At 40.1% G+C, this 121,896-nt stretch overlaps 2 protein-coding genes across 2 annotated transcripts; both read left to right on the forward strand.

Annotated features, from left to right (window-relative positions):
- The first annotated feature begins 3,516 nt into the window (after positions 1 to 3,516).
- CHN1 (chimerin 1) lies at positions 3,517 to 118,924 on the forward strand. Its single transcript, XM_063318154.1, has 13 exons — positions 3,517 to 3,940; positions 42,958 to 42,996; positions 50,291 to 50,346; positions 58,370 to 58,401; positions 60,182 to 60,295; positions 80,053 to 80,341; positions 88,479 to 88,556; positions 99,507 to 99,591; positions 106,981 to 107,154; positions 108,868 to 108,945; positions 110,383 to 110,520; positions 112,215 to 112,320; positions 118,039 to 118,924. The coding sequence occupies exons 1-13, from the start codon at positions 3,922 to 3,924 to the stop codon at positions 118,208 to 118,210; spliced, it is 1,380 nt and encodes a 459-aa protein (XP_063174224.1). The 5' UTR covers positions 3,517 to 3,921; the 3' UTR covers positions 118,211 to 118,924.
- Positions 24,581 to 25,219, forward strand: LOC134489415 (mpv17-like protein 2). The gene has a single exon (XM_063292086.1). It carries the CDS (start codon positions 24,653 to 24,655, stop codon positions 25,217 to 25,219), a length of 567 nt encoding a protein of 188 aa, XP_063148156.1. The 5' UTR covers positions 24,581 to 24,652.
- Positions 118,925 to 121,896: the final 2,972 nt, after the last annotated feature.

Here is a 121,896-nt window from a genome sequence, read left to right on the forward strand (position 1 = left end):
TATAGCATTAGTATAACATGCTTTTGATGGTATATATCAGCTAACACCTAGTGTGTTGTATTTTGGACCAACTGTACTTTTCTGGTAGTCTTCGGAGGCAGTTCCACATAAGACACATTGCAGTAGTCCGGATAAGTGTTGATGAGGGTATGAGGTCCTCCTACTCCAGATAGGGTCACAACTAGTGCACCAGCTGCTGGTAAACAAAGACCCACTGACCATGGCTTCTACTTGCCCATCCAGCAGTAGCTGTGAGCCAAGGAGAGACCTGAAGGCATGGACCTGCTATCTCATGAGTTGTGCCACCCCATCAAGAAACAAGCTGTCAGAGCATCCTGATGAATGGACAATAATTCCATCTTACTTGGTTTCAACTTCAGTTTCTTTCATTACTATCCAAACTCTAACAGCCTTCTGGGTCAAGACATTGACAGCATTGCCTGTATAGTCTGAGATAATGATGTACAATTGGGTATCATCAGTGTACTGATGATTCTATACCCCCACCCCCACTCTGCAGCTTCATGTAAATGTTATAAAGGATGGGAGAAACTACTGAACTCTGCAGCACTCCCCAAAGTAGCAGCAACTGAGCCAGCCAATCTCTCCTCTCCCCTTCTCTCTACTCCCCAGGAGTAGAGCCACTGTAAAACAATGCCTTCAGTCCCCAAACTCAGTAGGATGCCCAAAAGGACACCACGATGAATGGTATTGAAGGCTGCCTAAGACATTTACAGTATGTGGATATGAGTATGAGGATATGAGGTTAAGGTGCTGGGCTAGAAACCAGGAGACTGTGAGTTCTAGTCCCACCTTAAGCATGAAAGCCAGCTGGGTGACCTTGGGCCAGTCACTCTCTCTCAGCCCAACTCACCTCACAGGGTTGTTGTTGTGGGGAAAACATGAGGACGAAGAAGTATTAGGTATGTTCGCTGCCTTGAGTTATTTATAAAAAATAATTAAGGTGGGATAGAAAATAAAAACAAACCAACGACTATCCTGATCCAGGTGCCAACAAAATTCATCCACAGGAATGATCAATATTGTCTCTATCCCATGTCCAGGTCTAAACTCTAAAGGGACCAGAGAATCCACTTATTCTCTAGTGGTGTACTGATCACTGTCAACCACTTTCTCTAAAAGAGAAGGTCAGGGACAGGGTGATAGTTGTTAAAGACAGATAAATTCAGAAGGGCCTATTAAGAAGGCGATGCACTACAACCTCCTTCAAAACTGCTCTTGTGGGAAAGATAGGATGCAGGAGCATTATGTACACTGCCTTGAGTTATACAAAATAAAGGCAGGATATACATCAAATAAATAAATAAACAAAGACTTCCGTTGCTTCCTGTTGCCAGTAGCTAACCTGGAGCAGATCATTTTAATTGACCTATCTGCCTCACAGAGATAATCTGCAGATAGACTTGACATTTACCATTAGCAGCTTGAGCCAAGAGCATTCTAATCTCATAAAGGAATTTAGGTTCATACAGCATGTAGAGCTGTGTAGCTCTTTGGAAATAATTCAGAAGAACTGTGTAGGAGCCCAAATATAGCACCTGTCTGCAGTTCTTTAACACAGCCACATCTTTCTCCAGGATTGTGTTATTTTCCTCTACAGCTGCCAGTGAAAAACAAGTTGCTTTAAAATGTTCCAGAAAGGTGCTGTATTTACTTCTCCATGTTCTCTTAATCAAATCTGGATCATTGTATGCTCCTAATGTGCATGTGTATCTTTTTTTCAAAAATTCAAAACAAAAAAAAAGATGTATCCTTAAAATAACTAATGTGAACTTTCCTTCCAAAATCCATATTAGACAAACACTTTCATTAGGCTAACTTAAGACCATAGAAATAATACAGAATATTTCAGACTAAAGAGAACACAAGAAAAAAAAATGGGTGAAAAGGGAGAAAAAATGCCCCTGATGCTGAAGCCATGGAGTCTTCACCAGCCACTAATTATCCTAGCATGTTATGTGTTTATGGTTCAATATCTCACGTGAACCCAGAAAATTGGGTTAAATAAGTTAACCATAGAAAAATATTTTGTGCAAACACATGGACTGTTTGATGGCACATGTGGGGTTACCAGATATCTGAACAGGCAAAGGAAGACATGGACAATTGGAAAGGATGACAAATGGGAGGAAAAGGAGGACACGCTGTTTAAATTTCTTTGCATCCACAAGGAAAATTACAGTGAAAAACTGCCCCCCCCCCACAAATGTACTCAGGGCTACATGTATATGAAATTACTTTTTCCAGCATCAGAAAGACTGGTTTTTCAGTCACAATATTTTTCCAACAAACCTTTATTTTCAAGAAGATAAGCTAGCGATAATATAGAATCAACAACAATGCACTTTCCAAATTTCACCATAGAAATGTAGGATGAGTACAATGATTGCAGATTTGAAGGGGTTGGATTGAAGCTGATTGCTGGTATCAGTCAATAAATTAAATAATGTAAATCTAGGCTATTGAGTCTGTCAACAGACAGACGAGGGAAAGAAAGAAGCAGACAATTTACAAGGTCACAATACATGAAAGTTTGAATGACTACTGTTGTGAAAGCAGTCCAAAATAATAGTAGTAATAGTAATAGTAATAATAATAATAATAAACAAGATACTCAAAAAGCCAGCCAGTATTTGATTTTAGGGCTATGTCTGCCAGATGGAGGACATGAGGACAAAACATCTGGTAACGTCATGTGGAAATAGGCTGTAGGCATTTAAACAAGGCTTTTTCACAGCCTTTAAACCTGGGGTAATTTGGGCATTGATTGATTATGTGCCCAAAACAACAGAGTCTGTTTTTTTTTGCAGGGGTAAATGACATTATTCAAGACCAGAAAAAAGGGGTAATTGGGTCCAAGTTAAGAACCACTGAACTTATCAGATGCTAAGATGTCAAGTTACACCTAGGACCTTCCCAAGTTTTGTTAATTCTTTTTTGGTATATATGTTGCATTGTCATTTGGGGTAATTAAATAGAGTGGATCCCCCCCCTTCCGAGGCATTCTTCTTGTTACAGGTAAAGCAGGTATTTTAATCTATGCCACCAATTGTACTAATGGAAGGAGTGAGCCATGGGAAACGTGCTTTTAAACATAAGGAGAACTAAAAGATGCTTTGCCTGAGAGTCCCTAAATAAAAATGAAAGGAGGGGGAGGCAGTTTCCTATAGCCAGAGCTTGGAACTCTATCCTTCAATATCTGGAGGAAGTGTAGTGCAAGGAGCAGCGAGAAGCAGAGACCTCCTCCCCTCTCTTTGCATTCTTTCAATGATAAAAACAAAACCACTAGACTGCAGTCCCATGGAGAGGCCTTGACCCTGTCCATACGCTTCTGTCTTTCTTAGCTGACAGCGCCTGCCTCTCCGTGGGGTGATGGAAGGTTAGAGATGGAGGAAGGTGGTGGCCCATGAATCCCCGTTGCCATGGGAACCCATTCAGGGAACTGCAAGCCGCGAAGGCAGGAGGGAGGAGAAGCCGGTCATGTGGCGAAGCAAGATGGCTACCAGAGCTTGAAGGCTGCAGCCGGAGTGGGTGGGAGCAGCGCCGTCCGAAAGGGAGCGACGCGCCGCTCGGCGAGGCAACAGCTGTCTGCGGCTCCTGAAGTTTTCCCCTCCGGGCCTCCCGGGACCTGGCGCAACGTCTCCCGCCGCAACCATCCCCGGCATCCGAGCCGCTTTTCCCACACTCCCCTGGTCAGCAGCAAGGGGCTCGGGCGATTGCGGCGATAACTTTTAAGGCAGCGGCGGCTGCTGCTGCTGCTGCTGCTCTTTTGTTGCTTTGCTGCTGCTGTCACCCCGCCTCGGCGCGTGCCGCTGATGGGAGCGCCGCAGAGCTCCGGTCCGGCCGCCGGTCTGGCTCAGTAGCCCCCGACGCCATCCGGCGACTAGCGGAGCCGAGACGATGGCTCTCACCTTGTTTGGTGAGTACGAGCTTTCACCTCCCCTCCCTCCCTCCACCGGTAGACAAATAGAAAGGGAGGCGGCCCTGAAGGGATGGAAGCGGCTGGAGGGAGCGCTCGTCCTCTCTTTTGCTGAACGTTCCGGATTCACTTGGGTTGGCCATTAGCAAGATAAGACTCTTCCTTCTTTCTCACCCATTGTTTCTACTCCAGGCATTGCCTGTGGGTGTGTACTTGCTTCTTCAGTCGCTGTCAAGGTTTTGTGGTTGATTGGCATTTGCAGTATGAAGCCCTAGAGTTTTCAGACAAACTGTGTCATCTCTCTCATACAATCTATTCGCTCCACTCTGGCTTGTAGCTAAAATTGATGCTGGCATGTGGGCATCCATTCGCTCAAAGCAATATTGAAGCACCTCAGCTGGCTTAGTTCATTCTCTGCCTTGCTGGGAAGTCAAGGAGAAGTTGTTGTTCATGCAGCAAAAGGCTGGCTTTCTAAAAATTAATTAATTAATTAATTAATTAATTTTCTGTTTCTTCCAGAAGGAATGATAATAGATACAGTAAATGGCAAGTGAGGATGCAAACATTTGTGTATAATTTATTAAACAATTTATTAAAAAGCATCGCTCTCTCTCTAAAAACAAATGGTAAAAACACACTGTGAGTGTGTGTATGTGTGTGTATTTATGTATATATATACCGAGAGAGTGTGTGTGTTTACCATTTGTTTTTGATTATGTATGTTTTTAGCAGCAAGAACATGTTCCTGTAAATAAAATATTAATCTGGCCAAGTTTTATATATTGGCATATTAATTTATTTAAACTAATTATTAAGCTTAATTGCACACATTTCTAACTTAGTAATTAAAAAGCACTTGGTAACAGTAAAATAATCTTGACGCTATCATTTGAGGAAGCAGATTTCATTACATAAATATCTCATAGTAGTTCTTAACTTGGGGTTGTTTTCCACTGAGTTATTTTGCGTAGTTATAATTTATACCTAATGTCTTTCTACATAATGTTGTAGAGATAGTACTTCTCATATTTATAATTTTGATGTGATCAGTTTGATACCATAGTAATGAAGAATTTAGTAACAACTGAAGTGTTTTCTCATGCTTTTATCTTCAAACTCTAATTGCTCCGATAGTTTTTATATCTGTGCCTGTGCTCTTTACAAGAGTGTCTGGCTTTTTCATTTCACTGTTTACAGATAGTTTCCGGTAAGCATCTGAGGGATTCCGAATATAACCATAGAAATATATTTGGAAATTATCAAGATATTTGGAAATAATTTAGCCTAAGGCTAAGATGGTTATGTTGAATTTATTTCATCAACCTTGCATTGTGAATTGATCCTGCATATGTATAGATTAATGACTGTAGATGAGATTTCCTGTGACTGTAGTAGAAGTTCTGTGATAGGTTGATATAGCTAACACAGTAAAGATATTTGTGACACCTTTGTCACATTTTTTTTAATAGCGTAACATGTGGATCAGAGTCTATTTCATCTAACAGCTGGCAAAGACTACTTTTTTAGGACAAAGATGCAGTTGAGAAGGGAAGGAATAGAGGTGAGAGACAGCAAGAATTATTTATAGATAGTGATTATTAATAAAACAATGAAGGTGACTTCTTCCAATCTTGACATATCCATGCAATTTTCTTGGCAACAGTACAGAAGTGATTTGCCACTGTTGTCACCTGTTACGTTTTTTTACTTCCTGGTCTAACCTGCAGCCCTGGTATTCCCTGGTGGTTCTTACATCTAACCAGTACTAACCAGATCTCACCCTGCTTTCCTTCCAAGCACAGAAGAGTTCAGCCAGGTGCTGCTACCTGCTGAGGCAACAAAGTAGCATTGCTTTAGTAATGGTCACTACGGCACTATGTATTCTTCAAAAGATATGCTTTTGAATGTATGGGAGAGCATTCTGAAGAATTTAGACCACTCTAATGTTACTGTCTGTAGTTAATTCCCACTGTGACTTGTGACTTCACAAAAGCTTACGCATAGTAAATGTGGTAGTATGTTATGGTGCCACAATGTTATGCACTGTTATCTTTGCTGGAAGAGACTTCGTATGACTACTGGAAACTCTCATGGCAAGTGAAAGACCAATGGCTGATTTTCCCATTTTCTTCTCTTCTCCATGCCAGTCAGTGACTTCTTCTAGCCTGGTAAGACCTGACTGGCCATTCTGTCTTGTGAGTGGTGCAAGAAGACAGGGATTGTGATTCAAGCACCATGCCCAATTTCTAAATCTTGGTTAGTTCCCACCCGCTACACAAATGGGAAGAGCCAAGCAGAAGTGAACTGGATGAATATATCAACACATATCCAGGATTTTCTTGAATTCTAGCCCGAAAACTATATTCTCACAGAACCCCTGTTATTCTTTTAAATAGTAATCTGTTTAATAACTAATAAAACAAACCTTACATACTCCATCTTTGAGAGTCAGCCACAAAATCTTAATAATCTTCTGGGGCCTTATTATTTCTGGTCTCTATCTGTTCTTGAATTTACAATTGTGTTACTAGATAATCTGAAAAGTTTGCCACTGTTCTCTGCTGGGTATGTTACATCAAGCTCTGGGAGAGCAGTAAATATATTAAAAGAAGCAGTCACTAACAAAGTGTCAGCAAGATTTTTTTCAGGTGGCAAAAAGCAAAGCTGCAGTTTAGGTCTTACCAAATATGTCCAATAAATTACTAAAACACTACATAGGATTTTTGTCACGGAACATGACTGTGTTTCTGCTGTGCAATACGTTGCTCAAAAACTCATAAAAGAAAAAAATGGACAGATGTGGTGCAGCAGGCTCATTGTGCATGCAAACCAGAATAACGAAGTATTTTCATAAATTTTCTACCTTCAGATGGTTTGTCAGGAAAGGGTTCAGTGTTCTCAAAGAGGAATCCCAGAAACTTACACAGAACCAGGCCATTAGTCCATCGAACTTAGTATTGTTTACATTGACCTTCCCCTACCTGGAAATTTCAGGGTTAAACTTGGAACCTTCTACAGGTATAGCAGAGGTTACAGCACTGAGCTAGATCTCTTTGCTTCATTTTGAAAATATTGATGATATTCTATAGAGAGTCAGAGTCTGAGGGAATTTATTTTGTAGTGGGGATGGGGAGAAATGGATATACAGTAACTGGCTAGGTGGTGGAGTTCACTTTACTTTGATATTGTTAATCAAACACTTTTTTTCTATCAGCTAACAAAACACCAAGTTTATCTCACTTGGATTTTATGCTGCACAAATGCTCTCTGAACTGCATGCTTGTTTCTGGAAAGACAGATATTGTGTCTGAGCACATTTAATAAGGTCTGATAGCGTTATACAATAATGGCACCTCTGGTGACTGAGCAGCCTGAGCAATAGATCTACCAAGTTCTGACCTTGCGAAATTTCTATTTTCAATGTATAAACGTACCATCTAGATAATATCATCTGTGGCTATCATTCTAGGAATTGTTACTCTTAATACAGTGTCTGATATCAGTTACGAACTGGATGGCAGAAAACAAATACCAGATGAGAGAGGTGCTCTTGGTCAGTTAAAGGCAGGTCAAAGAATTGCTGGTTCTCTTGAATGCCATTTTGGAAGAAAAATTAAGATACAGATTTAATAATTAAATACCTATAGCTTTCTTCAAACATATACAGGTAGTCCTCAGCTTACATCCATTTGTTCAGTGACGGTTCAAAGTTATGGCAGTGCTGAAAAAAATGGACTTATGACCGGTCCTTGAAGTTCCGACCATCGCAGCACCCCCATAGTCACATGATTGCAATCTGGGTGTCAGGTGCCCGGCTTGCGATTATGACATTGCAGCTAGCTGTGGTCATGTGATCGCCATTTGTGACCTTCCCTGCTGGCTTCCCACAAACAAAGTGAATGGGGAAGCCAGCAGGGAAGGTTAAAGTCACTCCAGTAAGTCGCTCCCACCACTTTTTCTCCCAAGGAGCCTGCTACAAAGTATGAGATGTCAGGGATCTTGTACTCTGTAGCACCCCCCTGCCTGCCTGCCTACCCTCTGTAGTGTGTACCCACCTGCAGCAGCTCCCCTGCCCATGCACCGCCTCCCCCAGGCTCCCCCAACCCACGCGCAGCCTTCACTGGCTTGCCCACACTCTAGTGCCTGCCCGTGGCACCCCCCAACCCCCGCAGCACCCCCACACTCCTTGCCTGGGATCCAGTCTCTTCCCACTTAACGACCCAAGTGGTCCTGGAGTTACGATGGCAACTGAGACTGCCAGGATTGCTGTCGCTAAGTGATGTGGTCATGTGATGTCATGCTTTATGACTGCATCGCTTAGTGATGGCAATCCCAGTCCCAATTGCTGCCGTAGCCCAAGGACTACCTGTAATATCACAATCTAGCTTGCAGCCAATCCTTAGATTGTGCTCTTTGGGCAGTACACAGGTAATCCTGCCATATTCACAAAAGAGTTCCTTATAATACAAAAGAGAGTATTAATTTCTGAGCTGTCATATACCTTACTGCCTTTACGCCAAAGCTTGATCTAAGAGGCTGCATCGGAAGGAATCAGAAATGAATACTTGCAATCTTCCTTAACACTGTACATACCTAGACCAGAGAAGTCTCCATTCCTTAACAAATTTATTCTCCCCTACCACTCATGCACATTTTCCTGAGAAGACTCCCAACACAGGTTGAGACTGGATAACAGTAACAAAGTTGTCATGCAATATTCCTCCCTCCCCCCTATGTCATAACAATAATGGGTTATCTAAGGAAGCTGACAGGACTCATAGTTCTTTAGCTTCTGCCCTGCATTCTGCACCACTTATTATAACAGTGTTGTACTTTATCTTCATGCACTGGCAAGGCAGCTTTTAAATATAGAAAAAATTCTGATTTTTTATGATAAGATATTTTGGAATACAGTATTACAAAATTCCCACTTTGTTCCAACAATCACAGTTACATGAAAAACCCAGGTATCCTATTTGTTCTTTTATGAGGTATGACTATTCCCAGGGGAAGGTGTTTTTTTTTCTTCCACATACTGTACTGAGAGCTTTCTTCCTCAGTGTGTATTTCAGCTGTTTCTAGGATTGTTCATTGGCCAAGAGCACTGAAAAGAAGGAACAGATTTCCTTACAAAGTGAGCAAAGTAGTGGCTATACTTCTTGCATAACTGGGAAAAACATTTAGGAAATGCTATACTGTGCTGCATTAACTAAGCACTTTTCTACCTATATGATGCCATTTTTATTCCATTGCTTTATTAGGTACACAAAGTCATTTGTGAAAGGGAGAAGAAATGAACTGTGCAATTTTTTTAGAACTAATGATGCTTTATAATCCTATACAAATAAATCTAGCTGTAACAGAATTGGCAATACTTTATAGAAGGGCTTCAGAAGATGTCCTTCTGGTGTTCTTTAAAGCAGCCTACATTTTTCAGTTATCTACTGTATGTAAGCCTGAAAAAATAGTGTCTCTGCTTTAAGGAATCCACTCACTAAGGTTAATGTGACTTTTAAAGCCACAGTTATTTTTTCAGGCTGCCATAGAAGCTTGAAAAAAATAAGTTCACTTTAGTGAATAGCAGGTACTGTGCTCCAAAACACTTATGAACCAAATAGTGCAGAGTCTTACTTTATAGTACCACTGCAATATTAATTTTTTATACTGACACAAATGGATTTCTTATAAGATTTACTGGGTTCACATATTATACCAAGCCTTTATTATTTTTAAACCAGAGTCTCATCTGACTGGGTTCATATACCATGTTAAGCTACTAACTATGGTTCACAAACAGTGGCTAAACCCAGACTAAACCAGCCACATATGTGCAGTATGTGAAGCTAGTCATTCTTTTAGCTTTCCAAAGTCTCAGGGCAGTTGTACTATATAGATGTCATGAGTACTGATGGTGAGCAGGAGGGGGCCACTATCCAGGGGCAAAAACGCATGCGTAGTTTAGAGAGTTTGAGCTGTCACTCAAAGAGACACAGAACAGACCCGCCTTGACTTTGGGGGGTTTATCTGTCTGGGTTTTCCCACGCTTCTTCAGTTGGGTAGGATTTTCTGTCTACTATAGCAATAATAAAGCACTAGAGACTTCTTCCTTGTCTCGGTGTGGTTCTTGCTTAGTCAGGACAATAAGCAACTTAATATGTGAGAGAGCAAAATGGAATATAAATTCCTGGAATGCTAATTCCTCCATTCAAGTCCCTTCCCAACCTCTTTTGACTCTGTTTGAATGTAATAGCTTAGTTTTACAAAGCTGTCCTTTGTGCCTTGTCCTCTCTCCTTATCTGGAGTGGCCATAAGGCAAAGATGGGAAAGTTTGTTTCTGTGCAGGGTCTTCTAAACGTGCTAATCTTTGTTATTGTTATGTTAGCTTCAACTTTGTTTTGATATTGGCTTCTGTCATATGATAGGTAAGACTAATTGATTGCTCTGTGTCCAGATACCATGACAAGCTGTAGTTGATCGAAACAGCCTTTCTCAACCTTTTGACCCTGGAGGAACCCTTGAAATATTTTTCAGGCCTTGGGGAACCCCTGCACATTCAGGCTCAAATATAGGTCAGAAGTTACAAAATTATATTCATTTCATGTGTAGGGCTGTCTATATGCATTAACGGTGTTCTTAAACTAAAAATAAAGAATGAAACTTACCTCTTTAATGTGAAGTTGCCCAAATCTGAAAAAAAAATTAAATCATGATCTCCCAGGGAAACCCTAGTGACCTCTCGCAGAACCCTGGGGTTCCATGGAACCCTAGCTGAGAAACCCTGCTCTAGAATATAAGTGAAAGTCTCCTTCTAACTGTTCAGGAGAGAAAGAGAGGGAGCACATGGATCTAAGCTTTGTTTTGGGTTATAGTTCTCCTGCTACATTTTGATTTTGTATTGTGTCCCCCTAGTTTATGGTCATCTTACAGCCCATAAGTTATGGCCAACTGACCAGAGTTGCTGGGTGTTGAGCAGCATATAAATTATTGTTGGTCGCACAGTCAGCCAAACATTTAGACTGGATTTGGCATTTTTGTCCACCTTCTGAGTCCTTCCCAAAGACCTGGGATAGGCAGATGTTGTTGTTTAATAATATTAACGGTATTGTTGCAGGATGTAAGCTGTTCCAAGTAAAGCAGCCTTTTGCAATTGACTGATGGTGATTTTCTCAGTGCCGACGGTGTTAAAGTGGTGCTCCAGATGTTTTGGAATTGCACTCAGGGTGCCTATTATTATTGGTACTATCTTTGTTTTCTTTTGCCACAGTCATTTGACTTCTATTTGTAGGTCTTTATATTTTGTGATTTTCTCCAGTTCTTCCTCTTCTGCTGTCTCCAGGTATTGCAATATCCACTATCCAGACTTTTTTGTCTTTCTTATCAACAGTTGTTAAGTCTGGGGTGTTGTGTGACAGATGCTTGGGTGTTTGAATTCTAAAACCCCAGAGCACTTTGGCTTCTTCATTTTCTATTACTTTTGTCTATTTTGTTGTCCCACCAGTTCTTGCTTGCTGGCAAGTGGTATTTCTTGCAGATATTCCAATGCGCCATTGCTGCTACTTTATCATGCCGTTGTTTGTAATCAGTCTGTGTGATCTTCTTGCAACAGATAACTAGGTGGTCCACTGTTTCTTCAGCTTCTTTGCAGAGGCAGCATTTGCTGTCTGTTGCTGTCTTCTCAGTTCTGGTTTTCTCTGCATTTGTTCTTGTTCCGGCTTGGTCTTGTGCTGCCAGAATTAGCCCCTCTGTTTCTTTCTTTAACTTTCCTGCTCTTAGCCATTGCCAGGTCTTCTTGTTATCTGCTTTGCTTGCTAGTTTTTCATATACATTTTATTTATTTATTTATCTATCTATCTATCAATCATATTTTTATCACCGCTCATCTCCCTCACATGGGGGACCCTTAATTTTGCATTAGGTTGCTGAGTATTTATTTTTCAATAGATTGAAAAACAGGAATGAGTACCAAAAAGCAAGATTGGCAGTTACTGTCTAAAATTCAGTGATAGAAATGTTGTGCCTATGTTCTGTATGCTGTACTTAATCCCATTATTTTTCAAGGATGCAACTTTTTTCCTGAGGGTAGTGTTTTTTTGTTTTTTTTTAAGGAATAAAAATAATGGTATTGGTGCTTCTTTTCATCAGAATCACAGGACTAGGAATTTTATTAGGACTAACAAGTTTCAGAAACTTATAAGTTAAGGGCATTTGCTGACAACCTGGTGGTAGTTTTAGAGGATCTATTAGAGGGAGTAGAAGCATTAATGGGAAAATTAAAGAACTTTGGTAGCAGGCTTTAAGATTAATAATCAGAAGACAAAGATGTTAACAAAAATATGAAAGTAGAAGATCAAATACAACTGATGGAGAAAACTGGTTTTAAGATTGAGAAAAAAGTAAAATATTTGGGATTATTATGACAAATATCAATTGTATGTTATTTCAAAATAATCATCTTAAGATATGGAATGAAATTAAGAAGGACATGTTAAGATGGGAGACATTAAAGGGAGGGAGAATGGGGAGAATTTGGGGAGAATTTCTATGATAAAAATGAATGTTTTCCCTAGAATGATGTGTTTGTTATAAACAATACCTATTTTGACAACTGATATACCATTCAAACAATGGCAAAAAGATATATCTAAAGTTGTATGGCAAGGGAAAAAAACGTGCGTTAAATACAAAGTGCTACAAGATGCAAAGGAAGGGGGAGGATTGGGTTTACCAGATTTGAAATTGTATTTTGCAGCTTGTTGTTTGGTCTGGATGAAAGAGTGGATGTTGCTGAGAAACAAAAGGCTTTTAGAGTTAGAAGAGCACAACCTCTGATTTGGATGGCATGGAATTTATGGTACAATAAAGTTAAAGTTAATGTAGATTTTAAAAACCATTTGATTAGACATGCCATATTGAGAAAATGGAATAGACATAAACCCAGGCTGTGCCCGAAAACACTTCTGGGATCTCAGTACAAGAAACATTTTATAGAAGAGAAACAACAGGCAAAGACAAATGATTAACGTACCAGGAATTATTGGAGGATCACCAAGGGGAATATAAAATTAAATCAAGAGAGCAACTAATGGCAGAAAGATATAGTTGTCAATGGTTTCCCCATTTACAGTTATCAGAAAGATTTAAAATGGATAAAAAGACTTATGGTATGGAGCAAAGACAGACAGAATTTGAAGTGCAATTGTATACCAATGATGAACATGTAATTGCTAAAATGTATAGACTTTTGCTGAAATTTGAAATGGAAGAACAGGTTAAAGAATGTATGATAAAGTAGACTATGAATTTTGGTTCTTAGGTGCACCCAACTAATAATATGGTGGCAGATCCTTTATCAAGCCACTGCCCAGGGACAACTCCTGCAGATGAAGAGCAGCATTGGGACTCAAAGCGTGAACCAATGTGCAGTGGTGCAACCTGTTACAATGTACAGTTTGGTGCATGGAGCAGTTGAGAAGAGGAACGTTGGATACATCTCTCCATCCACCAGATTGTTTCTTCAGTGGTGCAGAGTAGTGGGGGGAATCCCCTGATGTCCCACTTTCCTTTTTTTTTTTGTTATAATTTTTATTAAAGAATTTTTTAACCAGATAAAAACCATACAAAATTTAGGGAAGAAATAAAGAAAATAAAGAAAAATAGTAAGTAAGGAAATAAGAAAAAGAAAGTGGAAAGAAAATAGAAAGAAATGTTTATAAAGAAGCGGCTTCTGATCTTAACAATGATTATAAATGCATTTATATGTTGTCCTCCCTAAGATTACATCATAATTTCCCTCTTTCCAAAATTTCCCTTTCTAATTGTCAAACCCATAAATCACAAGTTCTCTTCAGCAAAAAGTCCATAAGGGGTTTCCAATCACTAATAAATGAGGTTATTGTTCTTTATGATGTCCCACTTTCCATCTCTGTTCTCCTGTTGTATATACAAAAAAAGAATGAAAGCTGGAATAGCCAAAGGCCCTTTCAGGAGTGTCTATGCTAATAGTAGTGTTTCCAGCAACTCTGGAAAATTCTGTGCCTTTTGATATAAAGAAATACAGATAATGTAAATTCTTGCCTGTTGATACTGCTTTTACCTACTTTTTGTCCCATTTTGCCAGTTAACTGTTTCTGATGTTTGCTGATGTTTAAGAGTAGCTGTACTGAGTGATGTATGTGCTTGTTCTGATCTGGATATAGGGACTGACTGGGTGTGTGCTAGGTGCAAACTGAACTGGAAATTACCCACAGTAATTTTCCAACCCTTGGAATTTCAAAAAAACAAAATGGACCTGTTAGCTGGTAAATTGGTTTCAGCAGATAAAATGATTTGGGGACCTGAAGGCTGAAGTTCACATGTGACGATGAACAATTTCAGAAAGAACTGATCAATTTCCGCCTTGCAAAAGTAGTAAATACAGCTGCTGAGGTCAGGATAGTATGGCACTGAGAACATTGAAGGTTTTGCTAACCTGCCTTCTTGCCAGCAATTTACCTCTCAGAATTAATCTTCCCATGATACTACTTTTTCCTCATACAAATTTTGATGCTTTGAATGAATCTACTGTGAGAGGAAAAGGGAGGCTTGAGGGGTAGGAGGGAAGCAGCAGGTGTGAGAAGAGTTCATGACCCTGATGTCTCTTTTGCTGTTTAAAAATGGATCGTGACCTTGTACATGAAAAGGCAGATCTAAATTTAAAGAGACAAGACTGTTCCATTATAGTTCTTATTTACTCTGATTATATAAACTTTACAAAATAGTTCTTTACAAAGTGGTAGGACTTGTGAAGACCACAGAGAAATTTATTTGTTTGTTTTTTTGTTTGTTTGTTTGTTTGTTTATTCATTCATTCATTCATTCATTCAAATTTCTATCACTGCCCATCTCCCCCCAAAAAGGGAGACTCTGGATATAGGGACTGACCCCTATATCCAGAGTCCCCCTGATCCTCTGGAGATATTCCTGACCCCCTTGATCCATGGGCTTACTCTTTCCTTCCCTTGGGAGCAGCTGGGGAAAATCAGCTGCATCAATTACAGGACTGGTATAGCAAGTAGATCTGAATCAGGCCCATCTCAAGGAAAGGGATGGGTTTTAACTCGAAGCTTACAAAAGTCCATGCTGCTGTTGTAGAACATCTATCCATATCTAAAAAGAAACTCTACCAAATAGAATCCCACTCCAGAGCAACAGCATCTTAACCTGCCCCAACCAGTAATCACTATGAAGGTGTTATGATAACACTCTTTGATTCAGTAAGGCTTATCCAGTTCATCCAGCAATCATCTTGAGCCACTGGAAGCATATCTTTAGCACAGTGGCTGATGGGATCCCAATTCAAGATTTCAGGATTTTACTGTTCACCTATTTAACAGGTTAATGGCTGAGAACTTCTGCAGCAGCAAGGAGACCTAAAGGAAAGGTATGGCCAGTTGGGAAATTAGACAAGGAGTAAGGCGAAGATGGAGGCAAAAGTTATACATCCCATGGTCCCTTAGAGAATTATGAGGGGGAGAGTGGAATTCAGCCTCAGCCGGTTGAAAGCAAATGCCTGGCCAGAAATTATTCATGGTGAGCAGGCAGGCTTCTCTAGAATATGGAAGGTATTGGCTCCCTCCAGGCATTTTCTGTAAATGCAGGGAGAGATTCCCAACAACCCTGCCGAGAAAATTCTCACTGACTGTTCTTTCTGAGGAAAAACGAGAGAGAAAATTCTGGAGAGTGATCTTCCCTGTGGTTATCCTGGAGATGGGTTTGTGGGTTTGGATAACTGTCTGAGCTAGAGACACTATGGCAATGCAACCTGGAGGCTTCATATTCATCTCTGCCTGTAATTGACTGGGGTTGGAGGAGGTGATAAGGAACAGTAAAGTAAAACAGATTTGCTCTGTTTTTCATCCTGTATATTTCATGTTTTTTTTGGAAGAATTCCATCTGTAAAACAGCACAAGTCAGTAATTTAGTAATGTAACTGAATAAGAAAGTTCAATAAACATAGAAATATTCTTACCTGTCTCTGCATGGAGCTAATGGAGCCAAGAGATTTCAGTTTACCTCTCCCAGATTATTGTAGTTTATCTTCATTATCTGATCTGTCCTAGAAGCTCAACTGAAGCCTTTAATGCTCTGCACTTTAGATTAATCCATGAGCCCCAGGTGCTATATCTGCTTCTTTAAAATAGGGAACATGCAGTATGGAATCCTACAGATGTTTTGGATTGTATGTCCAGTGATCTCTGCCTCTTGGCAATGTTGTTCATAGCTGCTAGGAGCTGTACTCCAAAATATCTGGAGACCATTGAGTTACCTACTGCTGAGAATGGAGGACATGTTCTCTACAGGCATCTCAAATACTCCATGTTATTTCTGGTCACTGCTTGTTGGAAACACATTCTGAAATCATAAAAGTTTTTGTTATTTCCAAAGGAATATTCTTTAGTTACTTCTCTACCTTGGGATGTCTCTAATTGGAATTTATTTCTACAAGTCATAATTCTAATCAAACGAAATCTTAAAACTGAAAAAAGTTTGTTCTGAAGAGTTTGCAGTGTTTCATATTTTGAGGGATTTTCCTGAGAAGTGCAGTAAAGAAGCAAAGGATTAGATTTTTTGTCTTCCATGCTTTTTGGGGTTCTCCAAGAACTCTTTTGTTCACACTTTTGATGCTTAGGTGGGGAAATTCCAAAGATCCAGGATTTTCCATCCCTTAAGCCATCACCATCCAGTTGTGTATAACAAAATACCTTCCGTTCTTCCATGTAAGAATCTGCACAGTGAAATGAAATGGTACTAAATATTCTTGTAGCAAGACAGGCATTGCCTTCTTAATGATTCCCTCCCCACCATAGGAATTAAGGAGCTACTTATTGGTTTCTTACAGGCCACTGGAGGGGAGGAAAATCTATCATCTGCTTCTGGCAGGAAGAAACCTCAAGTGCTGCTTGCCTTTGGCCCCTGTGGATTGTTTTGCTCAAAGGCCATGATGCCCACTGTTGTTCTTACTGTGAGAATTTCTTTATTACCTTATCTAATTGAACATTTTATCTGCTCACATTTGTTCCTAGTGTGAAGGGGAAAGGTGTCCTCTAGCAGGACACAGGATGCACAGTACATTTGAAATAACAGGAGCCTGATGCTTGCTTTTCCCAAGGAAAAGCAACTTACAGAAATATGTCAAGTAGAAAAGCAGAAAAAGCAGTTTGTCCCTGTTGTTTCCTCATTCGGTAACATCTCTAGGAAAAATAGCTTTGGAAATGTGAATCTCTAACTTGTGTGACCCTTGATCCTTGGCCAACAGTGAAACATAGTTTGGACTCTGCCCTGCCAACCTGGTCTTGCTATGTGTATACTTTGACAGAAGTTTCTGATACAGCCTTCCATGACCTGATGCTCTGCATAGGCTGGCTAGAGAACTATGGATATTGTAGTTCAGCATGTAAGCCAGCATTTCCCTTTATCCTACCTTACACAAGACAGCAGGGAAACCCTGCTCTCTGGACCAATTCTACAATTTCTCTCTATTTCACAGTTAAGTTTTGATTTGGGGTATATGGCTTTTTAAAAAGTATGTGTGTTTGTGTGGCATATTTCCCTTTTTGCCTTCCACAAATAGGTCATCAGAAAATAAAAGTGTCTGTATTTTTCAAATTTCCTTTAGCAAGTGGAAGAAATAAAATAAATTTGACTATAGAAAAAACATTTGGCACCTCTCCATATGGTGAATTATGTTGGTGATAATACCAACAGTGCATCTAACATCATGGAAGCACCACAAAAGTAAAGAATAGCCTATGTAATCATTGTTGTTGTTTATTCGTTTAGTCGCTTCCGACTCTTCGTGACTTCATGGACTAGCCCACGCCAGAGCTTCCTGTCGATCGTCAACACCCCCAGCTCCCCCAGGGACAAGTCCGTCACCTCTAGAATATCATCCATCCACCTTGCCCTTGGTCGGCCCCTCTTCCTTTTGCCCTCCACTCTCCCTAGCATCAGCATCTTCTCCAGGGTGTCCTGTCTTCTCATTATGTGGCCAAAGTATTTCAGTTTGGCCTTTAATATTGTTCCCTCAAGTGAGCAGTCTGGCTTTATTTCCTGGAGGATGGACTGGTTTGATCTTCTTGCAGTCCAAGGCACTCTCAGAATTTTCCTCCAACACCACAGTTCAAAAGCATCGATCTTCCTTCACTCACCCTTCCTTATGGTCCAGCTCTCACAGCCATATGTTACTACGGGGAACACCATTGCTTTAACTATGCGGACCTTTGTTGTCAGTGTGATGTCTCTGCTCTTAACTATTTTATCGAGATTTGTCATTGTTCTTCTCCCAAGGATTAAGCGTCTTCTGATTTCCTGACTGCATTCAGCATCTGCAGTAATCTTTGCACCTAGGAATACAAAGTTTTTCACTGCTTCTAATTTTCTCCCTCTATTTGCCAGTTATCAATCAAGCTGGTTGCCATAATCTTGGTTTTTTGAGGTTTAGCTACAAGCCAGCTTTTGCACTTTCTTCTTTCACCTTCATCATAAGGCTCCTCAGTTCCTCTTCACTTTCAACCATCAAAGTGGTATCATCTGCATATCTGAGATTGTTAATGTTTCTTCCAGCGATTTTAACTCCAGCCTTGGATTCCTCAAGCCCAGCATGTCGCGTGATGTGTTCTGCATACAAGTTGAATAGGTAGGGTGAGAGCATACAGCCCTGCCGTACTCCTTTCCCAATCTTAAACCAGTCCGTTGTTCCATGGTCTGTTCTTACTGTCGCTACCTGGTCGTTATACAGATTCTTCAGGAGGCATACAAGATGACTTGGTATCCCCATACCACTAAGAACTTGCCACAATTTGTTATGGTCCACACAGTCAAAGGCTTTAGAATAGTCAATAAAACAGAAATAGATGTTTTTCTGAAACTCCCTGGCTTTTTCCATTATCCAGTGGATATTGGCAATTTGGTCTCTAGTTCCTCTGCCTTTTCTAAACCCAGCTTGTACATCTGGCAATTCTCGCTCCATGAACTGCTGAAGTCTACCTTGCAGGATCTTGAGCATTACCTTACTGGCATGTGAAATGAGTGCCACTGTTCGATAGTTTGAACATTCTTTAGTGTTGCCCTTTTTTGGTATGGGGATATAAGTTGATTTTTTCCAATCTGATGGCCATTCTTGTGTTTTCCAAATTTGCTGGCATATAGCATGCATTACTTTGACAGCACCATCTTGCAAGATTTTGAACAGTTCAGCTGGGATGCCGTCGTCTCCTGCTGCCTTGTTATTAGCAATGCTTCTTAAGGCCCACTCAACCTCACTCTTCAGGATGTCTGGCTCTAGCTCACTGACCACACTGTCAAAGCTATCCCCAATATTGTTATCCTTCCTATACAGGTCTTCTGTATATTCTTGCCACCTTTTCTTGATCTCTTCTTCTTCTGTTAGGTCCTTGCCATCTTTGTTTTTGATCATACCCATTTTGGCCTGGAATTTACCTCCAATGTTTCTAATTTTCTGGAAGAGGTCTCTTGTCCTTCCTATTCTATTGTCTTCTTCCACTTCCGCGCATTGCTTGTTTAAAAATAATTCCTTATCTCTTCTGGCTAACCTCTGGAATTTTGCATTTAATTGGGCATATCTCCCCCTATCACTGTTGCCTTTTGCTTTCCTTCTTTCTTGGGCTACTTCTAGTGTCTCAGCAGACAGCCATTTTGCCTTCTTAGGTTTCTCTTTCTTTGGGATGTATTTTGTTGCCGCCTCCTGAACAATGCTGCGAACTTCTGTCCAGAGTTGTTCCAGGACCCTATCTACTAAGTCCAGTCCCTTAAAGCTATTCTTCACCTCCACTGCATATTCCTTAGGGATATTAGTGAGCTCATATCTAGCTGATCTGTGGGTCTTCCCTAATCTCTTTAGTCTGATCCTAAATTGTGCAAGAAGAAGTTCGTGATCGGAGCTACAGTCAGCTCCAGGTCTTGTTTTTACCGACTGTACAGATGTCCGCCACCTTTGGCTGCAAAGGATGTAGTCAATCTGATTTCGGTGTAGTCCATCTGGTGAAGTCCATGTATAAAGCCGTCTCTTAGGTTGTTGGAAGAGAGTGTTTGTTATGCAGAGTGAATTGTCTTGGCAAAATTCTATCAGCCTATGTCCTGCTTCGTTTTGTTCTCCCAGGCCATACTTACCTGTAATTCCAGGTGTCATTTGACTGCCCACCTTAGCATTCCAGTCTCCTGTGATGAAAATAACATCTCTTTTAGGCGTGTTGTCCAGTAGGTGCTGCAGATCCTCATAGAACTGCTCTACTTCAGCTTCTTCAGCATCTGTGGTTGGGGCGTATATTTGGATCACTGTGATGTTAGATGGCTTGCCCTGAATTCGAATTGAGATCATTCTGTCATTTTTTGGATTGTATCCAAGCACTGCTTTCGCCACTTTACTATTAATTATGAAGGCTATTCCATTTCTTCTGTGGTCCTCTTGTCCACAGTAGTAGATCTGGTGGTCATTTGATGTGAAGTGGCCCATGCCAGTCCATTTCAGTTCACTGACGCCCAAAATGTCTATCTTTAATCTTGACATCTCACCAATAACCACATCCAATTTGCCCTGGCTCATAGATCTTACATTCCAGGTTCCAGTGGTGTGTTGATCCTTAGAACATCGGATTCGCCGTTCACCACCAGCACCGTCGGCCACTAGCCATCCTTTTGGCTTTGAGCTAGCTGCGTCATCACGTCTGGGACTAGTTGAACTCATCCTCTGTTCCTCCCCAGTAGCATTTTGACCATCTTCCGACCTGGGGGTCTCATCTTCCGATGGTATACCGACATATCTCTGGTTGTACTGATCCATTTAGTTTTCACGGCAAGAATACTGGGGTGGGTTGCCATTACCTTCCCCAGGGATCGCATTTAGTCTGACCTCTCTGTCATGACCTTCCTGTCTTGGGTGGCCCTTCACGGTTTAGCTCATGGCATCATTGAGTTGCTCAAGCTCCAGCACCACGACAAGGTAACGATCCTTTGCTGAAGTATGTAATCATACTCTTCAGTAAAGAGCGGCTTTGTAAAAAAAATAAATAATTTGGAAAAAACTCAAAGCACAATACTAAGATCCTGTATCTTTTGTAATCTGAAAATAGAAGTGTTCTTGGTTCTCAGTATTCCAGTAAATTTTGTAACATTAGACAGCTACTCCATCTTGTGGCCAAGGATCCTATAGCGATGCTGTTAAATTGAGAAAAATTGGCAGCTTTGAATTATTGGAAGGTACAGCTTTTGTATTCTTCAGCAGATCATGGTACAGTATAATGTTCAAAAGATGTGCTCCAGATGGGTGTGTACCTTCTGGATATACTATGTGTAGCTTTTAAAAGCTCTTCTGAGACAACTGACTATTTGTCCCCTAATAGATATACCCGTTTTTGTAACAAACAATTCTGGAATATCCCAGCATAATTTAACTTGATTCTTGTAGTGGTGTGCAACTGTACACATCTTAAACATAGGAAACAAATAAATGAAAGAAGAGAGATAGCACTTTCCATGCACAGGCGTCACATCCAGTTCCTGGTATCTCCAGGTAGGGCTCAGAAAGATCTCGGCCTACATGCTGCTATACTACTGCCTTGCCACTGGAGACACTATTGAGCTAGATGAACCCATACAAGGTGGTTTCCTTTTCTTCTGCTTATACCTGTGAATTGAGGGTGAATGAGGTTTCTGTACTTCCTTAGGAATGTCATGCTTTCCAAGGATTTTAATTCCTTCTTCTGTCTAGGCCTCTGGTATTTTAAACTTTGGTTCTTGCTTTCTAACATGTTGCACTGTTATATATACAGCACTGAGCACATGAAAGCTGGGCTTCTTTTGGGGAATTACGAGGTACCCAACATTAGGAAACCAGGCGCTGTGAGTATTTGAAAAATGAGGGAATCATCAAGGGTTTGTGCTATATTTGTTTTAAATTTATAGATGCCATAGGCAAACTTGCCCACAAATGTTGAACCATAAATCCGGAGAGGTATTTGTGATAGTTTGTAAAGATTTTAGTGCGAATACCTGAAAAATGCCATTAGGATACTATCACACCAGAAGGTTTCATTATCCTTACTGCCTTAAGCAAGTTTTTGATCCATTTGGCTTTTGGAATTTTGCACATTGTAAGTCTACTTTGCATAATTACATTTATACAATATTGGCTTGCATTGGTTTTAATGTAGCCAGTAGAGGGGTGCAGAGATCTTTAAACAACTATAGTCTTACATGTTTTTTTTTTAACCTGAGGCTAAGGAAGTAGCTGCCAGAGTGCATTCATCCTTGTCCAGACTAATGAACACACATTCTGAGGTAGCCACTTAAGGCTTAGTTCCCAGTGTGGCATTTTTCAGCTAGGCACCCAGATACTGCTGCTCCTTTGTATTAATAACTTGGCTTGTTATAGCAAAGCAAGCAAACTGCACTGGAATAATAAGCAAACAGGGGGATTTTAAGCAAGGAAGAGTGAAGAAACTTCATAAACAAAGGCAAGAGTTCCTTTTCTGTATACTGTATAAATACTGCTGCAGAGGGTAGTTGTTTATACTTAAAGTTCAGTTCCTATCTTTAATATGAATTGTTCCCCACAGGAGGACTACCTGCACGGCCACTCAAAAGGCATTTTATGGTTTGCTTTTTCTGGCAAGAGAAAAGATAGAAGATATGTTAGAAAAATAAGGGCAGGTTGTGAATGGCAGAAGATCTAAGCTTCCTCCTGTAATTGCCCCTGTGGGGTAGGGCAATTATGTGATAGAAGCCTTGCTTAGAATTGCCCATGGTTTCACAGCTTGTGCTGCCCCATGAGCAGCAGTTCCATTCCTCTGGATTGGCCACCTTTACTGTAGCCTCTTCTCCATTCTTGTCAAAATTCTAGACCTGGTCATTGCTCAGATATAATCTCTCCACTGTAGCAGATGAAGCATGATAGTTAAATAGGAAAACAAAATTAACTAAGCAGTTTTTTAAAAAGACTTCTCTAGGTAGTACTATATAGGACAAGGTCATTCAACAGCACGGGTGCAGTATCATCAATACACCGATGATACCCAGGTATACATCTCCACCCTTGGCTGGGCAGATGATGCTGTTGCGATGCTGGCTGAGTGCCTGGAGGCTGTGAGGGTCTGGATGGGGAGGAAACAACTTCAACTCAACCCTGGAAAAATGGAGTGGCTTTGGATTTTTGCCCCCCCCCCCAAGTCTGGTGATATGTCATTGTTGACTCTGGATAAGATTGTACTTCCCTAGACTGAGCTGATGCACAATTTGAGGGTCTTCCTGGACACACGGCTCCAGCTCAATGAGCAGGCATTAGCCATGGCTAGGAGGGCCTTTGCACAGATTCATCTTGTGCACCAATTGCACCCTTTCCTGGACTGGGAGGCCAATCCATTTGGATTACTGCAATGTGCTTTACATGGGGCTGCCCTTGAAGACCACTCAGAAGCTTCAGCTGGTCCAGAATGCAGTGGCATGCACAGTGCTGGGTGCTTCTAGGTTCACCAATATTACACCTCTGTTGTGCAAGCTGCACTGGCTCCCAGTTTCCTTCTGGGTGCAATTCAATGTGCTGGCTATCATGTTTAAAGCCCTACATGGCATGGGACCATATCAGATAGGATAGACATGCTCCAGGTGCTTCCTTGAAATGTTGCCATCTAGAGCAGGTTTTCACAACCGGGGTTCTGCGAGACTCTAGGGTTCCGCGAGAGGTCACTAGGGGTTCCCTGGGAGATCATGATTTATTTTAAAAAAGAAGAGACAAAAACCAAACAAAAACCCTCCAGCCTCCAACACTGAGTTGGCCTGCCAGAGTGTGCGCAGACCCCAGGCGGGGGCAGGGATTGCACACACATGTGCAAGCAGGGAGGTGAGCAAAGTGCAAGCTGAGGAGGAGAAGAGGGAGGAGAAGCAGGTGGTGATAGAGCATGTGCAAGAGTGAGATGCCGCCGAGGCTTCTGTACCAGGGCTCTCCTTGCTGCCATGCACCTGCCTTTCTGCAGGTGCAGAGGCCTGAGGGGCTCTGTCTCAGAACAGGGGCAGGAGATCAGAGCTGGGCTGGCCCGGGCACCAGCGACAGCAGGAGCCACCCACAAGGTGGGGGGCGGGGGAAGGAGGTGGGGAAGAGAAAAGGTGGTGGTGGTGGTGAAGGCTTTGGCATCAGGGTGCCAAGATTTCAGGAGAGGCTGATGAGTCCAAATATTAAGGGGAGGGGTGTTGGAGGTTGCAAGGCTTCAGCCCCCCTCTAGCAAAGGGGTCCTTGGGAGGGGAGGTGGAAATGGGGGGGCGAGAAAGGAGAAGCTGGATTTGGGGAACGTGGTGCTGGTGGTGCAGGGAGAGGGAAGGAGGCCGGCTGACCTGACTCAGCATGCCGGCATCATCTGCCTCCCTGCGATGCATTTTGTAGTTATAATTTGTGACAGTTTAATATATCGCTAAAAACTGTATACGCCCTTAAAATTAGCCCAAAACAGCCCCCCCGCCAAAAAACGTGCTTCGTATGTGGCATAAGAACAGTTATTCAGGTAATTATGTACCTGTTCAGTTGATGTGATTTATTTGCTACATTTAATGCAAGATGTTGAAGATAGCAGTGACATCACAATAAGGCATCACAATAAGGCTTGAAAAATGTGCACATCATAGTTATCTGAGCTAGATGTATTTAATTCAGAGCAACAAGAAAGTGAGATGCATTCCCGTATTCTCCGACAGTTGGTCAGGCTGGCACAAAGGCATGCCCCACTTTTTCATGGCCGCAGCCTTATCATTGTCAACACGGCTAGCTCTGGACTCTTACTAGGAGGTGCAGATATAATCCAGCAGGCTTTGGAGCAGAGGAAAAAGCAAACACAGCGGTGGGATATTGACCGTACATGTCACATGTTTGTCACTGGATGTAGCATGGGGCCGCTCCTGCATTATTGGTATTTGTGGATAGACAAAATAATCCCAAACAAAGGAGTTCAACGTCTGAAGGTTGTCATCATGAAGGTAGCAATCGACCAGGCCTTTGCTCCATTTTTCGGAGGTTGGTATTTCATAATCATGGCGCTGCTTCAAGGCCATAGTTTGGCAGACAGCATTGATGAATTTAGGGATAAATTCTGGGACTATTACCTGGCAGAGCTCATTGTTTGGCCAGGAGCTCAACTGCTAAATTTTTTGTATCTCCCCACTCAGTACCGAGTGCTGTTTGTGAACATCGTGACTTTGGGATGGAATGTCTACCTTTCATATCTGAAACACCAAAGATGAGGACTGCAAAGGCTTGGAAGCGGACGAGCCAAAGATGCAATAGCTAAACATATATAGAGATTTGATGCATTCCCAATGGAATTGTGTTCTTTTGTTCCTCTTTTCCTTGTAATGCTTAAGCTATATAAAATAATGTTTTATTATGCTGGTTTTCCTGAATAAAGCTGCTTTTTAATAAGCGCTGAGGCATTTATTGCATTAACCTAGTCTGAAACAAAGCAAAGGCTCAGCTTTATTTATTTATTTTAAAGTATACACACATCATTTTTTAACGATAAGCACTCTCTAAAAATCCTTTAAAATGATGCAGTTTAATACTGATCTCATGCAAACATATTTAGTCTATTTGCAGGATGGTCTTCAACTGACTTGGAAACGTTTCATCTGAATATTCTAGAGGAACCTCAGAAGGGTGCCTTTTCCAAGGCTGCCCCACCTTATGGAACATCCTTCCCCCATCAAGACCTGGCTTTTTGCCCAGGCGCTGGAGTAAAGTAAGGGTGTTTTGGGTTGGTTGTTGGGGCATTCCAAGGGGATGACGGAGGCACTAGGGTTTGGTTGCGTTTTACAGTTTTATGGCTTTATGGTTTTTATAGTTTGAGGTTTTTTGTTGCTGTGAGCTGCCCAGAGCTGTGTTTTAAGATGGGCACCCATACAAATCTTTTAAATAAAACAAACAAACAAAGTATTCCATTCATGCAATAGAAGGGGGATGGCTTGATGCAGAATTAACAGTTGTGGTAAGATAGCACTAATACAGCTGTTCATTAGCATTGCTTTTAAAATCAACACACATGGACAGTTTAGAGCATTAAAAAATCTAAATAAATGGTTCGCAAAATAACAGGATGTTGTGTTGCCGTAGGGATTAGTGAAAGGAGGAAAGGATTGCTTGTATTTCCTAGTTTAAAAAATTATCTTCTGCCAGAGTTGTACAATTTCGAAAAGGCAAAATTACATATACTCAGAAATTATGAAACAACATCCAAGTGTAAGAATGGAGTTGTGGAGAGATCTTTTTCACTAAGAATGTTACAAATGGTGCCTAAATATAGTATTTATCAAAAATGATAAATATTCACAATTTTTTAACCAATGGGCTAGTCATATATGAACTCTTTGGGTCCAGAATGGCTTTTTTTATCTAGATCCATATAAAAATGTGGATCTAGAATTCATATCCTGCAAATGAAAAAGTTTTCTGATCGAACTGTTTGCACTGTTGGCAAAATGAGCAAAAAGTGGAAATTGAGCCAATTGTTCCCTTCCTTTGCAGTCTTCTTTGCACTCAAATAAATCTAACTGGAGGATCCTCTACAACAGCATAAGAGGGATGCTGGAATAGCAGATGGAAGAAAGAATCAGCTTTCATACACCTAAACTCTTCCTGCTGGCAGGGTGTCTTGAGCCCAACTGTGCTCAGGAATTGTTTCTGCTAATACAGCAAAATGATATTCTGCTCCAAATAATTAGGAACTGTGGAATCCTAAAGACAGTTTTTACTTCAACTTAAACCTATGTAGAATTGGCATGCTGATCAGTTACATTTCCCATTCCAAAAATGTTAGTTAACTCTTGGATGACTGTGAGGAAGGAGATGGTACCAAGACTTGCAAAACATTTTAACAGTGTAAAAACCTTACAGCTAAAACCTGTACAGAAACTGTATCAAATTACACTAGAGGGGTACAGAAGCACCAGTTTAGCCCAAATCCAGGATGAACAGGGAAAACTTAAGCTGTCGGTGACAGCTTAGAACAGTCATTGACTGAGTATAACTATAATTGAGCACGGACGGGGTTGTATAGAGAATGCCTCCTTTTGGATTCCCACATAGCATAACCCTGACAGATGCAGCATCCATTAAATCTTAGCTGACAGTCTGGTACATAAGAGAGGAGTCACTCTGTCAGATATTAAAATCCTAAAATGTGTGTGTCATTAAAAAGAGCCAGTTTGGTATCGTGCTTAAGGCACCAGGCTGGGAGTCCTAGTCCCATCTTGGGCACAAAGCCAGCTGGGTGACCTTGGACCGGTCCCTCTCTCTCAGCCCTAGGAAGGAGGCAAGGGCAAACCACTTCTGAAAAACCTTGCTAAGGTAACTGCAAGGATTTGTCCAGGCAGTTACCAGGAGTCAAAAACTGACTCGAAGGCACATACACATGCAAAAGTATCTTGAATTCCTTTCTGTGGCAAACTGGCGATCAAAGCAGTACCTTTGGAACAGGTATTTAAAAAATTCCCTTCTCACCCCTATGGGTGGTATGTGTTTTCCTCAATCTCAAGTCCTCTACCAGAGGCCTGGGAGTTTGAGGGTTCTGCACATTATCTTAGCTGTTCCTGGCATTGCACTTTCCTGGACAGAGAGTTCTGATGCTGTTCCTGGGATCTATTGGAGCCACTCTCCCAGCTTAGGAGTCACAGCCCCACGTGCTTCTACCACCACTGGGACCACTTTGGCCTTCACTTTCCATATCTTCTCTAGTTCCTCCTTCAGGCCCTGGTACTTCTCCAGCTTCTCATGCTCCTTCTTCCCGATGTTGCTGTCACTTGAGACTGCTACATCTATCACCACTGCTGTCTTCTGGTCCTTGTCTACTACCACAATGTCTAGTTGATTGGCCAGTACCTGCCTGTCCATCTGGATCTGGAAGTCCCGTGGGATCTTAGCCCTGTCATTCTCCACAATCTTCTGTGGAATCTCCCATCTGCACTTGGAAGGGTCTAGCCTGTACATGTGCAGTTGTTCCTCTACGCAATGCCAGCTACTTGGTTCAATGTGTGCTGTTCCTGCCTGCAACTTACACCCTGCCACTATGTGTTGGATTGTCTCTGAGGCATCTGCACAGTCTGTACCTTGGGTCCTGTCTAGTGTGGTAGATCACTGCTTCTATGGATCTGGTGCTTAGTGCCTGTTCTTGTGCTGCTATGATCAGTGCCTCAGTGCTGTCTTTTAGTCCAACCCTTTCCAGCCACTGGTAGGATTTCCCAATGTCAGCCACCTCAGCTATCTGTCAGTGGTACATACCATGCAGGATCTTGTCTTGCCATGGCATTTCCTCTGCTTGATCTTTCTCCTGTGTCTGCTGCTGCCTCAGGCATTCGCTCAGCAGCTCATCTTTGGGTGCCTTCTTACTGATGTACTCCTGGATGCTCTGGGCTTCATCAAGAACAGTGGCTTTGACACTCACCAGTCACCACCCATCCTCTTTCCGGCTGGTTTACAGTCTCTGGGTGTTGGACTTGGGGTGGAAATCTCCATACACTGTGAGGGGCTTCTGGGGCTTCACATCGGCAACCTCCATGTCCTCCTTTGGCCAGCTCACTATACTGGCAGGGTATCTGATGATTGGCAGAGCGTATGTGTTGATGGCGTGGATAAATAAAGGCAGGGTAGAAAATAAATAAATAAATCTTGTTCTTCCCATTGAGCTGGCCCTTCAGGACCTGTCGTATCCTTTGGTGGTACTTGGATGTTGCTGTCTTCCTTGCCTCCTCATCGTGGTTCCCTTGTGACTGTGGGATACCAAGGTACTTGTAGCTGGTCTGTCTGACTGCTGTGTGGCCCGCTGGTAATTCCACCCCATCAGTCTTGACTACCTTCCCTCTCTTTACTACCATCTGTAGTAGCAGTGGTAGTAAAGTAGTAGTGGTAGTAAAACTTCTCCAGTCCAAATGACATCCCAGTGTCCTCACTGTAGATCATGTCAGGTGGATCAGCGAGTCAATGTCTCATTCACTCTTAGCATACAGCTTGATGTCATCCATGTTGAGGAGGTGGCTGATGGTAGTTCCACTCCTGAACTTGTATCCATATCCACTCCTTGTGATTATCTGGCTGAGGGGGTTCAAGTCTATGCAGAACAGCAGTGGGGACAGTGCATAACCTTGGTATATGCTGCACTTGAGGGCCACTTGTGAGAGCCATCTTGAGTTGCCTTCCAGTGTTGTCTTCCACAGTCCCATTGAGTTCTTGAGGAAGGTCCTTAATGTCCTGTTGACTTTGTATAGCGCCAGGCATTCATAGATCCATGGGTGTGGCATTGAGTCATAGGCTTTCCTGTAGTCAATCCAGCTGTGCTCAGATTTGTCTGTTGGGCAACTACTCTATGAGCAACTTGAGTTTGAGCCTCTGGCTCCCAATGCCCTTCTGAGCTGTGCTCATGTACTGGCCTGTATGGTCCTGTAGCTTAGTGGCTATGATGCCTGATAGGACTTTCCATGTTGTGGGGAGGCAGGTAATTGGTGGGTAGTTGGACAGTGCTGTTCCCTTGTGGGGGTCTTTCATGATCAGCCCTGTCCTTCCTTGTGTTAGCCAGTCTGGGTGGGAGCCTGCTACTAGCAGCTGGTTCATCTCTGTTGCTAGGTGTTCATGCACTGCTGTTAGTTTCTTTAGCTAGTAGGTGTGGATCATGTCTGGGCCAGGTACTGTCCAACTCTTCATGTTCTTGACCTGCTGTTGGATGTCTGATACTGTAATGGTGACTGGTTCCTGCTCTGGGAGATTGCTGTGGTCTGCTCTCAGGTCCTGCAGCCACTTTGCACTGGTGTTCTGTCTCTTCTCTTTCTCCCATATGTTCTTCCAGTACTGTTCTGTTTCTGCTGTTGGTGGCTCTGCTGTTACTGTGTTGTTGCACTGCAGTTGGGAGTACACCTTGGATGGTTCTTTGGCGAACAGGGCACTTATCATTTTGGCCTCTGCTTCTCTAGTGTATCTCCTTAGCCTGGTAGCCAGGGCTGTGAGCCTTTGTTTAGCAGTCTCTAGGGCTTCAGATGGAGTCAGGCCCTTGTATTTTTTCAGTAGCCGAGTCTTATCCTTAATCTCCACACGCTTCTGTAGGTCCACCAGCTGACTAACTTCTCTCTGAGTTGCCTTGATCTTAGCCTCCAACCTCATTTTCTGGGGGAGTGGGGATGTACTGCTATTTTTCTTTATCGTGTGGCCAAGCATCTCCAGGATTAGAGCAGCTGTAGCATATACCAGTTCATTGGTTTGAGTTATGGTGGTAGTAGGGATTGTCGTGAGGGCTCTGTTGGCATCTTCTAGCATACTATCTGATGGTTCTTCTCCACTGAGCCCTGGTAATCAGTCTTGAAGGTTGACTGTAGCTAGTTCATTCATGATCTTATACCTCATATCAGCTGTAATGTAGGGGGTGGCAATGAATTCCAGCTTCTGGTGTTGGCTGCACCTCCAGTTGTTCTTCCGAGTCTTCTTGAGTCTGGGATGTAATGTGTAGTTGATCTGTCTCAGGTTGTGAGGGCAGCTTCCTCTTCACTATGTTGAAGTGTTGGGTGACTAGCTGTTTCTCAGTTAGTGTGGATGCAGGTCTTCGGTCCATCCATAGTTTCCTCATACATTTCACATATCCCCTCTCATTAGGTCTACTGTTGTAGTGGCATTCTATCAATTCCAGGTTCTCTTGTCTTGTCCATGGATGGCTTGTTCCAGTAGCCCACTTATTGTCAGATTGTCCTGGTTCCTCACCACCTGGCATGGACCTTGTTAATATGGGCAATGTCTGAGCTGGCATGACTCTCATATCCGAGGGAGGCAGGTGAAGCATTAGGGGGTCTTTGCCCAAGGATCCTTACTGGTAAGGCAGCTAGGATTTGAACCCCAGTCTCCTGTGTCAACGGGCAGCGCTCTAACCACTACGCTATCTAGCTGTGTGCACTCTCTCTCTCCCTCTCTCTGTGTATGTGTGTATATATGTATTTTACACACAAACACATGTACACACACACACACACACACACACACACACATACATATATACACAAACACATTGTGTGTATGCAAAACATGCCAAAAATTGTAACATTTTATTTACCCATTCCTTTCAAAATGCTTAGAATATTTTATCTTTATAACAGTCCTGTGGTAATGGGTAGCCTAAGAATGACTTAGCCAAAGCCACAAAGTGATCTGTATGTCATATGAACCCAGTTATCCCCTAGCCAACACTTTCCCATCTATACCTTACTGGAGAACTATAATGAAAGGCATAAAATAACTCATATTTTGCTACTTGGCTTTTGTTGGAAGATTTCATTTTCTCCCCTTGGGTGACAGATTGAAGGAAATCCCAGTGCTCATTTTTGCTTATGCTTAGTGAGTTTCCTGTTGTCTCCAGGTGCAACTCCAGATAATTTCCTTAAGTGAGAAGAATATAAGAAATGCTAAATTTCCATACTAGAAGCTAATATCATTCAGACATCAGTGTAGATTTAAAGTTCCACAAGATGGCGCTTTTCATCTTCCAAGCTCATGAATTTTCACCAGAAATGTTCCATTCAAAGCAGATTAACTCATATAATATGAATAAGATTGGCCAATCATATATGCACAGTATATACAAACAAACACACATACATTGCATACAGATACAAGCACAGCTAAACACAAACAGAAATGATCCTGCTTAAGATTTTTTATAATTTTTTCTAACAACCCATGAGAATATATGCTGTTATGATACTGTACTGCACCATAAGTGTTATATGCTGATGATACTGTACTGTTTATTTCTGAACTGATTACTTTTGACCTTAATGCACTTTTTTATGTGTTTGGATGAGTTGCAGGATTCTCTGTTAATTGGTCTAAGTCCGAATTGATGACACTCAATAATAATTGATTGATTATTCTTACATTAAGTATCCTGTTTCTATATGTGCTAAAAGTATTAAATATTTAGGTGTTTTTAATCTATGTGTTACTTCCCAAATAATTTTATTAAATATGAGTAAGATATAGATACCTTGCTTTATATATTGATAGATGGGAATCTTTAAACTTCAGCTTTTGGGGTAGGGTAAATATTCCTAAAGTGAATGTTATTTCCAGGTACTTTAGTTTTTACATGGAATTCCCATCTATATTTAGCTGGAAAATATTTTCAAAAATTCTGTAAATTTCTATTGGCTACTTCATTTCCAAATTTACTGTTAATCAAGATTCAATTGTCAATTAAAAATAAGGATGGTTTTATAATTCAAACTTTGAATTACATTATTTTGCATTTGGTACTTCTCACTAGTACTATATTTTGGATTGCTTCATTCATTATAAATTCCTCATCCTGAGCTCTTTTGGATTAGTCATCCAGAAGGACCCAGGGCAGAGAATTTATAATGAATGAAGCAATACAAAATTTGGTACTAGTGAGAAGTACCAAATGCATAATAGTGTACTGTTTGAGGTTCAGCATATAATAGATTAGATATAACTCATTTCACCATTACACTGATTTTGAATTTTCTGTTGTGCTATTTCTAGAAAATGCATTTTGATCCTTTTTCCCCCCCTTGATAAATTGATATTGTGGGGTAATATAGACCTGAGAATTGATTTTTAAAAAACACTGTTTTATGGAAGATTTTGATGGTTGTTGTTTATTCGTTTAGTCGCTTCTGACTCTTCATGACTTCATGGACCAGCCCACGCCAGAGCTTCCTGTCGGTCATCAACACCCCCAGCTCCCCCAGGGACAAGTCCGTCACCTCTAGAATATCATCCATCCACCTTGCCCTTGGTTGGCCCCTCTTCCTTTTGCCCTCCACTCTCCCTAGCATCATCATCTTCTCCAGGATGTCCTGTCTTCTCATTATGTGGCCAAAGTATTTCAGTTTGGCCTTTAATATCGTTCCCTCAAGTGAGCAGTCTGGCTTTATTTCCTGGAGGATGGACTGGTTTGATCTTCTTGCAGTCCAAGGCACTCTCAGAATTTTCCTCCAACACCACAGTTCAAAAGCATCGATCTTCCTTCTCTCAGCCTTCCTTATGGTCCAGCTCTCGCAGCCATATGTTACTACGGGGAACACTATTGCTTTAACTATGCGGACCTTTGTTGTCAGTGTGATGTCTCTGCTCTTAACTATTTGATCGAGATTTGTCATTGCTCTTCTCCCAAGGATTAAACGTCTTCTGATTTCCTGACTGCAGTCAGCATCTGCAGTAATCTTCGCACCTAGAAATACAAAGTCTTTCACTGCTTCTACATTTTCTCCCTCTATTTGCCAGTTATCAATCAAGCTGGTTGCCATAATCTTGGTTTTTTTGAGGTTTAGCTGCAAACCAGCTCTTGCACTTTCTTCTTTCACCTTCATCATAAGGCTCCTCAGTTCCTCTTCACTTTCAGCCATCAAAATGGTATCATCTGCATATCTGAGATTGTTAATGTTTCCTCCAGCGATTTTAACTCCAGCCTTGGATTCCTCAAGCCCAGCATGTCGCATGATGTGTTCTGCATACAAGTTGAATAGGTAGGGTGAGAGTATACAGCCCTGCTGTACTCCTTACCCAATCTTAAACCAGTCCGTTGTTCCGTGGTCTGTTCTTACTGTCGCTACCTGGTCGTTATACAGATTCTTCAGGAGGCAGACAGGATGACTTGGTATCCCCATACCACTAAGAACTTGCCACAATTTGTTGTGGTCCACACAGTCAAAGGCTTTAGAATAGTCAATAAAACAGAAATAGATGTTTTTCTGAAACTCCCTGGCTTTTTCCATTATCTGGCGGATATTGGCAATTTGGTCCCTAGTTCCTCTGCCTTTTCTAAACCCAGCTTGTACATCTGGCAATTCTTGCTCCATGAATTGCTGAAGTCTGCCTTGCAGGATCTTGAGCATTACCTTACTGTCATGTGAAATGAGTGCCACTGTTCGATAGTTTGAACATTCTTTAGTGTTTCCCTTTTTTGGTATGGGGATATAAGTTGATTTTTTCCAATCTGATGGCCATTCTTGTGTTTTCCAAATTTGCTGGCATATAGCATGCATTACCTTGACAGCATCATCTTGCAAGATTTTGAACAGTTCAGCTGGGATGCCGTCGTCTCCTGCTGCCTTGTTATTAGCAATGCTGATTTTGATGGATGTGGAGATTTTTTACTTGATACTAATTTCCAAATGGTAATGATGAATGTTTATGAAAGGACAAATATATTTGTCTTTTGCACCCTACAGGTAATTTACAACATCTATTGACATCTTGAGTTGGGCAGTGGCATTTTTAGCTTCAGAGGTACTTAGAAGTGATTACCTAATCTTATAAGACTAAAAATCTCAGTCTTTATAAATACTTGGTATCAATAAATCGATTTGATTTGCAAATTTTAAAGACCAGATGGAATAAGGAATTGAAGATCTCCATTTTGTCTAGTCAGTGGGAGACTTTCTTAAATTCTGTATCAAAAAATTTCAATAGATCTTAGTGTGTGGCTCTTTCTATAGAAAATACTCTTTTGGACTCATTGAACTCCATTGCATTTGAACAGAAAAGGAATGTTGGAGATGCAATGAGAATAATACATTGTTCAAACCCATGATTTTTTATAAATCATACACTGGGAAGAAGTCATATTTATTCATCTGACTTTGAGGACAAGTTCTAATATTTTCAGATGCCCATAATCTTTTGAATTACCTACTCTATGGAAATTGTCAGCTGGACAAAGGACATAGATTCTCTGCATCCTTCTTGCTGTTCTCTAACATTGGAAATAAGAATTTATGGCCCTGTTACTCAGTAATGTTATTTGCAACTTATGAACAACTTGCTGACTTTTATAGACTATGAATGCAAACCACTGGATTTACTGGTTATCAGCCTAGAACAGTGTGTGTGTGTGTGTGTGTTCATGTGTGTATGAAATCTTTTGTTATTCAGGCCATACAATTTATTCTTCTTAATACAATTAATCATTTGGATCATATTCAGTATGGGAAGATAATTGACACATTTTAGTATGCCTGACTTGATCGCTCTATTAGGTCTTAGCAAGTGGTAGCACCTGGGTGACCTGGTTTTATTATTTTCCAGGCTAAGTGCTGTTGGATGTGATTAGTAATTGGATGGGAAGCCACTGGGAAATCCTAGGGCTATAGGCTAGACTAGGAAATGAAAAAAAAAGATATTGGAAGTCACTTCTGTACATTTTCCAAGAAAACTGCATGGATATATCCATGACATCACCAGGACTTGAGCTTGACTTGGAGAAGTATATTATTACTAGGTGAAGAAGCATACTGTTATTAGGTGAACTAAGAAGTATATTGTTACTAGGTGAAGAGTGCAAAAACATGGGATAATTTTTTATTATTGATTGATTGATTGATTGATTGTGCCTTCGAGTCAGTGTTGACTCCTGGTGGCTGCCTGGGCTAGTCCCTGCAGTTTTCTTGGCAAGATTTCGTAAGTAGTTTGCCATTGCCTTCTTTGTCGCAGGGCTGAGAGAAAGTGACTGGCTCAAGGTCCCCCAGCTGGCTTTGTGCCAAAGGCAGGACTAGAACTCATGGTCTCCCATGCCTCATGCCTTAACCACTATGCCAAACTGGCTCTCTGTAGTAATAATAGAGGCACGTTATATGGCTTCTGTACAAAATTATTTTGTACATTTGATTTAAGAAATGATCTAATTTCTTCATTTATGATAAATATGATAATATGTGAATTTTTAGACTAGGACCTTTTGTTGTGTCTTTTAAGATAATTAGTTTGCACTCCTAAATGCAGTCCCCTGCGATCTAAATCTGTACTGCATACAGATTAATTTTTGTTTTAATTCCTATTTGGTTGGAATTGAATTTTAATTGTTAAATGCCTTGGGAGAGGGGTCTCTTCTGGTGGCTAGAATATAGGAGAACAAATTAAAAATATATTCCTAATATCTGGTTTCAGTGTCTTAAAATTTTGTCCCTCAAGTTGCTTTTTTCTGTAATTAGTATTTATTATTGCTTTTAATTAAAATATATTCTAAAGAGACATTTTTATTTTTAATCACTCTGAAAAAAAATTGAAGACATTATGGATCTACTTTATACTCTAGCCAATAGAAGTATACCAAAGCATTTATAGTTTTTACAGTTTAAATTCTGATGCTGTATGACATTCCATGAATTTATTAGCACAGAATACTCCAATATTGTGGTCTTCACTACAAAAAAAAATTACATCTATATGGCTTAAGATGCATACAGAAAGAAAGAAATTCTATACTATTGTATATTTGAATTGCTATACTGTACTGTTAAGAGATGACTAGCAAACCAATTCCGTATACGTTTACTCAGAGGTAAGTACTGTATAATTTCATGGGAGTTATTCCCAAGAAAATCTGTAACATAGGGTTCTGTAAGATTGTACATGATACATTGAAGAAACAATTTATATCCTTCATATGTTATTCTCTGTAGATACCTATATTTTCACCAATCAGAAAAATCATGTAAAAATGTATTATATTTAGTTATTCCCAGTGTAGTAATGTAGATTATTGTATATGTCTTCAGGGGTGTAAGTCACGGCTTTCTTGGGACTGCAATATTTAATTTCTTTGCTGGCATGCACTAAAACTCATCGTTAACAAAGCATGAATATTTTTAGTACTTCATGTATAATGTATTAGAAAACCCCACACGAAAGGTAATATGTTTTATATTAACAGAATAATATATAACAGTATCAGATAAAAGAGAAAAACAGAATAATTCAGACAAAAGACAAAGGTTTATTTATGTTATGTTCACCTTAGAAAACATTCATTCATCTAAAAATATGTAAGGATATTTCGTTAATGTTTTACGTAAGTCCACATCATTTATGGAAATTAATTTGTCCTTTTTTATGTGCTGTGGAAAAAAACAAAAATGGGCATAAGAATCTTTAATTCTTAAAAAATTGAAGAAAGCATTGCTTGGCCTTTAGTTTTGCTAATTAAAAGGAAAAGACAGACTGCCAGAATATGTTTAAAAGAGGAAGAGAGAAACTATGTCCACCCTCAGTGTTATGGGTGATTCTAGCCCTAAACACGGCCAGTGGTGAGATAGGAAAGATGGTCCTACAACATCTGGAAGACCACAGATTCTCCATCCCCTCTTCAGGCCCTCAGTTTTAAGAGTTGTGTCCCATAACATATTCCCTTCATATTTAGGGATTGGATTATGGTGTCTTCTGATTCACTAATCAGGTCCTGAATTATTGCTGGTATTCATTTAAAGGGGGGGAGAAATTGTTGTCAGAAAGTCTTTCAGGCAAGATCTGTGCATTAATATTAGGCTTCAGAAATCCTCTTATCAATTATTGATCTTGTTTCAGCATCACAGGGGAGCACCTGGGCTGATCTATCTCAGTGTCCATCAGCAGAATGGGGAGGGAGCAGACCCCTCCTCCCTGTTGCTCTAGAATTAGTAGACTTTACAAAACAGAGAGAAAAGATATGTAGCAGAGAGGCAACCTGATTCACCTAGTGTTGGATTTTATCTAACCAAATCTCTGGTTAGGTGTTTACTGCTCTGATGACTATGGTACCTTATGATTTATTAGCATATGTTGCTGTTTTCACCACTACCACATAATAAGCAACACATGGATTGTTTCTTCACAGCTGGTATATCTTTTTCTCCATTGTTCTGCAGGAGCTCCATTGTTTTTAGCTGAGAAAAAAAAAACTTTGGGTCTGGCACCCAATTTTATCTTTTATCTTTTATCTTTTGCTTTGCATCAGAGTATTACATCAAGCTCAAAATAAAATTTAAAAATTGTGTTTTTATTATCTGTAAACAATAATCCTTTAGAAGACAATGTAAAAACAATACGACAGCTCTTTTGCTTAGCTGTCACTGATACATATTTACTAGATAATGTTTGGTATTTTGCTCCCTAATGTGGATGGCCCAAGGTTACATAAACAACAGTAAGGCAGTAAAGCATATAGGCAGTGTTTTAAAACAAAACATTTCTGAACACCTGCATAGCATAAATCATGGTTTCCAGCATCTGAATTTTAAATATTACATTATATGCAAAGTTTCCTTGTTTCTTTGTTGAGATTTAATCAAGGTATTTTGACTTTAGTGAAAAATAGTCTTGCTTTTCAGTTAAGTCATCTTCATTTCTTTTAATGAAGACGTATCTATAGAGTTGCCAGTCCAGTCAAAAACTATTTGTAATTTTACGGTCTATTTATTCAGTTGAACGCATGGCTCTCCACCTACAATAATTTACTTGTAAAATGAATTTCTGTACATATGTTACTGGTAAAGAAGGAAATTTCTGCAAAACAGTTATCTGTGGAAGCTTAATTAGTAACTGCTTAAGTTTAATTAAGTATAAAGCTTGGCTCACATGTGCATAAATTTTGCTTGATGAATTTTAGGTTGGGTTCACACATTGTGCCAAATAATTGTTAATTTAACCATGATTAGAATGTCCCAGATGGCAGAAATCACACTAAGCCATCATTTATGAACCACAGTAGCTGGATTCATGCAACACACTAAACTGAAACTTGGTAAACTGTATAGTGTGTTGTGTGAATTCAGCAACAGAATGAAGAGTCTCCCATGGAAAAATATTTTATCTGATATCAAATGAATATGTCAATGATAAAATATATGCATTGGTATTTTCTACATACTAAACAACATACAACATTGCAGTCACTGAATGCTGAATAGTGTGTGTGATCTGGTCCTGGGACCAACAGGTTGCTGGTATCATAAATTTCCCTTGAAATCAGGGGACACCTGTCAAAGATGAGGAGCATCCTGTCTAGAGGCTGAATTAGGGATTAGAAACAGCAAAAACACAGGTAAAGAGTTTGACATTTGGTTTTCGGTTATTTATGGCCAGAGAAATAGATAGAGGAATACTCAGCAAGTTGCTCCAGAAGCTGAGCTTCCAGAGAGTAAATGTCACAGTCCAGGCAATGAAGAGTCAGTATACCAGGTACATCTGTCAGGTAGTCAGCATTCAAGACCCAATAATACCCAGTCACATGGGACAGATCAGATCACACCTGGAATACTGTGTTCAGTTTTGGTCACCACAGTACGAGAAGGATGCTGAGGAACCGGAAAGAATGCAGAGAAGAGTGCCAATCCTTTAGGATTGACTGATTTGACCTCCTTGCAGTCCAAGGGACTCTTAAGAATCTTCTCCAGCACCACAGTTTGAAAGCATCAATTCTTAAGCGCTCAGCCTTCCTTATGGTCCAACTCTCACAGCTATACATCACTACTGGGAAAACCATAGCTTGATTATACAGACTTTGTCAGCAAGGTGATGTCTCTGCTTTTTAATATGCTGTCTAGGTTTGTCATAGCTTTCCTCCCAAGGAGCAAGCGCCTTTTAATTTCATGGCTGCAGTCACCATCTGCGGTGATCTTGAAGCCCAAGAAAATAAAATCTGTCACTGCTTCCATTTCTTCCCCTTCTATTGCCAGGAAGTGATGAGACCAGATGCCATGATCTTAGTTTTTTTAATGTTGAGTTTCAAGCCAGCTTTTGCACTCTCCTCTTTCACCTTCATCAAGAGACTCTTTAGTTCCTCTTCACTTTCTGCCATTAGGGTGGTATCGTCTGCATATCTGAGGTTGTTCATTTTTCTCCCAGCAATCTTAATTCCAGCTTGTGATTAATCCAGCCCAGCATTTCTCATGATATACTCTGCGTATAAGTGAAATAAGCAGGGTGACAATATACAGCCTTGTTGTACTCCTTTCCCAATTTTGAACCAATCGGTTGTTCCATGTCCAGTTGTAACTGTTGCTTCTTGACCCGCATAAAAGTTTCTCAGGAGACAGGTAAGGTGGTCTGGTACTCCCGTCTCTTTAAGAATTTGTCACAGTTTGTTGTGACCCACACAATCAAAGGCTTTAGCATAGTCGATGAAGCAGAAATAGATGTTTTTCTGGAACTCTCTTGCTTTCTCCATGATCCAGTGAATGTTGGCAATTTGATCTCTAGTTCCTCTGCCTCTTCGAAACCCAGCTTGTACTTCTGGTAGTTCTCGGTTCACATATTGCTGAAGCCTAGCTTGTAGGATTTTGAGCATAACCTTGCTAGCATGTGAAATGAGTGCAATTGTGCGGTAGTTTGAACATTCTTTGGCATTGCCCTTCTTTGGAATTGGAATGTAAACTGACCTTTTCCAATCCTGTGGCCACTGGAGAAGGAAATGGCAACCCACTCCAGTATCCTTGCCGAGAAAACCCCATGGACAATAAGGCATACTGAAGCATAATTAATTTATTCAATGTAAATAATCCTAAACATTTAAAATTTCTTAAAGTGCACTTTCAAAAAGTCCAGATTAAAGTCAAATAAACAATAATTGAGAAGTCAATGGATGGATGGGAGTTATCTATAATCTCAGCTATATACTAGTATGAACTGGTGAGTGTCTGCAGCTGATCGGGTGTCTTTTAATGACCTTTATGAGAGATCCATATGTAGAGCCATAGTTAAAGGTATAGGTGGTCCTCAGTTAAAGACAGCAATTGGGACTGGAATTTCTGTTGTTAAGCAATGCAGTTGTAATGCACAATGTCACATGATGATGTTGCTTAGCAACAGCAGTTCCAGCACTTTGAGTTGGCGTCATTAAGCAAACCCTGTGCTGTTGTTAAGCGCACTGTTACATGGTCGCCATTTGCAATCTCCTCCTGACTCCCTGCTGACTTTGCTTGTCAGAAGCTGGCAGCGAAGGTCACAAATAATGATCACATGACTACAGGATGCTGCAATGTCATAATTGGGAGCTAGTCACCAAGTGCCTGGCTCGTGATCACATGTCTGCGGGAATGCTACAAGAGCCAGAACTATCCTGTTCAGACCATGCACCAAACCAGTTCTCAGTTAAACTCTTTATTAAGAACTATTTACAATCAATATGTCCTTAGAATAATGAGACTGGAATAATCAAGATTAAGCAATGTGGCAAGACCACTCTAGATTTTAACTGGAAGAAAGCTGAACCACTTGGGACACGAGCATTGGAGACAGCAGACCTCAAACTGGAATCAATCTGGTACAACACAACACTGGAAGGCTGGCTCAAGGAATCTGGAGGCAAGGCTACAATCAACAAACAGGAATATGCTGAATCTCAGGCACAAAATTCGAACTCAGGACAAGGCTGGGCTCAGCTGGAATCACTGGACTAGACTGAATCTCCTCAGAAGATGAACTGGAGCAAAGCTCGGAACTGGATACTGGGCTGGACTTGGCTGGAAGTCCCAGACTGGACTGGATTTGCTGGATGGGAGACCTGGAACAAGGCTTGGAACTCTGAATTCAGCTCGACTTGGCTGGAAGTCTCAGACTGGGCTGGATTCACTGGGGGAGAGACTGGGAACAAGGCTTGGAACTCTGAATGCTGTTTAATTTGGCTGGAAGCTCCAACTAGGCTGGATTCGCTGGTCAGGAGACTTGGAACAAGGCTTGTGACTTGGAATACCACTGGACTTGGCTGGAGGCACTGTGTGCACCACGAACTCAGATCCTGAGCAAGGTGAGCGACAATCTCCGAATTCTGCAGGGGTTTGTGAAGCGCGGTTACAATAAGCTGCTGATGGGCGATGGCGCAGGAAACCCTCGGCTCGGTTGCATGGCTGAGAGAAATGGGAACTCTCCAAGTTAGATGCTAGACGCTGACTGCCGTGCTCAGGCGACACCGATTCCTCAAGTGCAGTAGGTGTGAAGATTCCTCCCTCAGAAGTCAAGCTGGGCACTGCTTCCTCTTCGAGCTCAGACGCCACTTCTGAAGCCGGTAAGGAGTCTTCTGAAGCTGCAGGTTCTGAGGAGCGGTTGTCTCTGGCAGCATGCTGTCTGCGCTGCTGCCTTTTATCCCCTTCCTTGGTGCGCTTGGAGTCTCTTGCAGCCAATCGGGCTGCCTTTTCCTCCGCACACTTTCAGCTCGTCTCTGGCACATGCTGATTGGCGTTTTCAAATCCCCCTCCGGATCTCGTCCAATCAGTGTCGTGGATTCTTCCCGCTCTGCTGAGTCATGCTGGAGTTTTGTTTCTCCAACTCCAGCACGATAAGTTTCTAATTCCTGCTCTGTCAGAAAAAGAAACCAAATGCGAGTCAGAGGCAGGCCTGGTCCCGACAAGAACTTTGAAGACCGATTGTAAGTACCACTTGTTCAGCACCATTGTAAGTTCAAACGGTCGCTGAACAAGTGGTTGTGTCATGAGTAAGGATGGCGAGCAGGGGGCTCCCATCCAGGCTGTAAAGCGCATGCGTAGTACTGAGGAATTAAGCAGCCATTCAAAGAGACACAGATCAGGCCCGCCTTAGCCTTTGGGGTTTATATGTCTGGGTTTTTCCCACGCTTATTCAGTTTGTTAGGATTCTGTTTATGTAGCAGTAATAAACATTAGAGTACTACTCCTCGTCTCAGCGTGTGTCTCACTGTTAGGACAGGTTGTTAAGAAAGGACCACCTGTATCAGTAAATAATCTCTGGAAAATCGGCTGCACAAAATCAAAATTGGGTACAGTAAAATATTTTGTAACAGCATGTAAGATAAAAGCATTATGAATGTTTCTGCTTTTAGGTGTGAATGAAGTATTCAGGTTGTCTAATGCTGCATTTATTTCAGCCAATCTATGTTTGAATAAGGTAAGTGCTCCTGTATATATGTATGTATGTACCTTCAAGTCAGTGTTGACTTCTGGTGACTCCCTGGACAAGTGCCGGCAGTAGTACCATCATAATGACAGTTTTCCATTTTTTCTTTTCCTGTTTGAAATATTAGATTTAGGATTTTCTTTAAATTGAATGCATTTGGGCAAAATGGGTGACTTTGGATAATCAGTTTGAAAAATGAAATTGTTAAATGAATCTAAATATTTCTTCTTCATACAAATCTGCTGAATATTAATTTCAGTTCTATTTAGTATTTTCTATAAACCATCTGCTTTCCTGCTGTGTTTTTTTCCCCCAGATACTGATGAATACAGGCCACCAGTTTGGAAATCTTATTGTGAGTATTTGATTAGGTATTATCATTATCTACTCCATGCATAAACCTACCACCAATGATATTGGGAGTGCGGGGTAGGGGATGGGTTAGCTTTTTTTTTACTCCATTTCTCATATTTCAAACTTGTTTGTTTAATCCAGTTTCCACATGAACTTGTAATATTTTTTCAAGCCTTGCTCAGTTATTTATGCGCTTTTTTTTCAAATATATACATTTCTGCACATATGGTTCTATGAAAAAAGTATTTGGACCTTTTTGAGTGTCCTTAATTTTTGCATTTCTTTGCCACTAAATATTGCTGCAGCTTCATGTAGGTCCTAGTAATATAAGGGGTCAGTGTGGACACATATCACCAAAGTTGAATGCGTGTTTCATTTATTTCATAAAGCAAGTCATCCAACATGAGATGTACCAACGTGAATGCAATTTTTTTTTTAAAGAAAGGGGGAGAAAAGAAAATATGCTATAAACAAAGCAATTCTAAAAAGTAACCTGTATTTTTTGAAAGTCTTTTTCCTTGCCCTTTGTCAAAAAGACTGTGGACAACAAACAACAATATTAACAATTCATTGCTTCAAAACAGGTGTAGGTTTAGTTTTCCTTGTTTTATAATAATTTTTAGTCAATCCCATGGCCATACAACTGGCAATACTTTGATAAGTTCTACATAGTGGGAACATATGTATCTTTAAAAGGTAGTGATTGAACCAGAGTTATATTAACAGCCTGGTTGACCTCAGCTCCAAATGCAACAATTATAGAACGTTAAACCATATGGGTTCATGTTCAATTCCTGAATTACATTTTTAACAGTAGGGTTGTTGTAAACAACTGAACTATCTCTGAGGTGTGCACAAAGAATTATTTTGATACTGTATTATCCTTACTTTAAGAAGATCAGCTTCATACTATTTAATGCAATTCTCCTTTGATTTACTAGAACAGGACATTTAAGCTCATTACCACCATGGTCATGTCGGTAACTCCTTGGTGGAATTTGTGGGGAAGGATGATACTAAGTATGACTCTCTTTGATACAGTAGTATTATTTGTTGTATGTAAATATGTTTACATAGCAGCTCTGGTAAACTACCATTGCTGCACTACCCCAGGTATATCAGCCAAAACTAATTTTGAATTGTTTTGCTCTAATTCCTGGCCTGTTCCCCTTGCCTGAGGTTACAGAAAGAGAAATGATTCGGGGGGAGGGGATGATTTGGGGGGGCTTGAAGAGGAAGGCTATGATCTGATAAGATCAAGATGACCTGTGAAAAAGGAATAGCCACAGAAACCTCTAATATTAGTGAGAAATTGGAGAATAATGCTCCAGCAACATAGTTAGAGCAGCAGAGGTCTGGGGCTAATTTCATAGTTAGAGCAGCAGTGGTCTGGGGCTTAAGAGAGATTGTTAACTGTAATGGGAGCAGGATAGTGAGGTAGACTGATGCAGGAGCAAGCGCTCTATTACCTGAGCCCTGTTTGAATGACTTTCTACTGACAGTAGATGAGTGCAGGGACAGCTTTCAACAGGTATCCCAGGTTTGTCCATGAGTAAGATAAACCTAAGGAAGAAACAGTGGGGAGAGGGGGTTTAGAAGATGCTAAAATGGGATGAGAAGAGTCCTAACCTGGGTTATGGAGGCTTTGGAGGTGTGGTATGTTAGTGCAAGATAATGCCAGCGAAGTCTTGATTTTAGTTATACACAATTGGATAATTAGGAACTGCAAAGTAACTGCTTTGATTTATACTGGTCTCTTTGTAGAGACTGAGGAAGTGGAACTATGTAAAATTCATTACTCTAGAGGGTAAAAAGGAAGTGTTGAGTTAAAAATTTAAGCAAGTTAAAGGGCAAGCTTGGGGCAGGGTAATAATATTGGTAGATATTTGTATCCAGATAGAGATAGGCATTACAGCAATCCTAATCTGATCTCAGAACATGAGGATGCAAAACCTGGGCCAAAGAAGTACAGCCTACACTTGGAAAGATCCCAGCCATATTCCAGAACTAGGTCCAGCTAGCACAGCAGTATAGTTGATATTTCCTCAAGACTCTATCCCAGGGTTTCTCGACCTTGGCAATTTTCAGGTGTGTGGACTTCAACTCGCAGAATTCCCCAGCCAGCGTGGGGAAGTTGAAGTCCACACATCTGAAAGTTGCCAAGGTTGAGAAACACTGCTCTATCCCCTTGGGGATCAAGTACAGCAGTGTTCCCCCTCAAATAAGTGGACATTCTGATATTCCCAGAGCTTAACCCTAAGGGAGTTCTTAGCAGACATACAATAGTTACATATTATTCAGCACCGGACAAATATTTAGACACTATTTTTAAATGGATTACTTTGTAGTATAACCTTTTCTTGGGTAAATGGTCGCAATTGTTATCCGCAGCCCAATATTTTTCATTTATGTCTTGCAGCAGGAATTCAAATATTTGTCAGGATTTCAGTGGGATCAAATAATAATTCTTAAGCTGAATCCAAGGAGGACCTACATTTTGGAGTTCCTTATCCCAGAAAGTGACTGAACCAGACTAGATACCCTTTGGTACACTTGAAAGAGTAGGAAATTAAATCCACCTTTCTCATTGTTTTGTTGTTTATTCGTTCAGTCACTTCTGACTCTCCGTGACTTCATGGACCAGCCCACGCCAGAGCTTCCTGTCGGTCGTCAACACCCCCAGCTCCCCCAGGGATGAGTCCATCACCTCTAGAATATCATCCATCCACCTTGCCCTTGGTTGGCCCCTCTTCCTTTTGCCCTCCACTCTCCCTAGCAACAGCATCTTCTCCAGGGTGTCCTGTCTTCTCATTATGTGGCCAAAGTATTTCAGTTTTGCCTTTTTGCCTTTCTCATTAGGTAATTGTAATTTGCACAATCAAAATATTTCAGGATGTCCTTGCCAAAGAAATGTGTTTGATATCCTGTAAATTCATTTAAAATAATATGACGGAATAAATATGGGAAGGCCTTTCATAATAAAAGGAAATCTTGGAGTTATATTCATCTTAAGCATATCTATCTTACTCCAAATATACAAGTCAATTCTAGATGATCTGATTAGTTGATCAGATCTTCAGTTATGGCACTGAAGTGCAATGCATTTTGAGGGCATCAGGTTGGGGAAGGTTGATCTTGGCTTACATGACTAAAGTTGGGTGTAAGTTATAGTTGGGCATACATAAGTTTGTATTATGGTTATGCAGATTAGAAGCAGAAAAAGGTGCTTTAGGAAGGTTTGTTTAAGCATCTGGGTGATGCAATAGGCAGAACTCCAGGGTTAGAGAAAGGGATGTGGCAATGATGAAATATTTACTTAAACAAGAAGCATTGCCCCTCCCCAATTATTAGCTGTGTGTTCAGGTTGAGCTGAGGCGCAAGTTAGGGCTGCCGGTGATGTGTCATCCACCTATTTCCCAGCAGCAACCTTGAATAAGCTAGTGGAGCTCATATCTGGGCTGAGTATCCCAGAATGAGTGTGTTGGGTGTCTTCAATCTCTGTTCCTTGAGCATGGGTTCTGGAGGTGCTTCATGGCCTCCACAACAACTATGGACTTGTTCCAGGTGACCCAGGCCCACAGATGCAAGCAGTTGCATGTTAAACCTGGTTTTAACCTCAGAGCAGTGGTAATGTGAACTGAGTATTAGGAGGACTGACTAACTTACGTGTAACCAAGAAATGGACCACAATATCTGGTGCTATCCAACCAGTTCACACATTAAGTTATAACAACTTAGCAAGTTGTTTGAAGCCAACCATTAGTTCATGCACCGTGATTTAATTGCTTAACATGTCATGTGACCCAGGCTGGTTGTGGCTTGTCAGGCAGCAACAGGTATTCACGGAAGAGGAAACTATCCTGATCTAATCTATCCAACACATTCTTCCCAACACACACTACAAAAATAGCTCATGTCCTGCAAACAGGGTGCTAGGCAGAAAGAAACAGTCCTCTGCCTTAAAGTTGCCTTTAGCAGCCAAATACAGGACTTGGAGTTTGGGGTAGCCAATCACTCTTGCAAGAATACGCACCCACATGCACACAACGGATGTGATTGCACCGTGTTATTATCAGAACCAATTGTTGACTAAGTTAGATAACACACCCGGGTGCATTCATCCCAGATGGGTCTGTGAAGGGGTCTCTGTCACTGATGCAGTGCAAGAACCCAACATGTTATGGAACATTTTAATTCTTGAGATATGAGAGGTCCCTGCCTTACTTGTCTTTCCTAAGGAAGGTGTTCTGTTTTGGCAGTACAGGTGATGGGCTGGGGTGCTTGCTTGCTTGCTTGCTTGCTTGCTAGCTAGCTAGCGAGCGAGCTAGCTAGCTATTTATTCCTCTGTTTTTGGAGGGGCATGTTGATACTGTACTGGGTCCTTGAGAGTAGGTAGTATGTAAAACCTTGTATAAATAAATCAATTAAACCAAATGCATCTTGTCCCAGAATTGCATTGCAGTTACCAAGAGAAGCTGTGCGGTCCCAGTAAAGATGCACCTGCAGTTAAAAGCTACCAACAGGTGCCATGTGGGTATCCCAGCCTGCTTTAGGACATCTTTTTTCTTTTGAATCCCAAGCGCTACACAGCCCAGGTTTTTATGGTTGCATGTAAGCAGAAGTTAGAACAGTTAAAAATAAGAGCATAGTTATTCTTAATAACTGAAAAACGGTAGCTGTATAACAAAGGCTGCCTCTGTTGTTTTTGAAGAAGTAGATGTGGTAGTGCATCTTCAGTTTTTTCATTCTAGTGTATTTGTTCCAGCCACCAAGTACCAAGATCCCAAGATTTATCTGTCATTATCAGAGTTGCATTAAACTCGAGTTATGTCAGTCCTGCACTGACATTTATGCAGTGCCAACCTTCATTTTATTTCATTTGTGCCCGGCTTCTTTTCGCTCTAGTCTCAAAGGAATGGCAGTACCTTTAAGAATCTTCTGCCCACAGCTGCTTTCCTATAATTGCTCTTGTCAGAACCTTTGTCTGCTTCAAAGCTTAAGGGTCCCACTGTGCAGGTTTTAAGTCATAACTTACTCTATCAGTCACTTGTCATATGCCAAGCCAGTTATTTAATATAAAACCATTAACACACAAAGTGACTTGAAGCAGGCTTTTGTCTTCAAAATGATGATTAAAGGATAAAAATTGGCACTCATTGTGTTGCTTATATTAAAGCTCATTAATCACAACAGTCATACATCCTGCAGTTGTCACCAAGAAATGCATGCCTGTTGTCTCCAGTTGCAAATAAGAATAATAAATGGCTGAAAAATAACCTTTTGCAAAGAAAGTGCATGTATGTTCTTTTAGAGTATATACCACCTATACTCTAAGGATGTTCAGTTTTTATTACCATGACATCTCACTGGCAGCTAAAAGATGCTATTCCTTTGTGTGTAACTACTTTCAGTTCTCTTAAATTTGTAAAGATTTGTGGTGATGCAACTAATCTGTTCAGGGCAGGATCTAAGCAGCGAATGAGAACTAAGGAATGGATTTTCTTTCCTCCTTTGTAAAGAACAGAGTCATACTGATACTGCAGGATAGTATAGCTGTTTCTGATATATTTTCATTATTTAAGATAATAAACTGATAAGACATGTAATTATTATCAAAATATGTATCTTGGCTCAGTCCCAAACTCTGGGTGCTCCCCTCCCTAACCCTCTCCTCTCCATAGCAATATCCAAAATACAGAACAAAGAGCCCAGAGGCCCTCAGTACTCCTGATCTAGTGAGAGGCAGCAACTCAGGGGAGGGAAGCAAAGGTCGTCACCATTATCAATGGGAAGCACCATCATCCAACGTGAAACACACAATCTTGGGGTCAATCTGACAGGATATCAAGGACATATTAGTGTCTCAGAAGCAGTCAACATTTGTTTGTTTGTTTGTTTGATCAATCCATTTTTATCCTACCTTTGGTTTTGGCCAACACAAGGCAGGATTCTTGATGCTTCTATTTTTCCCAAAATATCAACAATGTGAGGTCGATTGGCCCAAATGTAAGTGTTATAAATTGAAATAGTAAAGACACCTTGCCCAGACTAACCTGGAAGTTTTGGGCTGTTCTTCAGGTGTTGTTTTTTGATGTTTACTAAGTTGGTTTCCACAAGTCTATCTGTGGCTTTGTTACAGGTTTTAACTGTAACGTATTAAGGTCCCATTAATGGTATCCCACTTTTTCCCAATCTGTTAGCTATTTTTTTCCCTAAAGGTACACTGAACTTGCCCCGCCCTGCCCTGCCCCAGTAGTGACCAAGACTTTGGGTTTGCCAGTGAGTTGAAGCCTCTGACATCTCATGCTATTCATTTACTACCATGAAAAATGGCGTTTTTATTTGCTACCACTTCACCTACAGAGATAGGGAACTTTATTCTCCAAGGATACATCCAAGGATAGAGATATGGTCTCTCATAAAGGGAATATTATTTTATGGCCAGTTTTTATGTTTTCATGTAAAGAGATTTGTTTGTCCTGTGTGTCAGGACATGTCTGGAGGGCTCTAACATTTTACTTGAACAGAACAGAATGATTTTATTTGTATGTTATGATAAACCAAAAAAAGAGAAACCTGTACCCAGCATTTGTCAATTGGTGATACCTATTATCCAGGTGTCATATGAATTACCTAAACACTTTCTTCTGTCACAAGTTTGAAGCCAGACTACCATGGCATGGTGACATCTGCTGCATCCCTAAGAGGAATCTCTGTGAAGCTCCAGCATGGTCTTTGGATTTGAGTTTTTTATTAAATGCTATCATTAGGATGTTCAAGCACAGAAGGATGTTTTATCTGAAAGTGTAATCCTGTCTCTAGTCATCTCTTAACAATAAGCTTCCACCTGCTATGTAACGTTCTACTCTCCCATTAGTGTGAGGAAGAGCTGGTTACTTACTTGTTACTAAGATTCTCTGAAAAATCATTGGTGCACGTGCCATACTTCCCTGCTAAATGTGAGCTGACCTTTAGGTTGCAATGTACAAAGTGTTAGTCTCAGGAAAACTAATAGGAATGTGTAGGAGCCTTTTGCTGTAGGGAATATGCTGGGAAAGGTTCCCAACAAAATGTTCAGCTCTAAAAAGGTACTGCACAGATGCAGATTCCCATCTGTTCATTACACAGACCACTTAAGAATCTCAGTTACAGGTAAGTAACAACTACTTTGGTTACTGTGTCCCTGGCACAGAGAGATTCTTCTTCACTAAATAATGCAAAACAAAACAAAACAAGTGCTTGAGTTCAATTCTGTGTTAAGATCTAAAGTGGAATCTCTGTTTACCTTCTCTTAGTGTATCAGCTGCAGCAAGAAGCTCCACATCCTAGAAGAATTACCTGCACATCTGAGGTGGGTACCAAGAAAATAAGAAGATATTGCAGGCTTATTGCTGTGGTAGTTACTCTTTTTTTTGTTTGCAGTCATAGTTCTGCTAGGTCTCCCAACAACAGAATCCTTTCTCTCCCCCAGTTTTTCCCCATACCCATTTTAGTTTCCACAATTGTTCATAGTGACACTATGTTGGTCATATTGTGAGAAATGGAAATAGTGACTGCCCAGCTTAATTTGGAAGAGTACCACTGCTACCACAACTAGATAAACCTGCCATCTTGGAGCACTAATATCAAAGAACACTCTCAGGATCATCCTTAAGGATCTGATGTGCAGCAGGATGTCCAGCCTTTTCCCTCTGATATCTTCAATATGTACTGGGAAAATGAATGAGAATGATGCTTGATGTTGTATTGATGTTTTTATTAATCTCGGCTGTAATCGTCTGTTTATTTTCAGGTTTTTCATTTTGTTCATTTATGGTTATTTAGTTGTTAGCTGCCCAGAGTCCCTTGTTTTAGGTGGGCGGCCGTATGCATTGAATGAATGAATGAATGAATGAATGAGTAGAATAAATAAATGAATAAATAAATATTATTTTTTCTCTCATCCCATTAGACAGATCTAAATTTACTGCAAAAAGTTGATTATAAATCTACCTGTTGGAACAATTATGTCAACAGCTTTCTTTATTGTTCAGTATTATCCCTTTACCTTTTGTCAGATGTCACGCAGGCACTTGACTCTTCAGTTACTCGACCTCCCTACTTAGTAACTAACTAGGAACAGAATCTTGAAGGACTCAGCACAGTTATATGAAAGCTTTTTGCAGACTGAAAGAAGGCCTGTCTACAGTATATAGTTGTTACAGAATACAGGAATCCAGCAATAGTCATACGTGTGTCAGCCCCAGGGTTTAATCGTAGGGGGTTTTCTCCTGCCCTTTCATGGTAATGGACTTTTTACTGCTCTTTTCCCAGAATGGAATGCAGAGGTCATCTGCACCATGTTTACATTATAGTTTTGTCTGGTCTGAAGCTCTCTGCTTTCCTGCCTTGCCAGTCTCAGCCCACAGACCTGTCATGTAGTAAGCAGCTGAATCAGAAAGTAGCATCAATTTTAATTTTCAATATGTTACAGTGCAAGGTGTGACTTGTTATAATGCAGCTCCGGTTCATACTAAGTAGGCATTGAAAATGATTAAAGTTTTAATGTTATAGCAATACTTTCATTATACACCTGAGAGAAGAGGAAATTAATCTTCGAAATGTATTTGTCATTTTGACATGGCTTAAATACTGTCATGGTTTTAATAGCTTATACCACTTAGATACCAAACAGGATTAATTTATTGAATTAAATAGGAGTTTCTTTGTGAAGTTCTTCCAAATATGCCTTAAGCCTTTAGAATGAAGAATAAAACACAAGTAAATATAAAATACTCCCATGCTTTTAAAGAAAGCCATGGTTGCTGCCAGCATTGATTGGCAAACATCTTTAATATTTCTCTAGCAAATATTTATTCCCATCCATAAAGGTTAAAAGTGATCAGAACAAATTAGCAATAATAGTTGGTTCTGCGTGATACTAAGCTTTACATGTAACACAGTGTCTTTTCACTCTGGCTCTGAGTTTGACACATTAATAGCAATTTAATAGGCATTCATCAAAGTAACCCAAGTGGTTTATATTCATTGCTCTCATCCCTTTAAGGTTAGGTGTAAGCAAAGATGTAGGCTTTCATGCACATATTCTTAGCTGTCAATGGAATTATATGCACTCCTAGGTGCTGAGTTCTGATCCTTCTTTCAGAAGTTCTGCTGAGAAGATGGTACTTGGCCCAAGTCAGTTCATCAACAATTACATCAATAGTCTCTTCAGGTGGGAGCAGGGAGGAGGAGTCCATCTGCCAAATGAATGGCCAGTGGTCCATGCACAGACCAGCTCCTGGTCAGAAACACACCTGCAAGAACTATATGTCTGCACACTGCTGCATAAACAGGGGCCAGATGAGTTTCATGCATGTCTTTTCTCCAGTTAGGTCTTCAGTGACTAAGAATTTCAATAATCTTATGAATGATTGTGTTTGTTAAGGTCCCTCTAAAATGGAGTATCTTTCAGTGTTTAACCAGAGAGATAGAGGGAAAAAAATGGGAATGCAGCAAAGTTAGGCAAAAACATAGGTATATTGTTAGCATATGGCTGAAAGCTTTGATAATAGAGTTTGAGATGTTCTCATGGACAATACAGATGGAATCAGAAGTTCAGCTTTTTAATCAATATATGATTAGTGCATTGTTTGCTTTTCCTCCCTTGCTTATCTGCCATTTCCCCTTGGAGTGTTCCAAATTCCTTTGCTACTATCCTACATCTTTCAACAACAGTTTTATGTATCCTTTGTAGAAACTTTCTGTGAGATCACTTTTTTGGTGTCCGCTGCTTCCTGCACATATCCTTCTGCCTCTTTGTCATCAATCCAGTTGTAACAGATAGCTGACTTAAAGTGGCATTATGAAGAACAATAATTATCTGATTTTTTATTTATATGATGGAACTAAATTAAAAAATACTTGAAGTTCACAGTGGTGGAAGCTGATCACCATTCATAATATATCTCCGAGATATAGTATCAGTTGTACTGAAATTATGGAGTTATTTTATGATGTTAACAGTGTGTGACATTTCTTGACACCCCGAAGTGAAACGAAACAACAGCACTTCTTATTTGGGTATTTACAAGTGGATCTAATGTTCATTCCTACTTTAGTGTAAAGTAATACAGGCAGTGCACTTTTCAAATATCCTGGATAACTGCAGTGGAGCTAGGTTGTGGACCTTGATCATAACAGTGTCTACAGCTGTAGAAGAAGATAGAAAAAGGATGTCCAAAATGTGTTAAGATGAAGATTAGAGTAGCTTCAAAAAATCAGGGCTTTGTTTATTTCTGGTTCATTTACAGTCCCATAGGACTGAAGTCAGGAAAGCAATTAAATGCATGCTTATTCAGAAATTGGATTTATGTATGCATTAACCTGGAGGGGCCCTGAAAGGTTCTGAAAAGCTTAGCAAAGCAAATTTGGAAAGATACCACTTGTTTTCAACATCTAACCTCTAAATGTTAAATATTAGGGTGTTCTCAGAATAACAGTTCAGAGTGTTTCCTGTTTTTGCTCTTAATACTTCAGATTGTCAAAAGTGAAGGAAAGTCATTTTTAAACACAATGTCTTTGTTGTCAGAATATTTTTTCTTCATTTATGTTATAATTGTAGGGATAGTAAAATCTGATTTCAGGAGCTTTAGTGCTGTGAAACTAAAGATTCTAATTTCATCCAATAGTTTCCTGAAATGAACTTTTATGTAGAGTATGTAAGGCTAAAATACTATCCCAGTCTCTTTTACAGAGGACATTTGTAATATGAAACAACATCTAGAACATAGTGCATTAACTTATTTGAATAAAACCATACTCCATGAAGAAAATAGGATTTTTATATGTATACTTGAATTTGATTGTCATTTTTTAAAACAACTATGCAACCCTGAATCATGCTGGGCAAAGGTACAATAATAATAAGTTCTTGAGGTCCTGTTGTCAACATACTTGGCCTTTTTGCTTTGTTTTTTTGACCCTTTGCCTGGGCATTAGCATTCTTCTTAGAGCAGGGGCCAGCTAGTGCTGTCTTCTCAGAGAAACTGAATTGTTGTTGTTGTTTATTCGTTTAGTCGCTTCCGACTCTTCGTGACTTCATGGACCAGCCCACGCCAGAGCTTCCTGTCGGTCGTCAACACCCCCAGCTCCCCCAGGGACGAGTCCGTCACCTCTAGAATATCATCCATCCACCTTGGCCTTGGTCGGCCCCTCTTCCTTTTGCCTTCCACTCTCCCTAGCATCAGCACCTTCTCCAGGCTGTCCTGTCTTCTCATTATGTGGCCAAAGTATTTCAGTTTTGCCTTTAATATCATTCCCTCAAGTGAGCAGTCTGGCTTTATTTCCTGGAGCATGGACTGGTTTGATCTTCTTGCAGTCCAAGGCACTCTCAGAATTTTCTTCCAGCACCACAGTTCCAAAGCATCGATCTTCCTTCTCTCAGCCTTCCTTATGGTCCAGCTCTCGCAGCCATATGTTACTACGGGGAACACCATTGCTTTAACTATGCGGGCCTTTGTTGTCAGTGTGATGTCTCTGCTCTTAACTATTTTATCGAGATTTGTCATTGCTCTTCTCCCAAGGATTAAGCGTCTTCTGATTTCCTGACTGCATTCAGCATCTGCAGTAATCTTTGCACCTAGGAATACAAAGTCTTTCACTGCTTCTACATTTTCTCCCTCTATTTGCCAGTTATCAGTCAAGCTGGTTGCCATAATCTTGGTTTTTTTGAGGCTGAGCTGCAAGCCAACTTTTGCACTTTCTTCTTTCACCTTCATCATAAGGCTCCTCAGTTCCTCTTCACTTTCAGCCATCAAAGTGGTATCATCTGCATATCTGAGATTGTTAATGTTTCTTCCAGCGATTTTAACTCCAGCCTTGGATTCCTCAAGCCCAGCATGTCGCATGATGTGTTCTGCATACAAGTTGAATAGGTAGGGTGAGAGTATACAGCCCTGCTGTACTCCTTTCCCAATCTTAAACCAGTCCGTTGTTCCGTGGTCTGTTCTTACTGTCGCTACCTGGTCGTTATACAGATTCTTCAGGAGGCATACAAGATGACTTGGTATCCCCATACCACTAAGAACTTGCCACAATTTGTTGTGGTCCACACAGTCAAAGGCTTTAGAATAAAACAGAAATAGATGTTTTTCTGAAACTCCCTGGCTTTTTCCATTATCCAGTGGATATTGGCAATTTGGTCTCTAGTTCCTCTGCCTTTTCTAAAGCCAGCTTGTACATCTGGCAATTCTCGCTCCATGAACTGCTGAAGTCTACCTTGCAGGATCTTGAGCATTACCTTACTGGCATGTGAAATGAGTGCCACTGTTCGATAGTTTGAACATTCTTTAGTGTTGCCCTTTTTTGGTATGGGGATATAAGTTGATTTTTTCCAATCTGATGGCCATTCTTGTGTTTTCCAAATTTGCTGGCATATAGCATGCATTACCTTGACAGCATCATCTTGCAAGATTTTGAACAGTTCAGCTGGGATGCCATCGTCTCCTACTGCCTTGTTATTAGCAATGCTTCTTAAGGCTCATTCAACCTCACTCTTCAGGATGTCTGGCTCTAGCTCACTGACCACACCGTCAAAGCTATCCCCGATATTGTTATCCTTCCTATACAGGTCTTCCGTATATTCTTGCCCCCTTTTCTTGATCTCTTCTTCTTCTGTTAGGTCCTTGCCATCTTTGTTTTTGATCGTACCCATTTTGGCCTGGAATTTACCTCCAATGTTTCTAATTTTCTGGAAGAGGTCTCTTGTCCTTCCTATTCTATTGTCTTCTTCCACTTCTGCGCATTGCTTGTTTAAAAATAATTCCTTATCTCTTCTGGCTAACCTCTGGAATTTTGCATTTAATTGGGCATATGTCCCCCTATCACTGTTGCCTTTTGCTTTCCTAGTGTCTCAGCAGACAGCCATTTTGCCTTCTTGGTTTTCTCTTTCTTTGGGAGGTAAAGGTACAATAATAATAAGTTCTTGAGGTCCTGTTGTCAACATACTTGGCCTTTTTGCTTTGTTTTTTTGACCCTTTGCCTGGGCATTAGCATTCTTCTTAGAGCAGGGGCCAGCTAGTGCTGTCTTCTCAGAGAAACTGAATTGTTACATTGTATAAATATATTGGAAATAATAACTGAACTTAACTAAAAACAACTTGGCACCTTTCTATCCAGTTTCTTTTAATACGGTGTTGGTTAGGGCTATGCAAAGCATTTGAATATCTGAGGCACCCCTCCTCCAGAAGGATCTGCATGCCTGCTTCAGAGGTTTTCCCGGGTCATCTCTGCATGCATCTGCATGGACAGCCGCTTCACTGACAGGGAAGTGTTCAGTGTGCATGCACACCCACGTGCAGATGACCTGTGGCACTCCTACTGAACACTAACCCCAGAGAAAGGGCTGTTTCCAGTGCTGAGAATTCAGAATGAACATTTGTTGGGCCTGGAGAGACAAGGGGGGGAAATAAAGCAGGACTGCATTTTTAGGGATTGACTATATGGCATGGTTGACTGCAGAGCAGTAGAATTTAGAATCCATCTCTGGCACAAAAATTACTTCAGCAGAGAAGACCGATAAGAGATAAAACGCTGCTGGTAGAGGGAGATGACAGCAAATTCAGGGGTGAATTATATAATGGCTAGGTCTTCCCAAATACCTAGGGTATTTTTTTATCACCCAAGTATTTGTAGATTATTTCCCCTTGTCATTTTGGAGAATGAGGTTGTTTTGTGATTAAGGGAATAGAAAAGAAATAGCATAGAAGTGATAGAATAGAAAACAGCTGGCATTTCCCAAACAGTTTAATGACTCAATTGTAGTTACAACTGTTTTCATCACCTTGGTGGGGGGTTTGTTGTTATTTATCTAGATACTTCATCGCTGTTGACTTCCTGCACTTTTGTTTATGTGACGTGAGCTCATACATGTCTTCTGCATATGCTGCTTCCAACTGATTACGGTTGTGACAGGGAACTCAGGGCCCTCCAGATGTTGCTGAATAATATATTTTAGCAATCCCAATCAGAATAGCTAATTGTGACTGATATAGGGAACTGTAGTTCAACATTGTTCAGTGCCTGTGGTGCCACAAATTTGCCGTCACCACACTAAGGCTTTTCATAAGGATGTATGTACACACATACATAGAGTTCTCTGTTCATCTGCTCCCTTCAGTGAGTTACTCCTCAGTGGAAGCATCTCAGGTGTGCCAAGGTCAGCAGACAACACTGGCCTCTGTAGTTTACCTCTTCATGGTGCTCTGTGAAGAGGTAAACTGCATTGTTTCCACTGTCAGCAGTTCCCACAGTCTAATCAGCTTTAAGACAAAGGTCTGGAATTTGATTGTCATCAGGGAGGATACACTGAACTTTGGAGAAAAATGTGTTTTGTTCTGTTTTTAATAGATTTTATCATTAGACACAGGTTCTGTTCTCTGCCTCTTTACATGCATCCATGCTTTATTCCCTATCAGCACCTATTTGGTTCAGACTTAAGTTTGGTAGGCTCCATGCTATGGTCAGTGTGCTTCTGAACAACAAATACTGTGGGGGGCGGGGGGGAAGGATGGGAGAGGCTTCTTGCCTTTATGTCTTTGCTGGCTTTCAGGAGTTATCTTCTTGTCTCTTGTGGGGGAAAAAAAGGATGGTAGACTAAATTGTCCTTTGATCTGTTACAGAAAAGCACTTTTTACATTCTTTGTTACTTGGAATTGAACACAGTGACTGTATTCACAGGACTTTTGCTAGGATTTTTTAAAATCATGATTTGATGAACAGGCCAAAAGTCATGGCTTGTATCTAAGTTAAATCATAATGTGGATTAACAGATTGTGTGAAATTTAGAGCAAGGAAAGTGTGACTTATAATGTTTCATGTTAACCAGGGATGAGAGAGAGGACTCTTCTATGTTACTTGCTTTCAATTGTTTTTCTGTCCTGGTTCATCTACTGGAGAGACCCTTCCGGTCCTATCCTACCTGGATCACATTGTGATAATTCATGTTCACTGTGTTATGCATGCAAATGGATATAATGTTATACAATGGTAGAATGTGGCTTCTGCAGAGCTTTCTAAGCACAACTCAGATATGAAATTATTCTTTAATATTAGAAGTTTTTTGTTAATAAAGTTGTGGCATCCAGCTTTATTCTAAGCTTTAAAAATAATTAGAAATTAGCCTGCATTTGTCTTTACAAGTTGAAATTAACACCGTTAAATAAAACAAGGTTTCTTAACTTTAATTGTTGGAGAAATTCAGCAATTTTTCTAATCTAGTAACAATTGGAGAAAATACAAAGTCTTAATTCTTAATCAAATTCATAATAAATGGAGCTGATTTTTTATAATACCTATATATTCAAGTAAAATATTGCTGCTTTCTTTTTCACTAGGTGGAGAACAGACCTAAATACTATGGACGGGAGTAAGTAGTATGATGCTTTCAATTCATTGCCTTGAACTATTAAGCAAATATTAAAAATACGGCCATTGGCTACTTTTTCTGTTCTTTCTTTTTTCCACTTGCTCATACTGCCTCAATTTATCTTACAGAGGCTATATATAGAGGGAGGATTATTTTGTAATTTGCTTGTGGTTTCAGCATAGGCTATCTTGTTCAACCATCAGTAGTTCATAGGATAAAATGTTGACATGTACAATCTCAGTAATCAAATCAGATTTCTTTCCAGTCTGGCTGAACTTAACACAAGAAAGCAAGAACATTCCTAATTCTTACATATTTTCAGCAGTAAAAATCAGTAATTTAGAAAATTTGTATAAGGGTGATTTGGTTCCTTTAAATATATAATTCCATTTGGAATTTGACTTAGATCTGCAGCTTTCGGCAAATTTATGCAACCAGTAAAATCAAATTTTTCCTCAGTTCTAGAATTATTGATGATAGAGGAGATTCGATTCTTTCATTGCTTCTGTTATCACACCTTCCTTATATATCAGAAAATAGCATTAAAGAATTAGGAGTGACGTTAGCAGTGATATTCTGTATCACCTATAAAGCTTCCTGAATGAGAAGTTGAATTAGGTCCTAGTTCCCCCAAAACCCTGTTCAGTGTACTTTGGTTCCTAACAATTTTGGTTAGTGATACTTTTAACTCAGATTGCTTACTAGTCTGATGGACAATATATGCTGGTAAATATTGACTATTTCTGACTATTTTTATTCACTGAAAGTATCTCTGAAGCTTGGAATGTTCATATCACTAACAGGGATTTTTTATTTTTATATATGAATGTTCACATTTGCCACATATGATATTCACTGCTTTGACATTTGTTATAGTGACGTTTATAAATGATATGTATATTTGGAAAAATAGGCTATGAGATTAATGGTATTTTGCTTTTTATGAGTTAAATTGGATCAAACAAATAGAATTTGTTCACGGACAAAATATGATTGTGTATGAGAGGGACTATCTATCAAAGCATTTGAAGGAGGTGTTTTGCAATAAGCATTAGCACATGCAAAGTACTACTTTTCAAATCATTCATGCATCTGCATCTTTTGCAAGACTCAAATAGCTGTTTTGAGGGCAGTCCTTAGCCTCTGCATGCATGCATAGACCATTCATCTGCTGGGACAAAGTGGCTGTGCCTCCACATATGTGTAGAGTCTGCTAGGGACAGCTTTTGAAGCAACATGCAAGCTTTGCAAAAGATGCAGCTGCTTTAACAGTTCAAAGAGAAGTGCTTCATTCATGCCCAGTAAAGCACCTTTTTCAGTAGTTTGCACAGCTGTAGTGCACATTATTGGAAAAAATATGTGTGAATTATGATACTGAGATGAGATTCAGATTGAAAACTTGTCCTTAGGATTCAGCCAGGGATTCTTACATTTTCACTGTTGAGAAATATGTGCAGTCTTAATGTTGATGAGAATCAAAGATAAAATGGCAACTTTCTATAAATTGAGATGATCAGAAGTACCTGATATAAACTGAATTTACTTAGTGTGTAGGGTGTTTTTGTGTATAAACACTGAAAATAAACAACCTATTTACATGTGAAGTAGAGAAATCAACATGATTATATTCAGAAAAAACTTTAGTTTTTTTATGCATTTCTTTAAAAAATAAAGGTGTTTTTTAATGAAAAAAAATAAGACTTTGCTTTTTTCTGATATATTTTTCTTCCAAAAACGTTATATTGTTGTTGTGATGATATAGACAGACTTTGTTTTTCAGGTTTCATGGGATGATATCAAGAGAAGAAGCAGATCAATTATTGAGCGTAGCAGAGGGAAGTTATCTTATTCGTGAAAGCCAACGACAACCTGGAACATACACTTTGGCTTTAAGGTTGGTAATTAATATTTCATTTCTACAATATAAGAATATTTATATTCTTGCAGGGGGTGAAATTAAAATTATTGCTTTCTAATTTTATTTATGGGACTTTTTGAAATAGTCAAGGTTTAACCAATTCAGTTATTAATACTTAGTTCTAATACAGTGTTTAAAGTGTTTTAAACTTAATAGACAGTTGAAACACTGGTGTATTAAAAAAAATAGTCAAGAGGTTACCTGAAATCAGCCTTTCCCAACTTGGTGCTCTCCAGATGTGTTTGAGAAATCTGAGAAGAATCATCCAAACTTCTGGAAAGCATCTGTTTGGAAAGCTGCTTTAGATCTTCCTGTCATTTAAAAGTTACAAAGAGAACTTAATGGCTGAAAACTAAATGTGTTAGTCTTCAAGGTACTGCAAAATTCTTTGTTGTTTTTGATGCAAAAGACTAACATGGCCACCCCTTTGAAAAATTCTTACTCCATTTCCTCCTCTAATGCTGCTGCTTTTTCTGCTCCTGTCTTTTATCTCTTTAGACTTTAAGCTCATTTTGATGCAAGCAGCCTTCTTTTTTCTTCTTGTATTTTCTAGTGAAAAATAATATGCATTAATAGTGCAGTCAAAAAGAAAACAAAAATAGTACTGGCATTTGACCACAGTTTTTAAAAGAGGAAGTATAAAAATTAGCTCAGTCCTTCTGTGTTGGAGGGGTGTGTGTGTGTGTAGTAAGCATAACAACCTTTCAGTTGTCTTTTGATACAATCAAATCTCTGATTGTTTGTGGAGCAGGGTATACACTGGCTTGATAGCTTCCCAGTACTTTGATGCTGAAGCTTTAATCTCCTTTCCCTTCCCTAGTAGAAATATAGTGATATCAGAGTCCACACTGATGCATTCTGAGCTTACAGATGGGAATCCATTGTGTTGGGTTTTATTCAGTTGCAATGCAGATACAAAAAGCAATGTGAGGATTGAGGTTCTAAATATTAGTTAAATTAATTACATTAGAGAGGGTTTTTTAAATTATAAGTCCTGTTTGTATGTAGCTTTGTTGAAGTCAAATAAACTAATTAACCAGAAGCATAATAAACTAGGCTGGACCTATTTCGTACTGATCTGCAGCTGTGCAGACCAGCCATACAATCCCACAAAAAGAGTGCCACATTTATTCTCCCATGTGTTCCACAGTGCCTTTGTGAAGCTGAAGCTGAAGTGCTGCAGAATCCTACTGATTAGTACAGTACTTGGATAGGAGACCATCAGCAACTAGTAGGACTGTAAGACAGATATATTTTTTTAAAATTCCTGAAGGTGAGAGTGGCACATCATTTTTATATTGTTGCCACAAGACTTTACCTTTTTTAAAAAAATAATTGGTCCAATTTTCCATGGATGGAAGCCAGAAACCTTAATTATGCCCACTTCTTTTAGAACATCCATGTGTGAAACTTAGTGGTTTGTTATGCATGGTAAAGACTCTTGATTAAGTCATTCACGTGTTTGCAAGCTACATGTTTTTGGCTTTTGAATTCTTCTCAGTCATCTGTTTTGTTTTGTTTTGTTTTGTTTTGTTTTGTTTTGTTTTGTTTTGTTTTGTTTTGTTTTGTTTTGTTTTGTTTTGTTTTGTTTTGAACTTGCTTCTCATTGAAATTTTGGAGACTCTTTGTTTTCTGATGGAACTGCCATCTTAAATGAGTTTCATCCTGCTGTGAACTCCTGTAGTACATGCTTTTTTAAAACTTACTGTAACCATCCTTGTGCACAATCTGCCGTGGAAATATAGTATTTTTGATTTGATTGGTAATAGATTATTTCTGATGCCGAGAGTGAAAGGGAGATCTGAAAGAAACTTCTATTTGCATTTACCTGAAGTCAGTTAAAATTTTCACATGATTAACAGCCCTAACAAAGCAGTATTCCTAATTGTATAAGACATTTACTCTCATTCAAATGATTGTGAGTAGGAAATCCACTTTAAACCTGGCAAGGTCAGGAACAAAGAAAGGATGGACAGAGTTGTGTTCTCCTGCCCCTTGTACATATTTGTCTATCCTGCTCAGTCATTACTTTCACATTGGTCTCTGGGGATGAATTTGGGTTCTTGATCAGCCTGTTTATTTTCCTGTCTTTCTAAGGCTGTAGGGAGAGTTCTGAATTGCAGTTCTCTGTCCTATTACCCAGTTTAAAAATAATTCTACACATAAATCAACTGTATTCAGATTGCTCTGAAGCAATGTTTACATGATAGAATATGGGGACAAACATGATATATACAAGTAGTCCTTGCTTAATGACTGCCCTGTTTAGCAACTGTTTGAAGTTACAGTGGTGTTGGAAAAGTAACTTACAACCAGTCCTTGCACTTACAACCGTTGCAGTGTCCCCACGGTCACATGATTGCTATTTGTGCACTCCACAGCCAGCTTCTGACAAGCAGAATCAGTGGAAAAGCCAGCAGTAAAATTGTGAGCCATGGTCATGTGATGTCTCTTTTAATGACCACAGGTGATTTGCTTAACGACCACAGTGGAAGTGAGGTCGTAAGTCCATTGCAGTCACATGATGTCTCACTTAATGACCACATTGCTTACCGATGGAGTTGCCAGTCCCAATTGTGGTCATTAGGGGAGGACTATCTGTAATGCTGAAAATTATGCCTATCTATTTGATGCTTTTGGTTTTTTCAAAGACATTCTGGATCGCGGTTGGGATAAAAAAAACGTGATTCATTTTTTAAATGTTTGCATGTGGGAGAGCTTAGTGCTGGGTAAGACTTGTGAGCCAAGTCATCTCATTCCTGCTAAAGATCAATCGTTTCTGAACTGGGATCCTTAGAAATTGAAAAGTTGCTCTAAGACAAGTAGGCAATAATTTTCCCCTAAGGGCTGCATGCTTTTAAAATTCAGGTCATTACTTATCTGTGTGCAGACAAGTAGGTAGGCAAGCACACATTTCTCTCTGCCTTCTGCTCAGCTGAACAAATAAGGATTCACACTCACGTGTTAACATTTTATGATACATACCTGCATTGGGCAGCCTGGGCAAAATATGAATTTGGTGGTAACAGCGCTTCTGGATTTTCTCAAGAAGGAATGATCATCTGTGCAGCACCTTGCTGTATAGCTGTGAAACATAACTCATTTCAGGCATGTGTATCTTATTTATTGCTTACAAATAAGCAATTGGGTATAGTTTGATGAAATTATACAGGCAACAGAGATCAAATTGGCCCCAAACCTGTTGGCCTTCCACAAGGCCTTAAAGATCTGGTTCCGTCACTGGGCCTGCGGGTCAGGAGGCAGGGTCGAGCCTGTGCATCGGTTATGTTATGGATCTGTTTTTACCCCAGCTGCTGTTTTATGTGTGTGTGGGAAGAGTTACTGGGCGGGGGTCTGTTTTTTTGGTTTTTTAAAATGTGTTTTAACATGACATAACATAACATGTCTGATTCATCAAATGAAGACCATTCTAATTGTCATCAGTTTAATTCCTGTTGTTGAAGAACAAGAAAATTCTTGCATTTTTGCCAGCAGATGGGCTTACCTAAGCTGACTCTTCAGATTGCCTCTTGTGAGAAATAGTACACTGGGTGAAAATACATTAAAGTTTGCTCTGATCTGCCTAGAATAGTCGTGTTTGTGTGTGTGAAATGGGCAACTACTATTCCTTTCATTTATCCCTTTCTTATGTGCACTAGTGAATTACAAATAGTTTTGATCTTTGAACAATACCCTTCGACAGCTGGAATGTCCATCTTTTCAAATGTGTTTTTCCCTCCCAATAGGAAGGAAACAGAAAGCATCTACTTTCTTTCGGTTTAGAGCATTTCACTTCCTCTACTTCCCTACTTCATTCTCTTCATCTTGGAGTCTTAAGTTTCCTTTCTTTCCTTCATAAGACTGTGCCATTAAATTATTTTACTAATAATTTTGAGAATGTGGTAGTATTAATAAAATGTACTGATTTATTAAGCCTTGAAAGCAATGGAACCTGGCAATGCAATCTTTTCATTTCTTATGGTTTAAATACTTTGTAACAACAGGAACATGTTATGGTACAGGTATGACTACAGCTGGGATCAGAATTTCTATCGCTAAGTGATGTGGTCGTAAAGCAAGACCTCGTGTGACTGCATTGCTTAGTGACAGCAATCCCGGCAATCCCCATTGCCATCGTTAAGTGAATTTCACTGGTTGTTAGATGAGGACCCACCCCAATCCAAGCCATTCCGGGCTTGGTCCCTCCCAGCCCCGAGCCTCAGTAGGGTAAGGGACTGCCTCCAACTCCCCCTATCTGCCTATCTGCCCCCCATCTCTGCCTTTTGGCCACCCTGCACCCTGCCTTGCAGGGCAGCAAGCAGCCCCAGAACCACGCGGCTCTGGGGCTGCTTGCCACACTGAGGCTCTGGGGCTTCTGCCACCCTGCACTCTGCCGCCCCAGCTGTCCTTTATCGTCTTCTTGCTCCTGCTGCTGCTGAGGCATGCCTGGCCTGGCCCTTGGGGCCAAGAAGCCTGTTTGTGCCACTCTGCTTGGCTGGGCTGGTGCTGGGCTTCATATGATGCTGAGGTTCAGGGGCTGCTTCTTGCAGCCCCAGAGCCATGGCACACCAAGAAGCCCCCTTGCGGCACGCTGTGTCCTAACAGTCAGGAACCACACTGAGACAAGGAATAGGTCTCTAGTGTTTTATTACTGCTACATTAGACAGAAAATCCTAACAAACTGAAGAAGCGTGGGAAAAACCCAGACAGGTAAACCCCAAAGTCAAGGCGGGTCTGATCTGTGTCTCTTTGAATGGCTGCTTAACTCCGCAGTACTACGCATGCATTTTCCCCCCTGGATAGAGGCCCCCACCTGCTCACCATCAGTACTCATGACACGCTGCTGGGTTGGGCTGGAGCTGGGCTTCCGCAGAAAGCTTCCCTTCCCTTCCTTTGTTTGCCCAGCTGCTGGTGAACACTTCCTGTATGTGGCTCCCTGAGTCAACCCCTGATGCTTTCCCATTGGGCAAAACCGCTTTGGGCCTTCCCCTTGGCTGGCATTCTTCTTTGCACTGCGCTGCTAGGCCAGGCTGGGGCATTCACCAGAGAAGATGGAGTGCCCAGGGTAGCGTGGCAGCTGTGCGTCCAAAAAGTAAACGACAAAACAGTGAGGCCCAGCCACCTGCTTTGGCCGTGGTGGCTGGGCACAAAAGGCAAAAGGTTGGTGCTAGGAACTGGAGCAGAAGACAGCTGCGCAGACAAATGAAGGGGAGCAAAGCTTTACTCAAGGGCTCGCAAAACGAACTCCAAGCACACTCACTTCGAAGTGGTCAGAATTGTCCTATTTCTGTTCTTGTGCTTGAGGTGTTAGGAAAAGAAGGATAGCTGGCAGAATGGCACGGCGAAGGCATTAAAGCATGTGCAAAAGGGCTGCTTGGCATGCTGTGGAAGCCCAGCCCCAACCTGCCCCAGCAGCGCGGCGCAAAGGGGCTTCTTGGTGCTCCGTGGAAGCTCAGCCCCAGCAGCACACTGCAAAGCCACAGCCACCCTTGCCACCCTGCGCTCCAATGCCCCAGCTGGCCTGGCACTTTGTGAGGCAGCTGCTGGCCATGTGAGGCCATATTCCCCAGGTCTTGCAAGGAAAACACCATGCGCGACCTGAGAAAGAAAGCCTTGTGCAGCCAGCAACTGCCTCATGAAGGGCCAGGCCAGGCACACCTCGTCAGCAGCAGGAGCAAGAAGATGGCGAAAATCAGGTGGGGTGGTGGAGCGCTGGGCAGCAGAGGGCAAAAAGGTACCGGTGGGGGATTGTTGAAGCACCCCTGCGGTCATAAGTGTGGGTGGGCTGCCAAGCACCCGAATTTTGATCATGTGACCGCAGGGGCATTGCAACAGCTGTAACTTCAGGGACTAGTCGTAAGTCTCTTTTGTTCAGCACCGCTATAACTTTTAATGGTTGCTGAACAAATGGTCATAAGTTGAGGACTACCTATGCTAGGCATTCATACTGTAATGTTACAGGAAAATATGACTGTATTGTGAATATATGAATGTATATTGTGAATAGATTCTCTGTCCTGATAGTCATATAAACATGTTTAATATATTTTAATACAAGCAGGAAGAAATTCTGTAGTACTTTTCTTTGTTTATCCTACTGAAATCCAAACTTACTTTGTTCCTCTATTTCCAATTATAGAGTAGTCATTGATCATCAAGTATACACTGTGATGGTAGTTAGAAGCACTCATCACAGCAAGTTCCATCCTGGCAGTGGATATGTTTCCTTCTATAATACCATCTTTCTTTATTGTAAATTGCCCGGAGTCACTCTTTGAGTGAGATGGGCGGTGACTAAATTTGATAGATAGATAGATAGATAGATAGATAGATAGATAGATAGATAGATAGATAGACAGACAGACAGACAGACAGACAGACATACATACATACATACATACATACATACATACATACATACATACAGCTTTTTGGCCATATCATAAACATATAAGTTAAAAGTTTCAGAGACAAAGCAGGCCAACTTCATCACAGCTTGAGCTCCACGCTTGTGTCTTTCGTGCGTGCTAGCATTGTGGTTTTTAGTGTCGTTTAAGACTGAAATTTGAAACATGGTTTTATGAAGAATATGTTTTATGTCCTTTTAGTCCAGAACTGTCCAGCTTTGTGAAGAACTGCAGTAAAAATGCTTAAATAAATTCAGGTTTCCGCCTATAAAGCCTATGCTGATTTTAGTTCTATGTATATAAAACAGCACTGCATCCTCTTTATCCCTTTGCCTGTTTTTTAATATTGCACCTCTGTGCTCAGCCTGCAGATTAAGTGCTTATACTATTCCCATAACCAGTGTTTTAAGTCATTTGTTTTGAGAGATGGATTTTAGTGACTCGTGTGATCTAGCTTTCATAGACAGTAGCTTTAATAATAATAAAGTCGTTTTATATTCCAGCTTTGATGTGCTCTCATATTACAGCAATGCTGTGTCAAAATACGCATATCCAAACATCTGAATTTAAGCGATCGGCTCGATATAGTGACCATTTGAAAATAACCAAAGCAGAGAATCCAAATCCCACTTGCAACTGAAAGAAAAATAAGGTTGTATTTCGGATAACAGCATTTGTTAGCCTAGGTGAGCAAAGCTAGCAAGCCTCTTTTGCAGGGGATGGGGTCAGCAGGCATGAATAGTCGCTGCACAGGGCCTAGATCTCAACGTCGCTGTAACAGGCTGGATTCAAAGCGAATATGGGTTTTATCAGATTTTCCCCAAAGATAGTAGAACCAGGGAGGAGTAAATTTGTTTTACCTTTTAAAAAAAGAGCATGTGTTTTATTAAATATTAATATTAAATAAGAATATTGCCAGTTAGTGATCTGCATCCCAGAAGTGGCATTTAATAAAAGGTTAAAGAAAAACTAGCCCAAGCAGATTACTGCACAGGTATCCGTGCTAGAAGTGAGAATAAAAGCATAAGGGGACACATTCTAATGCAAATTAGAAATTCCTTACCGCTAAAAGGAACGGGAAATTCCTAATTAATTCCAGAGGGTATTAAATACGCCTTTAAAGTCGACCAAACAGCAGGGCCTGCTTAACGCTAAGACCAATAACAGACGATAAGAACAAGAGCACATCACCTCCAGTGTCAATCTTGTGGCTGGAAACTTGCTCAATTAGGGAGAAGATAAGAAGGAGAGCCGGGAGAAATGGAGGTGGGAGGTGTTGAAGGGCGCCCTGTGTTCTTCGGAGATGATGGCTGATGCGGCTGTCACTTCAGCTCAGCCGTGTTTAGCTGGTTACCGTGGTCGCTTTTCCTTCAAGGCCGGCGGTTGCGTCACAGGAAAAGAAAGGCGCTGCAGTGTGACATGGGAAAACCCGTGTGATTGGAAACTTCGTTTGAAACTTTCAATGTAAGTGGTACGGCGACACTCGAGACTTATTTGTAAAGAGATTAAAGACAAGGTGCTTTTATGTGGATTGATTTTCGCTGCAAATGATTCCTCCCAGCTGTTCCGCAAGTGACACGGAATATTAGCAAACAGTGACCGCTGAGGGTAACGCCACAGAGATAGGCCACCACTGAGTCAAGCCAGAGGGCTTTGGCTGGGCAGCTGTTTCTCACATGAAGAGTTTTACCTGTGTCCTTATGAGGCCACGAAAGAAAGGCAGAAGTGCTGATATGGATTTGCTGGAGAGCTAGAGAAGCAAGTCCAGGGAGATAGTTGAAGGAGAGGGAGTAGAGGTTAGTTATAAAAAGAAGCCTGGTTTGGAGACCATCATAGGACTCACTCTTTGAACTCCATGATGGGGGGGGGCAGGAAAGGTAGGGTAATTTAACATGAAGATGCAACAGCCAAAACCAGAAGCGGTTGTTTGCTTGGGGGATAGAAAAATATTGATCTTCAGGACTGGATAATGAAGTAGGAATCACAAGACCCTAGTTCGAATGATCAAATATATTTTTCTAAAGCAGCTACAGCTTAATCTAGGAAGATTACAGGCAATAGTGTTTGGCCTTAGTGGTCCAAGAAAATCTATTGATATTTCTAGCTGATGTGTCATGTAAAAAACTCAAAAGTCAGAATTACATGTTCAGGCTTAAATTCCTTCTCCCAGCTGTATTTGGTAGATGGATGATGTAAAATTCAGAAATAAAACAATGGCCCTATGGATCTATTTCTATCCCAATCCATTCTTCCTTGAGAACTCACAAAAGTATGTTTCTCCACTTATTTTCCTGGGGACTTCATATAGCCATAAGTGGCCTACTATGTAAGTCAAATTGCAATTTTTTTTTTCTGAAAGGAACCCAGGAGATTCAGACCCTAAAAACTACAGATATGCTATGCATGTAATTGTATGAAGGAGAAGCCTAAGATAATGCTGTAGCTGATGGCTGCTATTGCTTATATGGTAACCCTTCTTGCCGGATGTTCTCAGAGGCTATTCTGTGTCCTCACCACACGTCCTTGGAGTTCCTCTCTTTCTTGACAATTTTCTCTGATCTTTTTCCTCTATGAGATAGCAGAGCCCTAAAATTATATACTGTCAGGTAGCTCTGAGGACACTTTAAAACTTAAGATGCCGAATGTACATTATTCTACACCACCACAATACTTAAGTAATCATCAGCATAACAAATTCAATATGTAATAAAATTATATTATTTGGAAATACTTCAGTATTTTTCAGGGTACAGTTCCTTATAAATGTGCAAATCTATGGCAGTCCCAGATTTGCTACTGTGTAGTACATGTGACCTTGAGCCAGACCCTTTCTCAGCCCTAGGAAGGAGGCAATGGCAAACCACTTCTGAAAAACCTTGCCAAGAAAACTGTAGGGACTTGTCCAGGCAGTCTCTGAAAATCAAGTGCAATTGAACGGAGTGTGTGTGTGTGTGTGTGTATGAAAAAGCCTTTGAAAATTCTGTGTGCCTTCCATTCTGCAAAATAGAGCTTTAATACTATAGCTAGTATGTTAGTCTGCTTTTGTAAAGATCTTCTAAAGTTAATGAAGAATGAATTACCTGACCACTTCCCTCCCTCTGACTACAGTCTCTTTTTCTTCACATATGGTTCTTGCTACGTTCCTGTTCTCATTCCCATTGCTGCTGACTCCCACTTCAGTCTGTCATTTATTATAATTTCTGCCTTGTTTCGGCCAGAACTCCTACATCATCCTTTGCTGTTGTGTTAGCAACATACTTCCACCTGCCCCCACATCTTTAGCAATTACTAGCAAGAGAGTCAGAGACTCTATAATATATTTCAACAGGGCTCATTCCTGCTGAGTTTTCTCTTATTTGCAGAAAAGGGAATATTTCAAAGGAAGAAAAGGCCCTTAATCTCTCTCTATCTTAGTAAGCATTTCAACAGTCATTCCCTTCCTGGCCCCCTCTAGATCTGCTGGGATCATTTTATGAATGTGTCTTTGGGTTTTTTGTTTTGTTTTGTTTTATTTAGATCAGGCCACCTGGCTTTTTTACAAATGTCCATAACGTTCAGGACATATTTTATCCCGTTATCCATTCCAGTGAAACAAGTATCTGCCCACTTCAACTGAAGTCAAGAGAATTGTATAGCTCAGAGAGAGCACAAATGGTGGGGTTGCTATGAGGTTTTGGCAACATCAGCTCCCTCTCGTAAGTCTTCTTGCCAGGAAATACTATAGTTAGTACCCACAAATGAAAAGAATTGGACTGTAAGGCACCAGGGGACTCAAACCAGAGAGTACCCTGGCAGCAGAGCCCCAGCTTAACTTTCTGCATGCTAAGGAAGCTCTCAAGCAGAAGGACCTATTGGCTTGATAGTTGCTTTGCAGCTGTGACATACCATAATGGAAGATTGGGTGGAACACATTAAAGCTGAGCCAAGTCATGGGATTAGGGCTACCGACAGGGAGCTGACTGGCATCATATACTTGTGGGTTCAGGCTTGGTTCCTCCTCCTGGTTAACTTATTGCAAGAGTAGCTATACAGAATTTTGTGACATCCTTCGCTCTGTTTTTCTCCCCTAGGTTGCCAACTTTTGGAACCTATCTGCCTTACTCATCTACAAGTCTGCCTCTGGTCTTGCTGACTTTGACCTAACTTGGTCTAGGCACTTGCCTCTTGCTCTTCCAACTGACTGTTTCCAGGCCTGACCCTATGGGGCCTTGACATGGCACTAATTGATATTGCAAAACGATTATTTTTAGTGGGAGCAGCTTTATAGTGTTCTGCTGTTCTGTTTCTCTGTACCAAGTAAGGACTCAGGGTATGTATAGCAGCAATTTTTATTGTTGAATAGATTTATAGCTAGCAAAAAAGGAGCCCACATTTTTCCTTTATACATGTATTAAAAACACTATACTTCAGATTTGCAATACAATTTCTTGACTTCAGAGAAGTGTTATCTTTTGTTTTGTGGTTTGAGTATAGTTAGTAGAATGCCACTAGCTGTAAAGCAACTGTACAAAATCCAATGAAATGTTTTATTTTACATGTATGGGACAAATTACTGATGTAATAGGACAAAATACTGATATATTGCTATCCTTTATTCCTCCCAAATGCTTTCTTACAATTTGTAAGGGAAGACTTTAATCAAAAGAATCAGCATTGTACTCAGCCACTAACATATAAAAGAGTAGAGAAACTTGTCCTAATAAACTTGTCCTTCGAGTATCAGAATTACAAGTCTATCAAGAGGATAAAAGTAAGGTCTTTTGTCCCAGAAGCAGCAGCAACTGCTGCTGCTGCTGCTGCTGGTGGTTGGCCAAAAGACCCAAATAAACTGCTGATTGTAGTGATAGCTCAAAAAATAAAACTGAAGAGACATCATCAAAAAACACAATTTTTGTGCAGTGAATCATCTTGTTTTTCCCCATTCTTAACTGTTTTTCTTAAAAAGCTAAATATATACAAATCTAACCCCATAATACGTAACTCTATTTCATTATTATGTTGCTTTATTCTGTCTTCAACTTTAGCTTTTGCCAGTTTGTCAAAGTGACAAATCAAGAGTAGGCTTCTTAGAGTTTATAGTTCCATTTGTCATAAAAATTATCATTTTAAAGTAAATTAAACTGGTATACAAAATTATTGTCTGACTAAATTATACTTTTATACATAACAGACATGCAGAACAAGACAATTGTATGAATAAACCCATATATACAAAATGTAGTTTATGTTTTTAACATAGCAAAGTGAACTTAAATCTGTAAAGGATGTTGCACATATAAGTACTTCATGTGTTTCTATTTTCCCTACAACTTTCATTTTTTTCCAAGAAAAATCAGGAAAAGTTCTCCCGACTCCCCTGGCTTCAGAATCTCCAGAAATATTTCTGTGTCTGTACCCCTCATCTAAAATAACCAACAGTATTTGGAAATTAATATGTGAAGACTTATGCCTCATGTCACACATCATGATGCACACACATGGAAGAAAAAGGAGTTTTGGAAACAGCATAACTATCAAGGTCACAGAAGGCCTACTCCGTAGCACGTATACCTTATGTACCCCCTACACAATCACAAGAACTTGCTGTGAGGTATCAGTCAGTAGCCCCGCCAACAGTTTTACTAGCTGTAGATGCAAGGAGTAGTCTGTCTGGGAGAAGAAATGCAAATTTAGAGATTTCAAACCTCACGAAATTCTTTTGAAATGGGAGGGGTTTCTGGAGCTCTTCCATCAGTCAAATTCACCCCACTAGGGGTGATCCCAATCCACTAGGATGTGGACTCCCGCCCACCCCCCCGCCCAATTGGTTGGCAGAATCCCTAGGAAATTTAAGTCCTGCAATTGTCCCCACAATCTTACCCTTTTGCTCTGGATGTTGCAGTGTGTGCTTACACAATATTTATAAATCAGAGGATTAATCCTTCCTTGTACTGTGTTTAGTAGGAATTATTGGGAAGGCCCATAGTGCAGGCTAGGACAGGCAAGTCCTGCTTCCATTGATACCAATTGGATACTGACTGAATTTCATATTGAAATAAGCATAAAACAAAAACAGTTAGTGTGAGAATAAAAATAGAGATTATTCTAAAATAATTTTCAAATTATTCTGGTTAATTGGGCATATTCCGAATGAGTTGGAATAAAAAAGGGCAAATTACTAACACATGCATTAGCAGGGCTATAGAATCTCTAGGCTGTGGGAGGAGGCTGGCTTCTGCCTTTGCTTGCAAACACAAGCCTCCTTTTTTTGATCCACTCAGTTGTGTCCAGTTGTTTTCCTTCAACATCTTCACAGCTCACACAGTTTATATACAGCAGTGCTTAAAAGTTTCTGAACCCTTTTTCAATCATTTTTCTCAGTACTTGAATGAGCAAGTATAATGCTTTTTATTCATTTGTTTCGTTGGGTTCTCTTTATTTTGTTTTAGAACTTGCGTGGAAAACAGACCACGTTTTAGGTCATATTTATGCAGAAATATTGAAAATTCAAAAGGGTTCACAAACTTTAAAGCATGTAATACTTTGTGGGCAGGTAATAAAACATAACTTAAAACAGATTATTGAAAAGCAAGAGTTTCATTTTAAATCCAGTGTAATATGTTAGTAATTAGTACAGTCGATGTAGACATTCTATAGTTCATTTAGATCTTCACATTTTGGGGATGGATGGTTGGCTTATACATTATGCAAGCCTCACAAAAATGAAAAAAAAATCAAGGACATTTAAAGTATAGCTTTTATTTCTATCTTTCTTCATTTTGGAGTATGCAAAAATACATACTGTAGCATTCAAACAGAGATTGTCCTTGACATGGGATGTGACAGTAGTTTCAATCACTTGTTCATCTAATAAAGACACATCATTTTCTTTTGAAATGGACTGAGTTGGGGAAGGAAACAAGGGAATATTTTAAATTAACATGCACCTGCTCTTGCAATTGGTTCCTGGCCTGATTTTTGCATTATTCCCAATGGTAGATTAATATTTGATTGCAAAGTTGAAGACCTTCAGATGTGATAAACAGTGTTTTGCCAATAGTTGAGTATCAAAATTATTGTGCCTTAACATTTGTATAAAATAGATGAAGACAGATGTTGTGTTTCTTGATTAACAATCAGATTTTATTAGTCATTTCAAGGGCTATAAAAATTGTAAATTACTCTGTCCTAATGTTGCTGGAGTAATGGTACCATGGATTGAACTGAGAGTGAATGAATCTGGAAAGCTTGTATGTAGTTTGGAGAATGTGGAGGTCATATGTGGGCAATCCATTCTTACGTTGTTGGAAATATTACAATGTAAAGAGAAACTGATATTAGCTGTTTGTAAAAATTTGATCTGAATTATAATTATACATATTCTGTCAACTTATATGTATCATATAATACATGGTATATAAGAATATATATACTGTAGATATACTCTGTGTGTGTGTGTGTGTGTGTACTCTGTGTGTGTGTGTGTGTGTGTGTGTGTATTCCATGTTTCAGTCCATCCTGTTAATCATCTTAGTACTCTTCACTTCTAAAGGAACTTTCATGCAAAACAATGCCTTGATTGGCCATGATGGAGCATCCCTCTTTCCCAGAAAGCTGACTAAAAATCAAGCACCTTACGGAAGTGACCTTAATATAATATAACATTACATTGAAGTTACTGAAAAGCTGCCTTGTTTTTTTAACATTGAACTAAAAAGTTTGTGTTTTCATATTGAAGGCATAGCAGGTAATTATTTCAGGAAGGTATCTGTGCCTGGGGCAGCCAGAGTGGATAAATTGTTTCTGAGCCTGACTAAGCCATTCTGTTGATAGGCTGCTTGAAGTTTTGAGCATTTTGCCATTAACAAAGTGACAGAAGCACTGATCATAAAACTTCATCTTTTGAATGCTCTGTATGTGTGTGTGCAAAGTTTCAGGTGTAATTGTAAAAAAGAAATGTTACAGGGAAATATTGAGGGGAAAAAATGCCTCAAGGCTTCCTTCTTCTCCAGTCTTCTAGGCTTTCAGTGATACCACAAGTTACAGCCACATCCTACAGGAAAAAAAAATTGTACCAGAGAAATATGAAGCACTTCCTCTGTCTTATTCCCATCCTATGCCCAATTTTCTCTCCAGTTGGAATCACTGGTGGGAGGAGACTGTAGCATTTCATTTCTGTCCTTCTGGCAGGCTTGCTCTGCTGTCATTTCGCCCTTCACTCTGCTCTTTTACATTGGAATAAAAAGGAATTTGGCAGCCAGATGGTTTGTCTCTAAAGAAGTGAGCTTTGAAAATCCTCCTGACTCCCACTGCTTAGTCAGAAGATCAGGATGCAAGGACTTAATTTGTTTTTTTTAAGCCAGAATGTCATCTCCCAGTTTATGGGCTGTATTCATTCTTCTGGTCAGCTATAAAAGCCAGACAGCAACTGCAAGCAACTGTTAATACAGCTAAGACATTTATTTTAGTTTCCAAATAAGCATACGAGTTCACTGAAAATGTCTTGAAGACAATGCCATAGTCTTTATATGTTTCTGGGATGATATTTTTAGCCCTCCCTATTAAGACATAAAGTATATACAATTATATTATGCTTACTTTCCTGTTTAATAAACAGAACTGTCACAATGCTTCTCATTTCTTAAATGACATAGTAAGACTTCCAAAATGTGGAAGAGTTACATTTCTTGATGACAAAAAAAATTAAATTAGTTCAGATAAAATGTGGTGAAAGCTGTTTTGTTAATCATGGTGAAACTTTGTCAGTAAAAGTTGGTAGTACATACTTAATATATATTTTATAGTACACTTAATATACTTACATGTACATATATACAGTAGATGTGTGTGTGTATGTATGTATGTATCATACATTTTAATCTATATAATAAATCTGTAATGTAAACCAACAGTGGATTGCCAGGTGGGAAACATCAACTGAGATAATAACTGGGGGGGGGGTGTTAATGCTGTCTGTTTTATTATTTCATTATTTCATTTTATTATTTTATTCAACTTGGACACCGCCCAACTCTGACTGTCTCTGGGTGGCTCACAGCATAAAGACCAATATACAAAAGCATATAACAATAGCAATAACCAGATGGCAACCCCAGTCAGCAAGACAGACATGCCATATACCCACAAGGGGCTCCAGCGCCTGTCCTCCAACACGTCTACCAAGACCCATGCCTTACTTTTCCAACGGATTATCTTTAATGGTTTGACATAGACAGATTAATTTATTTTATCAAATCCATTTTCTATACATTTGAAAAACCAAGTCAATCATTAATCTGAAGGTCACAGCTAATTTGTGTGCTTATGTGTTTCTCTATTTTTAAAAATCCTTTATTATTGTATAAGGGGAAATATAACCATGCCCCCAGTATATTTTTGTTGAAAATATGGAACTTTCCTATTCACTTTGATCTGAGGTAATGAAAACACAGGGGCACGTACGCACTGATACACATAGAACTAATGAACATTAAACTTTTCTGGAAATTGGTATTTGATTTAGGAAATAGCAACATTATTGGCATAATTTAATAATAGCACTATGCATACGATTTATATGTATCTTGAGATCTACTCAAGAGTTTTCACTTCCAACACCTCTGACAGACTATATTCTCTGGATAGGCTGAAAATGTTCTTATTCTTTATAACCTTCCAATACAATAAGCCAGATCAGTGGTAAATTTTTTTGGGGGGGAGATCTCCAATTTCTCTGCTTAATTTGTCAAACACCTTTTAAAAAGCTTGCTTATTAGTAGATAAAAGAGCAGGAATTATAGGTTGGAACTTGAATGGCATACAGAACAAATACAGTACTTTGGAGAAGAAGCAGTCTTTTCACTAAATATATATGTGCATGTGGGCACATGTACACACAGGCTTGTGTTGGAGTCAGATATTGCCATATAATTGTCAGTCTGTTTTTTCCTTCTCTGATTTTATCCTTCATTCTGCCATGCAGTGAAAGTTCTCACCTAATAGTGCCTCAAATCTGCCACATTCAGAATGTTGTTACAAGTGCATTATACAACGTTAACAAAATTAAAATATGAAAATTTATAAAATGTTGCAACTAAGTAAAAAAATATTAACATGTTTGTTGACCACACATTGTTCCAGTTAAGAGCTAAGATGATAAAATTAACAAGAATACCATGGCCATATTATCCTTCTGAAGACGATCAGAAAACTTTTGTGGTAATTTCGTATCTCCAACCCGAACTACTAAAGGAACCCTCTGAACAGGTCAACAACATCACCTGTATCAACAGCTGATAGAATTGTTCATTCAGGATTTGAGGTGTTGCCAAAATTCACTGATCTGAGGGTTGGAAACCAGCTTGAAAGCCTTAATCATATTTGCCTTAGTATTACAGACATCCCAGATTCTTCTGAATCACAAACAAAAAACTTGAGTAGGATTTCCTGATACAGCTTCAAAAACATACTATGTTCAAATGGAGAGATTTCTTTAATAAGCTTACCCAGGCCTAGACCGTCCCATGAGGCCTCTGTTACAGCAAGTTTCTTGTTGCTTTGAACACACTGCCAGAACTCAACCCCATCTAAACACTTCTCCCCATCTGGGAAACCTACACCCTGCAATGATAGCTCTTCAAAGCTCTGTTCTGACCTACATTTTCTTGCTTACCATCTTTGGGCATTGTGACAGGAATCTGTGTGGCTTGAGGAATGAACTATGTTCCTGCTTAGAAAAAAACAAAATCAGAGCAGCTGCCTCTGTTTGCTCACTATATCTGGGCTCATTCATACTGCTAACCATTCATAGGGGATGTGTCCTCACAGTGTTGCCTCCATCTCATTGTCAGCCCATTGCTGAGATAGCCCAAAGACAGCTTTAGGTGTTCTGGTACAGAAGAGGTGTTTTTCCTCTTACACCAGCACAAGGCCTTTCATATGGACAACCTAGGGTATATGGAGGAGGAGATTTGAGATGATGTAGTTGGGATTGACAATATGCTTGGCAGGTTGCTGTGGAACTGCCGCCTTCCATCCACTCATTGAACTCTAGGCCTGCTCTAGTATGCTTTTGTGGCTGTAAAGGAGACCAGAACCCTGTCTTCCGTAGCCATTTTCTTTGTGGGGTTTGATTTAAGGGCTCAATTAACTGATCAACCTAGAGTGGTCACTAGTTTGATTGCGCCACTCCTATTTTTGACTGCCAGTTCCATTCATGCCCTGCTGTGGAAAATGTTGTCTCGGGTGCTGTCTGTATACAATGTGGTGAGGAATGTACAGGGGGTTACTCTGAGTTTACTATTGCTTTGGCTCTGAGGGAGATTGGAACTCTGGCTACTGCAGCCACTCTTTTTCCTGTATTTTGAAGGATAGGTCAACCTATCAACATACCCATCCACAACCCAATCCCTTGCTCAGCTGCAGCTTCAACACTCACCCAGCAGCTATATCTCAGGTGCACAACTTTGGGTCACCACTACAGATGGCTGCAAAGAGAAAAAACTCTTTGCAGCCATCTAGTGGTTGCTAGGTCAGCTGGCTGACATTTTGTATATTATTTTGGAAATGTACCCAAGAAGCCCCACAGCAGACAAGTCTCTCTCTCTCTGTCTCTCTCTCTCTCTCTCTCTCTCTCTCATGCACACACACACACAAACACACACACACACTGCATTTATACAGCACCTGAATCTGGTCCACCAGTACATTGCCTTCAAGAGAAATGGAATCTCTGCTGCATTTACAGTCCTTTGGGGGAAAAAATAGGGGAAAAAATGATTGGACCAAGCACCCAGACTTTCCAAGCACTGCCCTGGCACTTGTTCTGTATGACAATTGGTAATAGCTTTTCCTGCGGTTTGTAATATTCTGCTTTGAGGCAGGAAAACCACTAATCACTACCCATGCAGTGTAGCATAGAGCAGCTGTAACCAGATGTTCATTCAAGGCACACTGGGGGCAGCATGTGATTTTCTGCCCACCCTCAAGTACTATTTCTTAAATAGGCCATGTACTTTAAAGAAAAACAACAATTACATTCCTAACATGTAATTTGATCGGTGTGTGAAAACTTCACTGGAAATGTTTCTATGATGTGAAGCATCATCGGAAGATTTTTAGACAGTGCTATAGTGGGTAGCAGAATTGTTTTGTGAAATGTCTCCCACCTCCATGATTGCTAGAGATGAAGGAATACTATGGCAATGTAGGACATCCACAGTAACTTTTCCCCTGGATTTCTGGATTGCAAGAGATATGGTAGATTTTTATGCTCTGTTGTCAGCCATGGATATAGGCAGAAACTCTTACTGTTACATCACACAAACCAAGTGGATCTGAATTAATGAGATTTTATTGATACTTTCTCAAAATAAGTGCTTTGAAGAAGTATTGTTCATATTTATGGAGTCTGTTAGTAGTTGGCTGGTGACTGGCATTGGAGTAATCAGCAAAGGCTGGTGGATTTTTTTTCATTTGTTTCCTCTTGGAAAGAAAACATAGTGTGGACTGTCATCTCATAGCCTGTAGATAATTTCTAGCCATATTCATCCACAATTTAGGGTTCCAGTATTTAAGTGGAATATTCCATAGATACAAAAATTGTGTATCTTAAGATACAAAATTAGATTTTAGATTTTGTATCTAAAAGTGTCACTCCTAAGAAATATGTAACGGCCAATTCAGACTGCAGAATCAGCTTCCAGTTGACATATTTATTTTATTACAAAGATTTCCTTAAACTTCAGGCTAAACAAGCACAACACAGGGTAGCTTTTATACAGAGTTTTATACAGAGTTAGTCCTTGGTCTTCAATCTCAAATGGAGAAGGCTTGTCTTTGTGATTTTTTTCCTACTTCATCGCACATCTGGCAGTAGTTCCACCCAGTGTCATTTTTGGCACTTGAGTGCAACTGTATACTATAAGACCTTTTCCTCCAAAAAGACAACAGGGCTAGAAATAAAGATCTCCATAAAATTTTGGCACTGATATTTTGCGACAGAGAAACCTTTATTATGGCAACTTTTCTTTTTACAGAAAAGCAAAAAAGCATTTTTTTTTTTAAAGTGCATTTCAGTTTCTCTTCAAGACCATTAAGTAACCTAAGGACAAATCATGTCTTTCAGGACCAAACATCTCTTTGGCTTTAGGTCCATGGTTTTAATGAGGCTCTGATTTGGGCAGAGCAGCAGAAGCTGATAATTGAAGCCAATGACCAACCATTTTGTATCCTGCATATAAACACCACAGAGAGAATGTACTAGCCTTAGTTTTTCAGAGAAAACTGTGCCCAAACTTGTCTGTTTTTTAATATATTTATATATATTGTTCTGTTCCATTGAGGCAGATTTGGAAATCAAACTAGAAACTTCAGACTCTACTATGATGGAAAACACTTTGTTGGAGAAAAACGTTTTGAGTCTATCCACGACCTGGTGACAGATGGATTGATCACCCTTTATATTGAAACCAAGGCAGCGGAATACATTGCCAAGATGACCATAAATCCTATTTATGAACACATAGGATATACAACTTTAAACAGAGAGCCCGCAAACAAGAAGCATGCTGTGGCTGTGAGAGATACAGTTGATGGCAAAGATTCTGCAGGAGACAATGACATAGGAGAAAAAAGAGTAAGTAATTTATTTAAGGTTGTACTTTTCCAAGTCTTAAAAATATTTCATTATTTAATTCATCTGCCTTGAAAGACAGTAAATTCTCCTACAGGTTACTGATGAAAGATACACACATATAATAAGATGATAAATAGAATGTAAAAATTGTTCATTCTGACTGCTGCTTTTTTAATCACAAAAGCCACGTTTTCTTGATTCTCTTTCCCCCTGATTTTGCTCTTTCATTAAAAGCGTAGGGTTTTAGTAGAGGTAGAGATGCCCAATATCAAGAAGTAAAATTAGTACTATTATTGTTTGTATGTATGTATGTATGTATGTATGTTACAAGCACCTGTAATCTGGCTGTGATGGTTATGTATTTCAGATGCAGTGCCATTACCCATGTGATTAATAATGCATGGTGTGGATAAAGTGGATAAGGGAAAGCTATTTTAACTTTCCCAAAATATTAGAACCAGAGGTCACCCAAAGAAATTGAATCCCTGAAGAATCAGGACAGACAAAAATTTTTTTTTTATATACTGTATACAACATGCAATTCAACTTTGGAATTCACTCCAGGAGATGTGGTGTGGCTACAAAAAAGGGTCGGACCAATTCATGGAAGTCACAGGGATCAATTAGCCTTGATGGCAGTGGGACTGCCTCTGAAGGCCGTCTGCTGGGAGATTAGTGGCTTCCTCGTGCAGTTGGCCAGCCACTGTGAGAACAGACTGCTAGACTAGGTGGGCCAGGGGTCCAATCCAGGAGACCACTGCTTATATTCTTATGTTAATAACTAATAATCCTAGCCTGCTGAATTTACAAGTATGGGTAGTATCTTTAGAGGCCTATTTCCAACCTTTCTTTTAATCTCTCTAAAAATTAGGTAAGTGTGTAAGTTCAGCAACCTGGTAGATGAGTAGAGAGCACTCCCCAGGCCAGACAAAAAAATTAAATTAAATGCCAGGTTGCAATGCAGCACTTCTTTCTTTTCATTCTGCTTTCAACTCAATTAAATACCCAGAGGTTGCCCAATGTATTTAAACTACAGCATACAGAATAAAAAATGTTAACCAGACTAAAACTAAGGCTAAACAATTAAAAGACAGATGAAAGAGAAGCATCTTGGCTACTCTACTAAAAGCAAAAGGATTGGGGACCAGGGCAACTCCCAAAGGAAAGTGTCCTACATAGTGGTACAGGAAAAAGCTCTCATGTGCTGGATGAACACAATATGGGGGCATCTTCAGAAGGGTTCTTCTGCAGAAGCTAATTTCTATAGCTTCATAATAGGAAAGATGATCTTTCAGAATGATGCAGATATAACTGGCTGCTTTTTAAAATAAAATGAGATAGGCTTAGCTAGCAGATCTGTGGTGGTGGTCAACATCTGCTTTCATTAGGAGTTTTGCACTGCAGAGGTGGTGCTGTTTGCCTTGTCAAGGCAGAGCCATGACACAGTTTGCTTCACTGCGATTATTTGTGTCTCTCTCACACACACACAGAAACAGCCAAATTCTCTGGCACTTCCAGGAACAAAACATGCTTTGGAAGCACTGGAGGAGGCTGCTTGTGGGATGCTGTTGCAGGTCCTCCTTCTCACAGAGACCTTTTCTTTTATTATTCTTTTGTTCTGCTGCCATCGCTAAATCCCTTTGAGGGTTTAGACATTAGCTAACTAATGTGGGGGAGATATAGGATAGCACAGATACTTGGTTAGCATATTGACTTTTAACAAATTCTCTTTTATTAAATAACTTTTAAAAATGTGTTTTAAAGCAGGTTTGCTTATTTCTGCAAATTATCTATATCTTCTCAATACTAGTCTACTTTAGCCCTAAAATTATTGCTAACTGTGTCTCTTTGCAATGGGAGACATTCCTAGGATTGGACTCTTGACTCTTTCTTAGACCTGTCCTTCTACCTGCTCCTCCCAAACCCCAATCTCTGAGGTTCCTCCTCTTATATCTAATTTGGCAGGGGATGCTCAGTGTTGCCCTCCTTTGACCAGCAGTTCCACCACCCAGACACATCACGGAAACAAAGCAATGTAGTATCTTTCCTTAAGTCTTTAGAAGCAGGAGGCATGTTGCTTTGCAAAGCAGCTTCAAAGAGATGTCTCAGTCAAAGCTTTGGTGAAGTGAAGCCTCATTTAAAGCTTTGCCCATCCCTGTTAGCTAATTATGAGGCATCTCTTATCTTTGAAGCTACTTACAGTTGAGCTCTGCAGCACCTTGCAGTCTAATCAGCCTTGTACTCTTTGTCAGCTGCTTCAAGAGAAAATCTGTTTCATCAAACGGGGGCTTTGGTGTGTGCGGGGGAGATGCAGCTGATGATTTGATCAGGTGTCTTTCGGTGTTTTCTACAGTCCCTGTTTAGCATAGTGCTGAGTCCTAGAAAAGTCAGCCTTGGATCTGGATTCATGTAGAGTTTGATCTGGTTATGTCTTATTCAGAGAAATGAGGACAAGAGGAATGGTGCCATTTAAGAAGGAAAAATAATTATCCGCTAATACCATTCTGATATCCCTTGTTTTCCCAGTCTAAAGCTAGGATGGGGTGGGTTGGGGAGCAGTTGTCCAAACATGATTTGTTACAAAAGCATATACGTTTAAAATAGAACTGGACTGCTGGAGTAGGAAAGCCCAAATTCAATTCCTGTTCATGCTTCTTTCTCTTAAAAGCTACATATTTGGCTCACTCTGCTTCATGGGCCTTCAACAGGACACCTTCAATAGATACAGAGTTCCCAATATAATTTTGAACTCTATTGGACCATAGTATATGGTCCATCAATTACCTATCAGATATTCTTAGGAGCCAAATGCTTTCAGTCATGCATCAGGTAAGGGTATTTAAGAGCCTGTCCACATGTTACACAGGCTTTTACCTGGTCCCCTTGAGATTGTAGCATGAAGGGTGAAATGTCTGACCCTTTGGGAGGACACTGCTTTCACAACGTTCTCTTGGCAGACTATAGCGGGGTGGTTTGCCTTTGCCTTCCCCAGTCGTCACCCTCCCCAGCAAGCTGGGTGCTCATTTTACCAACCTCAAAAGGATGGAAGGCTGAGTCGACCTGAGCCGGCTCCCCGAGAATCCAGCTTCCGTTGGGATTGAACTTGGGTTGTGGGGAGAGTTTCAGTTTCAGTACTGCTGCCTACCACTCTGCGCCACATGAGGCATTACGTACTTACTCGAGATTGTAACATAGAGATAACTAATCATCTGAGAGATGGAAGTGGCCATTTCATATTAATATCCTAATAGACATGATGGTTCATGCAGTTGCGTCTTGCACCATGTAATATCTAGGCAACATACTATTGACATGAACTGTATCAACTTCCCATATTTCAGGAAGGATTCTTTTGAGTATATACGATCTACATTCCCACTAAGCAATGTAATCTCTCTGTGGAAAGCAATCATTGACTTGCCATTTGTAAAAACAGTAATAGGACATAATCCTTCATCATGTTGGTTGATGCCAACTTAAGGTACCATTTTAAAGGATAGCTGTTGGCAAAACTAGGTCACTTCATTGCAGAATGAAGATGACAACGTAGTAGTCCAATTTCACACAACGCTGAGACTGGATACTTTTATGCATTTATTAGGGAAGACCAGCCACTCTCTAGCAAATGGTAAATAACTGTACTGAAATGACTGTGCGTAAATATTTAAGAACAAAATGGATAATTTTACCTAAATCATTTTAATTAAAATACAAATATAATGTTTATCCTAGTTTTAAGTCTGCTAAACGTTGGGTTTTTAAATTGTTTCACAATTGCTAGCTGCTAAATTGTTTTGGCAAAAACAACAGTGATAACTGATCAGTCACTTCAAAATGGTTTGACCATTCTGCATTTTCTGTTGGTTTTTCTGTGTGACTAGTTTGGATGATTTAGGTATAATTAAGTCTGTAACAAACAACATCTAGTAGAGCAAAATGCATTAAACATTTCCAGGGCTGAGTCAAGTACATTAGCTGATTTTAACTTGCATATCTATGCAAATGTAGTTAAAGGTCATTTATATGCTTATGAAAAATGCTACAAAAATTTTGATACAGGTGAAGCATTTTCACAAGAAAGGATGATGTATAATCTGCTTGCTCTGTTAAATTGCATGGCATTTTTTTGTGACAAGTCCCATGTTTACATTTGTATCAGTATGGTGAACATCACTGTGGCACTGCTAGATTTCTGAAAATTCATGATGATCATATTAAAATTGCCATGCTATGTAACAGTAATAAGATGAACATTTTCATTTTGAATGAAATATTAACTTTCCAGAATAGCACTGAGTCTAGACTGAATTACTGCTCTAGGCATACTTGCATAAACCACTAAATGCTACATTTCTATTTTTAAAGTCCTAAAACTTCTTTCATATCATCTTCAATTTCTGAAATTACTGCACACAAAAAGAAAAGAAGCTGTTCATTTTTATTGTTTCAAACTAGATGGCTTCACAAATATATCTATTCTCTCTATATCTCTTGCACGTACACAACCATCCCCCCAGAGTTTTCTCATAGCCTTCTTTCTTGCTCATGGCTTTCTGCTATAAAGTCATATTATTTCTGAATTATTTCCAGGCCTTGTTCACACCTTGTGGCTTACCCTCAGACATCTTGTGTAATCCCAATTCTTTTGAAGCAGATTTCAGGAGAGTTTATAAATAGGGATGATCATCTTGGGAGTAATTACTAAGCACCTAATATTGCCTCAGGGGCAAACAGTTTGAAAAATGGAGCTGAAAAAGAAAAAGATATCTGTGAAGCAATCAGTCACAGACATTTTAAGTCTTGGGCAAAGATTTCACACTCTTTCACCAGCACAATGTTCTGGTGTCTAACCTAATTTTCTCAAAATTCATTTAGCAGCATAAGGTTGAGTATATCATGTCATATTCAGCTACAGGGTGGATCCAAACTTGAGCAAGAACACCCACTAACTAAAAGAAGGGAAGGGTCTGAGTTTTCTCAATTATCATTCATCTGCAGATTCAATAGACTCACGTGCTCTTTCAGAGGAACTGATTTTGATATTGTGCAATAGGCTAGAGGAGGACTTGGTAATGGTGAGGTGCATCCTCTTAGCAGAATTCCACTCAAAACCTCTTTGCATAATGCTCTATGCATTATGCTGGGAAGTGGAGCAGACTCCTACTGGCTTTGGACCAGTCTTCCCTAGATAGTTGTAAGGATGGTCTATCCTTATTGGTATTTTTTGGTTCAATTGTTTAGCATTCTCCAGATTTAATTTTCAGAATTCAGAAATCATTTCTACCAGTAAGATAAAATATGATTGAAAATAATCGGATTTAAATAAATGGAAGGTGAAAAACCTAATAACTAAAACCAAGCAAAATATAAATGTAATTTTTGCCATGAGAGGAAGAGAAACTAACAAAATGATTTATAAAATTACTTAAGATATTTTAAAGAATTTAGAACATACAGTCAAATTGTATAAATACCTAGATAATGGTTTGTTCATTCCTACTTCCCAAACTGAAAAATACTATATTATCCTGAAAAATCAGTGCAGCTTCATGAAACCCATGTGAGATGGCAGAGCTGGATAGAAGTATGAATGTGATGGAGAAATTGTGAATACAACCATTGGGGCTAATCTCTGTCTGAACCAGGGCCTCCACATGTGAAATATGAGTTTCACATCATGCAGAAAAGGAGTGTCCATACTGGACATTCAGAGTGTTCAGACATTAGGATGTGTGCACATATGTCACTAAGCAGATGGGTGGAGGTTAACCGTTGCAGACTCAACCATGATATGCTATCTGCATCACATAACAGCCCACAAATGTGCCCCATGCATATCTTTCTACCTAAATTGCCATCTGCACTGAGCTGAAACATATATTCCCAAATAGTTTATATATAAAAAGATGCTATTTACTAATATCTGTATTGATTAATTAAAGGGAGAATTTAAAAAACCCATTCTGTGGCTTTTAATGCAAGTATTTATAAAAAGTTCAGATACAAACACCATCTGAAAAGAGACAGTGCCCCTTCTGTTATGGTGGAGGTGTGAATTCTTCTTCTGATTGTGCGTGCATCATGTAAAAAATAAAGGAGGGGTTTTGTTGCAGAATCGATGGAGATTTAATAATTCACAGATTCTAATAATTAAAATAGTTGATTTTAATAATAATTCATATTGCCTATTTTTTTAATCGGCTTGCTGCTCTGCTTATACATACCATACCACAATAGTTGAAAATGGTCCAGGAATGCCTATCAGTATTCTCTTTGAGAAAGATGAAGAACTGATGAAGGACAAAGACTCAGACTCCCACTTACAACTATTCTTGTGGACAAAGTATGATTTAGACACATGTATGCTATTGCTAGTGCATGTGTGATCTAGACTGTGTGCATTTCGTATTTACATGTGTGCACAAGCAACAATTTGGTGTGTTGTTTTCTGCTTTGTAATCTTGGAGTAGTGTCCTACAATGTGAGGAAGTATCATCTGACAAAAGCAGATTAACTATGCATGACTAGGAGTCTCTGACCATGATCTGCTTCTGCACATTAAGAGTCCTGTTGTCAAGAAAAAGCTCTGAAAAGCACAAGGGGCTCTTTTGCATTTACTGACCGTACTGTAAGAAAAGGAAGAACTCATTTCTACTTGCAGAGTTGATCTTTTGGATCTCTGTCTATGTGCATTACAGCCTCTGGTTCTATAAAATCTAATGCTTTCATTATGAATATATCATTATCCCATTTGTAGGCTATTGTCATGTCATTTGCTTGCTGGCAGAATGAAGTGTAGTACCACCACTCTTTCATCTTCAGCTCGTTTCAGAGAAGGTAACACTGAAAGCGTATATAGCGATGTCTCAAGTCCCTGTGAGCACCTGGGAACCTATTGACAAGTCCAGGGAATTTCAGCCAAGACTCGTTTTTATATATTTGGCTTGGCTACCAAAAGCAACTAATGTCAGATTTCCTTCTTCTTTTGAATGTATTAAGAATCATTACGGCAAGGATAATAATTGTGAAGTACTTTTTATAACAACACGGCTAAGCGAAGTGCAAGAAAGGGCTGCTAATATCACAGAATTGCTATAAACAAAGCAGGGGAGATGACTTAGTGAATGAAGCTATGATGAAGCTATGAATAATTCTATTAAAATTCATTTAAATCATCCATGTAATATACAACTTTTTGGTTAGCGCTTTAGTGTTAATGCCTGAAAAAAGTGTATTGTAATCTCCTTAGTCTTCAAATGGCAGAGATGCTATTTTCTAATGATGTATGACTCATTTATTTCTCATAATCTTCCTGATGATTTTTTTGTTCCTTCTCTTCTGAGCCAGCAAGATAGCCTTATGTGGGAGGGGGGATGAGTGAGTTGAGTGGCACACTGCTTAAATTCCACTGTTGCTTTTCCATTGGTTGCATATTCTCCTAATCAAACCAATCCTGATACATTGCTGCCAGCTTAAGCCCACCTCTCCCCCCTCCCCCCTTTGCTAGACTGAGGTTAGCAAGGATCTATTAACTGGAAACTGATTATATGCAGCACGAGAACATCTTCTGATACAAAACCATGATCAGGATGGTTGAATAGGAGAGAGGAGAGTCTAGAGTCCTGCCTATTTGACAATGACTGCGTGAATTTGTAAATGGATGAAGACACTGTGGGCTGTCTTTTGTTAACAGTGACTCTGGCTGTTGTTGCTATTCAGACCCACAAGTTTTCAAGCTTAAATTAGAAAGCTTTTTTTTTTAAAGTCTACTGCAAGTGAGAAGAAACTGTAGCATCAACATTACAATACTCCCTTTCTGCAATTCAGTTTGGACTTGCATGTGTTTTGCCGTGGTTCTGTTCGAAATAGCTCTATTTGAAATAAGTACCAAGGCGGCTAGGGTTTTGTTTGGTGATTCTCTGCGTGTGGGATATTCTTCTCCTTCTCTCTTCCCTCTTTCAAAATGCCCTCCAAAGAGTCTTGGTCAGGGCAAAAAGCAAATAGAGTTGCCGTTCACAACTTGAAACAGGAGAGCCGTCAAAGAGATTTATTGATAGCAGCCTTGGGAATGCGACTAGGCTTGCAAAAGTCATCTGTGACAATCTGGCAACCTCTTAAACTCTTTGTTTATTCGCAGCTGACATCACTTGTCAGAAGAGCAACTCTGAAAGAAAATGAACACATTCCAAAATATGAGAAGGTTCACAATTTCAAGGTAAGGTGCTCAACTGCATCATTAAGCTTCTAGCCGGCTGGATGTTGAAAGCTTGTTGAGAAATGTAATGGATTTGCATGTCTGTGTGTTGTCCTGAAGCTGAACAAAAATATTCAAGTCAGAAATTTAATGTCTTGCACATGACATTAAGTCAAACGGCATCAAAAGTTTAGCTGATATAGCTGTTGTATTTTGCTCTGTTATACTGTATATGTGTGTGTCTGAGTGTGTGTGTGTGTGTGTGCACACATGCATATACATGTACCAATAAACAAAAAATACTCAGAATTATTTTGGCTGAGTTCTTGGTAAGTAGTTTTTTATTTTTCCCTCAATACTTGATCAACCAATTAGCCAACTGTACTTTCTTTATTGCTCTAAAATAGTATTAAGTGCCAGAAGATATAATCTGTTTATCTCTTTCTTCCTAGTTCTTTTTATCTCTGTATTAATTAATCATCAATATTGAAAACATCACATTATTATAACAGTTTTGTTAAAGCTGGTAAACTCTCAAGGACTCAATCAGTTCTCTGAATACAGGCTTTGCTTGTTCGGGTTTTACTTTCTTATTTTTCAGTAGTCTCTTATTATTCTATTCCTTTTTTTTTTTAATGACAGATTCCTCATTATTGGGAAGAGATCTCTGAAAAAATTATATGCTTGAGTGTTTCTGACTGTATTAAGCTAATGGTATTGTAGACATTTGTTCTACCCATCTAATTAACTCTAATTGAATGTGTGCATGTTTATCCTGCATAAGTTATTATAAATAGAACAATCAGTTATCGCTGGAGAGGGTATACCGCAGTGATCTCATGTTCTAAAAATGCTGACCATAATGGTGAGGGTAACAAGTTAGCCAACATCTTAACTTAAATCAAATCTCTACTTTCCTTCTTTCTGAAAATGCTCAGCACTGTTTTTCCAATCCAGTTCCTGTTCTAACCATGGGCCTTCCAGTGTGTTTACAAGAACTCCGTCTTCTAAAATGTAACATGCATCTATCAAAAGAGATCAGGATATACAAGTATACATACGCACATATCTGAGGATACAGAGAGCTACAAATGAGAGATTTGCTTCAGACTCAACTTTCACGTGGACAATATTCTGAAACAGTCTTCCCCAAACTGGCATCTTCCAAATACTGTGTATTGTGACCTCAGCTCCCAGATTCCCAGTCAATACAGGTGTGGTGTCCTAACAAACCTAAAGACCACTAGGATAGGGAAGACTGCTTCATATGTATTAATGTCTAGAGGGCTTCTTGATTTGAATCTTGCCTATATCATGAAGTGCCAACCTGGTACTCTCCAAACCTATTAGATTTATATCTACTATCTCCAGCCAGTCTGAAGTCCATCATATCTTGAGGGCACTAGGTTTGTGAAAGCTGTTTTAACCTCTTGGGCTGGTTTATAAGATTTCAAAAGGTTTTCATTTTAAATGAATGCTAAAATTGGAGAGAAATTCTGCAGCTTTAAAAAAAATCTCCCTGGCAACCAAATAGTCTGCTCCATTTATTTTTAATGGCAGTTTGAATAATGCTTCCTTTGGCAGATCTTCAAGGGAGTAGAGAATATCACTCCACTGATACACAGGAGGCATTATCAAAAAAACTGCCCTAGGTTAACTGTACAAATTATGATCATTCATAAGGAAGAGTAAGTCTGTAAGATGTGGAGCTTGGGGACCTATTACAGTAGTCTTGGGAATGTTGCAACCTACTTGTCTCTGGGGTGAAAAAAGCAGGAAATTAAAAGCAAATAGCAAGAGGAATTTGAACCTAAATAAATAAAACCAGGTCGAAACTCATTTAAATAATACAATTTTCTATGACTTGATCTTATAATATAAACATAGTTTATGTTAAATTAGGCTCCCTGGCATGAAGGGTTATAGAATAATGTTTAAACACTTGGAAATCATTGAAACATAGCCCTGCAAAGGACTTCATGAAGATCTTGGCATGTGGTATTTGTTATGTAACTGTGTGTATTTCCTGTGCAAACAATTCAGTGAGGCCTTTGTTGGTGAGTAAAATACGTTTCCGGATCCCTTCCTTGAAGCGTGGAGCAGCTGTAGGTGCTTGGAGGCTTAACTGCTTCAGGGGCTTCCCAGGGTCTCTGGGCACACATGTGCATGTGTTTCCAGGTTGGCAGCAAAAGCAGAGGGATCCTCATCAAGTGATTTTCACAGGCCTACTAGTGGGTGTGCAAGATACAGCCTACACAAAAGGATTAAAGCTTGGTTCTCTGCAAAGAAACTTGCAGAATTGCTCGCCTCCCACCAACACTGTTCAGATGGTATCAGCTGCTCCACTGGTTCTCCCATAAGCCAGGCCTGTCGTCAGCATTGTCAGGGGCCTGGCTTATTGGGAAACTAAACAGAGGAGTTTCTGCAGGACTGACATCCTTGGAGCAACATGGGGGGATGGATTGAAAACACTTGAATGGAGGTCGAGGTACATACACACACACTCTTTTCATCTCACAAAGTGAACCCATAAGCTGCCCTTCAGAAAGAGAGAGTGGTTTTGGAAGGGGGGACTTTTTAAACAACTGTATGGGCCATTTCTCACCCAGAATCCCCTCCAGTGTCTTAATTCTCCAACATCTACCTAAAGAGACATCGTTACTTGTGTTCCTTCTGTTGCTAGGAGTTTCATGGGGCACTGTGTTGGCTGGAAAATAGCTCAAAGAGTCAGGATAGTAATGGTATGTGGGAAGGACCTTGGGAGACAGGGCGAAGAGATGTTGCCTAGGGAACAGTCAGATAGGAGACAGCAGAGCCCACAGCTGGATAGTGGTTGGGGTAAGAGGCTCAGAAGGGACACTCCCTAGTTTCTTGGGCTGGAAAGGAGATGGCAGGAGAATTGTACTTTCAGACTTGCAAGATTCTGTTAACGTAGTTTTACAGTAAAGTAGAATTAGCTTATCTGGTTGTGTTTCCTATCTGGTCTACCTGGTAAGGTTGACAGGATTCAGATAAGTAGCCTTTCTCTCCTTTCAAAGTTGTAGTCCCAACGACTGCACTTTTCAAAAGGAAAGAGGTCTGTTAAAAAAAGTATTGGACCTACTTGTGTTCTGCCTTAGTAAAAACAGTTTTATTATTTATTTATTATTCATTGATTCTAGTCCAGATCTGCAACTGTTCTGTTACACATTCATTCATTCTTTCTTTCATTCCAATTATGTCTATCCTGCCTTTCAAAATAAAATACCTACTGAGGTTACTTAAATATAAATAACAGTCTCAACAATCTTTAATAAAATTAATAATAAATAATATTTTTAAAAAGACCTGAAGCCTTCTTCCTTCAAGAATTGTCCTACAGAGCAATTGGTAATTATTACTCTCTGGAGTGAGCTTCACTTGCCCTTGTCCCTCTCTTATGGGATTCTTCCCATAGAGAAATTAGTAATAATGGCACTGCAAAAGGGCGCGGGGGGACAATGGACACTCCCACTGGAGCAAGCTCTGTGTAAACTTAATTTCCATTCTCTTTCACTATATATTGTTCTTTATGTACCAGTATCTGATTCTAACCAGCTACTTCTCTCTGAATTGCAACTGTTTTGTGCCCCAGCTCCTGAGCTGACCCAATCAACTGGAACAATCTTGCATTTCAGTGGTGATACTATTAAAGGTGCACAACTATCCTTGATTCCGTCCATATTTTTTTCAATCATTTCCCACAAGGGTGAGTGGAATTTTCCCAAGACTTTGACCATCGCTGCATTCTTTGAATGCCAGATAATTGGAATTGCTTATAATTTATTATTATTAATTAAAAATATTAAAATATAATTTAAATTTATTAGCTGTAATTATTTACTTCTTTGCATTTTAATGTGCAAGGTTTTATTTTGGTCCCCTTGCAGTTTCAGTTAGTTAGTTAATTAATCAATTAACTCTTAGCATCCTCAGATACAATTCTTTATAGCCCTATATGAAATGAATACAGTAAAAGGATTCCTATGCCTATATACTCAATCCTCTTTCTGGAGAATATGGCACTATTTAGGCTTCAATTCTGCATTTTTAGTCCATGTGTGACATGTATAACATAAAAGGAACATTCCCCTCTGCTTTCCCTCTATTCCAAGATAGTTAAAACTGTGCAAATAGACTTTTCTCCTAATTCGCTGTAATGTCAGTGTTTATCCATATTTTTCTTGCTAAATCTAGCTTTGACACATTGCTGCTTGCCAGTCTTTTGCCTTTGGCTGTGCATGGCTTCCCATGTGATGCAGTGTAGAAGGATTGTACTGAAGCAGCCAAGGCTCTTGCTTCAAGGACACGATGTGGTGTCATAGCCTCTTATCTTCAGCAGGTCTTTTTTTCCAGATTATCTAGAGCGTCCTAGCCAGGTTCATTCTACTCATATTCAGCTTTGCAGAGTCCTGTTTTGCTTCAGTATGTAACTAGTTATTTTGGTACTTGCTGCCACTTTTTCTAGGATTTGTGATTAAAACTATTTACAGCTTTTACTGAAATGTTGTTGCCTATATTCTGCTTTAAAAAAAAACCACCTTTAAGAGTGGCTAACAGTGCATCTGAAAACATTCGCGTCATAAAAACACAGCAAATGCAAGTGTCTCAGCTATGTTGTACAATATAGTTTCAATACTACGTTGTAAAACACCATTTATCACTGAAGAAAACTAGAGGGGCTCCTACTGTCTTCTATTTCCTGTAGTAGCTTTCTGGTCACTTCAGTGAAATACAGTTACCACTTATTCCCATTCCTGCTGACACATTCAATACCTACAAGAAAGTCAATAAGAGCTTCTGGCTAGGAATGAGTTAGTGTTGCAAACAAACTTTGGCTATTCGGCATTCAGTCTTCACTGTCCTTGCTGATAAACATGCTATTTATATGCAGCAATGAAGGCTGCCCAGTGCATAATGTCCCCAACATCCTCTGAAGTCCTGAACCAGGACCGTTCACGTTAGCCACGATTCTGGGCAACTTCAGGACACAGGCTAGCGCAGTCTTGTCTAAAAGAGGCAAAGGGAGCATAGAAGAGTCGTGCTGAGCTTTTTTCCCCTGTTCTAACAGATTAAACAAAGTCTTTACTGCCAAATGCCCATTGTTTTAAAGCAGGAACGTGGAACTTTCTCTGAGTCAGGAACTGTATTTGAGCATTGAATTGTGTACCAGGGACTGCACTCCAAATAAACAAACAAACAAACAAACAAATAAATAAAGTTGGAACAAGGAGAAATACCAAAATCGACTATATCGCTTGTATTTTACTAAGACGATACACAATTCTGTCTAGCGATGCACGTAATGCCTTACCCCTTCCATCGTAATTTAATAGCATTGCTTAGAGATCTCTGGGTGTCATATCCAAAGCTTTTAAAGGTGCACGGAGCTCTGTTGCTTCAAGTTCTGCATCTGCAAGGTCCCCTGAATAATTAACTTTTGATGTCCTATTGGTTTTTTCATGATATACTGTCAAGCACCTTCTTTGACACTGCTAATCTAATTTCTAATTAATAAAAATCAGTCATCTAATTTCTACCAACCATTTGTGAAGTATTTTTCATCTTTTGTTCCTCCCTTTTCCCATTTATGAGATGGAAGTAATATTTTCTTCACAAAATGTTCACTTACGCATGTTCTATTTTTGCTTTAAACATTTCTGAAATATTTATGTGCGAAAAGATAGTGCTCCATTTTCAAAAGCATGAATAATGTACTGCAATTTAGACAGAAGGCTTCTGTGCTGGTTCATGGCAGAAAATAAGGACAGGAGTTTGGTAGGAACTTGACTTTCCACCAAACACGGAAGGTCATGGAAGAAGATGGATTGTTTTCCTGCATTTTGGCATGTTTTGAGCAGGCTGGAAAAAATCTCACCCACTCACCTTATGGTCTGTATTGCATTACGGCTAATGCCGTGAATCCCACTGTGTGGCAGCTTATTGTCCATGGGGCAGAAGAGGGCCCAAAGAGCTGCCCTGGTTGCTGAGTAGCTCAGGAGATTTCAGCTTTTACTTAGCCATTGGCTCTCCCGAGCTTTCTCCTTCAAGTTTCTTTCATAACGCTCATTTGGCCTCATTCTAATGCTAGATAGCCAGTGAATCTTACAAGGCTGCCACCAAAAGACATGCAGGGCCACCCGTGTTGTTTTGTACTGTATATAACTGCAGACCACGTGAGAGTAATTTTTCATCGCTTGTCCTCATTATTTGTTCTTCCTTTACAACACAGAGATTGTGTGAAGGAGATTAAAGCTGCAAAGGCAGTAATCTTATCTAAACAGCTGAAAGAAAAACTCATGCCTGGAAGCATTAATAAAATAGCTACCTTGGGGAGATGGAAATCTCGGGGCATTAGCACGAGGAACATGTTTTTGTTTGCATCACTGGGTGCGATGTGCTGACCAGGTTTATCCGTTCTGTGCATATTGTATTTTAAGCAATTACTGGCTCTGAGTCTTTTTCAGCAGTTGCAAGTACATGTCAGAGCTGACTGTGTTAAATCCCTATATCTGACAGGAGGGACAGGTTGAAAATATTTATCTGGTGAATATTAATGCATGGATTGGAGAAACTTTCTTTTTAAGAAACATGGAGGAGGATGAACTCTAGAAAAAGTTGAAAGCTAAGTGGCCCTCCACACAGTGTTGACTCTTACTTCCATCAGTCCTAAACAGGATGTTGTCAGTCAGGGATGATGAAAGATGTAGTCCAAAACTATCTGCTGGGATTTTTTCAGTTCCTCTAGTAGATATATGGGATACTGGTCTCCCATCCTAAAGGGTCGGTGACTAGGGTAGGGGTAGGGGAGTCAGGATGTTGCTTCCCCATCTCAGTCTTCCCTTTCATTATCACTAGGGCTAAAACAAGAAAGAAGCTATGCCCCAGCCTGTTTCCAGTATAAATGCTGCACAATATGCCAAATAGATCTGAGTATATCTGAGCATACCAATGAGTAACCACAGTCTATCTCCATAAATCTCAGTTTTGAGGAAAAGAATGCTTGACCTCTATCCTCTTTGGTTTGTTAAGTTAAGTATGAAATATCAACAGTAACTTCTTTTCTCCCCCTCTTTTTTTCAAGCCTAATTTGGCTTCTGTTCTGCTGTGCTATAATTAGTTCCTCATATGCAGGGCAGAAAAACACTCCATTTACTTAGGCAACATAAGAGCAAAGATAATCTCAGGTAATTAGCTATGCAGCTCTGACTTGTAATCATAGGTCAGGAAAGCAGGAGCCGAGTGAAAGCCTTACCCACCATTTTGCTATGGATGAACAAGGAGCCGTTCTCGCAATCCTGCTATTTCTAAAGCATACAGAAAGTCAGGAAGGATGCTGAAATAGATACAGATATCTCCTCTGGCTTATAATGGTGACACATATTTAATAATAAAAGGTCCTTTCTATCTCTACAGCAGTGATGCATGATAAGGCCCGCATAACCTTGGGCTTTATGACTGGGGACTAGGAAAATTATTTTCATTGGCACAGGTGATTTATGAGCAGGGACTACGGAAATTGCAGTGACAACATTGTACTCATTCTGTATGTATGCACTGGCCTGTATTCATTAAAAATAATTTATTATTAATAATAGGTTAGCATAAAGTTTTTGCCTCTGCATATTCAGAAGACTTTAGATATGGGATTCTTCACTGGAATGTCATGGGTAGAATTTTTGTCTGTGAAAGTACCGCAGTAAAGTAATTCTTTTCTCCTTTTACATAAGAATTAAAACTGGCAAGTCAGTACCACAAGAATGCAGTGCAGCTCAGCTTCATGCTGAGTATAACGCCAAACCTTCTTTTGAAAAAATCCAAGTTATTTAGTCAGTTTTCTAAAAAGAAAAACTAACAGCAACCCCAGTATGCTGCTGAAACCTGTTCCCTTGGGCTCATGAATTCAACCCCTTGTTTCTAATTGACCCACTTGGGGTCTGATAGCAAAAAATACAGAACTGGCATTCTACTCTTGCTTTAAAAGTCTTTCTTATTCTCTGCCTCTGCCCTATCATTGCTTGGCTCACTGTAGCTAATGGAAGGACTGTGGCTAAGAAGTCTACTGTTCTTACCATCTCCCATGTGAAAGCATCCAGCAACAATGAGTCTGGCCTTCTTATACAGGCAGACTGGAATGTCACAGTGCTCAGAGGGATACATGTGGAGTTGCCAGTTGGGCCAACAAGCTCCTCCAAAGAGTTGTATTCTTTAAAGCACAGAGTCGCTTGACTCAAGTTCAGCACTTGTCAACCCTTTAAAATAGCTGCTTCAATCCACCTAATAATAGGACCTGCCCTGCTCCTCTGTCTCTCTCCCAATATGCACACTCTTAATAAGAATAAACTTGCTTTGTTTAGGAAGTAAAAGCGTTATTTGTAAGGCAATTTAATTGCAAAAAACATGCACTTGTAACAAAAAATGCTGCTGTTTACTTATTCAAGTAATCCATGTTAATTTTAATCAAGTAATCAACTGAATTTCTAAAAAATATATATTTGAATAAAACAGGCATAAGGGAAGACTATTCATTATTACACCTTAATCTTCAGTAAATAAACTGTAGCCTAAGAAAGATGATGCCACAATTGAATATTGTTTCAAATGGCTTATGGAATAGTAATATAAGCAGATACACAGCACATGCTTATTTTTTCCCCACTGAAAATGTAGGATTTCTAAGTTTTGGCGGAATCATTACTCCAGAGTTCTTTTTGTTTTCTGCAGCAACATATTAACATGACTTGTATGCTGGAATGAATAATTTGTTGATTTTATTTAGTAATTTAGCAGAGGTAGCAGAAATTCAAACTCAGCTTTAATTTTACAGACTGAAAGGCTATCTACTGGATGGCAGAAGTAATGACTTTCCATGTTAAGAATGTTGTGGTACAACAAGAAACCTGGCCTAATGAAATCACCATTAGCTAATTTTAGCTGCAACAAAAGTTTTAAGAATTCAGTCTTAAAATGTTGCTTTCATCAAGAGATTTTATTCCTTTCATACTAGCCATGAATACTTCCTACACAGGGTTTTATTCGTTGGAACTTGACTCTGTCGTACAGAAAATGTATGCAAGAACAGTATCTAAGGAAGGAAGATAGGCGGGGAGGCCAGCCTACCATGGCCTGTCTTTTCTTCAGTGATCATTCTGAAGTACAAAAATGTGCCAATTTCATATTTAGGGATTCTTTTTTAAAAATATGGATCCTAATACTATAAAAACATCCATATTATCTTAGTTAAACCATATATTTTCTCTGCAAGACCCATAATATATTTAGTGCCACAATCTTCTGTTACATTTGGGTTTTTGTTTTTTTATTTCTTGTTATTGCAGACTGCTTGGAATAACAAGTTTTATAAGGAAGCTAGGTACACTTCAAAAGATTTGTACTGTATGACTGAAGCCATGGTTAAAAGTGCAGTTGAAATCCTGTATGCAGTGAAGGTGGCATTAAATGGAAAAAAAGGATCCACATTTGGGTCTTTTGTATATAAGGCACTAATAAATCTTCAGCCATGCTCTTGGTGTTCAGTCTCATTTCAAGTTCTGATTAAGACCAGGATCCAGAAGACAGAGTTTTGGCTTTCTCTTCCTCTTCCTCTCTCCCAGGAACACCATACCTGATAAAACCTGCTTATCATGTCTGAAGGATCTCCATCACTCCCTTTAAGAATGTAAGCTGGTGCAGACATGACTTCATGTCAGGGCCAGCCCAAGAACAATAACGAGCCAGTGTATTCCAAACTCCAGTTCTTTATATGCTCTCACCGTACAAACAGAATCTTGCCAGATTAAAGCTACCCTAACCAACCCAGGGCCGCAAGTGGTGGTGGGGGCAAGCGGGGCATGTGCCCCAGGCGCCGTGCTGGGGGGGCACCAAAATGAGCACTGGGGGGGGCGCCAAAATGGGCGTGGAACCATATTTGCCCTGGGTGACACAGACCCTAGCTGTGGCCCTGAACTAACCTAAGGGGAAATAACTGGGGAGACTCTAGGGTGGGGCCACCCTGAACTTCTTCACTTTCCCACCAACACTGTCCGGACTGTGAGTCCTCTTATCTCCTTGAATGCGCTCCTTCCTTCCTGGGAACCAGCGGCAGCGCCGAAATCCACCACACTTCATGATCAGCCATATCCCCCTTTCTTTCTTTTGCTAACCAGCCTGCCTGATGAAAAATTGAAAACTTGCAGGGGATTTATAAACTTTGGTTGGTCTAATAAAGATATTGCCTTCATACATTTTTGTTTTCTTTTTTCTTCATGGCCGTCAGAGCTACTGTTGCTTTTTAATCAGTCTGGATTCTCTTCATGTAGTGATTAGTCAATTTATTTTTACTTATATGATCTAGATATAAATAAGTGACTCTGGGCATCTTACAAGGATTAAAATCACAGCACTTCAGGCACCAAAGGATAACAAGAAGCCCACTCACAGGAAAAATAAAACTTATGTTGACAACAGCAGAGACAACGGTTCCCTCCAGATCAAATCATAATGACTTTGAGTAAGCTGACATTTTCCCCCAAAATGGAAATAGTTTGGCTTATTTTCAACACAAATCAAGAAAGGCCCATCCTTTTGTCCAATAAACAGAAATGGGGTACATTCTGGCTTTGGCTTTGTGTTCTCCTGTTTGGCCTCATGTTCCTGCTTCCAAGCTTCCCTTTCAGATAGGGAGTTGGAAGTGGGGAAGAATCACCATGTTGCTAACAAGGTGATCCCCAACCATTTCTGCAATTGGAGCTTGAAGCAGTGTAACCTAACTCTATCTCTTTAAATTTATATTCTAGCATATTTTCCTGTAAGAGACAACACATGAAAGCAAGGTTAATTTGTTGTTTTATTGCTATAGTTTAGAAAAAGAGAAGAAAGCTGGTGTGCTTTTGAAAAATATGCCTATAAACCCTTGTTCTCTCTCTTTTATTGTTTTCTGCTTTTGTTTTTCAGGTTCACACATTCAGAGGTCCACACTGGTGTGAATATTGTGCCAACTTCATGTGGGGCCTCATTGCTCAGGGAGTGAAATGTGCAGGTAACAATGACTCAGATTGGATACAATGATTTTCCATTTAGTAACAGAATTTGTTGCCTTACTCTTTAAGCGAACTGGCAGATACTAAAGGTGAATTAAAGATCCTGAAATCTAGAACTTTCCAAGAGGGGGGGGAGGGAGAGGGGGAGAGAGAGAGAGAGAGAGAGAGAGAGAGAGAGAATCAGTTGCTAAAAGTTGTTAAAGTCATTGTGGAAGAAAATAAATAACAGAGCATTTAATTATAGCCAATCCAATTATATTTGTGAGTACATGTAGTGTATATTAATACATACATATATAGCATTCATTATTGAAGTCAGGTTTTTTAAGCCAAAACGCTGATTTTCTATTTTAGAATTATAGTGTGTTTTAAAATATGTTTGGACTTACCTGTATATGGAAGAAGATAATATTTACTTTGTGTAAGTAAAAAGAGAACTATTGACATGTGTGCATTCACATGAAGCAATCTATATTATGGACTTACACATCTGTAGTATGGATATGTGTTACCTTTCATGCCTGCATGTTTTGTTAAGGGATGTGTGTGCAGATTATGAAGAGGACTGTTCATGTCCCTATTCAACCTGAAGCTTCTGGAAATTAAGGGAGATCTGTCTGTCTGGATTATGCAGGAATCTCTGTCTTCTCCAAAACAATTCTTCTTCCACAACATACACAGCAACAGTTGTGAACCTGTGGCAGGAAGTAGCTGAATCCCATTTAGATTTGCAACTTTCTCACTAACAGCTGACTTAGAGGGGGTGGTCTGTTCTGATTTACACCTGAGATTAGGTTTCCCTATTAAGGATGCCGGAAACATTCCGAAGAGGGGCTTTGCAAAGTAGAAGGCTTTAAAGGCTGTCCCTAGTTATCTCTCCATATGTGTGCACGGGAAGACTCCTGTGAGTGCTCTGTGTGTCTCTTTGCACAGGCAAAGGGAGGATGTGGGACAGATCTCATTCTGTGTAACTAAAGACCCTTCCATTGTATCAATAACTAAAAAACTGAACTTGGCATGTAGAATAATTTGCTTGAAGAAATTGCTGTGTAATGTAGCCGTCATTGTTCAAACTAATTTCAGTTCATTTTGTGCCTTTCAATTTCTTTTTATTGATTTCTTAAATCAAAGTAATTGTAGTACGAATACTATGAAGTATAATATTTAATAGAGCATAATATATTAAAAAGAGAACCCGTTTGGCGCAGTGGTTCAGGCCCCAGGCTAGAAACCAGAGACTGAGAGTTCTAGTACCACCTTAGGCACAAAGCCAGCTGGGTGATCTCGGGCCAGTCCCTCCCTCTCAGCCCTAGGAAGGAGGCAAGGGCAAATCGGGGAAAAAAAACCTTGCCAAGAAAACTGCAGGGACTTGTCCAGGCAGTCACCGGGAGTCAACATTGACTCAAAGGCAGACACATATACTCACAATATATTAAAAAGAAGTAAAAACATTTTTTCTTCTGAAATGTTGAATGTATTCTTGTTTTCAAGGGTACAGAACATTTAGTCTCCCTAGCTATGACCTACGTGAAAAATAGATAAGGAAAGTACAAATTTTTTTTCATTATAATTCAGTGTATCTGTTGTTTATTAATTTGGTTTTGCTGCAACTACCTTCCAGTTTCCAGTTACATCCATCACTGGGGAACTGATATTAAATGAAACTCCAGATAAATCAGAGAAGCTAAAGTGATACTGTGGGGCTATGAGGCTGGCTTGTTCACTTATTAAAACTTAAACAAACAGATATTGATTATTAGATATTAAGTGTGAGTGCGGCTAGAATAAAACCGGGCTTAGATGCACCTAATTTCTTTTTTCCTGACATACCAGACAGGAAGAAGGGGCATCTGCAAGGCCAGGGTTCGCCATATTTGTCCATGTAATGTTTTAGTGCATTTCATTATTTCAGATAACTTAGTCTAGTTCCTTCAGTGTAAGCATCTTGCCGAACAAAATAAATATATATGGTCACCAAGTAAACAAATGCCATAGATGTTAATACAGCCAAGAAATTGTGCCCTTAACGTATTTATTTATATATACACACACACACACACACACACACACCTGGGAAAGCCCTAGATTTCAGGATCTTTAATCCATTTTTAATACCTGCTACTTCAGTTAAATGGAGCACTCTTATCTTTTACATTTATCACACTCACTCAAGTACAGCATTTTAAGTTATGAAAGGAAGAAATGCAGATGTTGAAACCTCTTATTTCAGTGGGGGAATTAAACGCGTTTATCCCTTTCATTAAAATGGACAGAATGTACTTAAACTCCTTATATTTAGCTGGCTTTTCTGTACCGAGCTTTCTATACTGAGCTTATAGACCAGTAGTAATGATAAAAAGTACAAAATAGAATAGAATTTCTAGAACAGGTTGACAGGTATTGGATACAAAGTTGCTATGAGCTTAGTTAACCTGAAACTCCTAGACCTTAGGAAGCATATAATAAATACCTGAAAACCAAGGCTTGTAGGCGGAACATAAACCTGCCTTGTTCACAATGCCTTAATGAGCAAGTTTTAGTCAGATGCTGTTGTAAACCTGATGGCTGTTTGCTGTATGCTTGGCTGTTGAAAGAAAACGTCTCCTGTGCAGAACAAAGACAAAGAAAAGAGGACTGTTGGGATACAGGATGAAACAGGTAGAAAGCATTACAAGGAACGTACACGGAGAAGTGTGGACTAGTAGGTCTACATGGGGGCTGAACCCAGTTTTACCCCTACCCCAAAAGTTTATCTTGACATGTGTTTTAATCAGAGAGCCCAAAAGGCCAGAGGCAGCTAGAGGTGCATTTCACAGCCACAGCCAAATGTGCTCTATTGAACAGGCTGTTGCAGAAAACTGTGGGAGTGATGCTTTGGCCATTTCCTCTGAGAAGCCATGTTTGAAGGAGCACGTTCTGTTTGGTTTTAGAATTCTGCACCTCATAAGCAATAAAGTGGGGGTTGGAATATTACAGGTAGTCGTCGAGTTGCAACCACTCATTCAGTGACCATTCAGTGTTACAACAGCGCTGAACAAGGGGGACTTACGACCAGTCCATGAAGTTGCAGCTGTTGCAGCATCCCTGCAGTCACATGATTGTGATTTCCAACATTCCCTGCTGGCTTTCCACAAGCAAAGTCAATGGGGAAGCCAGCAGGAAGTTGGAAGTCACTCCTGCTCCTGCTGCATTTTTGCCCACCCATGCTCCAGAGTACCTGCTCCCCTCAGCATGCGCTCACCCACCCACACTGAGTAGTGCCTGCCCATGGCACGGCACCCGTGCACCCACCCACACTCCGGAGCACCTGCCCATGGCGCCCCCCATGGCACCTACATGCCTGCCCATGCTCTGGAGTGCCTACCCACGCACCCACCAGCCTGCTTGCCTGGGACTCTGGCCTCTTCCCACTCAACGACCCACACGGTCCTGGGGTTATGATGATAACCAAGACTGTGAGATTGTTATAGCTAAGCAATGTGGTCACATGCCATCATGCGTCACAACTGCATTGCTTAGCGACAGAAATTCCAGTCCCAATTGCTGTTGTAACCCGAGGACTACCTGTATGGAGATTTTCTTGTAAGGTGCAGGTAGATGTACAGCATGAAAGGGCGCTGATCCTTTTTTAAAGTTCATTTTTAGCCAGTATAATAGGTATCTTTTTGAGAGTGCGTAACCTACCATGGTAACTAGCCTGCAGCTTCTCTCCATCCTGGTATGTGGGTGGCTTGTCTCTTACTTGGATATGGTTTATATAATGTACTTTCACACACTATGCATATAGCCACCTACCTTAAAATAATCCTTTAGGGGCAGCTTTTTCTAAAGCCTTGAGTGGGAGGGAATAAAATAGAAGGCCCCAGTGCATTTTGAGCAAAAAAGAGAATAAACTTCAGAGGTGTTTTCTCTCTCTTTTTTTAAAAAATTGCCTTGAACATTTCAGGGATTTGCTTTTATGAGAAGCAGCATTTTCTCAGCCAGTAGGAGAGACACTGGAAGAAGCACTCCATTCATGGTTAGGTTCAAAGCTCCAGGACCTCTATCACGTGTTTCCTCTAATGGAGCACACCGACTAGGTCACAGATTTTATTTCAGTAATGCCAACAAACTAAGGAGAAAGAAGGTGCTGATGGACATGAGCTGCTTTGAAGTGTGTGCTTGGTCTTCCTGCGTCACAGTCTTAAATGTTCCAGGGCTGGGACAAGTACATTAAACTCTGCTAATTTTCAACTTACATCTCTGGGAGATCAAGGTTTTCCTGTAGCTTAGTACATTTAATGGATTTCCACATTTGTATGCTTCCTTCCCTCCAAGCGCTGCATGAAGATCTAATTAGGAATATTTAAGATGAGAGGTCAGCTGCCATTTTCTGCCTTGGACTTCAGCTCCAGATGGGTATAACAGCTAAATTTAGGTTGGGATTCTACCCGCTCTCATCCGTGAACTTTGCTCAGTGGTTTGGGCAAATCCCGTTTTCTATTTTACAGGATAGTTGTGGCATCAAAAGGAGAGCCTCCTGAGTTACTTCGAGGAAGGATGGGACACAAATTGCATAAATGCCTGCAGGACAGCATGGCTGCATTAATGCTAACCTCTGATTGATAGAGCAAGGAAACAGTATTGCCAGGACAGGAAAGAGCTAAAAGAGTTAGAGCTCTGTGAAAAAAGACAAAAAACTTGCTGAAAAGATAGATTCAGAGACAGCCTTTGTAACTGATTTGGAAGGAAGTTTAGCTAGATGAAAGTCTTACAGCCCAAGTAGTTCAGTTTACCACTGAAAGGCACAAATGTTCTCCTTTCATTCAGGAGAGATGAATGCTGCATTGAGCGGGCACAAGATTCTTTTGGTGTCCTCCAAGATTGTAGGTCTGTTTCTAGGAGGAAACATCAAGATTCAAGTAAATGAGCATTTAGGAATAAATGGTGAATATCTTCTGTGAGTGCTGTTCCTTGTTCAGGGTATTCAGGTACAGACTAAAAGCTTATGCCATAAGATCCATTCTTTTTGCTCAGTTAAATGACTTGGCTACCTTCATTAAATAGCCCCACCATAGTACAACATAGCCTAATAATCTATCTGAATAGATTACAGGCCTACAATCTTGGAGGACACCAAAATAATCTTGTGCCCATTCACTCTGCTGAATATGCAGTCCAGGCGATCACGTGAATCACCAGACAGAAAGATAGGCTTGCAGAATTGGACACTGGGATTTAGCACCCGTCTTGGTGGGCCCATTGGTAAACCATACATGTTTTGGGGCCCCGAGCAAAGTTAAGGATGAGAATGGGAGGCAAACACAGGTAATGCTAATATTTAATGGTATAACAGCTAAATTTAAGCCAAAGGCCACTCTCAACAGGCTTCAGATTTCATTCAAGTGTCCTCTTGAACTCCTTTTCTTAGCAGCCTTGGTAGTTTATTCCAGAAATTACTGGAATAAATTTCTCCCATCCCATAGAATAAATGAAGGAAGGAAGGATAGTTACAAGAACATGAGTGGCAAGTTTCCAATTGTCCGCTCTCTCCTAGATCCCCACTCCTTCCTCCTGCAGCCAGCCCATGGACCATGTCCTTTGGAGAAAGGTAGGGAGGAGCAAATGTAAAAGCTGTACTTTTCCGCAAAAACAGACCAAATTGTTGCCTGGCAGATTTCCTGAATTCCGTTAGTGATGGATTGTCCTGTTACTTCAAAATGGGAATGTAGATTTTTCTCTTTAGAAATTCTCCCGTAAGATGGCAAACTTAGCACTGGGATCTAGTTGAAAATCTGTGTTTTCAGTGGTGTCTACTGAACAAGCAAGATGTACCATCTTGATTATTCTCCTAGCGTTTTTTATTGAACTGAGATAAGCTCATACAAAGAACAGCAAATGCATCTTTCCCTCAGTATTCTTAGCAAGTATATATTCCCCAATCCTAAATTGCCCTTGAATTGGCCCCAAATGGAGCATATCTGAAGTAGCTTATTTCATATACTTAATCTCAAATCCAATTCTGATTTCACAGCAATCGTAAAAGTATTAGGACTCTCTAGTTGTCTTTATGAATAGCATATAAGTCTTTTTCCCATTTATGTTCGTTCTTAAACCTGACGCTGTACTTACTCTTCTCCAATGTAACTTACAAATAGGATGGTCCTGTATTTAACACACTATGATGCTTCTATAATGCGAACTTGGCAACTGTATATTTTCGTGAATTATAAGTAAGTTGAAGGTTAGGGATGAAGAAAATCAAACCAGCAGTAGAAGGGAAAGTGACAGCTCTGCTTATTGTACTCCCAGCAAATATTTGAAATAGATCCTCCTGGGGCAGCCTTAATACAGTGCTTATAGTTCTTGTGTTTGCTCATGCATTAATAAAAGCACATTATTTCAGCTTTCAGTGGAAAATGTTAAAGTCGATATTTTCTGCTCCTAAATATAAAACCTTTTCCGCAGTGCTCTAGAAATTAACAGAGAAAGAGCAGCTCGTCTGAGACATTTTAGCTTAATGTATCTGAAAATCCATTTCACAATGTTTTTGAAGCTTTTTGCCAGCTAATAAAATTAAATATGGTCTAATCTCCTCTGCCTCGGTGGTCTGAGAAAACTACAAAACATTTGGGTAACCTGATAATGAGATAAAGAGGATTGCTGGTTTTAGAGGCTTTGAAGGAGACCAGCAATGAATTCAGATGATTAGTTTTAATAATAGTGTTTCTGCTTTGACTCACATGCACGCACACACATACAGGGAAAGGGAGAAAGGTTGATGGTAAAACATACACTTTGCATCAAGAAAGGACTAGGAATCTCAAAGGGGTTCCAGCAGCAGCATTCGGAATGACCTCTCTTTTGGTGGGGTGTTCCAGAATCAATATTGGATTACCTCAGTGTAGGATGCCTTTGCAAAATGCACTTGCTCATGGCTTATGGTAACCATAGCTAAGCTCTGTCTTGAGCTAAAGAGGGTTCAGGCAGCTTGCTGGGCATAGCTTCACATGTCTTCTGAATGTGTCCACGGAATTTATGGTAGGTAGCTAGATATGTAACCTATTTGTTCTGCTGCCAGGCTTTGAAAGCTTCAGAGCTAAAAAGGTATTTTGCCACTGGCAAAATTGCCCAGCTCTATTGGGCAAAATCGCCCAGCTCTACCCAGTTCCCTAATTTAGTGCACTAGTATTTAAGAAATTAAACTGACAGGTATCCCATAGCCTAGTTACCTGCGAAGATTGATGTTGCGATTAAGTGATAATGAATTCTATGCTGATCTGCTTCACGTCCCACACAAATCCACACAACTATAGCAGTGTCTTTGGGAGTGTTGCATAGTTTACAGGTATAATTTCATTGCACTAAATCTCATGCTAACATTTCTTTTTGTCTGCTTCTTTCATCAGATTGTGGCTTAAATGTTCATAAACAGTGCTCCAAGATGGTCCCAAATGACTGCAAGCCAGACTTGAAGCATGTCAAAAAAGTGTACAGCTGTGATCTCACTACGCTAGTAAAAGTACACCTAACCAAGAGGCCAATGGTTGTAGACATGTGCATTAGGGAAATTGAGTCTAGAGGTAAAGCATGTCTAAATGATTTGGTTGCCTTGCTAATCATCCCTTTAGATTGATCTCACTCAGCTGGGGGTTAGCTCTAACTAGTTTTACACAGGGCGTCTTCCAATTATCAGTGGCCTTGAGAAAAAAAAACCTAATTCCCATTCATTTAGAAAATGGTATTCTATAGCAAATCCCCATATTACTGCCTTTTAATTTCTTTAATAGTACTGAGATAGCAAAATATTGTTCCATTAGTCTCAGATGATATTTATGCTACTGAGAACTTAAACATTCCTATTTTGAAATCATTTTTGTGAGAAATAGATAGATGTCCTCCTCCAAGTCTTTCTTCTCTATGCTTGTTTATAATTTTAAATATATGTAAATTAATGTAAATATCCAATATGAGAGGGTTCTTTTCAGATTCTTTTATAATTTTATGGCATCTTTCTCCACACACTTCTGTCATGCTCTGTAACATAATTCCTTCCATTTTTTTCAAGGCAGCTTCTGCATCCTCTTTCCTTGCATCTGCTTTCCGTTCATTCTTTTTGGAAATCTGTCTTCTAATACGTTTCTTTATGCAGGATTCATACTTGCTCTTCCTCCATTTGGTTTGCTTTTACTCTCATCTCTTTCACTTCTCTCCTTTTCTTCCATGTCTGTTTTTCCCCATGTTCCACTCTTGACACAGGAATGGTCTCTCCAGCATTCAGAACCTCTTACTACTCCTGTATCCTTCACTAATTCTTTCACTTGTATCATAAATAATCAGATCAGTCATGCTTTTTGACTGATCCTTTTTCTGTGTGTACATAGGAATTACGCATAAACACTGTATTCAAAACTGAGAGCTTTTTCTAAGCAGATAACTCACCAGTCAATATTCTTATTCATTTTGGGGTTTCCAAATGGTCCAGCCAGTTTTTCTATATTCTTTCACATCATTTCCACCCATCCATTCACATCTCTTAACAGAATTTTTTTCCCCTTGGATTACATTCAATCAGAACATTGCCCAGTTTTTCTCAAAATTCATCCCTGGGTCTTTTATTATCCCTGGAGCATAATATGCAACCGGTCACCAGCCTGTGGGTTCTTAATTTCATATATACCTTCAGCAGCCTAATTGATTGGCATCAATTAATATTTTTTGACATACATTTTAGCCCTTTCATTCATAATGAAACCCACACCTTCACTCGTGTGCATGTATTTATCAGCTCCACTTCATAAGCAGAAGTGGTAAACGGCTATGTAAACTGCCTTCATCACATCCCTTCCCTTTCTCTTAGCTTCAGAGAGACACTGCATATCTATTTTTGGTACTATCATTTCATTTGTTAATTCCTGTCTTATACTGCATTACAATCTTTTATATGTCATGGATGTCACCAGATGGGCCCGCACGCATCTTGGCTTTGATCAGTCAAGGTTTTCACATAATTTCTTGGGCTTATTATTTACACTTCTTATCTGCACTTTGTATAAAACTGTTTACCCTGAAAGGGAGAAGCAGAATGAGTATGTAGGTATGGCATCTTCCTTATTCCAGAAACATTATCATAAATATGTTCGCACAGAATAATTGAATGCCAATCATAAATTTATGCTGAGTAAGAAAGTTGCAGCTTTAAAAAGTGAACTCTAGTTTATGTACAGCTAACAGTAAAGTACATGTCTGTCAGAAAACAACTACTGTTTAATCTAGTAATGCTTTTAATTTAAAAGGACTCAATTCTGAAGGACTCTACAGAGTATCAGGATTCAGTGATCTGATTGAAGATGTCAAGATGGCTTTTGATCGAGGTATGTTCTTAACTCAGTGCTGACCATAATACTTACATCTATCTTACTGGCTAGGATTCAGTGAATGAATGTTGCATGCCTAGCAGGAGGCTGCATTTGCTTCTTCAACGGCAGTCCTCCCAGTGATGCCAAATATGAAGCATTTTTGCACCTGCAAAAGCTTGGTATGCTGTGACCTGATGTGCTGGGTAGGTTAGATCAGTGGTCCAGGGAGGAAATAATAAAAACCAAACTAGATATACTCAAACTATTGGGCATGCTTTAAGCAGCTGCTTAGATCTCAGCCATTTCACAGCTTGTTGTCCAAAACAAGTCTGGAGAATTAGCTTTGATTTCTGACAGTGGCCTTAAAAATCTTTTAAAGTGCACAATCTGTGACTACTTAGTCATAGTCATCTGACCTACTGTAGCACTTGTTCTTATGAATAATACTAGGAGATGACTGTAATTAACTTTTTATCATCTGTGTTAATTTGCTAATGAGGCTAAAGACTCAGTTAATATTAATTCAAAGAAGTTGAAGGTTTGCTTTGAATATGAGTTTGTGCAACCTTTCCTAGTCTGACATTCTCAGTGTATGTTGGACTACACTTGTTATCACTAATGGTTGGAGATTATGGATGCTGTAGTCTCTCATTCTGCTAGTTCCATTGTAGGAGTAACAAATCAAGAAGAACTCCGTTGGTCCATGTCTGACTTTCTATGTCATTTCAGTCGCTTTATTTGAAAAAATAATCCTGAATTTAAAAGGCATGACTCTGCCCAAATCCCACTGAAATCAATTACAATTCTGTGAGAATAGAAATTAAAGTGGCCATGTAGTCTGCAGCTGAATCACAGAGCATAGCTAGTATGTATCACAGGCAGTTTTCTCTACGTTATATTTTGTTTCTATGCAGAAAAGGTTAGGGACGCGGTGGCGCTGCGGGTTAAACCGCTGAGCTGTCAATCGGAAGGTTGGCGGTTCGAAACCGCGCGGCGGGGTGAGCTCCCGTTGCTCGTCCCAGCTCCTGCTCACCTAGCAGTTCGAAAACATGCAAATGTGAGTAGATCAATAGGTACCGCTTCAGGCGGGAAGGTAACGGCGTTCCGAGTCGTCATGCTGGCCACATGACCCGGAAGTGTCTATGACAACGCCGGCTCCAAGGCTTAGAAACGGAGATGAGCACCGCCCCCTAGAGTCGGATTCGACTGGACTTTACGTCAAGGGAAACCTTTACCTTTACCTATGCAGAAAAGAATGACACAGACCTTGAAAAGTCAATAGGCTAGGACAGTCTCATTATTTCAAAATATATTTTAACTTGTTCCTGCTTCTGTATTCTATGTAAAACAATGTATGTATTGTGTCCTAAATATCACTGCAAATTATAATTCCATTTGTTAATATTATGTATATTTACAATTTGGAGTCCACCCCCCTCTATTTATGTACAGATGGGGAAAAAGCAGACATTTCCGTGAATATGTATGAAGATATCAATATTATCACTGGTGCACTTAAACTCTACTTCAGGGATCTGCCAATTCCATTAATCACATATGACGCCTACCCAAAATTCATAGAATCTGCAAGTAAGTTTTGAATTGTATCATTTCTCAAATGGGTAGTTTTTATTACCGTGAATTTTGTCTAAATTTTTCGTGCCGTTTATTTGTTTATTTATAATTTTTTTATCCCACCTTTTAAAAAAATTATTATTACAAATAACTCAAGGCGAGGAGCATACCAATGTTTGTTTGAAACAAGTTTCTTCTTCAAAATAAGGTATATATGCATATTGCAGAGCCAGATTTCCTCATCTTTAAAGAGCTAGCCGTATTCCATCTTTTGAAGAGATCTGCCATTTTTCTTAAGCAACAGAAGACATACCTTGGTGTAGCAAGTCCATTACCAGGATACACAGTATTGGACAACTGGTTATCAGTGGTGCTGTGGCAGCCTTCTCAAAGGCAGTATATTCAGTTCATAGAGAACAGCGAGTTTTTCTGTCATTGGTTCTTCAAGGGACAGCTGTGTGCTTGCAGCTTCAGTATTTTTAATCTCTAGACCAGCCATTCAGGTTCAGGTAGCAACAGGATTAAACAAAGTTGCCCGCATTTGTCAGCTTATTCAGATAAATAATGCCTCTGAAATACAAGAATGTTTTCAGATTGAGTGTTTTTCTAGCCATGTGCTTGTAAGAGTCATTGAAATGGGAGCCAACCAAATGCTTCCAAGAGACTTTCAAGAGGTCAAGAAAGCCACTTTCTTTGGACTTTGAATGTGAGGCTTTCCATGTAGTTATTAAAAGTAGTATTCATGCATTCAGTGTTGATTGAAAATTTGCATGCAGTTTTTTTTATTCAGCCATTTTTAAGCTCAGAATTGTATTACAAAATTCAGAACAGTGTAAAAACCAATGGATAACTGCTTCCTAATTCACATGCTAGTATCAAAATAGTGACTAATACTAGATGGCTTAGAAATTACCTACAAATTTAAAATAAACTTCTCCTCTATGAGGGATGCCATGTGGATCAGACAGTTACAGTATTGAAGTTTCATTTGTAACAGATAAATGCTGTATACACAGCTATCTATGTAAACTGAGAACAATAACACTTTTATTTAAGTGAACAGTGAGCAATTTTGAGATGATATGAGCATCCTCACAAAATACTGCCTTGGTGGGTGTGGCCAGCCACAACACATCCCTTTGCCAGAAGCCAAGCTTGGAGACACTGCTGCCCAGCACCCCTGATGCTAACCCCCAGGATGCTCCTTATCACCTGAATGTAATCTCGTCTTTTTTCAAGATAGGCAAGTGTATTTCCAAGCCACTGAGCTATTTTCTAAGAATTCCTGAGACATATATGGAGCTCAGACATATTCTTGGAAAAAAGGATGATGCTGGAGACTGATACTTGCATTTTTAAAAATTAATCTTTTTTTAAAGATCAAGGGGAAGAGAGCAAGGCTGGAATCAAGGGAAGCCCTCACCAGCATACTGATGTCTGTAATCTAAGCACACCTAATGTTAAACTCTGATTCAGTTGAGCACACTTAGTCTCCCTCTGTTGTTTCTTTTCTGCCCAAGGACAGGCAGAAGTTCTTTTCCCACCTGACACTTAAAGAAAAGATAGTCTTTATCTGCTTTTCTTTTCTGTGTACATAATTCATTTGGACAATAGTGGAAATTTGTGGAAAAAATCTGGGAAGAGGCTCCTCTAACTTTATTTTGTGCACCTTTTGGCTTAAAGTTGATGATCAGATGTTTCAATTTCAGAAACCACAGATCCTGATGAACAGCTGGAAATACTTCACAAAGCACTGAAGCTACTGCCACCTGCGCACTGTGAAACATTACGCTATCTCATGGCACATTTAAAGAGGTATTAAATGAAAGGTCTTGTCCTCATCCCAAGCCCATCAAGAGTTTTTTTTGTTCCAGGTTCTTGTGCTAACTGCTGCCATTTTTAAGTCCTTTGCGCTCTACATATGTGGCCTCTCCCTGTTTGTCAATCCCATGAGATTCCTTGGTTCTCCAAGGAACTTTGGGAGAAGAAACAACAGAAGATGCCTACAGCACTGGTGGAGAACGTCCAAGAGCGAATCTGACAGATCATGTGTAAGAGCCCATGTTAGGGATTCTACTGTTGTGATAAGAGTGGCAAAACAATTATTTTTCCATTCGTATTGTGTTCACAGGTAACCGCCTGGCCTATTGTAGACATCTACTAGATAAAGTTGCTCAGATCCACTGAGTTAGATTCTGACTGGGCAGGTCCTGCTGAGTTGACCAAGGCATAGCTTTGTTTGACCCTAGGACTCCGAGGAGGTGGACAGGATCCTCACAACTTTTAGTCTGGCTGCCTGTTTATTAAAACCTTGTCCCTCATAGTTGATTAAGGCCTTCTGGGAGGTGACATGTGGTTGGAGCCCTGCAGTGGAGAATTTATTCTTGAGAGAAGGAGTGGTTCCACCTCAAGAAGCTATCATTGGCTCTAACAGTTCTGGACAATGTTTTTGTCCAATCTCCAACCTTCTCTTTTGGAATAAAGTTGTAGAGAGTATGGTTGGTTTACCTTCTAGAAATCTCTGGAAGAAACAGGTTATCTAGACTCATTTCAGTCCAAGGCATTGTACAGCAAGAGCATTGATTGCACTTGCTGATAATCTCTGGCTGAGCCAGGGTGGGCATGATGCAGCTATCCTAGTTCTTCTTGATCTCTCAGCAGCTCTTGATACCATTAATCGTAGTATCCTTCAGGACTGGCTACAGGGTTTGGAAGTGGGAGGCTTGGTGTTGTGGTGGTTTTTCTCCTTTCTCCATGGCTGCTTCCAGTCAGGGTTGACAAACAGGGAGAGGTCTGACCCAAATCCCTGGTTTTCAGAGCAACTCAGATTTTGACACTGTCACCTCTCTTGTTTACGTGTACATGAAGTCATTGGGCAAGGACATCCACTGACCATCAGTACACCCATGATACTCAGCTGTATATTTTGACCCCTGGTTGACCAAGTGATGTTATTGAAGTCATATCCCAGTGCCTGGAGGCTCCATACCCGTTAGGGATGGGTATGATGGGGAAGAATAGGCTCAAACTCAACCCTGACAAGACCAAACAGCTGTGGATACATAGCACTCTGGGTGCCAGTGATTTTCCATCATTGTTTCTTAATGGGCTTGCATTCCACAATTCAAAGTTGGTGTGCAATTTGGGGGTCCTCCTGGACTCATAGTTTGTGCTTGATGAGCAGGTGGCAGCTTGACCAGGAGGGTCTTCATGCAAATTCACCTGGTGTGCCAATGTAGTCTACATGAAACTGCACTTGAGGACCAAAATTCACCTCACTCATATTAACACATTCTGATGGCTCACACAACATCCTGGCCCATGCCCAAGAGAAGATCCTCATCTTCAGAGCCTTTCTGAAGGCCAGCTGGGTTGGAACCATCCAGGTTTTGGGGAGAGGTGGGGTATGCTGTTTCACAGGGCAGGTGCAGCAACAAATAAAGGACACTTCTTCTGATTGAGGGGGGAGGTATTGCCAGTCAGAGGTAGACAGTTATGCGTAGATTAAACTACAGAATATCCAGATCAGTAGTATAGATTATCTAAGTGTTTCCCTAGTACCCAAGATTGCTAAGGAATTCAGAGGAACTAGCCTGAGGTGTTCAATCATTTTTTGTCCTTTATGAAGTCAGATCTTCTTACCATTTATTTCTACTCAGAGGCCAGAACTGCCTCTCTTTTTACTAGCAGACAAGTGAGATTTATCCATTTCTTGTGTAGAAATCAGAGCCAGTCTCCACTACATTAATTGCCCTGTAACTAAGAACTGGTACCCGATTTTCGAAGCAATCTATCTCAATCTACCTAGCTTGTTTCTTAGTCTCAGTCTCTGTACTTAAAGGTTTTCTGACCAGCTTGTCTTACTTCACCATCACTATCTGCTATAAGTTTGAAATGCATTTAAGCTAGAGTGTTGGCCCAACTCTCTAACCAAATCTGTGGGGGCACTGCTTCATTGTTGGAAGTAATCTTGACTTGGGTCTTCCTCATTGTAGTTACCTAGTTAGAGGCAATCTGATTTCTCAGTTGGAGGGAAAGAATACTGCTCAGATCTGACCCTGGTCCTTTAAAATACCAGCTTGAAAAGTCAGCTCAGGGCAAAGACTGGCCAACTTCCAAACCAATTGTTCCCAAACTTACAGCTCCTGTCTATCGTTATAGGTGTCTGGTATGATTTAATTCTACATTAAACAGAGCCTTTGGGATGGTTTTTTAATGTTTTCTTTATAATTCATGAACTTTCCAATAATGGAAATTTAGTTATTTAACGACTAAATCCTTAATGGCATTTATCTTGAGTTGTAAATCAGTAATATCCGTTAGAGCTTTTGTTTAATCTGTTCAAAAACTAATTTACAAATGTGAGGGGTTTTTTCTGAAACAGGCAATTAACCACCATAAAGCAAATCGTAGCCTCTCAAGACAGCAGTTTGTATGTATGCTATGCCATTAAAGCAGAAACAGGGAGGGGGCAGTCATTCCTACTGTACTCATTAGCTAGATGCAGAAGGTACACGATCTGTGGAAGCTTGTCTTTCTGTAGCGGCTTTGGAAGTGGCTGCATTACGTTTTACTGCTTTATGTCATGAGCATAGAAGAGGCAAGGGTAACCTTTTATAAAGGCACATGGTCCTACTCACTTTTAGACTTTTATCCTTCCTCCGTGGGATTCATAATGGCATCTTAGGCTCAAAATAGCTTTTACTTACTTATATGTTGACTTTCAGGACATAAATCTTTCCAAACTTGTTTACAAGTAACATCCAAATACATGTTTTAAAACACAATAAACTAAACGATACCATCCCATAAAGAATCATCAAGATCCTTCCCGAAGTGCAGCAGGAAGTAGATGGCTCTGTGGAGGGAGCCATCTGTCCAAGTGGACTGGCAGGGCATACATGTTGATGGCGTGGATCTTGTTCTTCCCATTGAGCTGGTTCTTCAGGACCTGTCTTATCCTTTGGTGGTACTTGGTGGTTGCTGTCTTCCTTGCCTCCTCCTCATGGTTCCCATGTGTCTGTGGGATACCAAGGTACTTGTAGCTGGTCTGTATGTCTGCTATGTGGCCTGCTGGTAGTTCCACCCCATCAGTCTTAACTACCTTCCCTCTCTTTATTCCCTTCCCTCTCTTTACTACTACTGATTATCTGGCTGAGCGGGTTCAAGCCTATGCAGAACAGCAGTGGGGACAGTGCATAACCTTGGTATATGCTGCACTTGAGGGCCACTTGTGAGAGCCGTCTTGAGTTGCCTTCCAGTGTTGTCTTCCACAGTCCCATTGAGTTCTTGAGGAAGGTCCTTAGTGTCCTGTTGACTTTGTATAGTGCCAGGCATTCACAGATCCATGGGTGTGGCATTGAGTCATAGGCTTTCCTGTAGTCAATCCAGGCTGTGCTCAGACTGGTCTCTCTAAACCTTCAGTCTTAGGCAACTGCTCTATCTATGAGCAGCTGGTGTTTTGAGCCTCTGGTGACCTTCCCAATGCCCTTCTGAGCTGTGCTCATGTACTGGCCTGTATGGTCCTGCAGCTTGGCAGCTATGATGCCGATAGGACTTTCCATGTTGTGGGGAGGCAGGTAATTGGTGAGTAGTTGGACAGTGCTGTTCCCTTGTGGGGGTCTTTCATGATCAGCCCTGTCCTTCCTTGTGTTAGCCAGTCTGGGTGGGAGCCTGCTACTAGCAGCTGGTTCATCTGTGCTGCTAGGCGTTCATGCACTAGCTGGTAGGTGTGGATCGTGTCTGAACCAGATGCTGTCCAGCTCTTCATTTATTTATTTTATTTATTTATTTTTCAAATTTCTATCACCACCCATCTCCCCCAAAAAGGGGACTCTGGGTGGTTTACAATAAAATTGACAATTAAAACCATAAAAGCCGTAAAATACAATGCAAACAACTGATATAAATAGAAAATAAAATAGTTATGTCCTTGACCTGCTGTTGGATGTCTGATACCGTGATGGTTCCTGCTCTGGGAGATTGCTGTGGTCTGCTCTCAGGTCCTGCAGCCACTTTGCACTGGTGTTCTGTCTCCTCTCTTTCTCCCATATGTTCTTCCAATACTGTTCTGTTTCTGCTGTTTGGTGCCTCTGTTGTTTCTCTGTTGTTGCACTGCAGTTGGGAGTACACCTTGGATGGTTCTTTGGCGAACAGGGCACTTATCATTTTGGCCTCTGCTTCTCTAGTGTATCTCCTTAGCCTGGTAGCCAGGGCTGTGAGCCTTTGTTTAGCAGTCTCTAGGGCTTCAGATGGAGTCAGGCCCTTGTATTTTTTCAGTAGCCGAGTCTTATCCTTAATCTCCACACGCTTCTGTAGGTCCACCAGCTGACTAACTTCTCTCTGAGTTGCCTTGATCTTAGCCTCCAACCTCATTTTCTGGGGGAGTGGGGATGTACTGCTATTTTTCTTTATCGTGTGGCCAAGCATCTCCAGGATTAGAGCAGCTGTAGCATATACCAGTTCATTTGTTGTGTTATGCTGGTAGTAGGGATTGTCATGAGGGCTCTGTTGGCATCTTCTAGCATACTGTCTGATGGTACTTCTCCACTAAGCCTTGGTAATCAGTCTCGAGAGTTGATTGTAGCTAGTTTATCCATGATCTTTTGCCTTATATCAGCTGCTGTGCTCTGTAATGGAGGGGGTGGCAATGAAGCTCCAGCTTCATGTCTTGGCTGTACCTCCAGCCAAAACCTGTATGGCTTGTTCCAGCAGCCCACTTATCGTTTGATTGTCCTGGTTCCCCAACATCTGATGTGGACCTTATTATTTATTTATTTATTTATTTATTTGATTTATATTACTGCCCCTCTCCCCCAATGGGGGACTCTGGGTGGTTTACAATAAAAAGGATAGTAAAAACATCTAAGCCCCAATCACAGTTCAGAAACATAAATAAGATAATAAATATAAAATCCAGCGACATCCGAGCCGGCATGACTCTCTTAGTTTGTGTCACTCTCATATTTGAGGTAGGTAGGTGAAGCGTTAGGGGGTCTTTGCCCAAGGACCCCTACTGGTAAGGTCGGTGCAGCCAGGATTTGAACCCCGTTCTCCTGCTCCAAAGGCAGCGCTGTAACCACTACACCATCCAGCCACTGGACATGGACGAGACAAGAGAACCTGGGGGGAAATTATATACACACACACACATACATGCACGCGCACACACACACACATTATATATATATATATATATATATATATATATATAACCACCCTTTGTTAGCTCCAGCACCTTACTCACAAGAGGTCTAATATTTTATTTATTTTGTTCTTCCTCCCATCAGTCTGCCTTATGGCTATAGCCTTACCCATCGCTCTTTATAAGCCTCATTGGAGCATTTCCATAACTGTTAACTAGGGAACCCTGAAAATTTTAGTTTTGTGCAGGGGCTGTGGTTATGACCATTAAAGCTGTCTTTAATTTGTACTTCACGTGACACTTTTCATTTCTGGGTTGATGAGATCACGATTACAGCTCATTAAATCTTCTGATGGCTCACATATTAATCACATTCTGTCTTGTTCCAGGGTAACTCTCCATGAAAAGAAGAATCTCATGAATGCAGAAAACCTTGGCATTGTTTTTGGACCAACACTTATGCGAGCACCCGGGCTAGATGCAATGGCTGCCCTAAATGATATTCGTTATCAGAGACTTGTGGTGGAGATGCTTATAAAAAATGAAGATATTTTATTTTGAACTTGGCATGTGTGTGAAAATGTTTGTAGTGGATGGCAAGAAAAATCTGAGGACTATGAATAATTGAGCCAGGTCCTGCAGCTGAATTCTTATTGTGAGGTTGTGCTGTATGAAAGGTGCTTATTATGTTGCTTTTGCGACCCCCATACAGAAACCTATTGGGGAGAGATGATCGTATGCTCTACTTCCCAGGGCTCATAGCTGTGGGCTGTTTTATCCTAGTCCAGAAATTCAGTTAACCTGATCTGCTTCCTGCTCACCCTCTTTTGTGAGGCTTCTCCTACAAAGAACTCAGGAGAAGGAGTCAACATCTGCATTCTGAAATAGTCTGTGACTGTGGTTTAGCATGTTTCTTGATGTAGATCTGTGGTGGATTTCTGTTCTGTTCTGTAATTGGTTTCTGATATTTCAGAGGGGGAGGGGGGAACAAACTACAGAGAACCAGAACTTCTAAATGTTTATTGACATCTTTAATTCTTTACCTACTTGAAGGATAATTTTTGTTGGGTTTCATAACAGTTATTTAAATGTCGGAATAAATTTCCATGTATCAGAAACATTCTGACTGCCATTTTAAGTAAAGCCTTTTAGTGTATTTCCAGTTAAAGATGGCAACACTGAATGAATGAAAGTGGCTTTGTTGTTTTCCATTGTCTTTTTGTACTTCTACTGGGCATGCATATTAATTTATTAAAGTTTTGCTTTAGAATCTTACCAAGATTGGCTGTAATTTGTTATCAAGTGAGTGATACAGCCCATATTTATTTGGGAAGGAAATCTTACCTTGTTCAATAGAACTTACAGTAAAACTTCAGTTTAATGGACCATTGGGGGAAAGTCTGTTTGCTTGAATCTCCAATAAATCCAAATCTATGTCATTTATGTCAATTTACATCATTTTACAGTTGAGAGAAATAATGTAAATTTAAGGGACTCATTCAAATTACCTCAGATAACATGGATTTGGTCTATTCTTTCAGGGGCAGCTGGATGCAGATTTTGTCTACTGCATCCAAAGCCCAGTAAATCAAGGTCTGTCAAATCAACTGTGCTGTCTTGGAGCTTTACAATCCTATTCAGCAGACTTAAGTTCTTGTTAACATTAGTGAACTTAAGTACAGTGGTGCATAAATGTGTGTGAACCCTTTTGAATTTTCAATATTTCTGCATAAATATGACCTAAACCATGATCTGTTCTCCACACAAGCCCTAAAACTAGATAAAGAGAAGCCAATTAAACAAGTCAAAAAAATTATACTTGTTCATTTATTTATTGAGGAAAATGATCCAAAGTTACCTATTTGTCTGTGGCAAAAGGAGTTTATATGTATGCAGAAATATTGAAAATTCAAAAGGGTTCACAAACTTTTAAGTACCACTGTAGGTGAGCTTAAAGAGGCAAGACTTCATGACTTTACTCCAGCTTATTTAGGGTTTGTTCTGCCTTTATTTTTTTTGTCAAGGCCATGTATATACCTAATGCTCCCACCTCCTATTTTCCCCACAACAACCACCCTGTGAGGTGGGTTGGGCTGAGAGAGAGGGACTGGCCCAAAGTCACCCAGCTGGCACTCACTATCTCCTGGTTTCTAGCCCAGCACCTTCACCGCTTCACCAAACTGGTTCTTGAACTGAGTAACACTTGAGTCCTGTTCAGCTACTCAGCCCAAAGAGTATATTTAGTCAACATGTTTAAAAGACAGGTCCCGAAACCTGCCTTCGAGATTTAGTCCTCCACCTTGCCATGTTGAATACTGAAGCCTGAAATGATATCAACCTGCATTCATTGGATTCTTACAGCAAGGAGACTTCAACCCCCCATTTTATATCTTGGTGCTCAATATGGCAAGATCATGGACTGACAGGACATGGACCCACAACCTACATGTGGAAACAAGATTCTCAGCTCCATCCTTCTTATATCTCAGGGAATTCCTTGTTTGTACTTAAAAGCAATCTTACATTAGAATGGTATGATTCTCTGCAGTCCTGCTATAACTAAAGCAGTAATGTAGGATGAAGTAGACAGAGTTGCTATTTTAGCTTTGAGGGTTTCTTTCTAATAGGAGATTTTCTTGCAAGGCAAGTTAACCTTTCCTAGATCAGAATATTCTTCTGCCAACACAAAAAGCACAATATAATTTCAGTTAATTGCCCAAAACATTTTCATCAAGAACATTTTTCAGGTAAACAAACAAATTAATAATAATTTAAAAACAAACTTTCAGTGCTTTGTTCCAACCAAATTAAGACCTGATATCATCCAGCTGCACAACTACAATTCAAGCTAGATGAATTCCAACCATAGTTAAGCTTATCTTGTTCAGTGGTGACTCCATATATTTCCCTATTTAAGATTAGATAAGAAAATGGTGGAAATTGATTTATTCATTTGGTAATATAGGATTTAGTTAGTTCAATTCCCTTGATAAAGCTGTCATATACTACCTCTGTGTTTTTATGTGTATATGTGTGCATGTCCGTGTGTATCAGTAGTAGCATGGGGCTGATCTTGAAAAGCTAAGCAGAGACTGGGAAATCAACAGAGCATCGTTCAAGGTAGCAATGGATAACAGCTTCTGTACTGTTACCAAGAAAACATATATATGTATTAATCGAAGAGAATAATTAGTAGCTCAGGGTTGAACTGTGGAGTCCTTGGTGCTCTCTGAGCCTTGTTGTTTTCTTGCAGACGTTTCATTGCCAGACTAGGCAACATCTTCAGTGCAAACAGGGAGTGGGCCTTGCTCTCTGTTTAGATACAGTGGCTTGCCCTGCTTGTCTTCATGGGGGTGTTGTTCTTTCTCAACACCAAGGACTCCCTATGTATCTGTCTCTGTAGCCACTAGGAGTCCATACCAAACACACCCAAAACTTGATCTTGGACACCTCCCTAGCACACAATTGGATGAATATAGTTTTGCCACTAAATACACTGTTGTGGATGCTGCAGGGCTATGGGCATTTGCTACTATGCCTCACCAAAGAGCTTTGTCCACTGCTATGATTTTGACTTGATTCAAGACCAGTCTGCACTGGGCTCAATCAGTTTCAGTTATCTTTATTCAGGTCATCCTTGGCGCTCTGCGCTGAACTTTCCATCCCTGGGATTTTGTTCTTCAGAGTCGCTTCACTGAAAATGCATTCTGCAAATGTGACCAACCATCTCAGCTGCCGCTTTTGCATTTCTTTGGCTATTATTGGCTGATGGCTGGTTTCATTTCTTATGTGTTTAACTGACTTTGGCTATGGATAGTTCAAGCCTCATGTGGCGCAGAGTGGTAGGCAGTCAAAAACTCCCCGTGACCCGAGTTCAATCCCAGCAGAAGCTGGATTCTCTCTCAGGTAGCTGGCTCAGGTCGACTCAGCCTTCCATCCTTCCAAGGTCAGTAAAATGAGCACCCAGCTTGCTGGGGAAGGTGACGACTGGGGAAGGCAATGGCAAACCACCCCACTATAGTCTGCCAAGAAAACGTCGCGAAAACAGCATCCCTCCAAAGGGTCAAACATGACTTGGTGCTTGCACAGGGGACCTTTCACCATGGATAGTTTACCAACAACCTCACATATGCAGGAAACAATACAATTGTTGCCAAAGACAAAGTGAGCCACTGATATCCTCTGTGACATCAGGTCTGCAGCACGGCCATTTGGACTGTTCATTGGTGTGAAAAAAAGTAGGTACA

Source organism: Candoia aspera, chromosome 1 (genome assembly GCF_035149785.1).
Source record: "Candoia aspera isolate rCanAsp1 chromosome 1, rCanAsp1.hap2, whole genome shotgun sequence".
In the NCBI taxonomy this organism is placed as follows: Eukaryota; Metazoa; Chordata; class Lepidosauria; order Squamata; family Boidae; genus Candoia; species Candoia aspera.

Bases quoted from the DNA above. Each gene is read 5' to 3' on its own strand.
- CHN1 (XM_063318154.1), top strand. The intron at 88,557-99,506 runs GTAAGGTGCTCA...TTTGTTTTTCAG, and splicing joins AGAAGGTTCACAATTTCAAG to GTTCACACATTCAGAGGTCC. The intron at 108,946-110,382 runs GTATGTTCTTAA...ATTTATGTACAG, and splicing joins CAAGATGGCTTTTGATCGAG to ATGGGGAAAAAGCAGACATT.
- LOC134489415 (XM_063292086.1), top strand. From the start codon at position 24,653: ATGCATTCCCGTATTCTCCGACAGTTGGTCAGGCTGGCACAAAGGCAT.